Here is a 144,179-nt window from a genome sequence, read left to right as displayed (position 1 = left end):
TATTCTCATTGGCTCTCATTAAGATTTGTCAATAATATCAATACAACATGTTTTTAATAGCATTTTTTGTCAGAGATATTTACCATAGAAGGGATTCTCAATACCCTTATCATGGATAATGGGGTCCACTTCTGCTCAGATGAAATTATGAAATTAATTTCTGATATGTCCATTCAACATGCTAAAACTCCAATATCTTGCCCCAAATTCAATGGCTTAATGGAAAATTGCAACAGGATGCTGAAGAAATCCATGCCGTTGGCTATTTCAACTGGGTAACGCCTAGTACAGACAGAGACATGTTGTGGCCCTATCACACCTCTCCCAACAGTGTGATTGGATTATCCCGATTCAAGATGCTGAGAGGAAGGACATCTGTCACTGAGCTAACCCCAAAATGGTTATACACTGGTTCACTATACAGGAGTTTAGTAAGACCAGGGGAGCATCAAAATATGCATTACTCTATACCAAGACAAATACAAGAAGTGGTTGGTATGATAGTAAATGGGGTGTGACAAACCAGGAGTGGAAGGAAGGGCAAAGGGTACTTGTCAAAAGATCTGTTAATAGACTAAGTTCCACAAGTTTTATGAACCGGAAAGGATCAAGCAAGTAAAACAGAATGTGGTGATTTTGGATAGTAGCCACATGTGGAGTATGGATAGGTTGATCAACTGTCCCCCTATGCTCATACCACAAGGATCATCTCCATCCTTCCATAGAAGGGATTACAACTTTCCACAGTGCGGAGGAGAAAAAGAAAATATGTCTTCTCGTGTGGCAGAAAGACTATATAATGCACTGAATTTATAGCTTTGGTTGCCTCACAACAGGACTTTGCATGGACATCTATGTATTGAACCTTATTGTTATATTACATGTTTTAACCTCCCTGACCATAATTTGTACGAGTATTGCTTTCCCCCAGTGGGGCCATGTATGAATTTCTAAGTTATGCATTCCAATACTTTATTACATGTTTACTCTTCTTTGAGAAGGGATATGTGCTATGATCTTTCCTTCCATCGTTCCACTCTTCTCACCTGCCTCCTCCCCTCTCACCTGTACCTTGATGTGCCCCTTTTAGAACTCTCAGTGGAAACCTGAGTTAAAATGTTTGATTCTGCTCTTTCAGTGCCGAGCCTGCACACCCTGGATGTTTATGCAATAAACTGGATCTTTTTATTTACATTTCGATGTTGTCCTTTACTACAGCTAACAATCCTGATTGATGGGCAGGGGAAGAGAATGTGTTTGCAGCAAAAAAACAACAAACACTGGCCAGCTCCTCAATGACCCATAAATGTTGTGATCATCAATGAGTGGGGCAGCTGGTAGCTTTTTCTGAGCTTAGTTCAGAGTTTTCCGCACTGAGTGCAGACATAGCTCTGAAGTGTAACCCTACGCTTGGACAATGTGGGCTGTTTGTAAAACTACAGTTGTTGCCCTTTGGCAGGGCAAGGGGACTTAAGGGGTGTAGTCCCTCATCTCTGCCAAATGGGCAAGAACACCCGCTGCCACCCTTTTAAAAAAAAGATATCTTCCAATGTTCGAGATAAAGTTAAAAAGAAGAGTTAGGGTACATAACAATAAGAGTAAGTTTACATACCTAGGAGTAAACGAATTACTCTGTAGGTGTAGGAGTAGGTATAACTAGTAAACATATGAGTAATTAGCAATAGGTAGGAGTAGAAATAACAGGAGTAAGAATTGGAGTTAAATTATTTAATTTCAACACTCAAATAAATACTACGGGCATATTATCAAGGACAGGCGATACATTATCGCCGCTTTTATCGGCAGGAAACTGCCGATAAAGCGGAGATAATGGCCTTGATAATATGCTCTATGAATTCCAATCGAAGCCCATGTTAGATGGGCTTCGATTGGAATTCATAGAGCTTATTATCAAGGCCATTATCGCCGCTTTATCGGCAGTTTCCTGCCGATAAAAGCGGCGATAATGTATCGCCTGTCCTTGATAATATGCCCCTACATTCTCTTCACGATTGCATAAAATAGTTTTAAACACCAACTAGATAAGTAAAAAAAGAGGCAGACTTATGAAATGGCACAGCTTCTTCATAAATTGTGTTCCCTGCCAGCGTCATTGTCTCCACTTCATATTTTCTGCCAATGCCATAACATAACCAGCTAAATGGAAAAGAAAGTGGAATTGTCTCCAGTGTGTCTTTACAAAGTACCATTAATCACACGGCAAACATTTCCTGCCCAACCCTTTTCTCAATTGCATAAATAGAAAACTGCCAGGGCGAAATTTAATCAACAACTTTACTTTTGAATGCTTAGACTCTCACCCATTTTAAATACTGTTCAACATCCCAGTCATTCATAATCAGCAGAGATTAATTAACAAGCATTGTTTAAAGATCAGAATCAACATGAATTTGCAGTAGAGTTTGGAAGCCTGGGATTCCATTTCAGAAACAGTTCTCATTACTAAACTTGTTGATCACCTTCTCAAAGGATCACATCTATGGTACAATATGGTCAAACTCTTGTTAGTTTGAGAAAGTAATTTCACATTGCCTGAATCAGACAGCCAGAACTCATTGACCTGCTCAAAGAAGACTTGGTCATGGGAAAAATACTGCCTGAAAGACTTGTGCAATGCAGGGGCAAATATTTATGTTTTGGTTTAATGACCTTTAATGACCGCATTAGTTTCTTTGCAAAATTCCCCCAAAAATCAAAAAAAAGATGGAAATGTCTCATTAGCATCTTCAAGATCAATGAACAAAAAGTTGGAAGCCAATTGTTCACCAATAGATGGTGTATCAGCAGAATCATAGAACATCCAGGTAAGAAGATCCTTAATAAAAAAGAAAAAGTAAGCTGGTATGAGGACGTAGCCTTGTCTTGTACCACTGAGGGCATCAAGGTCTCATATCTCATCAATCTTCAATTGCTTTCACAATATTTTGAAACTCTACAAATACTTTGCATTTCAAATATTCAGAGGGATTCACTTATGGAGCCTATTACACGAGAAGAAGTTAATAATACACTCAAAAGTATGGCCAATGTGAAAGCCGCAGGAAATGATGGATTACCAGTAGAAGTATAGAAGACATTCTAGTCACTGCTTCTACCTTCTTTGATAAAATATGTTAATCAAATACAGGATGGTGAGGTTGTATCACAAAAATGTAAGGAAGCTGTGGTGGAGTGTTTTTTAAAGAAAGACCAGGATCCAAGAGACCCCAGTGCATATCGCCCAATCACTCTACTAAACGTAGATTATAAATTATTTACGAAAATCCACTTGAAACAAAGAGGTTTTTTACCTCATATATTAATGGCTGCTAATATTTATTTTTTAGCACAAGCAACAGATTAACTGTAGGTCAGCAAGGTCAAGGTCATATGCCCTTGTTGACTGGCAGGTTTTGTTTTTTATACTAGGTAAAAATTGTAATTAATAAAGAAGAGGCAGGAGTAGTAAGGATCAGATGCCGGACCAGGCAGGGATGCCCATTGTCCTTCTCTTGTTTTAGTTAATATATATAACCTCTCACAATAAAAATCCATAGAAATTTAGAGATAGTATCTTCTCTAATTGGGATTCTTAAGATCAAATTGTTTGCGGATTATATTATGCAACATTTATTATCAGATCAGTTAAACGTCCAAAATGCATTTGATGAAATACAAAAGTTCACACAGATAGGGGGCTACAGCCTAAATCAGGCCAAGACTGAGATTTAGATGTTTAATGCTAAGGCTGAGTGTTTCCCACTGCTCCTACAACAGATATTACATAAACCTTTTAGATATCTGGGAATATTTGTAACAAATAATTATGATTAATTGTTTATGCTTAATTATAGGAATACACTCAAAAAAGCAAAAAGGCCTTTAGACAATTGGTCTATGCTTTCTCACTCATTAATCGGTCAAGTTTCAATGATTAAAATGTCAATATTACTATTATTCTTATTTTTGTTTATTAATCTTCCTCATTAAATACCCAAATCTTTTTTTCAGGAACTAGATAAAAAGATCCAAACATTTAATTGGGGCGAAGCCAAGAACTAAACTTTTCATACTACAACTTGATATATTGCAGTAGGGTTTAGATCACCCAAATTGTTAAATATATTATCAGGTAGCTTTTCTTAATGTAATAGATCAGCTTGCGTCATTACCCTCTAAACTAGAAAATTGTATTTATTATATAATGCTATCTAAAAGTGCAAAAAAATTACCTGTCTTCCTTCACTCACCTAAATTGACAAAAACATCAAGGTATAAGACTATAAAGGACTTAGGGCCAGATGTAGGTAGGCTTTTACCGGTCGGTAACGGCCGATTTCGGCCATTACCGACCGGTAAATAGATTTTGAGATGTAGAGGGCATATTCTTACTGAATCGGTAAATTTACCGATCGGTAAATTTACCGGTTCTGTAAATTACCGAATCGGTATTTTTACCGATTCGGTAAATTTGAGATGTAGGTGGGACTCTTCTGAGTCCCACAAGCCTTACCGAATCGGTATTTTACCATCAAATCCAATTTGATGGTAAATACCGATTCTGGTGTGCATGCACATGTGTGCATGCACACCTCTGCCATGTGACAGGCAGACCTGCCATTGGGTCATGTATGCCTACCACATGGCACCCGAGCCTGTTTTGGGGGGGCCAGAGGGTGTCAAAGTGACACCCCCTGCACCCTTGTGAAATTCGGTATTTACCGATTTGGTAAATACCGAATCGGTAATGCCCATTCATTCCTATGGGCTTCAAAGCCCATAGGAATGAATGGGCATTACCGGTCGGTATTTACCGAATCGGTAAATACCGAATTTTACCGATTCGGAAAAAAAACATCTGGATTGTCCTACATCTCCCCCCTTCATATTTACCGACTCTTAAATACCGAATCGGTAAAATTCTGTATTTAAGAGTCGGTAAATATTATTTACCTACATCTAGCCCTTAGTCTCTCGTATCCAAATGTTTTTTAAAGCAGGTAAAATCCATGCATGTCATTCATTCATTAAATTATCGGATTGTGAAGGGTGGGGCCTCCAGGTCCCCCTGAGGGGGGTGAGGGGTGCACTTAGGGGTACCCCTGGTACCCTCTGCAGTTCCCTGCACCAAGTGGCAGGCCCTGCGAGGTGCCTGCCACGTGGTACAGGGAAATGCTGTGCATGCTCTTTTCCCATTGCAGCCAGCAGCACCGTATACAATGAGAAAAAGGACAGGATGCGCCCGCCAGTATGGCGGGTGCATCTTAATTGGGCTGGTTGGACCGCCGCACGTCTGGCGGTGTTGTGTGGCGTTCAGAGCTCCGAGTGAATTTTCCCGATTCGTGCCCTTATATAGGTACAATTCACATTGCCCTTACATACGCATAGAAATCAATCCATTATTTAGACGTAGCCCATGCAGACCAAATACAGTCATGTCTACTTCCACCTGTACCAAACGTCACAATGATTTCTTGGAAAATCGGCTTGATCAGTTAGGGAACTTCCCCTTGCTTGAATATTAATTTGTCCAACAACTCGTACTTTGCAAAGAACAACTATTCCCTTGGGGTTCTTTACTGACGTTATTATGCCCCACTTTACGTCAATCTATGGCATTCCTAAACACCTTCAAGGTATAAATATATTTTCACTTGCTATAGCAAACTACGGTGGTTCGGAACAGTTTGACTATTTACTTGCCCGACGCAGCTCGCTACAGCAAGTGCTGAAGGAAGCCAACCCGCACGCTGACGCACTGATCAAGAGGCTGCCTTTCTCTCGCCGAGAATCCAGCTCCCGTGTTTCAAGCTCCCCTTGCGGGTGTTGGGAAATCAAGTCCTGAGACAGAGATACCAGACCTCCTTTATTCCAAACCAAGGTATGGAGCTGATTAGAACCTAGAGGAACCTTTGGTAGATTCTTGGCAAAAATAACTAAAACTTATGCTACACAAAACGTACTTCTTTCCGAGTACTAGACTTATGTAAGGTATGTTAGGCATTTTTAGAAGTACCAGTTGAGTATTTTTAGTCAGTGTTATTTATGTATGTATTTACATATGGCTTAGAAACCATACAATGCTTTTACAGTATTATTTTATAATACTATTCTTGCTGTATGCATTATACTTTGCAGTCTGTGAAACGATTGTAGCAGTTCACTTCTCTTGTATGAGAAAGAAGACTGTTCAATAAACCTTTTATTGAAAACGCCTGTCTCTCTATTTTTATGCATGATTGACTGAGTGAAATACATATCTTTTCTTTCCGCAACTTTAGATATATATTTCTTATTCTTGGGAAACAAAAGTTGTCATGTTTATGCGTTTTTCAGAAACGAATCCCTTCTTGTGAATTCGAGAAAGTTTCTAGTGACCTCTGAAGTAGCTGGCACTCACTATTAAGTTTAGTATTTCGATAGAGACCTAGTTGACCACAGTCCTACGTCTAATCTATAGGATATATTATTCCAATGCGCAGAGCCTATTGGGAATATAGGAACTACACTACACGGCGCCCAACGTTTGGTAAGGCACTAATTTAACGCTAGATACTAAAGTAACTCAGTCGTGATTTTCTAAGAGACCCCTTTTCCCGTAAAATACTACAATAGACGTCTGGAGTGGGTAAAGGGATAACATATTCGCCAAAGCTTAGTAGGACAAAAATCCTATATATTAGTTTTTGGTTTGTTCAACGTTGAAGATACAGTGTTCCAAAATATTGTGCACCTTATCTTTGTTTCCTTGAAACTTGCTCTGCAAACTTTCATTAAACAAAAATGACCGAAGATGAAAACACCGCAACCGGTGGAGCTACAAGCAGCAATGCCATACAAGCTTTAAACTTTACAGGTTTCCAAGAGACCGATGAGGATGCTATAATCATCCCAGAAACTTTAAGGAAAGGCATCACTATGAAACTTATAAGAAATGGCCTATCATCTAGAGGTGGTAGGGTTGTTTTTGTGATAGAGGCACATGAATATCATCAGACAGAGGTATTCTATTCATGGATAATCTTCCCTGAAGCGAATCCAGTATCAAAAGTGTTTCACTTCTACAAAGAAGATGAAGCTCCAGAGGAATACATTTCTTTCGAGGATGTTGAAATTCCACCAACATCCCAAGAGCATGCGCTCTGGTTTAAAGGCGCCCTAAAACATACACCTCACATTACCAGGCTCGGTCCACTAGGTAGACCAGGAACAACATGGCCGGTATTAGCCAGCTATACACCTCATCCTGCCATTAAAAGGATGTCAGATGAGGAAGTACTAGTTCAATTAAAAGAACTAATTAAAATCCACAGACAATTGGTTCAATATGTCATGCGGACCTTTATTGTCCAGACACAAATAAGGATTCCGCGACACACCCCTTACCAGGGAACAGAATTAAAATTACATCCCAGACTATACAATCAGTCTAGATAGCTCAAAAAATTACTCAAATTGAGGCAGTATTTCCTGATACTACCCCTCATGGGAAACACAGGATTCTAACAATCTGTTTACCAATGGGGATCGCACAACTCCTAGAGGAGTGTGACACTTGGGGTACAGTCTTTGCTGCAATCTACACCAAAACACATGGTGTTCCGTCTATGGCTGTAATACCGGACATCCTGAAACAGATTCAAAATGAATACGGGGCGGATCCTGCCTTAAATCTAGGTATGAAATTACTAAAAGATTTCAAACAGGTCTCAACAATAATATTAGCTAATATTAAAGTTGAAGCAGCATCCGTGGTGATTTGCCAAAAGTTGAGAATTTGATGTAAATGAGCAACCATATGAACTGGCCCGAATAATTGAAACATTCTATGAAGAACTAGGTAGAGATAGTTTGGGTGGTAAACCAGTGAAACCCCAAATGACTGAAATTCCTGAAAAGGTCTTTATTAAAAACACTCTTACTCCTCCAAAAAAGAAGTGGGAGAACACTAAACAAACTTCTAATAAGGAGCCCATTGAAAAGAGGTACAACCTAGGGAATAGGGATAATTTGAGAAAACCTGATAGATATCAAGATACTGATACACGTTCCTCTCATACCTTTCAGACTTTCTCACAGAAATCGGAAAGAAGAGGAAGATCAGAACAAAAAGAAGAACGCATGAAGTCCAGACGATTAACATGTTCCAAAAAATGAGAAAACTCAATTCACCAAAAAGAAAGTAGCAGGTCTAAAAATCAGACATGCCGAGGACCTTGAAGACACAATTCAAGAACGGGGAATGGGCTCAGCCGATGTTGGACAGCGCGATTCAGAAAAGGGGGTGGTGATGAACAGAGTGCCTGAATTAAGCAGACCACTCTTACCCAGTCCAAAGATCAGGGCTTGATCCATCACCGTTTTTTAGCTCACTGCACCATCCCAGCTCAGAACTTGGCTATATGCAAATTAGTCTGTTCCTGTCCCAGTGCATGATGGGAACAGGGCAAACCAAACTACGAAGCCAATTCTTATACTGAGAAGGAAACAAGCTTCCGGGGACCGGTTTCTGCCATTTCAGGCGTCGTCGGCCCGGCTTGCTTGAATCCTGATGGTGCAATGAGCAAGGGACTCACATCTGAGTATACCCTTCCACGCTTATGGTGGACAAAATGATTCAGAAAAGGGGGTGGTGATGAACAGAGTGCCTGAATTAAGCAGACCACTCTTACCCAGTCCAAAGATCAGGGCTTGATCCATCACCGTTTTTTAGCTCACTGCACCATCCCAGCTCAGAACTTGGCTATATGCAAATTAGTCTGTTCCTGTCCCAGTGCATGATGGGAACAGGGCAAACCAAACTATGAAGCCAGTTCTTATACTGGGAAGGAAACAAGCTTCCGGGGACCGGTTTCTGCCATTTCAGGCGTCGTCGGCCCGGCTTGCTTGAATCCTGATGGTGCAATGAGCAAGGGACTCACATCTGAGTATACCCTTCCACGCTTATGGTGGACAAAATGATTCAGAAAAGGGGGTGGTGATGAACAGAGTGCCTGAATTAAGCAGACCACTCTTACCCAGTCCAAAGATCAGGGCTTGATCCATCACCGTTTTTCAGCTCACTGCACCATCCCAGCTCAGAACTTGGCTATATGCAAATTAGTCTGTTCCTGTCCCAGTGCATGATGGGAACAGGGCAAACCAAACTACGAAGCCAATTCTTATACTGGGAAGGAAACAAGCTTCCGGGGACCGGTTTCTGCCATTTCAGGCGTCGTCGGCCCGGCGTGCTTGAATCCTGATGGTGCAATGAGCAAGGGACTCACATCTGAGTATACCCTTCCACGCTTATGGTGGACAAAATGATTCAGAAAAGGGGGTGGTGATGAACAGAGTGCCTGAATTAAGCAGACCACTCTTACCCAGTCCAAAGATCAGGGCTTGATCCATCACCGTTTTTTAGCTCACTGCACCATCCCAGCTCAGAACTTGGCTATATGCAAATTAGTCTGTTCCTGTCCCAGTGCATGATGGGAACAGGGCAAACCAAACTACGAAGCCAATTCTTATACTGGGAAGGAAACAAGCTTCCGGGGACCGGTTTCTGCCATTTCAGGCGTCGTCGGCCCGGCTTGCTTGAATCCTGATGGTGCAATGAGCAAGGGACTCACATCTGAGTATACCCTTCCACGCTTATGGTGGACAAAATGATTCAGAAAAGGGGGTGGTGATGAACAGAGTGCCTGAATTAAGCAGACCACTCTTACCCAGTCCAAAGATCAGGGCTTGATCCATCACCGTTTTTTAGCTCACTGCACCATCCCAGCTCAGAACTTGGCTATATGCAAATTAGTCTGTTCCTGTCCCAGTGCATGATGGGAACAGGGCAAACCAAACTACGAAGCCAATTCTTATACTGGGAAGGAAACAAGCTTCCGTGGACCGGTTTCTGCCATTTCAGGCGTCGTCGGCCCGGCTTGCTTGAATCCTGATGGTGCAATGAGCAAGGGACTCACATCTGAGTATACCCTTCCACGTTTATGGTGGACAAAATGATTCAGAAAAGGGGGTGGTGATGAACAGAATGCCTGAATTAAGCAGACCACGCTTACCCAGTCCAAAGATCAGGGCTTGATCCATCACCGTTTTTTAGCTCACTGCACCATCCCAGCTCAGAACTTGGCTATATGCAAATTAGTCTGTTCCTGTCCCAGTGCATGATGGGAACAGGGCAAACCAAACTACGAAGCCAATTCTTATACTGGGAAGAAACAAGCTTCCGGGGACCGGTTTCTGCCATTTCAGGCGTCGTCGGCCCGGCTTGCTTGAATCCTGATGGTGCAATGAGCAAGGGACTCACATCTGAGTATACCCTTCCACGCTAATGGTGGACAAAATGATTCAGAAAAGGGGGTGGTGATGAACAGAGTGCCTGAATTAAGCAGACCACTCTTACCCAGTCCAAAGATCAGGGCTTGATCCATCACCGTTTTTTAGCTCACTGCACCATCCCAGCTCAGAACTTGGCTATATGCAAATTAGTCTGTTCCTGTCCCAGTGCATGATGGGAACAGGGCAAACCAAACTACGAAGCCAATTCTTATACTGGGAAGGGAACAAGCTTCCGGGGACCGGTTTCTGCCATTTCAGGCGTCGTCGGCCCGGCTTGCTTGAATCCTGATGGTGCAATGAGAAAGGGACTCACATCTGAGTATACCCTTCCACGCTTATGGTGGACAAAATGATTCAGAAAAGGGGGTGGTGATGAACAGAGTGCCTGAATTACGCAGACCACTCTTACCCAGTCCAAAGATCAGGGCTTGATCCATCACCGTTTTTTAGCTCACTGCACCATCCCAGCTCAGAACTTGGCTATATGCAAATTAGTCTGTTCCTGTCCCAGTGCATGATGGGAACAGGGCAAACCAAACTACGAAGCCAATTCTTATACTGGGAAGGAAACAAGCTTCCGGGGACCGGTTTCTGCCATTTCAGGCGTCGTCGGCCCGGCTTGCTTGAATCCTGATGGTGCAATGAGCAAGGGACTCACATCTGAGTATACCCTTCCACGCTTATGGTGGACAAAATGATTCAGAAAAGGGGGTGGTGATGAATAAGCATGGGCGTAAAATCCGTTACGCTCGCGGATTTTTCGTATTTTCGGAGAATCCGCAATCCGCGAACTCTCGCGGATGCGGCGAGAATACGCAAAATCCGCGCGAAGCGGATTTTTTGTTTGTGTTCGCACTGCTCGCGCTGCTCGCGGTCCGCGGCGCGGGCAGGAACAATCTCGCACTAGCGAAAGTACAAAAATTACTTAGTAAAGGAAGTGGCCCAGTCTCCAACTTCCTGTTCCTGTCCAGCAAGCTCCTCCCATAGGGGTGGGGTGAAGGAAGTGCCCCAGTCTCCAACTTCCTGTTCCTGTCCAGCAAGCTCCTCCATTTCCTGGCCACTTTTCGATCATTCTTGACTGGGAAGGATTACTTTTTGTGGTTGCTGCTGGATATTTGGATTTGAGGCTTTTTGGATTACTTTTGGATTCGAATTTTGATTTCACAAAGAAGTAAGTTGATGTTGTTTGTTTGTGGTGATTTTTGTGTGTGTTGTTTTTTTTCGACTTTTTTGGGGGGAAAATCTGCAAGTTCGCGAGCTGAGGATGTTTTTGCTTGTGTTCGCACTGCTCGTGTCCCGCGCAGCAACAATCTCGCACTCGCGAAATTGTAAAAATTACAATTCTGCTGCACATGAATTGAAAACCACCAGGCTTATTTATGAGTGCATGGATGATACAACTGTTTTGTTGAAATTATTTTTGTTAACATGATTCTGGCCAGGGCATGGATGACATTGGATTGTGCTGATTTTTGTGTGTTTTAGGACTTTTTGGGGTGGTGTTGGGGGCTTGCTATGGGGGTGGGGGCCATTTTATTGTCTGGTCCCGTGTGGGTGGGGGTCTAGGGGCCATTTGTAAGTTGTGTGCTTTGTGCCATAGGCCTGCACCCACTGTGCTCTGATGTCATCCATTATGCCCAGGGGGGCCCAGAATCGGTCTGTTCGCGGATTTTGTGGGTTTTTGCCACGTTCGCGCCGTGAAGCAACAATCTCGCACTCGCGAAATTGTAAAAAATGCAATTTTGCACCGGAAAACCACCAGCAGGCAGCATAAGCCTTCTGAAAATGGATGGATGGCATTGGATTGTGGTGATTTGATTTGTGTTGTGTGTTTTCACTTTTTGGAGTAGGGGTTGGGTGCTGGCTATGTTGGTGGTGGCCATTTTGAGGCATGGTCCTGGCCATGTGGATGGGGGGGTCAAGCGGCCATTTTGAAGGCAGGCAGTGAGCTTTGAGACATAGGCCTACACCCATTGTGCCTTGCTTACACCCATTGTGCCCAGGCGGAGTCAGGGGTACATGAAAGCACAACCCTCTGTGTGTGTGCTCTCTTTGATCAATGTTAAATTCCTGTTTCCCAAAAATTTAGCAAATCCTAATTTTGAAAATTCCATATTGTGTGGTGTGCACGTGTGTATTCATAAATGCCTACTTGCTAACTGTTTATTCAAGCGCTACATATGCAACATTTATATTTACTGATGTTCCTCTGTCTTCGTTTGCGTTTAGGTGCACAAAACTACGCATCATCATCGTTGAGCATCAGTGCCAGGAAGAAGTGCTGCTGCGGCCTGTTGTTCCGACATCTGAAGAAGATGGCTCCAAAAAGAGGTGCCCGTAGGTCCTCTTCCAAGAAAGATGTCTCTACTAAGGAGAAGAAGAAGCAAGTGGTACCACTTACCAAGGCGACTGGTTGCTCAACCAAGACATTTTTTGGGCAACAACAACCAAAAAAACAAAGGCCCACCATGAGTGCTGCACAGGTAGCCTGTTTAGTTGTTGAATCACCAACGACCAGTGATGTTGGATCATCGCAAGAAAGTAGCAGCACGCCATCAACACAGGTTTTAACTCATCTCACAAGTACTATTCAACAACCAAAGCCGCAACAACAACTGCATGGGCTACTAGTACAAGCAGAAGTACATGCGCAAGGAGCTGTCCGAGAAGGAGCTGTCCGAGAAGGAGCTGTCCGAGAAGGAGCTGTCCGAGAAGGAGCTGTCCGAGAAGGAGAAGGCCGAGAAGGAGCTGTCCGAGAAGGAGCTGTCCGAGAAGGAGCTGTCCGAGAAGGAGAAGGCCGAGAAGGAGCTGTCCGAGAAGGAGCTGTCCGAGAAGGAGCTGTCCGAGAAGGAGAAGGCCGAGAAGGAGCTGTCCGAGAAGGAGAAGGCCGAGAAGGAGAAGGCCGAGAAGGAGAAGGCCGAGAAGGAGAAGGCCGAGAAGGAGAAGGCCGAGAAGGAGCTGTCCGAGAAGGAGAAGGCCGAGAAGGAGAAGGCCGAGAAGGAGAAGGCAGAGAAGGAGAAGGCCGAGAAGGAGAGGTCCATGGAGACTTGCAAGTAGAGGTCAGTGAAGATGGCCATGGAGCGGTGCAAGTGCCCACAATGGTTGTTCTTCCAGAAGTAGGGGCACAGGAGGAAATTGACTTTGGAGCCGGGGTATCATGTCAGGAAGACGAAGCCACTCCTCCTGATGATTCATTTTCTCCCAGCTCCCCAGCAAGGAAAAGATCAAGGAGGGTGCGTAGAAGTTCCTCTTCAAGCCCCGCTCCATCAGATGATGATCTGGATCTGGATTGGCAACCATCTCCGACGTCTGAGAGGGAGGCACACCATGAGCTGCGAAAGGTATCAAATGTTAAAAGGAAGGGCCCCGGAAAGCTCATACTTATGGATCCGAACGTCGGACTTGATGAAGTGGTGCATTCTGATGTTGTTGAAGAGGATGACAGCAATGACCTAGTCATCACACATGTCAGTCCAGCCACACCGGCCATGCAGCAGACAGACATTTACACCCTATCCCGACGTCATGCTGAGCGTGACCCTGGCGACGTGCCACTGGTAGCACCACCAACGCAGTCAAGTAGTACCACAAGTTCAACAAAACCTACAGCTCCCATATTTTCTCCCCGGAGGGGGACTCCATCCAGCTCGACTCCCTCAAGTAAGGTTGCTGCAATAATTGCACAACCCAGTAGATGTCTGCAAGGCTCATCCACCACTGCTTCATCTGGCATTGGCAGCAGTATCACCTCGTGCGGCAAAACCAGAAGTTTCCAGTCCCCAGTTTGGAACTTTTTAGTGTCCATGAAAAATATGATAACATAGCCGTTTGTTGCATTTGTAAGACTAGCGTTAGCCGTGGTAAGACTGGTACCAACTATGGAACCGGAGGCCAGATAGGTCATCTTGAAAGAAAGCACGCTGTCGAATGGTTTCCGCACCTAGCAAACGTCAAGGGAAAGCGATCCCAAAGGGCAAGTGGCCAAAATATACCCATAGTAGGTGTTTCATCTGAAGATGATGGGGAGGTAGAAGAAGCGTCAGACATGTGTCCGGTTGCACCCAGTACCCCTTGCAGCACCACACCCTCCGTAACACATAGCAGGCACACTGAGAGTCTGGGAGACACACCAATGCGGGAAATGTCAACACTGATCAGAAGTGGGTCGAAGAAGGCATCAGCATCATCCCGTAAATTTGTCCAGCGCACCATTTCAGCCATGTTCTCCTCAGATGCGCAATTTCAACGCAACCACCCAACTGTACGCCTCTATAACACTAAGCTGGCAAAAATGCTAGCGGTGGACCTTCTCCCTTTTTCGTTTGTCGAAGGTGTGGGTTTCCTTGAACTCGTGGCAACATTGGCCCCTAAATGGAAGGTTCCTAGCCGGTACTATTTTGCCAGGGTTGCTGTTCCAGCACTACACAAAGAGGTGCTTGAGTTGGTGGGGGCAGCTTTGCAGAAGAGTGCTGTTCACACTATACACCTGACAACAGACATGTGGACCAGTTGCGCAGCCACTGATTACATGTGCATCACTGCACACTGGGTCTCTTTTCAGGGGTTATTAAACAGATAAATGCAGGTGGTGACTTGGTCGAGATTTTTAAGGGTGCTCGTAAACATGCAACATTAGCCATGTTTGGCATGGAGAAAAGTCATACTGCAGTCAACATTTTGGCTGACTTTAACAAAAAGGTCTTGCAATGGCTGCGCCCAAGACATTGCAAGGTTGGTTATGTTTCTACAGATAATGCCAGCAATGTAGTTAGGGCCATGGCGGACGGTTTCTATTTCAGAGTGCCGTGTTTGGCGCACTGTATCAACCTTGTTGTGCAAAATTTTTTGAAAAAAGAACTTGCAGTCGACAAAACACTGACCATCTGCAGAAGAATATGCACACATTTCAACCATTCTTTTAAGGCCCGGAAGGAGCTGAGGCGCAAGCAAAATGAATGTAGAATGCCAGTGAAAGCACTTATCCAGGAGGTGGCAACACGTTGGAACTCAACCTTCTACATGCTTGAGCGTCTGCATGAGCTGTTTCCAGTAGTCAATGAGTATTTCTACAACCTGGGTGGTGATACGACAGGAATGATACTAGCGGTGGAGCAATGGCAGCTAGTTAAAAGCCTGACAGACATGCTTCGGCCTTTTGAGGTCTTCACGCGTGACGTGAGCAGGGAGGACTGTTCTTTGAGCAAAGCTATCCCACTGTTGCTGAAGCTCGAGCACCAAGTCAAGGTGGTGTCTTCACAATTAAAGGACGTTGGAAAGAACGAAGCACATGAGTTGGCGCAGAGATTATTACAACGCCTAGTTAGCAATGAACGGCTTGTAAATATCAAGAAACAACAGCACTACATTTGTGCTACTATTCTGGATCCACGTTACAAAAAGCCATTGTTTGGCAAAGTAATAATTCCTTTTGAAACATCGGATGTTACAGAGTACAAAGGTTGGCTAGCTCAGTCAGCCATTCGTTTTGAAATAGAACGGAAGGAAACTGTAGGAGAAGACAGTACTACTGGTGAATCAGCAGGCGATCAGGCGTCCCAAAAAAGCACTTCACCATCTGTGCCTGTGGCAGAAGTGAGTGACTTTCCCTCTGAGCCGTTAACCACACCAGCAACCGTATCATCTGCACCAGGCGCATGCGATATGTCTGAAGCGAGTTGGCTAACTCAGCTAGGGTTTCCTGGTCCTAGAAAGGACACAGAAGTGCAAAGTACAGGAATCCGGGAGGACATTCTTTCAATGGTGCAGGCCTATCTGGATGACTCAACAGAGGTCAATATTACTGAGGACCCATTGGCGTATTGGCATGGGAAAAGAAAAATATGGCGAGAGCTCACCAACCTGGCTATCAATTACTTGTCTTGCCCACTCGCAAGCGTGTCTTCAGAACGTGTTTTTAGTTCTGCTGGTGGCATTGTGACTTCCAAAAGGTCCCGCCTCTTGCCCGCAAATGTGGAGCGGCTCACCTTGATAAAGATGAACCAGCACTTCATACCACCAGATTACAGAGTACGAGAATGCACGCAGGAAGAAGAGGACACCGCCCTACCCGAGGAAAGTTCTCCTCAGTTACCAGAAGTAACCCCGACTGATGATTTAGCAGAGTATGAGGACGAGTTCTGCTTCCCTGACAGCGAGTTCTGAAAATGACTCAATCATTCATTAATTGTAAATAGTCCTCCTTATTCACTTTTATTCCTGTGTGTCTGTCTTTCTTTAGCAAGTGCTTCATCACATTCCCAACAAAACTGTAATCAACCAATAAAACAACAAGCCCATCAACAGAACTATCTTGATTTTGATGCCGCAGCATTCCTCAGGTTCACAACAGTTAGTTGACAAGAACTCAGTCCTGGTCGTCTATCCTGAGTCCTCCTCCTCCAGACTCACCCTATCCATTACCCATAATGCTGATGCCTGGATTCTGCACAATGAAGAAATGAAGAAATGAAGGAGCCAGCCCTCAAACACAAATTACAGGTAAGATAAGCTTTTGGATGGGAGGTAGTATAATGGAGTATTCGGAGAGGCGAGAGAGTGACAGTGGTACTAGCAGCAAAGTCCTAGGGCTCTTGAATTAACAAAGTCTGTGACAGGCATTTACTTAGGAAAACATTTGGCCTATTGCACGTGAACGTGTAGGCGTTATATTGCTCGCTTGCCTGTCTCAGGGGTGCTGTCTCTGGGGCTTCTAGGTTTTAGGGTTGTGTCAGCACCGCTACCACATTTCTAATGTTGATTGCTTTTGTTTTGCAGAAAATCCACGCCGGGAAACTCCAGTTGTGGCCCTGCTGCAGAACGCGTTAGGACTCTGTGAATTCCAGGTGGAGCCAGCCCTCAAACACAAATTACAGGTAAGATAAGCTTTTGGATGGGAGGTAGTATAATGGAGTATTCGGAGAGGCGAGAGAGTGACAGTGGTACTAGCAGCAAAGTCCTAGGGCTCTTGAATTAACAAAGTCTGTGACAGGCATTTACTTAGGAAAACATTTGGCCTATTGCACGTGAACGTGTAGGCGTTATATTGCTCGCTTGCCTGTCTCAGGGGTGCTGTCTCTGGGGCTTCTAGGTTTTAGGGTTGTGTCAGCACCGCTACCACATTTCTAATGTTGATTGCTTTTGTTTTGCAGAAAATCCACGCCGGGAAACTCCAGTTGTGGCCCTGCTGCAGAACGCGTTAGGACTCTGTGAATTCCAGGTGGAGCCAGCCCTCAAACACAAATTACAGGTAAGATAAGCTTTTGGATGGGAGGTAGTATAATGGAGTATTCGGAGAGGCGAGAGAGTGACAGTGGTACTAGCAGCAAAGTCCTAGGGCTCTTGAATTAACAAAGTCTGTGACAGGCATTTACTTAGGAAAACATTTGGCCTATTGCACGTGAACGTGTAGGCGTTATATTGCTCGCTTGCCTGTCTCAGGGGTGCTGTCTCTGGGGCTTCTAGGTTTTAGGGTTGTGTCAGCACCGCTACCACATTTCTAATGTTGATTGCTTTTGTTTTGCAGAAAATCCACGCCGGGAAACTCCAGTTGTGGCCCTGCTGCAGAACGCGTTAGGACTCTGTGAATTCCAGGTGGAGCCAGCCCTCAAACACAAATTACAGGTAAGATAAGCGTTTGGATGGGAGGTAGTATAATGGAGTATTCGGAGAGGCGAGAGAGTGACAGTGGTACTAGCAGCAAAGTCCTAGGGCTCTTGAATTAACAAAGTCTGTGACAGGCATTTACTTAGGAAAACATTTGGCCTATTGCACGTGAACGTGTAGGCGTTATATTGCTCGCTTGCCTGTCTCAGGGGTGCTGTCTCTGGGGCTTCTAGGTTTTAGGGTTGTGTCAGCACCGCTACCACATTTCTAATGTTGATTGCTTTTGTTTTGCAGAAAATCCACGCCGGGAAACTCCAGTTGTGGCCCTGCTGCAGAACGCGTTAGGACTCTGTGAATTCCAGGTGGAGCCAGCCCTCAAACACAAATTACAGGTAAGATAAGCTTTTGGATGGGAGGTAGTATAATGGAGTATTCGGAGAGGCGAGAGAGTGACAGTGGTACTAGCAGCAAAGTCCTAGGGCTCTTGAATTAACAAACTCTGTGACAGGCATTTACTTTGGAAAACATTTGGCCTATTGCACGTGAACCAACACGATGACAGTGTTCAGTTAAATGAAATTACTGCAAAACCACCACCCACCCAGCTCAAAAGTAGTAAAAAAACAGGTATGCTCAGATAAAGTTTGAAAAAGTATATTTATATCCCTAACAAAATAATCTCCCGCAAGACCCTCCCTAACCCCAACAAATAGTCCTCAAAAGTCCCCAAAAAACCCAACTCCCAATTCCCACCCCCCAAAAGTCTCAAAAAAAGGGGCAAGGGACACTCTAGGGATGCAAGCTGGTAAGTTTGGCCTCCAGGGCATCATGCTTTAGGGCCAGGGCATCATATTTTTCTTGGAGGATGGCTTGCTCTAGGCGGAGGCCCTCCACCACATTTTGAAATTTGTGCCATTTCTGGACCTCCGCCTCTAGGTCTGACACTCTGCGGAGTGCACGGCGCAAGCGACCTTTAACAGTGCTGCGAGGTGCAGCTTTTGCTGCTCGGCGGTGGCGTCTTCCGGCACGGCTCCGGTTCGCTGGAGCACTGTGCTTACCGGCAGAACGTGGGGTAACAGAGGAGGATGTAGACGATGTTAAGTTGGATGCACTGGAGTGCGTGTCATCCCCCTCGAGTTCCACCAGTCGCCGATATTCGGCAACAGTTGCTTCCAGCCTCCGTTGCCGGGCCAGTACAGCCAGCATACTCCTCGTTGGTTTGGAGGTTTTAGTATTGCCAACTATATGAAGAAAGAAAGACATAATCTGTAAGCAATGCTCTTTAGGAATATGATTAACACAAAATGATTCAGCAGGAAGTTGTGTCACAGTACAACTAGCAACTAGCCAGGGCAGTACAAAACTATTCAGGCCAGTATCATGGGCGTCCGCAGGGAGGGGCGCTTGAATCACCATTTCCCTTCCCACAACTCACTTGTATCCTTGGTTTGGTGCTCTTTCATATGAAAGAGATGTGGCAGAAGTGAGTGATTTTTCCTCTGAGCCGTTAACCACACCAGCAACCGTATCATCTGCACCAGGCCCAGGCGATATGTCTGTTTCCCTCCCTCTCTCTCTCTCTCTCTCTCTCTCTCTCTCTCTCTCTCTGTCTCCCTCTTTCTGTCTCCCTTTGTCTCCCTCTACCTCGCTGTCTCTCTCTCTCTGTCTCCCTCCCTCACCCTCCCTCTGGCTCCCTCCCTCTCTATCTCTCCTTCTGTCTTCCTCTCTCTCTGTCTCTGCCTCTATCTGTCTTTCGGTCCCAGCCTGCTGTAATTACCATATTGTAATTTGTCACTGGGCCACCACTGGATACACATCATATCCTATCTAAGAGTCAGATAGTACCATGATCCAGCTTACCTGTACTCGCCACCGCCACTGTCTCCTTCCTCACAGTCTGTACTTCTTCTTGGTCCGACTCCTCTAGCGCCGCCTCCTCCCCAGATTGACCCTCGGACTCCGAGTCAATGATGACCACATCCGAGCTGGCCCCGCCACCAGATGTTCCACCTACAAAGTAGATTTAAGAATGTTAGATTACACCACTCCACTAGTATTTGGTCTATGAATGAAAAAATGTGAAAACAACTGAAAAATTAATTGACTGTCTACTCTAGTCTAAAGTAAATGTCCCTCCTTCCAGGGAAAGCTGTTGTCTTGCTTAATTTTTTTGTCACAATTGTTGAATGCTTGCTTAATTTTAACACACATTATTTTTCTCTGAACAGACAGAAACTGGACTTCTAAGGACAAGAGGAACATCAACTTGAAACCAGGTGAAAGCTCGGCTCGACCACAAGAAATTTCTACCAATCCAGTACTCATCAACTCTGCACCAAGCACTTTTCCATTTCCAACTAACTTTATTTTAATATATGTGTTTACTTAAACTTTTAATAAAGCTTTTAAACTTGAATTGACTCTGTAGTTTTTCCTCCAGAGAGTCCAGACTAGAGTGACTGAGCGAAAAGTTTTGCAATTTTTGGAAGGAGGAATCTGTGCTGCTGACACTACCAGGTTTATTTATACAGTGTGCCAAACACGCCACTCTAAAATATTATTACTCTGGTCTTTGGTGTCCATAGTTCGGTTTGTGGAGAATTGTCCCTGCAACAGTAGGATTATTGATTTTTCTCCTATCTAAACACTATTTCGAAACAATTAAATTAGGAATGCTTGGACAACAATAGGTCCTCTATATTTAAATGAAAACTTACTGGGGCCAGCAAAGGAGCACTCGCCGCCCTGGCCTGCATCCTCCTCCTTTGGAGCCACTGCTGCATCAGATTTTTCGGTCCGCTTGCCCCTGGGCGGACCTGACGTACAACATGAAAGAAATAACAGAAAACATTGATGATTGCTGCTTGCCGATGTCCTTGTCAACCAAATCAAACATTTAGAAAGAACAAGAACCTACTATTTCATCCAAAAAGAGGGCTACAAAGGAAGGACTGCACCTGAGCCTCTACTCTAGGGGCAGATTTACAAGCCCCTTGCAGCTCTTCTGCTCCATTCTTGCGTCAATTTTGTGACGCAGCGCCACAAGAGAGGCGCCATGGTCTGGCGTATATTAACAACGTGACGCATATGGGAGATGCATCCCATTCTAAAACCCTGCGCCATTAGGGAGCATTCCATCGCAAGGGATGGCGTTCCTGCGCAGGAACGCATGCTAAAAGTGGCTATGGGGAATATATAAAATTTCAATCAGTCATTTAGGACAATGATGCGTCACTGAAACCCTGCGCCTGCATGAAGCAGACTTACGGCTTGACGCAGCATTGCTGGAGCTGCGCCATCGTTGCAACGCAACTCCATCAAAGAGTCGCCTTTACGGCACCGATGCGTAACGCTTCGGTGACGTTTTGGGACCATGGTGTGCCGCATTGTAAATACGGCGCACCATGGGTGGTGCTGCCGTGCCACACACTTTGCAGGGATGCGCAGGTAATTGCTAATCTGACACTTACGGGCATACTTACGAGTTCTGAGCTGGACACCTCCAGATGTGCACCAGAACAAATACGTAACGCAAAACTAACCTTGCGTCACGGCAGATGCGCCGCTATTACAATGCGGCAAACCCTGGCGCAAGGGTAGGCAGATGCGTAACGCATCTCGTGACGAAATAGGGGCGCATCTCTAAAGTCGCTTCGCGGGCGCAATGCAACTATAGCAGTGCTCAGGGCTGCCCAATACTCTACATACCGCATCAGTCCTTACGCCTGATTCAAACAAGCAGCCATAAAGAATTGACATAGCAGCGTCGCGGAAGTGCCTGCGCTAAATCTTGTAGATTTCACGCAGGCACTTTTGCGAGGCACACATCTGCCTGACCGGCACCACCCACCCCCCACTCCCCCCCTGCGTGGGAACGCACCCATTGAGGCGCAGGCCCAGGCATTCACGTGGCGCATCTCCTTAGATGCATCACGTTGTACATGACTCGCAGGGATGCGCCACGTTTACGTCGCTGTGCGTCAGGTAAGGCAGTGTAAACGTGGAACAAGGGGCTTGTAAATCTGCCCCTTTGTGTCTAGCATTACGCAGTTCTGTAAAATACACTCATACTCAGCCCAATTAAATGAACACAAAATAGATAACAAATAAGCAGTGGCACCGGCACAGAGAAGGAGAACAGTGCACCTGAAATGCACAGAAGATTTTGAAATATTAATGAAAAAATTGCTACTACTACTCACCAAGACCGGGGACCTCCACTCCCAGCACGTCTAGCAGGTCACGCTCTCGGTCAAGGATGCGGTCCAGCGGTGGGTGACCTGATTGTAGGTGCGCTGGACCCCCGTGATCTTAAAAAGGGCCCGGCACACCTGCCCCCACCGCTTCCGTCGCTCCTGGCTGTTGGTGTAACCAGCAGCAATCCTGCCGCCTGCCGCGATGGTCCTGGGGAGACGGCGCTGCACGTAAAAAACAAGTGCGCCCACCTCCTCAGGGCTGAAAATCTCCCGGGGCACCACCATTTCCGCCCTCAATCGACCACACGGGAGCCGGGCACGGGCTGCGGTGCCCGTCTTGGGCAGCTTCACAGCTGTCTTACTCTTGACCATGTTCTGGGCAGGTGTGAGCAGTAAAGAAGAGACAAAATGAAAAAGAATAAGAGTAGGGAAGAAGGAAAGTAAAAGTTTAAAAAAGTAGTTCAAAAGTAAACAAAAATAGCCTAAAACACAAAAATATAGATCTAGAAAAATACAGGGATAGAAAATAAGTTAAATAGATCAAAAAAATAGTAAAACAAGCAAAGGATGGCAGAGATATAGAGAGGATAGAAACACCATACCCAGACACATAGGAATGAATGAAAAACAAGATGGCGGCCCGATCACGTGCGCGTAAGTAAGTTCGCACGCGATTTCTCTCGCGAACTCGTGCGAACTTGTATTCGCAAGGCGCGAGTCGGGCGAGATTACACTTAGCGGGCGGAAACGGAAATACGTCACGCAAACAAAATGGCGGCGCCCATACTCAACCTTGAGGTAACTCGCACGAGTTCGCGGCCTCCACGGGCCAGTTCGCACTACGACGCGCCCCGCGAATAGGGCGAAATTACCGAAAAACGAGTTTTGCAAAAGCAAAACGAACGAGCAGGTGCAAAAGTTCGAGCTCATCATTTGTAACCATTTACCTGTAGTGCTTCCTGAAGGGGCCCTCCAGAATCCGGTTGCCTACTTGCAACTATTGTGTGACCCTGCTCTGACAGTCACAGAATAGTTACAAGTATGCCATCGCATCCTGTTAAAAAAAATTATTTACTTTGCATTTGCAACAAAAAGGAAAGGGAGCAGACAAGCAGGTGCCAGCCTTCATTAATGTCAGTTGGGGCAGGGCAGGTGTTGTTGTTTGCAAAACTTAAGGCACTTAGCAGGTGTTTGTTCACTCAGTGGTCAATCAGAGGGTGTTGTGATGACACTGAGGGTGGCATGGGTGTGCCAGCCAGAGGGTGGCATGGGTGAACCAGAGTGCCAGTGTTGACAGAGGATGGCAGTGCTTTGCTTTGCCCCAATAATGTACACTGGTGAACTAGAGGGTGATGTGATGACACAGAGGGTGACATGGGTGAGCCAGAGGGTGGCATGGGTGACCAAAGAGAGTGCCAGTGGTGACAGAGGGTGGCAGTGATGAAGAAAGCTTAGCAAACAGGCTGGGCACGTAGAAACAACAAGTTCGCTAAACTGGCGACCCGACAAGTAAGTTCGCAATTTGCGAAATAGTACAAAACCCTCGCGAACTTGCAGAAACCCGTGCGAACACACACACCCCCAAAAAATCCGCTAATCCGCGAGAATTCGCGGATTTCGCGTATTTTCGCAATCCGCGAATACGCAAATCCGCAAATTCGCGGATTGCGAATCCGCAAAATCCGCCCATGCTTAGTGATGAACAGAGTGCCTGAATTAAGCAGACCACTCTTACCCAGTCCAAAGATCAGGGCTTGATCCATCACCGTTTTTTAGCTCACTGCACCATCCCAGCTCAGAACTTGGCTATATGCAAATTAGTCTGTTCCTGTCCCAGTGCATGATGGGAGCAGGGCAAACCAAACTACGGAGCCAATTCTTATACTGGGAAGGAAACAAGCTTCCGGGGACCGGTTTCTGCCATTTCAGGCGTCGTCGGCCCGGCTTGCTTGAATCCTGATGGTGCAATAAGCAAGGGACTCACATCTGAGTATACCCTTCCACGCTTATGGTGGACAAAATGATTCAGAAAAGGGGGTGGTGATGAACAGAGTGCCTGAATTAAGCAGACCACTGTTACCCAGTCCAAAGATGAGGGCTTGATCCATCACCGTTTTTTAGCTCACTGCACCATCCCAGCTCAGAACTTGGCTATATGCAAATTAGTCTGTTCCTGTCCCAGTGCATGATGGGAACAGGGCAAACCAAACTACGAAGCCAATTCTTATACTGGGAAGAAAACAAGCTTCCGGGGACCGGTTTCTGCCATTTCAGGCGTCGTCGGCCCGGCTTGCTTGAATCCTGATGGTGCAATGAACAAGGGACTCACATCTGAGTATACCCTTCCACGCTTATGGTGGACAAAATGATTCAGAAAAGGGGGTGGTGATGAACAGAGTGCCTGAATTAAGCAGACCACTCTTACCCAGTCCAAAGATCAGGGCTTGATCCATCACCGTTTTTTAGCTCACTGCACCATCCCAGCTCAGAACTTGGCTATATGCAAATTAGTCTGTTCCTGTCCCAGTGCATGATGGGAACAGGGCAAACCAAACTACGAAGCCAATTCTTATAATGGGAAGGAAACAAGCTTCCGGGGACCGGTTTCTGCCATTTCAGGCGTCGTCGGCCCGGCTTGCTTGAATCCTGATGGTGCAATGAGCAAGGGACTCACATCTGAGTATACCCTTCCACGCTTATGGTGGACAAAATGATTCAGAAAAGGGGGTGGTGATGAACAGAGTGCCTGAATTAAGCAGACCACTCTTACCCAGTCCAAAGATCAGGGCTTGATCCATCACCGTTTTTTAGCTCACTGCACCATCCCAGCTCAGAACTTGGCTATATGCAAATTAGTCTGTTCCTGTCCCAGTGCATGATGGGAACAGGGCAAACCAAACTACGAAGCCAATTCTTATACTGGGAAGGAAACAAGCTTCCGGGGACCGGTTTCTGCCATTTCAGGCGTCGTCGGCCCGGCTTGCTTGAATCCTGATGGTGCAATGAGCAAGGGACTCACATCTGAGTATACCCTTCCACGCTTATGGTGGACAAAATGATTCAGAAAAGGGGGTGGTGATGAACAGAGTGCCTGAATTAAGCAGACCACTCTTACCCAGTCCAAAGATCAGGGCTTGATCCATCACCGTTTTTTAGCTCACTGCACCATCCCAGCTCAGAACTTGGCTATATGCAAATTAGTCTGTTCCTGTCCCAGTGCATGATGGGAACAGGGCAAACCAAACTACGAAGCCAATTCTTATACTGGGAAGGAAACAAGCTTCCGGGGACCGGTTTCTGCCATTTCAGGCGTCGCCGGCCCAGCTTGCTTGAATCCTGATCGTGCAATGAGCAAGGGACTCACATCTGAGTATACCCTTCCACGCTTATGGTGGACAAAATGATTCAGAAAAGGGGGTGGTGATGAACAGAGTGCCTGAATTAAGCAGACCACTCTTACCCAGTCCAAAGATCAGGGCTTGATCCATCACCGTTTTTTAGCTCACTGCACCATCCCAGCTCAGAACTTGGCTATATGCAAATTAGTCTGTTCCTGTCCCAGTGCATGATGGGAACAGGGCAAACCAAACTACGAAGCCAATTCTTATACTGGGAAGGAAACAAGCTTCCGGGGATGTTGGACAGCGCAGCAGAAGTCACCATAGCTCACAAGAACTTGAAGGATCATCTGGAGACAGTGGACTTGAATGAGTACATCCAAGTTGACACTGCAGATACCAGGGTTAGCATCCCACATACGTTATATGAAGTAACACTCCGGATGGAGGGGGACATAACTAGAAAAATAAGGCACTCTTTTGGGAGAAGCTCTTTCAGGGTTATGACATTCTTTTAGCTGAACAAGACTGGCCACCTGAATTTGTCAGGGAGTGTCCACATGGCGAAGACATCATTATTCCAGCTTTCGCCAACCATATTCCAATTCATAAACAATATACCTCTGCCAGGAAATGAGCATGGCCCAGGCTCCTGCATTATACAAAAATCATGTAGGATGGGATGAGGATTCTCCTCAACATAAAATTGCGTAAAAAAATCAACCTACTGCACAAAGGCAGTATCCAGTTAAGCAAGAAGCTAAAAAACAGGTCAGGGAGATATTAGATCAACTTGAATACCATGGGTGATTGAAACATGCACCTCCTCCATGAACAATCCTTTGTTTCCTGTCTCCAAACCAGACAATACATACCATCTCGTTTTGGGTTACAGACATCTAAACTCTTGTTGCAAAACTTTTGCAGTACAAAATGCACACAGTGCAGTACTAATGAATAACATTGTGCATAAAAAATATAAAACCACATTAGATATTTCTAATGGTTTCTTTTGTCAAAACATTGCACATGAAAGTAGGTATCTGACCGTTTTCCCAATCATGGGGATACATGGTCAATTCTGTCGTCTCCCCCAGGGATTCAAGAATAGTCCAGGGTTATTTTTAGCCAGAGTAACAGAGTTACTACAAACCTATGATGATGAGTCATTATCATATGTCAATGACATCTATCTTATGGACGATAACTTGGATAGGCACTTGAACAGACTAAACACCATTATTTTGGGATTCGCCTCTGAAGGTTATTAATTCAATTTTAAGAAATCGAGAATTGCCCACCTCAATGTCCTTTTCCTAGGATACGAGTTATCAAGTGAAGGCAAAAGCCTGGCAGCAGACTTTCTCAAGAAATGTGCGCTGCTCCAACCTCCAAAAACGACGAAAAACTTACAGTTGATTCTAGGTTTTCTAAATTTCAGAATAACTTACATTCTAAATTACGCAGAAAGGTTTAAACCTCTCTGCGAATTAATCAAACCAGATTTCAAACAAATTAATTGGACACAACAACACAAAGAAATTTAGCGTTCAGTCCAAACGGACATGTTGACAACAACACATTTACAAACACGCATAAACGTACACAACTTAGTGATCCGAATCATTCCAGGATAATGCGGATTTACATATTTACCCTTTAATGAAGGAGAAAAATTACCAATAGCGTACAAATTACACTTGTACACACAAGCAGGCATTTCAGAAACCTTACCTTTGGCGGTGGGGAGCCGTGGGGGGAGCTGTCAGGAAAACCCTTCACCCATCCAGCCGTGAGGGAAACGGCAAACGCGACACCAAACCAGGGACGCTCCAGCCCAAACCGGGAACCAGGAACCACATTTCCCAGCAGCCCCGGGACCTGGCGCGCTCGTGACGCTCCCGCTGCGCCTGGAGGCGCCTCAAGAACGCGGAACACCTCCCGCCCCGTGGGACGCGCACGGGACAGCGCCGGGCTAAGCCCGGGCAAAGGGCGGGCCCTCTGTGGCCCTCAGAGGCACAAAGAGGCCGGGGCGGGCCACCACCCTTTCTACTTTTCTCTCATTAAACAGGTACTGTGATTCCCCTTACCATTGCTATTGGCCCACTGTTTTGGTATTGTGCATCGTACCATCATGTCTATCTGGGAGGAGCTTAATGCCATGTGTGGAACTCAATATATCCCTGACCTTTTACCCTCCATAAGCACTGAGACCAACCCAGACGATGTTAACGCCACCCTGCAGATGTCACCTCTTTGCGCTAATAAACCCCAATCTCCACTCATAGCACCGTCACCGGGTGGGCAGAACACCATGAGAAAGACCGATGATGTCATCATCAACGGGAAGCCAGCTAATACTCCTAAACTATACCCCAGTCCCTCTCAGCACCACTCCAATGTCAGCTCTGTGTCGAAGGATATGGAGCATGGAAAAATGGAAAACTCCCCATCATTTCTCCAACCAACTCTATTGGCACAGCTCGAGCACCTATTAACCTCCCTAATTTCACCCTTGGTGGAAAAAATCAACGATCTGGGGGTCAGGATTTCTAACATTGAACTGATAGTTAAAACACACATTCCATCAGGAACCAAACCAGCATCATCAGACCCGCCTATTTCCCTCACTGTCCTGGAAAAACCCAAACTGAATTCCGGCAGGAACGCGCATTCTCAAACTATATCGTTGGTACAAACAAACCACATTGAGGCTCAAATTGAACCTACTAGAATGCCACGAATACACCTACCCCCCGAAGCTGCCCCCTATGTGACCGTTGTCTCCGGGATCCCACCACTAACCTATGGAAAAGTTGAAACACGCCAAGACTTACTACATAAGGCCATGTTTTGGTTACAGACTCATAGACCCCTGCCACCTCATCTAGATGGGGGGATCTTAACTGTTAGGAGGGTGGGGTGGTTAGGCACTTTGCCAAAAGACATCCCAGGGGACTTGGTCCTAATTAGATTCAAGCAAAGGAAAACAGCCCCTTACTTACGTTCTTGCAAGTATAAGGAGGGGGATGGCCCAATTCGTATCTGGGACTTACATGACTTTTATCCGAGTTTTCCGCCCACCTAGTTATCAAGAACACAAAGGGCCAACGTAAAAATGCTGTTTGGGGCGGGCCTGGCTGCTTAGAACTAGGTTTATTAAAGCAATCAAAAGGGGATTTAAAAGAAGTGATTGTTTATTAGCTAGGCCCAGTCTTCTGTTGAAATATGTATGTATTTGAGCGCTACTGTAAATTCTGTAACTAGGTAACAAGAAGCTGATTAGCATGTCAATGATTTAATACTTGTTTTAGATGTTTTTATATGTATAAATTGTATTTTATGTCTTTTATGATGAACTAATCGAATAAAGACTTCTTGAATTGAATTGAAATTCACTTCTACAGAAAAAATTCTGACAGCGTTTCAAACTGCAGTAGCAAAAGAGAGAGCCCTCGCACAGGGTAAGCGCATAATGGTCGTTACTCCTGTACCTACCTTAGAGGCAGTGACAAAAGCGAGCATTCCAAATCCAAAGGCTTTACATGCAAGATGGATACAATGGGTTAATTCTCTTGCTGCAACAGACGTTGAATACGTTTTTGACCCTTATTTAAAAACACAAGAATTTCTACAATATTAACATGAATGTCCTCTGCCTACTGAAATTCTGCCTTTAGAGCAGTATGAATGTATCATTTAAACTGACGGATCAGCACAGCCCGCAATTGGGGGTAAACAAGCTTATAGTTCTGCGTGCGCGATTGTTAAAGGTCGCTGGAGAGATGGCAAATTCCGACCAATGGTCACTAAAACTCAATCTCTAGGAGATTGTACAACTCAGCGAACTGGACTACAAGCATTCAAGATGGTGCTTGAAAATACTGATCGCGAATTCCCCACACTTACAGTGTGCGATTCATATTATTGCGTTCAATCTTATAATGAATACTTGGAGAACTGGATTTAAAACTGTTTCAAAGATGCAAAATGTGGCACAATCAAGCATAAGTTGCTTTGGGAACAAGTAGTTCAGTTACAACAAGAACTACAAACAGCTCACGTGATCCATACGCTGAGCCATCAACTTGATGGCGTTCACTTTGCAGAGAATTCATTGGCTGATGAAGTCGCGAAGGCAACTGTGCAAACGGATTCCGTAGCTGCAATCACTCGTTCAAAAACGAAATTAGACGGCGAAATAATGTTATCAGTCAATGCGACAAGCAAAGGCAGCGGTGCAGCGTTACCTCAAAACTATCCACTCAAATATTCATACATAATGGACGCAAACTCCGGTCCTTTTTCTCGAATCCCTCGAGTGGGGGATAGAGTAATTCCAAACAGGAAATGTAGAGTAGCTTTGATACACGAAGCACATTTGGGATAGGGTCTGATACATCAGAGGATCTCTAAATCTATATTAGAATTAAAGTATACGTACTGGTGGCCAGGGATGAATGGTCACATTCACACATTTGCAATTAATTGCCATGACTGCAGCAGAGACCGCCGCAGAGAACGCCGCCAGATATCTGACTACAGTGTAGCCAGCCCAGTACAGACACCATTGTTAGACAGCATTAGACTTTCTACACACAGACGTCCCTATGGACAGGTGCGGTCCCATAAATATTAAGACAAGATTCATTTGGATGTGGCCTCAGCGCTCAGCTGGCGCTCAAACTGTTATAAAAGATTTGTGAGTCTATATCGACACATACACAGTCGACACGCTACATTCTGACCAGGGTCCTGTATTTATCTCTCGAGCTTACAAAGAGGCCATGGCCAACATGGGTGTTGCATTGCGGTATTCGAGTCCATTCCATCCTGAGGGAAATTTGGTAGTGGAGAGAAAAAAAGGGACATAAAGCAATCTATAACAGCTAGTGTACTAGGCTTTGGGTGACGGGTGGGTCAAACATCTAATAAGTGTCCAACATAGTCTTAACAATCTGCCAAGAAGTTCTCTAGGGGGTATCACTCCATATGAAATGCTTTTTGGAACTAGAATGATTGTGCAGGACCTCGATTGTCACACTTCAGTGGTGGAACAAAAACCCATTGATATCAAAGATCATTTGGCTGTCTTGCAGGACTTAAATGAAATAAGATCCAGACAAAGTAACGTTCTCCAGAAGCCAACAAACACTGAAGAGAAACCATCCATCCCAGCAACACCTGTCTGGATTCCAAAGAGTGGGGATCTAGTCAGAGAAAAGTAAGTATGCGCGAATTTGCGCGAAATCGTAAACAAATCCGTGCAATTCGCGGATTTTCCCGCGAAATCGCGGACTTTTTTGCGATTTGCACCATACTTAACTGGAGTACTTTCTACTGGCTAATCAGTAAGTGCTACCTCGTTGGGTAAATGTATCGTGCTTTTCCTACAATACAGCTGCATAAATGCCCAGAAGAGTTGACCCCGTGTGTCTGTAACTTTGCCACCGTGCCCATAGGTGCCGAGGTCCCTCGAGTGAGCTGTCCATCACAGTGGGGGAAAGGGCGGGAAGAGGTTGCATAGCCTAGTATGTGTGGGGCCGGGCTTCTGTGCGAGTTCACATGCCTCTTGTTTATGAAGGGTCAGAGACCGATAAGAGCAGCAGATGAGGAGAAAGCAGTAAGTGCTACCTCGTTGGGTAAATGTATTGAGCTTTTCCTGCACTACAGCTGTGTAAATGCCCAGAAGAGTTGTATTCAGTGACCACATGTGTCTGTAACTTTGCCACCGTGCCCATAGGCGTCGAGGTCCCTCGAGTGAGCTGTCCATCACAGTGGGGGAAAGGGCGGGAAGAGGTTGCATATCCTAGTATGTGTGAGTTAGGGCTTCTGTGCGAGTTCACATGCCTCTTGTTTATGAAGGGTCAGAGAACGATAAAAGCAGCAGATGAGCTGAAAGCATTAAGTGCTACCTCATTGGGTAAATGTATCGTGCTTTTCCTGCACTACAGCTGTGTAAATGCCCAGAAGAGTTGTGTTCAGTGACCACGTGTGTCTGTAACTTTGCCACTGCGCCCATAGGCGCCGAGGTCCCTCGAGTGTGCTGTCCATCACAGTGGGGGAAAGGGCGGGAAGAGGTTGCATAGCCTAGTGTGTGTGGGGCCGGGCTTCTGTGCGAGTTCACATGCCTCTTATTTATGAATGGTCAGAGACCGATAAGAGCAGCAGATGAGGAGAAAGCAGTGAGTGTTACCTCGTTGGGTAAATCTATCCTGCTTTTCCTGCACTACAGCTGTGTAAATGCCCAGAAGAGTTGTGTTCAGTGACCCCGTGTGTCTGTAACTTTGTCAAGTAAGAAAATAAGGGAGGTCTCCTTCAAAATCCTATAGGGGACGAGGAGTAGTACAAAGAAAACACACAAGGGGTCCCAAGTGGGCCAATAAATTGGAAAAAAAGGTACCTGTTATAACTCAATATGAAGGAGAGATTTCACAACTCCTTGAATGCCATAACCACATATATAATAAATCACACTAGTAGAGGAAAAAATCATTAGAAAACTTGAAATGATGTGTAAAAAATTGTACAGTTTATTCCGACAAATATACATTCATAAAAACTTTTCAGTGCCATAAAAACAGTAATAAAATATGCAAATGCTCATCAGATTTACACAAAAGTCATGCAGCAATACAAAAAGATCATAAACAAGGGTGTCCTTGCAGCGTTTCGGTGTTATGATGAAACCTTCATCAGGACAAGGTTCTAGTTTGAAAGAGAAACATTCAATTAGACAAAGTTTACAATCTTTTTTCTTTTTTACACAGTCCAGCAGTGGCATTGAATGAAAAATTAATTACAGACAATATACAGTTTTTATTTCTATTATGGGCACATTCACATCCTCTTTTTTATTACACATGTGGTATGGGCTTATTTATACAGAACAGGTATTCACATGGGATTACTAGGTTAATTTGTGTATCCCTTCAAAGACAGGTATTCACAAGGGATTACTATTTTGATTTATGTATCCCTTCAAGGAACTATCTATATTTAATCTAAGGGTTTTCATGGATGGCACCTCTTACAAACTAAAAGAGAGATAGTACCTTATCGTGAGAATAGAGCAATCCTTTCTGTAAAATTCGAGGATTCTTTGTTGGTTTTACCTATCACCTTCTTATAGTAGTATGGTCTCTCTGGATGTTAGAGAACTTCTAGATTAATAAAAGTAAGGTATATTATTACCAACTAGACGGAATTTTAATTTGCTGTCTGGATATCACTTTAATTCATGGATGATTTACCTTAATATCTCGATATCTTTTATTTATTTAGTCGTTTCAAACTTTACTGCAGCATTGTTTACTGATGAAAAACAATGCATTATCCATTGGTAATTTGATTGTTAATTCGTTCATTCGTTAGGTCCTGATAGACACGAGAAACAACAGTACATATTAGTTTAAAAAACTAGTGCATGTTTGAGTATGCCGTTTATATTTTTGCCCCTTTGTTTATTCCATGTTTACCTTATCAAATTAGGAGAGGTTTTTTCAGAGTCAAGGGAGCCACCGTTTGTTGTCTTGTTAATCGGAATTTCCTAATTACCAACAACAAAGAAAAGAGAAAGGGTGGGATATAAAACCCTATTGACAATCGCCTATTGTTGGGATTGAAAAAATCAAGAGTGCAACTTACCCACTGATATGGGAGTCAAGGTATAGATGAACCACCATGCGTTGTTTTTAATCGTCATCCGCAGTTCGAGTAGGTTATCATAGCCTTCTTTATATTTCCCAGGACTGGATTAATGAATTCTCAAGTTCTGGAGAAAAAAGTTTTTACTCTGTTTACCCCAGTTTGTATATTCAGTGATAATAGTTCCAAAGAATATATCAAAAAATGGTTAAAATCTAATCCTCTACAAATTACAAATGTTATTCTCTGCTATTTATTGGGTATCGTTTTACGAACAGGACTTATATTAAGTGACTCCTATTCATATTCCCCCTCGTTATTTTATAGTATTCGTTGCTGTGTCTCACGTCATGGTTTAGGTTAGCGAGAGACTGCAATTTTGTGCATCTATACGACTATTACGAAAAAACGATTTAGGGAAAACCCATTTGTCATTCTGGAAATCTAAATCTTTAAATTGTGTAAACAGCGTACACCAAAACGAGTGTTAACTCGTATCGTGGCCCTTCTTACCTTGAAAATATGCGCCGGCCTCCCTGCTCCTCTTGTGCCTCTGTTCGTGAATGAATACAGAGAGCTAGACCTGCTTGGTTATATGTGAAACCAGATCATTCTCACCTGACGGTTATTTTCTTTAATTAACCTTTAATTGTCGTCTCTTATTATATACATCAGTCAGTACCAAGAACTACGTGTGTAGTTTATTCTTCTAACGGAGACTTTCTCAGAGTCTCCGTCATATCCGTCACGCGCCTCACTACGCAGTAGGAACTACTCTGGTAGTCTTTCTAGGTTTACAGCTTTATCGCGTCATATCCTGCGCGTCTATATCGTAGTGAGAACTACATGGGTAGTTTTTAGTAATACTTCCTGGTCTTAACCTCGTCTGGCCGAGTCAAGAAGTTTCCTGTCTATTCCTAGACGATATACTTCTTTGGTCACCGCATTAATGCTTTACTAATCTTAGTCTTACAATCAAGCATAATCGAATTGTAGGCTTTTTACGTATGGTTATCAATAATAAGTTTTATTGTAAACTGCGAGTATATCTGGGGACATAAGAAGCTCACATTATTTCTCCATCTGAATCACTTGCACTGCGTTTTTTTAAAACATGTCTATTACTGACTGCTTTGTATCTTTTATAAAATGCGTTCCCAATCCTCTTTAGTATTTAATCCTTTTCTTACAGTATTGAAACGTGACATAAAGAATTGTTCTCGTTTCTTACGTTTAAGTTCCAAATTTGCCTCCTCTGGCATTCATTTGAATTATTTCCAGACCACACCACCTTAAATCATTAGGTGAATGGTTGGCCTCTTGCCAATGTTCAGTTAGGGGTGCACCCTTTTTCATAGTTCTTAATGCCGATTTATGCTCGTTTATTCGGAGTCGTATTTCACGTGAGGTTTCACCCACATATGCCTGGTTGCATGGACATGTGATCAAATATATTAAATTTTTTGATCTACAGTTAATCAGAGATTTAATTCTGTGTCTGTTGTTGTTGTGTTCTATGCACTCTCCTTTCATTATCGACGAGCAATTTGAGCAATTGCTACATGGGAAGGTCCCTTTTGGTAACGGTGCCTTATCAATACTTGTTTGAGATTCATAACCTACCTCTCTGTACGTGTGAACTAAGCTGTTTCTTATTGTCTTATTTCGCCTGAACGCGAACATAGGCTTAGGTATCTTTTCCTTCCTTTTGTTTGTTATGAGGTGCCAATTTCTGTTTATAATGTTTTTTATCTTATTACTAGACGAACTGTAGTTAGTAACAAAAATAAGCGGTTTGTCTTCTTGGGCTTTGTTTTGTTTTGCTCGAAACAGATTATCTCTATTAAAATACTTTGCTCTTTTGTACGCATGTTTAATCATGCGTTTCAGATAGCCTCTAGTTAGAAATTTCTCAGTTAAGATGTTCGCATGTTTCTCAAAGTCTCTCATATGTGTACAGTTTCGTTTCAGTCCCAGAAACTGTCCAAAAGGTATGTTATCCTTCTGACACGGCGGGTGGAAACTTTTATAGTGCAACATAGTGTTGCGATCTTTTTTTTTATTGAAGAGTTCCACCTGTAGTTTACCTTCCTCATGTTTAATTAGAATATCAAGAAATTCACATTTATTTGTATCATAATTTGAGGTGAATTTTAAATTGCTGTCCCCCAGGTTTAGCCATAACATAAACTCTTGTAATAATTCTATGGGGCCGGTCCAAATAAAAAAGACATCATCTATATATCGGGACCAGCTCGATATATTTTCATAAAACGGAGCCATAGGGTTAAAAATGTGTGTATCCTCGAATTTTGCTACATACAGACAAGCTAAGCTTGGGGCACAAGTAGCTCCCATACTCGTGCCCTTAATTTGTTTAAAATAATCCTTTTCAAATAAAAAAATATTATTTTTTAAAACTAAGGTCACGCAATCAATGATGAAAATTTCATGTGCATTCAAATCTCTGTCATGACGCGAAAAGAGGGTTTCTACCATTTCTATTGTGTTGTCTTGCGGTATGTTTGTATACAGGGCCTCTATATCAAGGGTTACTAGAATTTGAGTCTCATGATTAAAAGGGAGCCCTTCTACTTTTTGGATAATATCACCTGTATCTTTAATGTATGCCTTCTGATTTATAACGTGTGGTTGCAGAAAAATATCTGCATATTTACTTAAAGGTTCCGTGAGGGAACCTATACTTGATACTATAGGCCTCATAGGGGGTTTTTCCAGATTCTTATGTACTTTCGGTACGTTCACACACTCTCACCTCTACCACATTCACACACTATCTGTATATAGTTGAGTAGCTCTAGGCAAGATGATACTCCTGCCAACGTATGAGTCTCAGAAGAACCAAGAGACTCCGCACCAGGTCGACGCGCGTTTCGGCGGTCAACAGATGAAAAGCCGCCTTCCTCAGCACCTATTCAGATATCATGCATTCCTTTCCCAGGGGACATCAAAAATTCATGGACGAATGAGTATGTATACCATCATCTTATTTTCTTTAGATATAGCGGTCTGAATGATTTGAAGTTTAGGCATCTCCACATGAGCCTCGTATTGGTATTTGTATTCTAGATGTTTTCCTTCTAATACTGTGGCAAACCAGCTGCCATTGTAAATACTCCACACCAACAGGTCAATATCCTTCTTTTCCTTTCTGTATTAGTTTGATTGATTACGGGATGGTACTTTTTTCTTTTCTTTACGCATTTCCACAATCCCGTGTCTCCTTGCAGTAAAGTTTTGAATTTTTGATGTCCTGTGGGAAAGGAATGCATGATATGTGAATAGGTCCTGAGGAAGGCGGCTTTTCATCTGTTGTCCGCCGAAATGCGCGTCGACCTGGTGCAGAGTCTCTTGGTTCTTCTGAGACTCATACATTGGCAGGAGTATCATCTTGCCTAGAGTTACTCAATTATATACAGATAGTGTGTGAATGTGGTAGTGGTGAGAGTGTGTGAATTTGTGTATTTATTGTCGACCAGGGGGTATGTGTAGGAAATCTTAATTGTAAACTGTCTAGAATATTGTGTAGTTCAAGATTGTAAAAATTTATAAAATGAATATGAAGATGAATACATTTAAAAATGAAGTATTTTTGAAAAAATGAAAATGTTATATACCAAAAAACATGTAACGAAAAACTGAATATGAAAAATTAAACGAATAATGAAATGAATTGTATTGTCACTATTGCTTGCTTAAGTGTTCACAAATTTATAAAATTATCGTGAGGCATATGAACTAAGTCAATTGATAAATCGATGTAGGTCAATGAGGGACATCTTAAGAACATCAACTTACTCCTCAAGCCACACAAATCATCTCATCGTGAACAAAGAGACTTGTCATCAGTGAACATCACAGCCATTCCTATACCAGGTGGTATAGCTTGAGACAGAACTGAATATGACATTCTTGGTCCGGCAGAGCTGTTGAAGATTCTACACCAATTCAAGATTTCCTTGAGTGACTTTGTTTCATCTAGTACCTTTTCTGATGATTGGGACTTCAAGACTGTTAATAATATGACGTCAGACTTAGAAATGTCTGCAAAATTTACAAATCATGAATACTTAGAAGGTTCATCCGATTATGAACAAATGTATTGTTATAATCACTATGGTCATCATTTCTTGCATAAATCTGCAAATCCTAGAAATGTATTTACTTATAACCAGTGTTTCAAGTCCAGAATCATTTTACTTTAAAAATGTTAATAGGACAGGAATGAAAAGTATGTTGACAAATACAAAGCAAATTTACTCTGCGGCCTTTTATGCTCAGCTGTCTACATTAGGTTTTGACTTTTGGAACGACGCAATTGAGACAAAAACTGTCTAGGGCGCAAAAGACTGGCAAGTACAGACAAGCTTTATTCAGAGCGTGCATCATCCCAAAGCAAATAATGTTTTGAATGACACTGTTCAACAGACATCTTGTCTTGGGTTAGCCAAGATAAAAGATTTAAACATACCGTCCATACCTACACCTACACCTGATAGTAGTAACACTTCAGAGGGGGTGGTCGACGTACACACTATTTTGCTTCACAACAGAACAGGTCCTGAATGGAAAAAATGGTTAATCTGGCCCAGATACACAAACAACTGTCAAGATAGATTCCTGAATAAGACACAAGGGTTCACATACACTAGGCCAGATCCAAGATATTTTCAACGACAGCATCCAGGGATAGTAACATCATACAGTGTAGGGAAAATGTGGCTTGAATGGCTACACAAGTCCACACTGAAGGAAGTGAAACAACACTTATCTTTACTTAAAGATGGCGCCTACCTGAGGGACTTTTTACAAGGACCGAAGAAGCCGCGTCATAAACGTTTTATATACGCCGGTATCTATGCTCTTTATAATGAAGCGTGGAAGATTACGCATGCAGAGACTGCAGAACGTATACGAGAAATTGATTGTATTAGTTTCGAGAAATCTCTCTCTGTAGTTGACAATGGATTAACGACTCTATCATCCAGATTATATTCTTTGGACAGCATAGTATTCTCTGCCATAGAAATAATGGAACAGGACTTGGTCATGTTGCAACATGTACTAAACAAAATGAGAGAGAAAGGGTATTTAGATAAATGTAGGGAGGAAACTCCTGGTCCCCTTTAATCAATATTTAACAACAAATAGAGGAGTACCTCCTAGAGGTGGTCTACTACCTCTATTTCGAAGATACCGAGGTGCACGCAGTGCCACATAGCGTGGGACAGATTTTGTCCTTTAGAAGACCCCTCACTCACCAACCTAGTTGGTGACATGCTTCATCATCGGGGTCCCACATGGACAGCCGAGTGCCATCCGGGTGTGCTTCGACACCTGACTACAGTGGAGCGGGTTTTGATTTTTTATATGTGCAGAGATGTTTAGTGAGTGATTTAAAAGTTGTCCAATACTACTCACTCGTCAAATTTATTCTGGAGTGATTGGGCAACGGATAAAATAACATGGGACACCATGCCTGATTAGGTAGGCTGGTGGTGTCAAAGAAGTCGTGTCGTGAATTAAAATGTTGGTCTACATGTTTCAACCATGAGGTAATTATGAGGTTTTCGTCAGGACCAGTGGTGGTAGTCTGGGTGGTGTACACACGCTAAGGTGTACCCTGCCCTCGACTACGTGGAAAAACAGAAACCACAAATTAGTGGTTTGTTTAAAAATTGTGTTCTTCTCCAAGATTTTCAGAAAAAAAACCTGTGGAAACAAAGGAGGAAATGGGTTGGGGCAACAAACATATGGTACATAAACATAAAACATACCTAACGTTTGAGGTGCACCTCACTATTGCACAGGAAGTCTGCCTCATGTTTTGAGATGTAGCCCATTGTTTCACCATGGTCAACCAAAGATTTTATTTTGTTTCTTAAGTCTTCTGTGGGGTCACACGGGAGTTTCAGGTAGTTGCTCTCGTCTGACAGTAGTCTCAGGCATTCATTTTGGTACATTAGTTTGTCCTGGACAACCACGCCACCCCCTTTGTCTGCTGGTTTTATTACAATTGTGTTGCATATTTTTAGGTTCTCCAGAGCAGTTCTTTCTTGTCTGCTCAAGTTTGTGAACAGTTACTTGGTTGTAATTTCTCAATGTCATTAAAGACGGCCTGCTCAAAGGCTGCCAGTTCCACAGGGGTTGTGTGTGGTGGTGGCATAAAGTTGGATTTTGTGCGAAGTGCTGTCTCATTTCGGTCTTCACTAGGTGCAGTGTCACCCTTTCTTTCAAAAAAGGCTTTTAGTTTCAATTTACGAAAGAAACTTTTCCCAGATTGTGGCAGTGATTTAATGCAGGACCCGGGACGCCCATGAAGCCGGCAATCTGAGCGCTTCTAGTAAGGGCGGCCTCTCCCACTGTTATTATTATTTTCTTCTTCCCACTAGGAGTGTTTGCCTTTGACCAGTAACCCGTTGTTTGTCGGGCGCCTGTGAATTCATGTGTGTTTTGCGAAAGCCTTTTTTAACTATTGGAAATACGTGTGTAAGATATCGAATCAATACTTGCTATACCCTCTTTTGTGAGGAAGACGACGCCCACTATCAATCTGTATGCTTGTTCCATCTCATGGCTGAATCGGCGGTGCATGGTGTGAACGTAAACAACACAGTTCACAAATAATACAGTTTTGAGTGGGTTGCACCAATTACTATCACAGACCCAGTCTGTCACCCAGCAGTACGACTGTCTGTGTAATCTATGAATCATACACCAAATCATTGAGTAACATCCATGACGTGATCTTCACACGATTGGATGCCTTACAACGGTGCACCTCAAACCCTATGTATGTTTTATGTTTATGTACCATGTGTTTGTTGCCCCAACACCTTCCCTCCTTTGTTTCCACAGGTTTTTTTCTGAAAATCTTTTTTCAATTTTTAAACAAACCACTAATTTGTGGTTTCTGTTTTTCCACGTAGTCGAGGGCAGGGTATACCTTAGCCTGTGTACACCACCCAGACTGCCACCACTGATCCTGACAAAAACCTCATAATTACCTCATGGTTGAGACATGTAGACCAACATTTTAATTCATGACACGACTTCTTTGACACCACCAGCCTACCTAATCAGGCACAGGTGTCCCACCTTATTTTATCCGTTGCCCAATCACTCCAGAATAAATTCGACGAGTGAGTAGTATTGGACAACTTTTAAAACATTCACTAAACATCTCTGCACATATAAAAAATAAAAACCCGCTCCACTGTAGTCAGGTGTCGAAGCACACCCGGATGGCACTCGGCTGTCCGGGTGGGACCCCAATGATGAAGCATGTCACCAACTAGGTTGGTGAGTGAGGGGTCTTCTAAAGGACAAAATCTGTCCCACGCTATGTGGCACTGCGTGCACCTCTGTATCTTCGAAATAGAGGTAGTAGACAGCCTCTAGGGGGTACTCCTCCACATGATGCAACATGGTCAGTTGCAATTGCGTTCTATAATGCTATTAGGCTGGACGTTACAAAACCTTCATTCAGGCTATGTGCCTTGGCGTTTAATCAACACTACGTCATTGTTTTTTTAAAATTCAATCTCACAGATAAACAAATCAAATTGGCACAGAGGGGAGCATACAATGCGGTGCTGAGCATTGAAAAACTGGAAAGATTGCCATTTACAGTCGCTGAAAAAACAGCTATTGAATGGATAATACATGGTACAATCACTCTGCCTGTTACAATTTTTCACTTTCAGTATTGCTTAAAACGTATACCAGCTGGCCTATATGAAAAGAATACATCAAGACATCCTGGGAATTACCTTATACACACAAATGTTGGAGTGGGGGGATAGAAGTGTTTCTTAGTGGTAATAATTGTGAAAATGCACTAAACGGCTCTCTCCTATGTCAGGGTACAAACTTACACGGGGCCTGCGATGGTTTCTCTAACAATTTATCCTGCCACCTGCAAGGTACACCAGCTGCAGTGATTGATCCAATTTTTAAGCAGCTTTCTAATGGAAGTTACATGATGTTGAATGATCACAGCTGCTGTGGCATGTTGCCAGGTTTAGCATATCTCGTAACTGTGTCAGCCAGGGTCACTTGCTGAATGCAAGTATTGGTTCCAAAAACTAAGACAGACCAAGAGTCGCCGTTATGGCCTTCACTGAACATCTCTTCTATACGAATTGATACTTTGAGCAGAATGAAAGCCATTCTTTTACAAAAAACTGTGCCAGTGACCTCGGCCAAAGAATCGTATGATCTGAAAGTCACAAGGACTTCGGCAGAGATACACACCCTATTATCTACAAACTGCCCTGTACATTTCTCAGAAATGTTAGGTCATATCTTAAACATGTCTGATATGAGTGGTATTGTATATGTATTTAAGACGATTTTTTCGGGACTGTTAGCACCTTTTGAAGCAGCCCTAGGAATTTTTCCAAACTTCGTGCACTCTGTGTTTGACAGACTGCCTCTCGTTTTGGGACTCACAGCAGGGACACTATTTTTGCTCCTTTTGCTCCGATATGGCAAGCCAAATCACCAGCGATACCCAAACACTCTTCTGGCGATGAAGTGTCGTGAGCGCATAGTCCAAATTTTGGGATTAACTCGTTTAAGAGAATAAAATACCACATTGTTTATGTGATTCAGACCTATCTGGCAAGATTGCGTCTTACCTGTTCTACGATGCCTGCTATGTGGAGAAGAATGCGTGTTAGACATCTGTCTCACACTCCCATCAGTCATGTCAACCGATGTTGATGCTTTGCTGGACCCGGTAAAGGCCCATGTGCAGTGTTGTCCTCAGTGGCTACCAATTCTGATGACGGCATTCATTGAAATCTCACAGACGCAAAATGCTGACAGTGAGGTACAAGAGGAAAGAGGCACACAGGTACCATCCAACTTGAACTAACGCGACCAACTCTGAAGGTGATGCTTCTCATCTTTGTGCAATTAATCTTCTTAACGAGGTAATCCAACTTTCACCTACAATGTTAGATGAATTCTTTTCAGACTTAGAAGATTTGATGTTCTCTCCAAACAATAACACTGACTTTTGAATTGGCACACAGTGTTCTGAGAGACTCTGAATTCGACCTTAATTTTTTCAAAACAAGTTTCTAACTTTGGAACTCCTTTTTTTTCTATGATCAAGCTTTTGTTTTTCCAAAATTTTTATTTTTTATTTTTTGGCACAAAGTAATCTGCTCATAGTAGAACTATTCATTGAGAACTAGAATTCTTTGAAAATCTTCCAAGAGACAATATTTGACCTTGTCTGCATTCAACCAGTTTATATGATCTGCCATGGAATGTTCTCAACTTTTTCTTCTGTAATTAAGAGCCATTTCATAAATGTATTTTCATGATTCATTCGGATTGCATTTTCAAATGTCATCTGAATGCTTTGAATGCTTTAAATGCGTACAGCACAAATGCGTTTCGTGTACAACCAGTACCAATACAGTTTTATGTATTTGGGGTGGGTTTTAACACATCATGTTCAGATATGTTTTAATGTGTTTAGAATCTATTAATGTCATACATAATAAAGTGGAGTGGGTGTTGTGTGGCGTTTAGAGCTCCGAGTGAATTTTCCCGATTAATGCCCTTATATAGGCACAATTCACATTGCCCTTATATAGGCACAGAAATCAATCCCTTATTTAGACATAGCCCATGCAGACCAAATACAGGCATGGCTACTTCCACCCGTACCAAACGTCACAACGATTTCTTGGAAAATCGGCTTAAACAGTTAGGGAACTTCCCCTTGCTGGAATATTGATTTGTCCAAGAACTCATGTACTTTGCAAAGAACAACTATTCCCTAGGGGTTCTTTCCTGACATTATTATGCCCGACTTTACGTCAATCTATGGCATTCCTAAACACCTTCAAGGTATAAATATACCTTCACTTGCTATGGCAAATTACGGTGGTTCGGAGCAGTTCGACTATCTACTTGCCCGACGCAGCTCGCTACAGCAAGTGCCGAAGGAAGCCGACCCTCCAGCTGACGCACTGATCAAGAGGCTGCCTTTCTCTCACCAAGAATCCAGCTCCGGTGTTTCCAAGCTCCCCTTTCGGGGTGTTTGGCAATCGAGTCCTGAGACAGAGATACCGGACCTCATTCATTCTAAACCAAGGATTAGAACCTAGAGAAACCTTTGGTAGATTCTTGGCAAAAATAACTAAAACCTAAGCATACTTCTTCCCGCGTACTAGACTTAGGTTAGGTACATTGGGGTAGGCATATTTAGAAGTACCAGTTGAGTATTTTTAGTCAATGTTATTTATGTATGTATTTGTATATGGCTTAGAAACCATACAATGCTTTTACAGTATTATTTTATAATACTATTCTTGCTGTACGCATTATACTTTGCAGTCTGCTTAACGATTGTAGCAGTTCACTTCTCTTGTATGAGAAAGAAGACTGTTCAATAAACCTTTTATTGAAATCGCCTGTCTCTCTAGTTCTCTACAAACTCTGTTGAAATGAAGCATGCACGATTGACTGAGTGAAATACTTATTTATTGTTTCCGCGACTCTAGAGATATATTTCATATTCTGGGAAACAAAAATTGTCATGTTTATGCGGTTGTCAGAAAGAGATTCCTTCTTGTGAATTCGAGAAAGTTTCTAGTGACCTCTGAGCTAGCTGGCACTCACTATTAAGTTTAGTATATTCGATAGAGACCTAGTCGACCTCAGTCCTACGTCTAATTTATAGGATATATTATTCCAATGCGCAGAGCCTATTGGGAATATAGGAACTACACCACAGCAGGCGGTCCCATCACCGTTATGATGGCGGGCAGACTGATGTCTGCCCGCCACCATAATGAGTCCCTTAGTTCTTGCTTTTAGTTTTAATTGAATAACCAGTTTTTAAGAGAAAACTATGTGATGGTGAATACTTTGTTGCAAATGGTACACTCACAATTATATGAGCATATTTTATCCTAACTGGGTAATTGGTACTCTCTGCTACGCCAGATGGCGGAGCTGAGAGAGGTTGATAAATTGTTGTTAAAATTAAAAAAATTAACCTGGATGTAGCCTTAATATTAAAGAATGGCAGACATGAAGTGAAGTGGGGTGGAGGGCATAAATTGCAGCCAACTATAAAAGGTTGGCTTTTCTCTCAAATTGGCTCACTTATCATACACCACAAAGGCTTCATAAGATGTCTCCTACCAGTGTATTGTTTTAGATGTCAGGATCCTGGGATAGGGACTTGGAATCATGTTTTCTTTCATTGCCGTCATATTCAATATTTTTGGGCGATAGTGTTTGAAGCTATTAAGTCATCACTTTAGGCGCAAATAGCGCATTCTTTAAAATTCTTTGGGTCCTCATTTGAGGTTTACCATCTGAAACAATATCAGCAATATTTTGTTTTCATTGCCGTAGCTGTAGGTAGGTCGCTGATACTCCAGAATTGGAAATCAGATAAGATACTATAATTTCAACATTGGTAAGGAAAGATGGCTAGGACATTTACACAGAAAGAGGCATTTTGCTACACAAACAGGGGCCGTCATGTCGTTTCATCTACTCAAACTAAAAATATTTTTTCAAAAAGGTTGCATAACTCACTTTTATTAATGCTTTGTTTATATATGTATGCTGCAGCTGTACACTGTTGTGATATCGCCTATATTATTGCATATATAACAGTTACTGTGATTTGTAGATAAAGAGGTGGAAGGAGGCGTGGGTGAAATCAAGATTAGCTAGCCTCGAAATTCGGATCCCTGGCATTCAGCAGCTCCAGGGACAGCCTCCTAATAAAAACTTTCAGCCCTCACTTACTTCTTATTTATTTATGGGTTATTTTTATTTTTTCACATGGTTACTTATTTATGTATCCATTTATTTCTTTTTACAAATTAAAAATTGGACGGCTGCCTAAGGCCAAGATCATCAGCTGATGGACCCAGTTACCCATGGCATTTGGCCAAACACTTGTTTTTTTTCAAAGTGCTTGTATTGCCCAATTCAGAATTGAATAAAAATGGCAAGGAACATGAAAAGAATTCATGTCCAATTAAAAGTCAGTGCATGAAAAACATTTCGTTAACATGTCCCTGTTCCAGTTCCATCATTTCCTGCTGTTTCTTTTGAAGGTCTCCGACTACCGCAGTACGTTCAAGCAAAAGGTCTTGTAAAAGGCGACAACAATGAAAGCAGCCTCGGTTCAAACTTCAAAGCAGGAAACGGTACATACCCTTTTTCAACACTTAAAAAGAGAGAACCTAGATTAAAAAGCACCACACTTTGAAAAGGAATAATATCTCCCCCTGCGTATGTTTTCCACTAATTAGCGTTGCAAATTGCTTTTTTGTTTTTATGTCTTGGTTTTACCGTTCTTATGCTTCCGGTTAATGACGTTGGTATATGGCCCCGTGCTTTCAACGCATCTGTGCAAAAAGACCTACCAGGAAGCTTCACAAAAGGTTAATTTTTATCATATATTGAATAGATGTTTTAGAGCAGCACATTGGAGCACTGTTTCTTTAAAACCTTTCTGTTTAGTTGTAAGAAAAAAGAGAAACGTAGCCCAAAGACAGGTGAATGCATCTTTTCATGAAATTAGGGGATTTTGGGCGTTGGGAATTACAAGATGAAACGCAGACCTGCCCTGTTTTGTACAGGAGCACTCTACAGGAGCACTTCTGAGTCCTCGTCAGCAGCCCGAAGTTCTGCACAGTTCCACGTGAAAAAAGATCAAAACAAAGGGCCTTATTTATGAGGCCTTGAGACAGTTTTACGCTTCCGTTGCGTCACTTTTTGTGACGCATTGGCGGCGTAAAACATGCCTCCTGTTGCGCCCTATTTACAAAGTGATGCATCTAAGCAGGTCCGTCACTTTGTACCCTGCGCTACATTATACCTGCGTCAGGTATAATGTATTCAGGGTGGGCGTTCCCACGTAAGTCAGCCTCGTAGCAGTGACGCAGTGAAATCTACCAGGTTTCACTGCTCCACTTCTAGGGTGCAAATGTGTCAATATCTTATGCCTGCCTCACAGCAGGAGTAAGACTGACACAGGCCCTTTCACATGGTGCTTGCCCCATGTAAAAGGACACATTGCTGGAGTTGCGTCACTTTTGGGCCACACTCCAGCAATGCGTCACTTTTGCACCATATAGATACGTCCGAAATACGGACGTATCTGTAGCTCCTTGCGACATGATGCGTCATACAGTAAATATGATGCATCAATCATGTTGCAAGGAGGGCGCACTGAGAAGTGACGCATCGCTGCTTTCACGCAGGGATGCGTCACTTCTCATAAATGAGGCCCAAAATCTTGTGTATAAACACACCTACAAGCACTTTTGTGCCGCCGGAACGTCACTTTATTGACGTTCCGGTGGCGCAATGGTCCACCGGCATATTTATAAGGCCACATAAAGCTTTTTATGGCCTTATAAATATGTGCCCCTTTCATGCAGAAAACTGCATGAAAGGGGCATTCATGGGAGTTTCTGGGGGCATTCCCATCAACACCCATGGCTTTTAGGCACTACCCCAAATTTACGAAAAATCATAATTCTGAGGCAGCGACAAAAACGTATGCCTTCCTAGGGGAGGCATAAGAGAGGCACAAGGAGGAGAAATATCTTTACTTCTCGTTTGTCCTCTTGTGATTGTTTTTGTGCAGTAAGGTTTCCCATCCTGCTCATAAATAATCATCCCAGCAATGCAGGAACTCTTGCACCATGGTGCAAAGGTGTCTGCGTTTGGCACACAGCATCCCATTGTGCGCTGGGGAAAAGGACAGGAATGCACCGTATCCAAGACATACGGTGCATTCCTGCCCTTTTCTTTTTCCGTAGGGCAGCGCAGCAGGCCTGCTGGCTGCCCTTAGGCAAAAAACCCATAAATGAGGCCCCCAGACTTAAGGATATAGCGCACCGAAAATTCGAACATATAAAAATCTCATGCTTCAAACATTTTGACCAATATATTTAATTCCTAAATCCAGTCAAACTCACTTTCTACCTAATTTGGGTCATAGATAATTTACTATTTGTATTCCTGGCATGTTTGTTGGCATGTTTCTGATGTAACTGCATGTAACTTTAGTAATAGCGAATTACAAATATCGTTTTTTTGCGAATCACTATTACTGATGCATAAAAGTAATATCTGCCGCATTAGCGATTCGTAGTGGGTCACATACAGATCTACCTCATGAACAGTAACGTGGTAGGTTGCAATTTGTGTGCCACTGGGAGTTGCTGCCGTCACAGGGACAGTGTCCTGCAGGGTACAGCAGAACACCATGTCTTTAATTGCTTTTAAATGAAGCAATCATGTGTTTTAAATGCATCTCATTTTCCTTTAGGGAAAACGGGATGCGTTTAAAAATAAAATCTGAAAAGTTGCATTCTTATCTTTTTAATTTACGAATGGGTTACCACCAACTTTGAGATGGTGGTAAAAATTGAATGTTTTGTAACTGCATTTTGTTTGCAAAACATTCATGCATCCCATTCTGATTCCGTATTTGGAAGGGACGTCCTGTACATGCCCCTGGCAAATACCAAATCGGTATGTATTCGTAATTTGAAATTGCGATTCGGAAACATGTTACTGAATTGCAATTTAAAATGAATACAGACCAATATCCATTTTTGCGGTCGGAAACCGTCCGATTCTGCGAATCACGCCATCTGATAGTGTAAAAATGCTTCGTACATCTGGGAAGAATTTCAGACAATGGCACAAATTCCTATTTGCATATGAATTCCAATTTACACAAACCTTGTAATCAAGGGGGTTGTTTTCACAGGCTATGAAATTTACTAGCAATAATGTATATCAATGACATGCACTAATATTTGTTGGTCCCTGCAGTTTCGGTTGTCATCTCCTCCTGTTCCAAAAAAGCTCAAAGACATTGAACCGAAGTATGAAATTTGTTCCAATTAGGACTGGGTAAGAGGGTGGAAAGGGTCATTCTCCTTGGAACATAATAAATCCCATTCAAATTAGATGCCAAATATTCATGGTGCTGTCTTTTTTATTACAGGTTTATCTTAGTTTCGTAGGTGGAGGCTGCAGTCAGATAATGTGTTGTCTCTCAGCCCAGACAATTTCAATACATTTAAGACTTTGATGCATTCAGGCTAATCGTGCAATATAAAATGTCGTAAATATTACAAAACATAGCACTGTAAATGCTCACATTTATTAGGAGCATTCCCTTTTGTTAAAAAGCATCATCTAACTTCTGTGTTTTTTCAAAACACTTATGGGAGAAACGCATTACAGTTTCGAAACACGTAATTTAAAAGTCCCAGCCATGGTCTATTCTGCTTCATTTAAAGCAAGCAATGGTCTCAGTCTGGTCAGACCATTTAATGATATGAAAAAAACGAGAAGGGGCGTTACCAGGGATGCACCAATCTCGGTTTTTCAACAGAAAGTGCATTTTGGATGTGAAGCATAGCATGTGAAGATGTACTGGGTGTTGTTTTATTTAAAATGTGCGGTAAACTCCAACCTTACATGGATGGAAATATCACAGAGGTGAGATGATGCCATTCATGACTTGCATTACTATATTCTCTCTAATATCACAGTGGCACCTGGTTTAAATGTTAATTGCATGTGAACTCCTTATGTTCTCTGCGGAGGAGCATAGTTACATTTCTTCATTTTGGGTCGATAAAATCGTGTGGTCTTGCTTGATACCCCTTTCCTTGAACTGGGCACCAGGGTAATGGCCACCTTCAAGACTGAAATTGATGTTAGTCTGTATGTCTGAACTGGGGTGGCGGAGTGAGCTAAAGAACGGTGATGGATTAAACCCAGATCAGTTGACTGGTGGTGAGTGTTTGTATTGTCAACGCACCGTCCATCACCACCTTTGGTTTTTCTTTGTTCGCCCTAAGTTGGCAGGGTATGCTCAGACGTGAGTTCCTTGCTCACTTTGCCACTGGAGTCAAGCAAGCCCGGCTGAAGACGGCTGTAATGCCAGAAACCGGTCCTGGGAGGCTTGATTCCGGTCCAGGGAAGACATGGCTTGGCAGTTCGGGCTGGACTGTTCCCATGAGGCACAGGGTCAGACTGATTTGCATATGGCCATGTCTGAACTGGGGTGGCGGAGTGAGCTAAAGAACGGTGATGGATTAAACCCAGGTCAGTTGACTATGGGTGAGTGTTTGTATTGTCAACGCTCCGTCCATCACCACCTTTGGTTTTTCTTAGTCTATAGAACAGACCCATTGTCAGGACAATAACATTCCCTTGCTTGGTAACAAACATGTACCCCTGCCCTGAGTTACCCAACTGCAAGTGAATTTGGTACCCTCACTTTATTTTGTCCTCAGCACAAAAGAAATTCTGTGCACACACACTTCAGGCCTAGGACTGAAATTGATATTGAAGTTCAGACCTGACCTGACCTGAAGTCATAGAGGGACTCCAAAATTGTACCATGGCTGGGTGCAAAATTATCATCCATGTCCCTGACCATGTACAGTGAGTGGTGGTGTCAGTGTAGCATGTTTTAAGTGATCAGTAGCTGTACAGACCTTGAGACTGCATCTAAGTGCTATGTCTACAGGGCCGCTCAAATAAAGTTCCACACGTGCATTGCCTAGAACCTTCTCTAATGTTCCTGTGTTATTTTGAGCTCATGTGCATGTATGCTGTATGGCATTATGACTCCACATTGTTTGTTAGTATGTTTGTTTGTTTGTTTGTATGCATGTTGTGATCAGTCTACTCCATTTTGAATTGACCCTAAGCAGACATGGCACAAAATGAAGTTTGTGAAACAACTCCTCAACAGTGCATGTTGCCGGCTTGTCTGAGAAAGTTACTTTTAAATATTCTCTCTGAACCTTTTTAGCAAGGGATTGCGGATTAGTTCTTTTTAAGCCTTGCCAGTTGGTTCATGATGCAGGAGTGGAGTGAGTAAGCAGGTGCAGTTGATAGTGAAAGAGAAGATTCTGGGAGAGCCCGGGTGTTTTTAAATGGCGTTCTCTGAAGGGTCAACCCAAATCGTTTGCCTTTTACCTCCTCCTTTTCTGATCTTGTTTTTGTTGGCTTTAGCACTTTGAGCACTTTACCGCTGCTAACCAGTGCATGTGCTCTCTCCTTTAAATATGCTATAATTGGTTTAGACCTGTTTGGTATATTTAATTTACTTATAAGTCCCTTGTAAAGTGGTATACCATACACTCAGGGCCTGCAAGTTAATTGCTGCAAATGGGCCTGCAGCACTGATTGTGCCACCCACACAAGTAGCCCTTTAAACCTGTTTCAGGACTGCCACTGCAGGGCCTGTGTTTGCAGTTTAGCTCCACTTTGACTTGGCATTTTACACCCTTTGCCAAACCTTACTCTCCTCTATTATTACACATGTCACCCCTAAGGCAGGCCCTAGCTAGCCAATAGGGTGGGAATCTGTGCCAGTAAAAGGTAGGACATGTTCAGTTCAGTTCAGTTCATAAACTTTATTCGGTTTTTGATAAAAAATAAAAGTCACATATACAAATAGAGATGCACAATATTAAAAAACAAAATAAGTGAAAGACATGCAACTAGTCATGGGCAGCTCAATCAAGTAAAAAAAACTACAAAAAACATAAATAAAACATTTTCAGTTTTCAGCTTTCAAAGCATCAGACCTTGACCATAAAAAGAATTCTTTTTCAAAGTGCATAGTGCCAATTCGTTGTGCCAATTTTCTTAGCTGGACAACAATATGTAGTCTAAAGCATGTAAACAATAAATAAAGTGCATACCAGCTTTCCCCATGAGCTACAAATATCGAACATGGAAAATAAAGTGCATAGTGACTCGCCGCTGGGACTGACAAACTTCAATCATAAATAATTCATTTACTTATTGTTATTGGCTATAAGAAGAGAATTAAAAAATTTGGGCAAAAATTAAAAGCTAGTTTAACACCAGACGTTCATTGCAAAACAATATATACAATATAAAAACCTCAAAAAATGCAGATGATCGCTCCTTATTTACCAACTAACCTCCTCAAAGGAAAGGCAGCAGAGATAAATCTGTAGGTAGGACATGTATTTTAAAGTTCTGCATGCCCTGGTAGTGACAAATACCCAAATTTGTTTTTCACTACTGTGAGGCCTATTCATCTCATAGGTTAACATTAGAAATTCATTAATACACGTTTACGTTGTAATTCCTGATTTGAAAGTAGTAGTTTTGCAATGTTTTATATCTTTGGAATGGTGATGATAAATCATCTTTACTGGTAAAGTTGGATTTAACATTACTATTTTAGAAATGCCACATTTAAATGTGGGTATTTCTCTGCTCTTACTGCTGTGTGTGCCTACAGCCTGTCTCCAATACACATCTGGAGTGGGTGACAGCTATTCTTTGTGCATTCCCTTTAGACAGCCTCAAACATAGAAAGGGTATATGAGAACACATCTGCATTCTTATAGCTCTTCCTGGGTAGGAAGAGAGCAGGAAGCTGGCAGTTAGACCTGAATAGGCAGTGTCGTTTTTCCTGCAAAAAGGCTGATTATCCCCTACTGATAGTCTGGAGCCAGGCCTGGGAAAAAAGGACCTATGTGCACTTTAAATACCCTTCTTTAAAGTCACCTCCACTTCAAAGGCATAACTGGGCATAGGTACCAGGGCTATGGACCTACCCAGACAGTACACATCTGAACTTGTGAAGAACTCTGCTAAGAAGAAGGACTACTGTGCTGCTACAAGGACTGCCACTCTATGAATTGCAGCCCTGGAAGAACTGCTTTTTTACTCTCATGTGCTGCCTTTTGCCTGCTACTTGCTACCCTCTGCCTGCTGAGGAAAAGGACTGGAACCATGTCACTTGAACCAAGTGTGACTCGAAGGGCTTGCTGGCTTGCCCCTGTTCATTAGTCTCAGAGGCATCAAATACTTCATTCAACTTGACAACAACTCTGCCTTCTGTGAGTCCTGCCTTGTCACATGGTGCCAATCCACACCTAGGCTCTAGGAAATGCCCCTGCCTGTGCTGATCCAGCAAAAACCATGCATCAAAGACTTTGCCCTGATGGGAAACAACGCATCGCCTTGCTGATTGATGACTACGTTGCGATGGACTGTGCTGATGGAATACGACGCATCACCTGCAACGTAAAGGAGTTCATCGATGAAGCCTTCATCCAAGGTATTTTTGTCAGCAGGACCTGCGTGAGTCCTGTAGCCAGTGTAAATTTTTACCCTTTCTTGCGGTCATCCTTAACTTTTGATTTACCCCAGTCTAGCGCAACCAGATATCCCAGGTAGGTGCTTTAAGACTCTAAGCACTATATTTTGATGTAATCTGTAAAAATTCATAGCTCCGGTTCTACTTATTGGATGTTTGTCGTGTTGGACTTGTTTTATTAATAAAGTCATTATCTATGTTTCAAACCCTGTGTAGAGTACTTTTGTGATTTTTTCATTGTGTTACTGTGTGTGTGTCTGTGTTTTGCACAAATACTTTACACATTGCTTCTTTGCATAACCCTGACTGCTCTGTGCCAAGTTGCCTGAGGATGGGCACAGGTTATCTTTTAGTATGCATCTACCTTACACTGACTGGAGTGACAGTTACTGCTTGTAATGGGTGCATACCTCTGTCAACCATAAGCCCCATTTCTAAAACTGTGTCCTTTAATTTTTTTTGAGTCGCCCCTCCTGGAAGTCTGATGACAGTCAGGTGCTGTGTTTCACATTTACTGTGCTCATGTTGTGCATACCCCTGCTTGGTGCTAGCATTATCACTTCCTTAAGTCAGTATCCATTACCTTGCCGATAGTACCTGTCTGTGCTGCAGAGGAAAATTAACTTTAAAAAGAAACCAAGCCAAACCGATTTCTAAATCCAGATAGTGGATACACATCTCCTGTTTGAAAATACTCAATGAAAGAAAATGTTCCCACGTTTTTCCAGTTTGAGCTGGTTCACTGCCCAAACAGATGAGTCTCTCTGCTACAGGACTAGTATCATCAATCACCAGCCTACCACAGTCAAGTGGACATCCATAGCCTTCTGCAAGACTTGCTGGAGGAAGCTATGGATCTGCTGGTGACCCTAAGAATGACGTGTCTGCTGAAAGATAAAAGGAGAGAGCCTCAAGAGTCTACCTGCTCTTGGATGACAACCCAGTTGCTGAACATGGTGTGCGAAGTGGCCTGGATGGAGAAGAGGTGTTAGAAATGGCGTCTCCAGTTGGCATGGATATGCACCCTGTCCAAGTAGGGACCACCAATCAAGACAGGGTAAGTCAGATACGCAACCAAAATTAACCTGTGCTCACCTTCTGGTAGCTTGGCACAAAGCCGTCAGGCTTAACTTAAGAGGCAATGTGTACAGTATTTGTGCAACACTCAAATTACGGTAACACAGTGAAAACACCACGAAAAGATTCCACGCCAGTTTAGATAGATAGAGAATATTTGTCTGATTAAAACAAGACCATAACAGCAACAATCCAATCAGTAGAACAAGAGATATGGATTTTCAAAGAAAAACAGTGCTTAGATGTCCCCAGCTGACAAAAGGTGACTTGAGGTCCCGAAGGACCGGTGCAAATTCAAAGTTCAGGCCGACTGCGATGGAGGACAGGCCTACCACAGGACACTTACAGGTCCTGCTTAAGAATACCTTGAATGGAGCTTTTGTTGATGTTAAGAGCCGGCTGCATCTTGGTCGAGCGTGCAGACGGATCCTGCATCGTCGGCAAACAGCGAACGCTGCGTCATCATTGAGCGGATTCAGCACTGGATCACTGTCGTGGTCGAGTCACACAGAGGGGTCGATTCCGATTCAGGAAAAAACACTCAGAATAGCCGTACGGAGCGTTTTTCCCATACGAATAGTACCCTGCAGCCTCCCCCGTACGTACGATGAAGTACGATTCGTACCAGGAGCAGGACTCCGTACCAATCGTACAAAGTCCGTACGACTCTAATCTCCGTACGATTCTCCCTCGCAACCCGCTGTACGCGACATCCGTACGGTTCAAAGCAGGTTTTCCAGACCCAGCAAGTATGATTCGTGCCGGGTACGCACTGTACGACACTTTTTTTACGGGAGCCCAAAACATCCGGAGAAGCAGAGTGTGCCTCGAAATAGGTACGGAACCCCCCCCGGGTACTGTGCATACACCCCATGTCTGCAGGGGTACGGTTTGTACCCCTGCAATCATGGGGTGTATGCACCGTACCCCACGATCATGGGGTGTACGCACCGTGCCCCATGATCGCAGGGTGTACACCCTGCAATCATGGGGTAAAGTGCGTACACCCTATGATCGCAGGGGTACGCACATCATGGGGTGTACGCACTATACGTTGTGTATGTGATTGTGTGGTTGTCTGTATGAATCGCCCTTACCTGACGTGGACCGTACGAATCGCCTCCTCATACCCCGGTCCGGATCGTACTCGTCGGGTCGTACGGCATGTTTACGAATCGTACGGTTCACTGTGAGGGTCTGTGTCGTACAGTTTCAGCCTTGCAATTAGTACGGTTCGCGACGATTCGGACGGATTGACGAGATACGGATCGTACTACGCGATTTGGACGGACGTGTACGATTCGTACGGAGAGGACTCTGGATACGTTTCGGACGTACGCTTTTTTTACCGAATTGGAATTGACCCCAGACTGTCGAGCAGCTTCGGCAGCGATAGCTGTCATTGTCGAACTGCATCAGCAGTGAAACTGCTGTCATCGAACAGCCGCTGGGTCGATGTCAAAAGGCAATGCATTGGCGCAAAGTCGCAGATGCGTTGACATGGAGATGTAAAACAGCTGCTAAGCCCCCTTTTGAGGCCCATGACTGGAGGGGGTTCCTCAGGCAAGGAAGGATTGGACTCGCAGATGGCAGAGTCTAGCGGAAATTGGACGGTTGTGAGAAGTCTTCTGTGGCCCTAAGACATCAGAGAACAAGAGGCAAGCCAGCAAGGCCTTGAAGAAACTTGGGTTCAAGGATGTAGAGAGCAGGTCCAGTCCCTCTCACTTCCAGGCAAGAAGCAGCAGGCAGCAGGCCGACACAGCAGAGCAAGTTCAAAAGTGTCAGTCCCCCCTGTATCCCAGAAATCAGAAGGGGTAGGACAGAACAGCAGAGCAAGTAGCAAAGTGGCAGTCTCTTCTACAACACAGCAGCTCTTCTTCCAGGCAGAATGTCCTTGGTACCCCTAGAGCTCTGATCAGGGGGTGTCAGGGGTCCAGTACTTATACCCAAATGTGCCTTTGAAGTAGGGGAGACATCAAAGAGGCCTTTGAAGATCACAAGGACTCTGCCTTTCCTGCTCTGCTCCAGGCAAAGTAAGGGGGGTATGCAGCTCTTTGTGTGGGGATGGGCACAGCCCTATTCAGGTACAAATATTGGTTCCTCCCTCCCAATCTACCTCAGGAAGACCCATCAGCCTGGTGTGACTGTCTAGATGGAATGCGCAAAACCCAGCTAGAACCCTAACCCAGACATGCATTCAGACTTAGGAAGAGGTACGGAATAGTTATTGTAAGAAAACTTTCAGCCTTGAAACTTAAGAAACAACCACACTGTTAGAAATGGGGGTCTCTAGTTGGCAATGGTTAGCACCTTGACCAAGTAAGGACCCTTCCTTCTAGTCAGGGTAATAGAGATACACTTCTAAAATAACTGCTGCTTACCCCTTGATAGCTTGGCACAAGCAGCCAGTCTTATCTCAAAGGCAATGTGTAAAGCATTTACACACAACTTACAGTAATACTCTACAAACACTACAAAAGGACACCACATCAGTTTTAGAAAAATTGTCAATATTTTCATGTGCAAAACAAGACCAAATCGATAAGAATCCAACATACAGTTATTCCGTTATATACTTGACTACCCAGTCTATGGTCAAGCATCAAATGGATATTTTTCTATTACTCAAATTTGAGCAGCCAGATTTCCTTCTGCTCACAGAAACCTGGCTTTCACAGGAATCATCTCCAGATATCCTAACCACACTCCCCTCTGATTACCATATCATCCAAGTCAACCGCCCCCAGGGGAAAGTTGGTGGAGGAGTAGCCATTATTACTCGCCATGACTGCAAATACTCCTTATTATGTGTTGATTAAACGTGACTTTGAACAGGCCACTGCCCCATTAGTGTGTGTCCTGTTATATAGGCCTCCCCAAAGGATGCCCTCGTTCCCTCACTCTTTTACTGAAAAGGTCACGCATCTAGTTACCAACCATGGAAGGGTCATGTTGATTGGTGATTTCAACTATTGGGTCAATGAAACTACAGGTGGCCCACAATCAATCGAAGTTAAAGAGCTACTCTCAGGATTAAATCTTGCACAACAAGTTACCACTGCTACTCACATCAAGGGTCATATCCTTGACCAGATCTGGATATTTAACATTACTATTTCCCCAGTATCAGTGTCACCGTGTACTTGGTCAGACCACCATCTAATCAAATTCACTATCCTTGAAAATGTCCACACCAAAGCACCCTGCCCAGGAGGTGGCACAGGCAGAAATTGGAATAAAGTGAAGAAATCATTATTTCTTGACTCACTTGCCAACTCTAGTCCCCCCACCAACTCTTCCATCAACCTGGCTGACGAACAGCTAACCAGCTGGTTATTGGTTGCTAGTGACAAATTTGCGCCCCTCAGGAAGGCTCTTGCCACTCGTCGTCATGATGCCCAGAAATGGTTTTCCTCTGAGTTGAAAAATCAAAAACTAGCCCTACAACAATTAGAACGAAAATGGAGACGCAACTATTCACCTGACGACAAATGTCTCTACATAAACACTATGAAAAGCCATCCTGACTGCCAAGGCAGCACATTTCTCCTCAAAAATTCTGTCCGCAACCAATCGTACTGAAGAGATCTTCTCCATAGTTAATGAGCTGTCTAATCCTGATAGAATTTCAATTAAGTCTGCCCCCTCCCGAACCTTTTGTAACTCTTTGAACTCTTTCTTCATTGATAAAATCAAAAAAATAAAGTCCAGTTTCCCGGCTTGCAAAAACCTGGACTCTAGTCCGCACATCATTCGAAATCTCAGCACCTTTAAGCAATTCCCTAAAATCTATGAACATACCTTTGTGAATCTTCTCTCTAAAGTTAAATCTGGCTCCCCCACTGACTGCTGCCCTCCCAGCTTTTTGAAAGAAATTTTTACTGCCCTCACCAGCCCTGCCCTTCATCTCTTAAATGAATCATTGTCTCAGGGTATTGTCCATGCAACATTTAAAAAGGCAATCGTTATACCCCTCTTTAAGAAGCCCGGCACGGATCCACAAGCCTAACTATCAACCAATCTCTCTGCTTCCTTACCTAGCGAAGGTTTTGGAAGCTTATGTCATGAGCTGTCTCATTGACTTTTTGGAAGAATCAGAGTTTCTGGATTCTCATCAAGCGGGGTTCCGCCCAGCCCATTCCACCGAGGCGGTAATCCTCACTGTATTGGAGACTCTCCGCGGCAGGGTCGGTGATGGCTCATCGCAGTCTCTTGTCCTGATTTGACCTCTCCGCGGCCTTTGACATGGTCGACCATAATCGGTCGACCGGGCCAAAGACGCTGGAATCACGGGCCCTGCTTTGGGCTGGATCACCTCTTTTTTGGAAAATAGCTCCCAGGCAGTCTGCACCGCACCGTTCACCGCCCCCAGAATCAGTATCCCTTGCGGAGTCCCCCAGGGCCCCTCACTTTCTCCTTTGTTATGTAGTTTATACCTTCTTCCCCTTGTCTGATCCCTGAAAGAGCATCAAGTCTGCACATTTAACTATGCTGACGACTTTCAACTCAGCTTCCCTATTAGTAACTCTCCAGCGTCGGTCTACAACTTTCAATCCACCATGCTGTTCATCAGCCAGTGGATGAATAGCAATCATCTTAAGCTTAATACGGACAAGACGGAGCTGGTTCTGACTGGTGGTATTACCAAAAACCCTTGGGGCCCTCACTTTTGGCCTAGGGAACTGGGTCAGCCTCCTTCTCCCTCTAACTCGGCCAAGAGCCTTGGGGTAATCCTCAGTCAGGATCTCACAATGAAGCCACAGATAGGGTCAGTGATCTCTACCTGTTTTACCATCTCAGGAAAATAAAAAAGATCTGTAGATTTCTCACCTACGAAGCCCGGACTCAGGTGATTACCACCATGGTCATGTCCCATATTGACTATGCCAACTCACTCTATTTCAGCATTCCCCTCTATCTATCCAAACGCCTACAGTTGGTTGTTCAAAATCAGGTGGCTCGCCTGCTTGTTGACCAACCTAGGCATCTTCATGTCACTCCTCTCTTGAAAAAACTTCACTGGCTTCCAGTAGTCCAGCATTGTGCCTTAAAGGTTGGGTGCCTTATTTTTAAATCACTCAATGGGAGAAGCCCCAAATTTGTGAACAACCTGATTAATAAGTATGTTCCCTCACGCAATCTTCGGTCAGCACACAAGTTACTCTTGTCCACCCCCTCTTTTAATCTGAAGCACACTGGAGGTGCTAGGTTTGCCATTTTGGCCCCCATGTTCTGGAATTCTCTTCCCTCTGAAATACGCCTTTGTGCCAATCTTCTCAGTTTCAGAGGTCTCCTTAAGACCTGGCTCTTTCGCCAAGCCTTTTAATATGCATTAGAACTTGGGTATCTTTCAAAGTAGCGCCATGAAACCTCCCCTGTGTATGTGCGCTTTATAAATGTATTTTAACATTTTAACATAACATAACAAGAATATCAATAAGCAAAAATACACTTTAGAAATAGTTCCTTGAAGTGGATAGCTCTGTTTGGGGTTCAAACAGTATCTTTTGTTACAGACGACTGCGACGGTGTGGGTCAGCTGAGGCGGGTGTTCAGGCTGCAGTGTGAAGCGTAGTCATGCGGCGTGCAGTGCCCTTAGGGTCCGGTGCAGTCAGCGGCTCGGTGGTGGTTGTCCAGCGGCATCAAGGAGACCAGGGCTCCAGTGTGAAGTGGGGCAGTACTTGTCACAGTCCTGATGGTCTCGGTGCAAGCAACAGCATCCATTGATGATCAGTGGTTGATGAGGCTGACGTCGGTAGGCCGGGACCGTGGTGTGGGATGGGGCAGTGTGTCATGTAACTCACGAGCGATGTCAGCTTGCAACGTTGTTGTTGGTGAGACCAGCGCAGCGACACAAGACAGTGAGAAGTGCAGTGCCCACAGGTCACTGTGCAAGCAGCGACTCGTTGGCGGTGGCGAATGGCGGCGGTGAGACCAGGGTTGCGATTCAAAGTGTGGGGGTGCCCTCTGCGATGCCTTCAAGTCATGGAGCCGGCAGTGGTCTCGGTGATGGCGTCGGGTTGTGGTTTCCCTCTGTTGCAACTTAAACTCACAGTCCAAGATGCGGTACCCAGTAGAAGGTGAAGTCTTTGCTGTTTGTGAGACTTCTTAAACAGGGGCAAGCTCTACTGAAAGCCCTTGGAGATACACAGAAGAAGACATTGTAGAACGTTCAGCCCAAGACTGAAGCAGCCACTGTAGGCCAACACAACAAAGCACACAGCAAAGTGGTATTCCCTCCTCAAAGCTTCTCCGGCTCTTCTTCTTGGCAGGTTACCTGATCCCAAAAGTTCCATATTCCTGGGGTCAGGACCCTCCTATTTATACCACATTTTCCTTTGCAGCTGGCACAAAGTTCCACTGGCATACATAAATCAGTTCTGCCTGGCTCAGGCCAGGCTCACTCCAGGATGGGGAGACAGCTTTGTGGAAGGCAACCACAGTCCATTTAGGTTCAAGCAACAACTACTTTAAATGCAGCCAGGTCGATTCAGCCTGGCTATAAGTCACCTAGGAAAGGCAGGAAACACCTCAAACCCCCCCTTGTGTCTGTATAGTGTGAATGTCCATCACCTGCACCTGTCACTCTGAACCCAGATGGGGAATACACAAATGGCAGAGGCACACTGGATAGATAAGCAAGAAATGCACACTTTCTAAAAGTCTGAGCAAGAAAAACATAGATGAGATTGCACTCCTTCCCTTGATGAGACACCATACTGTATCAAACTTCATTTGAAAATGTGTGCGATCAGCGCTGTGGATCGCCCCAACCACAGTTAATACAATTGTATGAAAAACAGGGCACTCCTCTCGTGCTCATTGCTGTCGCACTGCAAAAATCGGTAACTATTCCCTCCAATATATCCAATTACTCCAGGTATTCCATAGTACTCGTGTATTCCCATGTTTTCACCATCCATTTATCTGTCATATCTTTGGTACTCTTCATCACAATGGAGACAGTGTGATTCAATCTGTAATCTTTATTACACATTTCTAATACCAGCTGTATGCCATTCGAGGCTTCGTACAATGGTACATACAAATTGATGCCAAATACGAAATAGGCACGACGTGTATTTTTTCCCAATGCATTTCGCGCCCCTAAGGCTCTTAGTCAGGGGATTCTAAAAACAAATAAGATAACCAGCTTGACTAACTCATCCATTGAAATACATGCATATTATCTAAATGCAAAATAGTGACAAAACAATGCCTATGTGGATGCATAACCCCCTTCGTGGGATGTATCAGAGTGTAAAGTGGGTCGTTATTTTCAGTATTATGATTTATATGATTGCAGGGTGAGGGGGCACGAAGGGGGTTATGTGTCCACATAGACATTGTTTTGTCACTATTTTGCATTTAGATAATAGGCATGTTTTACAATGGATGAGTCAGTCAAGCTGTTTATATTATTTGTTTTTAGAATCCCCTGGCAAAGAGCTTTAGGGGCTCGAAATGCATTGCGAGAAAATACACATCAGGCCTATTTCGTACTTGGCATCAATTTGTATGTACCATTGTACGAAGCCTCGAATGGCATACAGCTGGTATTAGAAATGTGTAATAAAGATTACAGATTGAATCACACTTATTCCATTGTGATGAAGAGTACCAAGGATATGACAGATAAATGGATGGTGAAAACATGGGAATAAGCGAGTACTAAGGAATACCTGGACTAATTGGATATATTGGAGGTAGTAGGTCCCGATTTTTGCAGTGCAACAGCAATGAGCATGAGAGGAGTGCTTTCTTTTTGCATACACTTTCTGAAAGTGGCATTTTCAAACACACAATATAAAATCATCTTTACTAAAAGATGTATCTTTACATTCTGAGTTAAGGAAGCTTAAACTCAATTTCTCTATCTTCTCCCAATAGAAAGTTGTGCTTGTAGGATATTACAAAGAAACTCCCCTGTTAGCCAATGGGACAGTTAGCTTTCAACAGTGAAAACAAAATTGGCAGTATTGCACTATCAGGACATGTAAGACACACCAGTACATGTCCTTTCTTTCCCATACACTGCACCCTGCCCATGGGGGTACCTTGGGCCTAACTGAGGTGTGCCTAACATGTAAGAAAAAGGAAGCTTAGGGCCTGACAAGTGGGTGCACTTGGCAAGTCGACATGGCAGTAAAACTGAGCACAGACACTGCAGTGGCAGGTCTGAGACACATTTGAAAAGCTACTTGTGTGAATTGCACAACTACTGCTGCAAGCCCACTCGTTACATTTGATTTACTTTGCTTGGCAAAGAATAACTCGCTCAGTGTGGCAGCTCGGCACCGCTTCTTAGCGCTGTGTTGGTAGCGCGCTGTGATATTTTAAACTTCCCTTTTGACTATTTTATTTTATTTTGTTTTGTTTAGACCTTGTTCTTAACTGGGATAGCTGGCCCCTTACCTGCATATAAAAGTAATTGTCACCGCTGCTTTGGCGGGTCCGGTTCTGGGGGCGCAGTTTCGTTTTTGAAGATCGGGCGCCATCTTGAGAGGGGTTTTGACACTTTTTGGGCGCCATCTTGTGTGTCCTAGTGGTGGCGGCTCACACGCGGGGGCCCTATTTAAGGCGGCGCGTTCTGCAGCTCGGCCTTGACAAAGAATAACTCGCTCGGTGTGGCAGCTCGGCACCACTTCTTAGCGCTGGGTTGGTAGCGCGCTGTGATATTTTATACTTCCCTTTTGACTATTTCATTTTATTTTGTTTTGTTTAGACCTTGTTCTTAACTGGGATAGCTGGCCCCTTACCTGCATATAAAAGTAATTGTCACCGCTGCTTTGGCGGGTCCGGTTCTGGGGGCGCAGTTTCGTTTTTGAAGATCGGGCGCCATCTTGAGAGGGGTTTTGACGCTTTTTGGGCGCCATCTTGTGTGTCCTAGTGGTGGCGGCTCACACGTGGTGGCCCTATTTAAGGCGGCGCGTTCTGCAGCTCGGCCTTGACAAAGAATAACTCGCTCAGTATGGCAGCTCGGCACCGCTTCTTAGCGCTGTGTTGGTAGCGCGCTGTGATATTTTAAACTTCCCTTTTGACTATTTTATTTTATTTTGTTTTGTTTAGACCTTGTTCTTAACTGGGATAGCTGGCCCCTTACCTGCATATAAAAGTAATTGTCACCGCTGCTTTGGTGGGTCCTGTTCTGGGGGCGCAGTTTCGTTTTTGAAGATCGGGCACCATCTTGAGAGGGGTTTTGACGCTTTTTGGGCGCCATCTTGTGTGTCCTACTGGTGGCGGCTCACACGTGGGGGCCCTATTTAAACCTGCCCTTAATCGCGCAGCGGTTCGCGCAGCGGTTCGCGCAGCGGGCGCGCCTTCCCTTCGCCTGAGTCGTGCCAGAGTCCTGCCCGTCTGCGCTCGTCAGCGTCTCGGAGGCGCATGGAGGCGGTCTCTGGCTCTTCTTAGTATTCCCTAGGTAGGTGCTGCTTCACCGCTGGAATACTTTCCTACTCTTCTTCTGAGCTCTTGGCTATACGTAGGTATTCCCCGTCTTGTCATCATATTTTTCCGGGAGGGCGTGTTCTTAAGAGAGGTTGTGTGGGCTGTGGCTGGCGTCTTTTGAGCGATATTACTTACCGGCCGGCTGTCTCACCCACTCTAAATGAGTGCCTTCTTCTCAACACGAGGTCTCTTGGCAAACATTCCCTTGATATCTGGAACCTACTAACGGAGTCCAAACCACCTTGTCTGTTCCTTACGGAGACATGGCTCGGAGAAGGCTCAGGTCCTGATCTAGCTAACGCTATCCCACCCGACTATACTATATTTAGGAAGGATAGGGTGATAGGCAGAGGAGGGGGGTCGCCCTGGTTGTCAATAAATTGTTCACCTGCACCATCTTCTCGATTGACAATATCTCTAATTGCGAGGAACTTGGTTTCACTCTTATGTTGTCTCCTCATCAAACGGTCGTTGGGATTTTACTCTACAGAGCACCTGGTCCTTTGGGCCCTTTCTTTGATGATTTACAGGCAGCACTTTCTGTGCCCTGTCTCAAATCAGACCATTGTATTTTATTGGGTGATCTGAACATCCATATGGATAATAACATCGATCCAGATGCTCTTAAGCTGCGGGACATTACTTCGTCTTTAGGGTTGATTCCTTATATTTTATGGCCAACTCATAACAAGGGCCACACCATAGATCAAGTTTTCTCCACAAAAACAATTAGTGTACCCACGCCACTACCTGTTTTGTGGTCTGATCATTTTTTTATAAAGTTTATTATACCTCTTATTTCTGTGATTGTCCCGAGAGCACCGAAAGACCAGAGAAGAAGTACGCGAACTTTTCATCAGGTATCCGCTGAAATGGTGTCTGATGCGCTCTGTCGTCATCCTTGTTTATCTTCTGGCAGTTTGGAGGAAAATCTTGAATCAGTGCATAAGTGGAAGACTGCTATCTTTGAGGAGTTAGCCCCAGGGAAGCCGGCTAAGTGTGCCAATAGGCGTGTCTCGGCCCTGTGGTTTACTTCATCCTTGGGTACGATGCGGCAAGAATGTAAGAGAGCCGAAAGGGCCTGGAGACGCCTGTATGACCCTCATCTTAAGGCTAGCTACAGAGAGACCATTAAGTTATACCATAGGCACATTCTAGAGGGAAAAAAAGTTTACCTTGAGCGTAGAATAGATGATGCAGAGAGCACCAGTAAAGAGATATTTAGGATAGTTAAAGAGTTCATTTCTCCCTCTACTGGTGCTCCCTCTCATGTGCACTCTGAAGTCTGGATTAGTCAGTTATCGGATTTCTTTGTGGACAAAACCAAAGCTATTCACGATTCCTTTCGCCGTCCTTGCTCTATGTCTGTGCCGGGTTTTACATCTACAAATGCAAAACCTTGTCAGCACAAGGTGGATAACCTGAGCACTCCTGTGTGCTATGAAAGCAAACAATAACCAATGTGGTATGTTAGTTCAAAGTTTTAATCACTTTGTGTCATTCATATAAACCAATTTGCTGGCTGCAATTTTGTGATTCCGATGTTCTCCATGTACAGAAAACGAAAAGTAGTTTCCACACAATGCTATTCAAAAGTTCCAAGAATCAAGTTCATAACATCATGTACGTAATCCAGATCCCCAATGCATTTCGAGCAGGATGCTCTTCGTCAGGGGGTTGCAGGTTTACTGTGAATAAGTGGAAAATGAAAGATATGTAAGTCAGGAGCCGAGTGTTTAAAGAAGATGTAAAAATAGTGATGGGAAGAAAAGATGATAAAATCCAGTTCTAAGACCAATGCCAGATGTAAAAGCCTGTCAAAGTGTAAAGTGGATCCCGTGAACAGTGGTATGGTACGTGGATCGATTAGTCAAAAGTAAGAGTGGTTAATATTGAAAATGACAGATGTACTACACCAAGCTGAATTACGAACCGTGAGTTATTGTGCACCAAAAGAATAAACAAAAGGGATATACATAAAAACGTGAAAACGAGTGCCGTGGCGTCATGTAAACACCTTACACGAACGTCAACCAAATTAGCAAAAAGTCAACAAAATTACGCGATGTAATCACCAGAGACGATTCAGAAAAGGGGGTGGTGATGAACAGAGTGTCTGAATTAAGCAGACCACTCTTACCCAGTCCAAAGATCAGGGCTTGATCCATCACCGTTATTTAGCTCACTGCCCCATCCCAGCTCAGAACCTGGCTATATGCAAATTAGTCTGTCCCTGGCCCAGTGCATCATGGGAACAGGGCAGACCAAACTACCAAGCCAATTCTTCACCAGAAAGGATACAAGCTACCGGGGACCGGTTTCTGGCATTTCAGCCTCGTCTGCCCGGCTTCCTTGAATCCTGATGGAGCAGTGAGCAAAAGACTCATGTCTGAGTATACCCTGCCACACCTATAGTGGCCAAAAACGATTCAGAAAAGGGGGTGGTGATGAACAGAGTGTCTGAATTAAGCAGACCACTCTTACCCAGTCCAAAGATCAGGGCTTGATCCATCACCGTTATTTAGCTCACTGCCCCATCCCAGCTCAGAACCTGGCTATATGCAAATTAGTCTGTCCCTGGTCCAGTGCATCATGGGAACAGGGCAGACCAAACTACCAAGCCAATTCTTCACCAGAAAGGATACAAGCTACCGGGGACCGGTTTCTGGCATTTCAGCCTCGTCGGCCCGGCTTGCTTGAATCCTGATGGAGCAGTGAGCAAGGGACTCATGTCTGAGTATACCCTGCCACACCTATAGTGGCCAAAAACGATTCAGAAAAGGGGGTGGTGATGAACAGAGTGTCTGAATTAAGCAGACCACTCTTACCCAGTCCAAAGATCAGGGCTTGATCCATCACCGTTATTTAGCTCACTGCCCCATCCCTGCTCAGAACCTGGCTATATGCAAATTAGTCTGTCCCTGGCCCAGTGCATCATGGGAACAGGGCAGACCAAACTACCAAGCCAATTCTTCACCAGAAAGGATACAAGCTACCGGGGACCGGTTTCTGGCATTTCAGCCTCGTCGGCCCGGCTTGCTTGAATCCTGATGGAGCAGTGAGCAAGGGACTCATGTCTGAGTATACCCTGCCACACCTATAGTGGCCAAAAACGATTCAGAAAAGGGGGTGGTGATGAACAGAGTGTCTGAATTAAGCAGACCACTCTTACCCAGTCCAAAGATCAGGGCTTGATCCATCACCGTTATTTAGCTCACTGCCCCATCCCAGCTCAGAACCTGGCTATATGCAAATTAGTCTGTCCCTGGCCCTGTGCATCATGGGAACAGGGCAGACCAAACTACCAAGCCAATTCTTTACCAGAAAGGATACAAGCTACCGGGGACCGGTTTCTGGCATTTCAGCCTCGTCGGCCCGGCTTGCTTGAATCCTGATGGAGCAGTGAGCAAGGGACTCATGTCTGAGTATACCCTGCCACACCTATAGTGGCCAAAAACGATTCAGAAAAGGGGGTGGTGATGAACAGAGTGTCTGAATTAAGCAGACCACTCTTACCGAGTCCAAAGATCAGGGCTTGATCCATCACCGTTATTTAGCTCACTGCCCCATCCCAGCTCAGAACCTGGATATATGCAAATTAGTCTGTCCCTGGCCCAGTGCATCATGGGAACAGGGCAGACCAAACTACCAAGTTAATTCTTCACCAGAAAGGATACAAGCTACCGAGGACCGGTGTCTGGCATTTCAGCCTCGTCGGCCCGGCTTGCTTGAATCCTGATGGAGCAGTGAGCAAGGGACTCATGTCTGAGTATACCCTGCCACACCTATAGTGGCCAAAAACGATTCAGAAAAGGGGGTGGTGATGAACAGAGTGTCTGAATTAAGCAGACCACTCTTACCCAGTCCAAAGATCAGGGCTTGATCCATCACCGTTATTTAGCTCACTGCCCCATCCCAGCTCAGAACCTGGCTATATGCAAATTAGTCTGTCCCTGGCCCAGTGCATCATGGGAACAGGGCAGACCAAACTACCAAGCCAATTCTAATTCTTCACCACAAAGGATACAAGCTACCGGGGACCGGTTTCTGGCATTTCAGCCTCGTCGGCCCGGCTTGCTTGAATCCTGATGGAGCAGTGAGCAAGGGACTCATGTCTGAGTATACCCTGCCACACCTATAGTGGCCAAAAACGATTCAGAAAAGGGGGTGGTGATGAACAGAGTGTCTGAATTAAGCAGACCACTCTTACCCAGTCCAAAGATCAGGGCTTGATCCATCACCGTTATTTAGCTCACTGCCCCATCCCAGCTCAGAACCTGGCTATATGCAAATTAGTCTGTCCCTGGCCCAGTGCATCATGGGAACAGGGCAGACCAAACTACCAAGCCAATTCTTCACCAGAAAGGATACAAGCTACCGGGGACCGGTTTCTGGCATTTCAGCCTCGTCGGCCCGGCTTGCTTGAATCCTGATGGAGCAGTGAGCAAGGGACTCATGTCTGAGTATACCCTGCCACACCTATAGTGGCCAAAAACGATTCAGAAAAGGGGGTGGTGATGAACAGAGTGTCTGAATTAAGCAGACCACTCTTACCCAGTCCAAAGATCAGGGCTTGATCCATCACCGTTATTTAGCTCACTGCCCCATCCCAGCTCAGAACCTGGCTATATGCAAATTAGTCTGTCCCTGGCCCAGTGCATCATGGGAACAGGGCAGACCAAACTACCAAGCCAATTCTTCACCAGAAAGGATACAAGCTACCGGGGACCGGTTTCTGGCATTTCAGCCTCGTCGGCCCGGCTTGCTTGAATCCTGATGGAGCAGTGAGCAAGGGACTCATGTCTGAGTATACCCTGCCACACCTATAGTGGCCAAAAACGATTCAGAAAAGGGGGTGGTGATGAACAGAGTGTCTGAATTAAGCAGACCACTCTTACCCAGTCCAAAGATCAGGGCTTGATCCATCACCGTTTTTTAGCTCACTGCCCCATCCCAGCTCAGAACCTGGCTATATGCAAATTAGTCTGTCCCTGGCCCAGTGCATCATGGGAACAGGGCAGACCAAACTACCAAGCCAATTCTTTACCAGAAAGGATACAAGCTACCGGGGACCGGTTTCTGGCATTTCAGCCTCGTCGGCCCGGCTTGCTTGAATCCTGATGGAGCAGTGAACAAGGGACTCATGTCTGAGTATACCCTGCCACACCTATAGTGGCCAAAAACGATTCAGAAAAGGGGGTGGTGATGAACAGAGTGTCTGAATTAAGCAGACCACTCTTACCCAGTCCAAAGATCAGGGCTTGATCCATCACCGTTATTTAGCTCACTGCCCCATCCCAGCTCAGAACCTGGATATATGCAAATTAGTCTGTCCCTGGCCCAGTGCATCATGGGAACAGGGCAGACCAAACTACCAAGTTAATTCTTCACCAGAAAGGATACAAGCTACCGAGGACCGGTTTCTGGCATTTCAGCCTCGTCGGCCCGGCTTGCTTGAATCCTGATGGAGCAGTGAGCAAGGGACTCATGTCTGAGTATACCCTGCCACACCTATAGTGGCCAAAAACGATTCAGAAAAGGGGGTGGTGATGAACAGAGTGTCTGAATTAAGCAGACCACTCTTACCCAGTCCAAAGATCAGGGCTTGATCCATCACCGTTATTTAGCTCACTGCCCCATCCCAGCTCAGAACCTGGCTATATGCAAATTAGTCTGTCCCTGGCCCAGTGCATCATGGGAACAGGGCAGACCAAACTAACAAGCCAATTCTAATTCTTCACCAGAAAGGATACAAGCTACCGGGGACCGGTTTCTGGCATTTCAGCCTCGTCGGCCCGGCTTGCTTGAATCCTGATGGAGCAGTGAGCAAGGGACTCATGTCTGAGTATACCCTGCCACACCTATAGTGGCCAAAAACGATTCAGAAAAGGGGGTGGTGATGAACAGAGTGTCTGAATTAAGCAGACCACTCTTACCCAGTCCAAAGATCAGGGCTTGATCCATCACCGTTATTTAGCTCACTGCCCCATCCCAGCTCAGAACCTGGCTATATGCAAATTAGTCTGTCCCTGGCCCAGTGCATCATGGGAACAGGGCAGACCAAACTACCAAGCCAATTCTTCACCAGAAAGGATACAAGCTACCGGGGACCGGTTTCTGGCATTTCAGCCTCGTCGGCCCGGCTTGCTTGAATCCTGATGGAGCAGTGAGCAAGGGACTCATGTCTGAGTATACCCTGCCACACCTATAGTGGCCAAAAACGATTCAGAAAAGGGGGTGGTGATGAACAGAGTGTCTGAATTAAGCAGACCACTCTTACCCAGTCCAAAGATCAGGGCTTGATCCATCACCGTTATTTAGCTCACTGCCCCATCCCAGCTCAGAACCTGGCTATATGCAAATTAGTCTGTCCCTGGCCCAGTGCATCATTTTGTCCACCATAAGCATGGAAGGGTATACTCAGATGTGAGTCCCTTGCTCATTGCACCATCAGGATTCAAGCAAGCCGGGCCGACGACGCCTGAAATGGCAGAAACCGGTCCCCGGAAGCTTGTTTCCTTCCCAGTACAAGAATTGGCTTGGTAGTTTGGTTTGCCCTGTTCCCATCATGCACTGGGACAGGAACAGACTAATTTGCATATAGCCAAGTTCTGAGCTGGGATGGTGCAGTGAGCTAAAAAACGGTGATGGATCAAGCCCTGATCTTTGGACTGGGTAAGAGTGGTCTGCTTAATTCAGGCACTCTGTTCATCACCACCCCCTTTTCTGAATCATTTTGTCCACCATAAGCATGGAAGGGTATACTCAGATGTGAGTCCCTTGCTCATTGCACCATCAGGATTCAAGCAAGCCGGGCCGACGACGCCTGAAATGGCAGAAACCGGTCCCCGGAAGCTTGTTTCCTTCCCAGTACAAGAATTGGCTTGGTAGTTTGGTTTGCCCTGTTCCCATCATGCACTGGGACAGGAACAGACTAATTTGCATATAGCCAAGTTCTGAGCTGGGATGGTGCAGTGAGCTAAAAAACGGTGATGGATCAAGCCCTGATCTTTGGACTGGGTAAGAGTGGTCTGCTTAATTCAGGCACTCTGTTCATCACCACCCCCTTTTCTGAATCGTAATCACCAGAGAGGCTGTGGGGTTTAGGGTGGTAGAATAGATACGGTAACCGTAATGTAAAGACTCTTACCAGGTTAAATCAAGGTTGACCGGAGCAGTCACCGGTAGAAAACGCCATCGGGAAAATGCGGAAGTGCCCGATGTTAGTGCGCATGCGTCTATGTATCGTGCGCGAGTAAGAAAATAGAAAAAGGACCAAGTTTGTCGAAGACGTGATAGAGGGAAACAAAGAAAGAAAAAAAAGACTGTTGTAAAAGTGAAATGGGTAAAGAGTGGAAAGGCAGGAATGTGAAGAGGAGCAAAAGTGAGAGAAAGAATCCGCAGAAGTGAAAAAAATAATCATAAAAGAGTCTGTGGAAATGATAGGAGTGATGTCAAAAAATGATGTAAAAATTAATTACAGGGAAATACGAGCATGAAGGGCAGATGCATTTCTGAGAGAACAAGAAATAAACAATATGTACAGGAAGGATACAATGTAAGATTCAATGGAAATCAACTCAGGTCCCACCAAAGAATACGCTGCCATCCTCCAGACACTCGTTGATAAAGCAGTAACATCAGGAACCATCACCACCAAAGATCGCAGTTATCTCATCAAATCTCATCCCAACATTCCATATCTGTACATGATTCCTAAAATCCATAAACATCCGACCAAACCACCATTCAGACCAATTGTCAGCACATGCAATTCCATTCACGAACCCATTGGCACCTACATTGATCGTCATCTGCAACCTTCAGTTAAACAAATGGCTAGTTATCTGCAGGACACCACTGATTTTCTATCTAAACTCATTTCCATCATCATTGATCCACAAACACCTGTTCTGCTTTGCACCATAGACGTGAATTCACTATACACTTCCATTCCTCACAATCTTGGCATTCAGGCCGTCGAAGGGGCAGTACTCAAAACCAACAAACCACTTGATCTGAAAATTTTCCTTTTGGAACTTATTGAATTCACTTTGATGCACAGTTACTTCAGATACCAAAACAAATTCTTCAGTCAACTTTCCGGAGTAGCCATGGGCAACTGTGCTGCCCCAGCATATGCCAATCTTTTCATGCAGGATTTCGAAACCGAATACATTCTGAATGTACCACATTGGAAAAACCATCTGCAAATCTACTATCGTTACATTGATAATATTTTTCTAATGTGGACTGGCACAGAACAACAACTCACTTTTGCCATCAGACATCTCAACAGTGTCAATGACAGAATCCAATTCACTCACCAATTCAGCCGTACCAACATAGCCTTTCTGGATGTAAACATCACCATCAAAGACAACAAAATTGAAACATCCATATACACCAAACCGACAGACCGGAACAACTACCTTCATTACTCCAGCTTTCATCAACCCAGTCTCAAAAAACATCTGCCTTACTCACAACTTTTACGAGCTAAAAGAATAGCTTCCACCGAACATTCATTTACACATGACAGTACCAACATTATGCACAGATTTTCAGTAAGAGGTTACCCGCAACAAATCATTTCTTCAGCTTACACAAGAGTGACTTCTACTGACCGTTTCACTTTATTGAAACCTAAAGTCAAAACAAGTTCCAGTACACAACCCAACGTATTTGTCTCGAAATTCTCAACTAAAAGTCATCTAATCAAAAAAAGCATCAAAACTCACTGGCAAATACTCCAATTAAAACCAGATTTCAACAATTTGTTCAATCAAATTCCCATTTTTGCTTACCAGCGTTCTAGGAACTTACGGTCACTGATAAAACCACGCAGCAGTGAATCTACTGTGTATAAAGGAACCATACCCTGTCACAATTGTCAGAACTGTCACAACATCATCCCAGGCAATAACATAAACCATCCCAGTTCTGGTAAACAAATCTTACTCAAAACCAATGCGACTTGCGACTCCACCAATGTGGTGTATCTTCTGAAGTGCCCCTGCGGACTACCTTACGTAGGGAAAACCGAGCGCAAAATAAAGACCAGGCTCAATGAACATAGGAGCAACATCAGAATCAAAAACTTAAAATCATGTGTGTCTGCTCACTTCACCCAGCAAAATCATAACAATAGTCAAATCCGCTTCCTCGTTTTGGAGGTGGTAGAGAAACCTGAGGGTATTGACCCCAAAAAATACTTATTGCAACGAGAACTATTTTGGATTTTCAAACTTGGCACCACTGTACCAAAAGGACTCAACGAACGTCTGGAATTTAGCAGCTTCCTCTAATTTAACTTGCATTTTGTACCCATTTTACTATTTCCTGTTGGTTTTTCAGTATTTTGTGCCTGCATACTCATTGTACCTGAATTCAGCATTGAATCTTACATTGTATCCTTCCTGTACATATTGTTTATTTCTTGTTCTCTCAGAAATGCATCTGCCCTTCACGCTCGTATTTCCCTGTAATTAATTTTTACATCATTTTTTGACATCACTCCTATCATTTCCACAGACTCTTTTATGATTATTTTTTTCACTTCTGCGGATTCTTTCTCCCACTTTTGCTCCTCTTCACATTCCTGCCTTTCCACCCTTTACCCATTTCACTTTTACAACAGTCTTTTTTTTCTTTCTTTGTTTCCCTCTATCACGTCTTCGACGAACCTGGTCCTTTTTCTATTTTCTTACTCGCGCACGATACATAGACGCATGCGCACTAACATCGGGCACTTCCGCATTTTCCCGATGGCGTTTTCTACCGGTGACTGCTCCGGTCAACCTTGATTTAACCTGGTAAGAGTCTTTACATTACGGTTACCGTATCTATTCTACCACCCTAAACCCCACAGCCTCTCTGGTGATTACATCGCGTAATTTTGTTGACTTTTTGCTAATTTGGTTGACGTTCGTGTAAGGTGTTTACATGACACCACGGCACTCGTTTTCACGTTTTTATGTATGTCGCTTTTGTTTATTCTTTTGGTGCACAATAACTCACGGTTCGTAATTCAGCTTGGTGTAGTACATCTGTCATTTTCAATATTAACCACTCTTACTTTTGACTAATCGATCCACGTACCATACCACTGTTCACGGGATCCACTTTACACTTTGACAGGCTTTTACATCTGGCATTGGTCTTAGAACTGGATTTTATCATCTTTTCTTCCCATCACTATTTTTACATCTTCTTTAAACACTCGGCTCCTGACTTACATATCTTTCATTTTCCACGTATTCACAGTAAACCTGCAACCCCCTGACGAGGAGCATCCTGCTCGAAATGCATTGGGGATCTGGATTACGTACATGATGTTATAAACTTGATTCTTGGAACTTTTGAATAGCATTGTGTGGAAACTACTTTTCGTTTTCTGTACATGGAGAACATCGGAAATCACAAAATTGCAGCCAGCAAATTGATTTATATGAATGACACAAAGTCATTAAAACTTTGAACTAACATACCACATTGGTTATTGTTTGCTTTCATAGCACACAGGAGTGCTCAGGTTATCCACCTTGTGCTGACAAGGTTTTGCATTTGTCATTTATCCTTCGCCCTTTCTGGACAGTAAGGGCCATATCCTGACCACCCTAAGAGAACAAACTTTCTTTTTGAACTTCCAGTTAAACTTCTTCTTGTATTCTTGGAGTGCAGCGGACTCCTCTTTCCGATCAGAGGGTTTTACATCTAGCCTGGAAACATTTATATCGGAGGAAGGTCCACTTCTATCGGAATTTCCGGTAATGTCCCCCGCAGTCTCCATCGACCTTTTGTCTCGGCTTAAGTCCGGCTCCCCGCTTGACCCTTGTCCGGCGAAATGTTTGGGGATAGTAGCTCCGGCTTTAAATGCGGTGCTTAATCCTTTACTTAATGCTTCACTGAGCATGGGTGTTGTCCCTCGCAAGTGGTCTGGGCACCTCCGTTTTCCGCTGAAATGCCGCCGCTGGAGTTGGGGGTGCCGCAGGGCTCTATTTTAAGCCCTGCGCTTTTCAACATCTATATGGCCCCTCTGGCGGCGGTTGCGGAATCTTTTGGTGCCCAGATCATAACCTATGCTGATGACACCCAGCTGCTCTTTACATCTGAAAAGGGTAAGGATTTTGATGGCTTGCGGATTAGAGACTGTTTGGGAGCCGTCTTTACCTGGTTCCAGCGACACAGTCTAAAATGCAATCCCGATAAATAGGAATTGCTTTTTTTTGGATGTCCACCTGATCCTGGTTGGAAGGCCTGGTGGCCTTCAGATATGTCTCCACCTGATGCTGCCTCTTCCAAAGGTAAAAATCTGGGCTTTGTGATTGATGATGGCCTTGCCTTTGGCCCTCAGATTATTGAGCTGACCGGTAAATGCTTCGGCCGCCTGAAAATGTTACGGAAATGTCTTCCCCTGTTGTCGCTGAAGCATAGAAAGATCATCGTGCAGGCCTTGATAGGCTCGCGTTTGGATTACGCGAATGTTCTCTATCTTGGCCTGCCGAAATATCTTCTGACGCGACTACAGATCGTGCAAAATTCTGCGGCTAGAGCCATTTTTGGTCTCCAGCGCAGGGTCGGAGCCACAGAGTTGCTAAAAAAACTGCATTGGCTCCCAGTCGCTAAGAGGATTGTCTTCAAAGCGCTTACCTTTGCCTTCAAGGCCCTTCATCGGATTGGCCCCAAATATTTACAGAAGCGTTTGGCTTTTTATGTGCCTCGAAGGACGCTACGTTCTGCGCCCTTATTCAAAGCCTTGATTCCCTCCATTTGCCGGGCTAGAATCGGAGGACGCTCTTTTCGTTTTATAGCGTCTCAAGGCTGGAACGACATGCCTGTCTTGCTCAGGAAAGCTGAGGACCTGCTCTTTTTCAGGAAAGATCTAAAAACCTGGCTTTTTTCACAGTAATTGCTCTTCTGCTTTTTTATCTTTGTAGGGTTATGTTTCTTTACACTGAGGGCTCTTTGTCAAAGCGCCGGGACACTCCTAGGAGTAGCCGTGCGCTATAAAAGAGCATTTTTAACATAACATAACATAACATTTACAGGCCCTGGGCACACACAGTGTACTGTACTAGAGACTTACTAGTAAATCAAATGCCCCAACCATGGAAAACCGAATCATAACACAATTTCCAGTAGGAGCACTTGCACTTTAGCACTGAATAGAAGTGAAAAAGTGTGCACAGACATTAAAACCAGCAAAACAAAGCTCCAGCATATCATCAAAAACAGGAGGCCAGAAGGCAAAAAGTCAGGTAAAACGTGCCAAAGATGCCAAGTCCAACACTCACCATAAAATATATTTTTTAATTGTGAATCCAGAGACATCAAATTCCAAATCTCTATCGCTCCCAATGGAAAATTACAAGGAAAAGACGTTTTAAGGCAATCCCCATATTAATCTATGTGAGAGATAGGCCTTGCAGTAGCGACATGTAAAACTCAAACGTACATGGCCTACCTGTCAAATACATTTCACCCTGAGCATGGGGGTGCCTAGGAACTACCTTAGGGATGACATATGTAATAAAAGGGAAGGTTTGGACCTGGCAAGCAGTTTAACTTGCTAAGTCGGAATGGTAGTTTAAACCTGCACACACAGTCTCTGCAATGGTAGGCCTGAGCCATGTTTAAAGGGCTACTTAAGTTTGTGGCACAATCAGTGCTGCAGGTCCACTACTAGCAGTTAATTTACAGGCCCTGGGCACATGTAGTGCACTTTACTAGGGACTTGAAAGTAAATTAAATATGCTAATTGTGGGTAACCCAATGTTACTATGTATAGAGTACAGAGCATATACACTTTAGCACTGGTTAGCAATGGTAAAGTGCCCAGAATACCAAAACCAGCAGAAATGAAGTCAGTAAAACAGGAGGGTAGGAGGCAAAAAGTCAGGGGAAACCATGCCAAGGATACCAGGTCTAACAATAGGACATGCAGGAGAGAACCAAGAATCAATCAATCAATCAATCAGAATACTTGTAGAGCGCGCTACTTACCCGTGAGGGTCTCGAGGGGGGAGGGGGGTGCTGCTACTGCTCAAAGAGCCAGGTTTTGAGGAGTCTTCTGAAGGCGAGTAGGTCTTGAGTCTGGCGTATGTGGGTAGGGAGGGTGTTTCAGGTCTTGGCGGTGAGGAAGGAGAAGGATCTGCCACCGGAGGTCGTTCATTGAATGCGGGTGACAGCGGCGAGGGCGAGGCTGGCGGAGCGGAGCTGGCGGGTGGGAGTGTAGAAACTGAGTCTGCTGTTCAGGTAGGCTAGTCCGGCCTTATGGAGTGCTTTGTGTGCGTGGGTGAGGAGCTTGAAGATGATCCTCTTGTCAACGGGGAGCCAGTGTAGGTCTCTCAGGTGGGGGGTGATGTGGCTGCGGCGGGGGACGCTGACGATCAGTCGGGCAGAGGCGTTTTGTATGCGTTGATGTCGTCGCAGGTGTTTGGCTGGGATTCCTGCGTAGAGTGCATTGCCGTAGTCCAGTCTGCTGCTGACGAGGGCCTGTGTCACCGTTTTCCAAGTTTCGATCGGGATCCATTTGTAGATCCTGGGGAGCATGCGGAGGGTGTGGTAGCAGGAGGAGGAGACGGCGTTGACCTGTTTTGACATGGAGAGGGAGGAGTCGAGGATGAATCCTAGGTTGCGTGCGTGGTCGGTGGGTGTTGGTGCTGTTCCCAGTGTGGTCGGCCACCAGGAGTCGTCCCAGGCTGAGGAGGTGGGTCCGAGGATGAGTACCTCCGTCTTGTCTGAGTTCAGCTTTAGGAGGCTACTCTTCATCCAGTCGGCGACGCCTTCATTCCCTCGTGGAGGTTGGTTTTGGTGGTGTGTGCGTCGTTGGTGAGGGAGAGGATAAGCTGGGTGTCGTCGGTGTAGGAGATGATGTTGAGGTTGTGATTGCGGGCCACTCGTGCGAGGGGGGCCATGTAGATGTTGAACAGCATCGGGGTGAGGGATGAGCCCTGGGGGACGCCGCAGATGATGTCAGTGGCTTTGGATCGGAAGGGTGGGAGGCGGATGCTATGGGTTCTGCCAGAGAGGAAGGACGTGATCCAGTCAAGGGCCTTCTCTTGGATTCCGGATTCTATGAGTCGTGTCTTTAGAGTGCGATGACAGACCGTGTCGAAGGCGGCCGACAGGTCCAGGTGGATGAGGGCTGATGTTTCGCCATTGTCTAGTAGGTGCCTGATGTCGACTGTGGCTGCGATGAGGGCTGTCTCCCTGCTGTGGTTTCATCTGAATACAGACTGGGACGGTTCCAGGATGTTGTTGTCTTCCAGGTGGCGGGCCAGGTGTCCGTTGAAGATTTTCTCGATGACCTTTGCCGGGAACGGGAGCAGGGAGATGGGTCGGAAGTTCTTGAGGTCCTTGGGGTCCGCTTTGGGCTTCTTGAGGAGGGCATTGATTTCGGCGTGCTTCCAGCTTACCGGGAATGTCGCTGTTTCGAAGGAGATGTTGATGACCTTCCATAGTTGGGGTGCGATGGCTGCATCTGCTTTGTTGAAAGCGTGGTGTGGGCACGGGTCTGACGGAGATCCTGAGTGGATGGAGTTCATGACCTTGCGTGTCTCATCGTCGTTGGACCAGGAGGTGAGGCGGGTGGCGCTGGTGGTGTTTGCAGGGGAGTTGGGGTCTGGCATGGTCGGGGTGGTCGTGGTGTTAAAGCTGCCATGGATGTCGGCGATCTTGTGGTGGAAGAAGATGGCTAGTGAGTCGCACAGTTCTTGTGAGGGCGGGATGTTGTTGGCGTTGGCGATGGGGTTGGAGAGTTCCTTTACGATGCAGAAGAGCTCTTTGCTGTTGTGTGCATTGTTATCCAGGTGGTTTTTGAAGGTGGATCTCTTGGCTAATCTTATGAGGTGGTGGTGTCTGCGGGTGGCGTCCTAGTGGGCTGCGTGGTTGTCCGGTGTGCGTTTGTGGAGCCATATTTTCTCCAGATTCTGGCATGCGCGTTTGGAGGTCTGGAGCTCGATGGTGAACCAGGTTGCTCTCTTGCTGGCCGGGTTGTTGTAGGGTTTCTTGAGCGGAGCAAGGGTGTTGGCGCAGTCGTTGATCTACTGTCTGAGATTGCGGGTTGCACGTCTGGGTTGGTAGGGTCGGTGGGTGGGTTCTGGGTGAGGGTGGTGGTCAGCTGGACTTTGCTCCAGCATTGGCGAGGTAGCTGTTGGGTGCGTCGTTGGTTTCTTGAAGGAGAAATGGATGCAGAGGTGGTCGGTCCAGTGGAGTTCGGTGGTTTGGTCGAAGGCGATGTTGGTGCCTGTGGAGAAGATGGGGTCCAGCGTATGGCCTGCGGCGTGGGTGGGTGCGGTGACGAGCTGTCTGAGGCAGAGGTTGGCTAGGTGGTCGATCAGGGTGGTGGAGTTGATGTTGTTGTTGTTTTCGAGGTGGAAGTTCAGGTCCCCGAGGAGGATGTAGTCCATGGAGGCGAGTGCATGGGTGCTGGCGAGGTCAGCGATGGAGTCGCTGAACTGAGCCCGGGGTCCGGGGGATCTGTAGATGAGTGTTCCTCTGAGGGTGGTGTTGGGGTCGGTGTGGATCCGGAAGTGCAGGTATCCGGCGGTGTTGAGGGTGTTGTCTGTGTGGGTGGGGACCTTGAGGGTGGACTGGTGGACGATGACTATTCCTCCTCCGGTTCTGTTGGTGCGATCCCTGGGGGTGATCTTGTATCCCTCTGGGATGGCTATGGTGATGTCGGGTGCCGAGGAGTCATTCCACCAGGTCTCGGTCGGGAAGGTCACGTCTGGGACAGAGGTGTTGAGCAGATCCCAGAGCTCGATGGCGTGTTTGCGTGCGGGTGTTGAGGAGTATACAGCGGAGGTGGTTGGGTCCTGTCCTTGGAGGTTTGGTGGTTCTGTCGCAGGTGAGACTGCAGGTGCAGCAGGAGAAGGGTCCGTGGGTCCGTTTTGGGGCGGCCTGGAAGCAGGTGTTGTTTCGGCCGGCGTTGAGTGCGTGGAGGCTGCTGGCGTCGTAGTGGAGTCTGGTGTCGTGGTGTTTGTGGGGTCCAGGGATCCTGGCGCTGGGCACGGTCCAAGCGTGGACGGGCGCAGATGGGATTGCATCTGGTGCGCCTCCGACGCGGCCGCGCAGCGGCCTCCATAAGTAGGGAGGTGGGAGGGGGGAATCAGCTGGGAGGCGGGTGAGGAACAGCCAATGGGCGTGGGGGCGGGGCCGTAGGGCGACGCAGCGGCAGGAAGGCAAAGGGAAGGAGGCGAAGAAGGCGGGACGCAGGGGGCGGCGGCGGGAGGGGGAATGGTGCAAGCGGGGACTCAGTCAAGCCAAAGAGTAAAGAAAAACACGAACAGGCACAGTGGAAATACTACAAATGCGCTACGGAAGTCACACAGCAGTAGAGTGACAAAGAGAAAAAACAGGAGTGATACCAATATCAGAGCGGCAAGTAGCAGCCCAGGGGGGTCTCGAACCCTGGAGCGCTGCTCCTCTCGGCAGCAGCGGGGACGGGCGCAGACAGGTGGTGCTACGCGGTGTGTGGGGTGACCCGCTCAACCAAGGTTAAGGGTCACACCCATGAGGGCTCAGGGTCACCTGTGTCTCTCAACCCGACTGCCAATTTAAGTCCGGCTAAGGAGAGGTCTGGTCCATCTTGAAAAGACTGTTGATTCAGAGACCACCATGGAAAAAGACACAGATATCCTGTGCAGGCTCTACTTTAGTGGTTGCACCAGCACCCGGTACCCAAAGAGGGATATTCTTCCACCATGACCACTGAAGCAGACACTTGGAGGTGTCTTCGTGGAGCTATTGAATTTATTGTACACTTGTTTGAGTTCTCAGGCTCTATCCCCCACATTACCTTTGTGAGCCGCCATAGGCTGCTCACCCTCTCTACCCAGAGAGTCAAGTGAAGAAAGGGTGTACTTGGCACAGTTTGCAGATCCTTAGTATGCTGGGCGACAGGACAGCCATGTCAAATGTCCTCAACCCCTGTGTTCTGTGCCCCCAAAGAATGTCTAACACCCCTTGTAATGCTAGGCTTCAAACTTACCACGTGCTTTAGTGCCACTCATGGCATACCCTACTTTTTTGGATTTGTTCTTTTTTATTTCCACCATCTTCTTTTGTTATTTATTCTTTGTCTTTAGAGGGATGCTCCAATTTGATGTAAGTGCTAAACTCTTTACTCAAGCCTTATCAGAATATTAAGATGTGCGAAAAAAACTAATGTTCAGAAATTAACTAAGATTTCCTACTACGGCCCCAAAATTCAAGGTCAATACTCAAAAACATGTAAAATTTCTTCTACCGCCTGAGTGTATTTTTACCTTTCTCTGACATTCACAAACTGTTCCCATGGTATGCCTGGGAAGCTGCACCGATCACATGTTTTCAAACATACTCCTGGGAAAGTCGTGGCTCTTTTCTGTGCACGGGCCTTTCCTCAAATCTCATCATAGGAAGATCAGGATTGGGGTAGAAATTTGATTTAAAAAAACTTTTGCAAGGATACTTTCATAGTGGATAAGTCTTAAGGGACTGAGGGATCAGTGAGGCTTGAGAGAGAAGGCCGAGCAAATGTACAAGAGAATAAACACTTGCTGCTGGTATATATGGGAATGTCTTCAGGATGAAAAAGAACACTAAAACTTAAAACAACAGATACCTATACATCCTATTTAAAAATTTTGAAACCTGCAAGACACAGGTTCAATCACTGAAATGGACAGGCTAGCGGCTACCCTTCTGAAGTTGATCAAATGAGCCCCACTGTGAACTATTGTGCGGTAACACCAATTATAAAGAGCTGGTAGAAGAAATTAATTTTATAGTGTATAACAGAGCAGGAATGAATATTAAAAGTAGAAGGCCTATAATTAAAATTACCTGCACTGAGGTGATGGAATGTGTTGTTTGGACATGGGGGTCTAATGCTCCCAACTTTTCTAAAGATTTTAATATTAATTGCAATTTAGATAAAGCATGAAGCAATATGAGTTGTCTCCTAGCAGCTCATTGATAGCTGTTATTATTACCTAACTCTAACTCGAATCTAACCTTCCTCTTTCATACTCGTTTTATTGACTTGACAAACAAAAACCATGAGAGGCCTGCCAGGAACTCAACCATAAATTTACCACCCAAAAAAATATATATCTGCAGCAGGCGAAAAAAGTATGGAGCATATTTTGGTAAAACAAAGTGACCCATATGCGCCAGGGAAATAAGTTAATCGCTAATGGAGCTTGGTGGAACTAGTCTAGTGCCTCTAACATGTAAACCATCATGTTCTGAAAGCTGATCCTTAACATGCCAAAACATCTCTAAGTTTTCCTAATTCTTGGGTTTGATTCTCCAACCTGTATTAATAAGTCTCAAAATTTCCAACAAATCAGAATCTTCCTGTAGTGCCTTTACCCATCTATCTTTATCAATCACATTCTCTTCTATGGCACACACCATTTCCTCTTCATCATCAAAATCATCTTCTTGACCCAACTCATCTTTAGAGACGAGACGAGACAATACATCTGCAACTTTGTTTTCAACACCTGGCAGATATTCCACTTCAAAGTTGTAATCTTGTAATCCTACAACCCAACTTGTGATTCTACTTGAAACTGCATCAATTCCTTTTTTCTTTAAAATTTCACACAGTGGCTTGTGATCCGTTCTTATCTCAAATACACTTCCCCACAACATATTCTTTAGCTTTGTTATGGACCAATACACAGCAAGTGCTTCTCTTTCCTCAACGGAATACCGTAGTTCAGCACCCCATAGACTCCTTGACAAAATTAGTATAACTTCTTCCTGACCACGTACATTCTGTACAAGTACCGCACCTAAACCTTTAAGGCTAGCATCAGTTATCAAAATCGATTTCTCCTCTGGATCAAAACTACTCAATTTTGGAGCACAATTCAACCTTTCTTTAAGAGCACAAAATTCTTCTTCAGAATTGTCTTTCCAGACAAATTCACATCCTTTCCTCAGTAAAACTCTCATATTAACACACAAAAAAGCAAAGTCATTTATAAATGTACTATAGTATTCTGTCATGCCTAAAAAATTCATTACTTTTTATTTGTTGGTGGGAGAAGTCATCTTTAGTATTGCAGCAATCAAACTTTCTTTTGGTAAAATTCCTCCTTCAGAAATGGTGTGACCCAAATAATCTATTGAATTACTCCTAAATTTACATTTTTCAATTTTGACTGTTAACCCAAATTCACTTAATTTGTTCAACACATCCAAAAGTCGCGCATCATGCTCCTTGTCATCACATCCAAAAATTAAAATATCATCTTGGTAAATTCTGACCCCGTTCAATCCTTTCAGAACATTCTCTAAAGCCCTTTGAAAAACAGAAGCAGCTGAAACTAATCCAAATGGAAGTCTAGCAAAACGAAACGTTCCAAATGGGGAAACGAAGGCCGTCAAATCTTTAGACTACTCATCTAGTCTAATCTAGTGGTAAGCAGATTTTGAGTCAACGGTGCTAAAAACTCTAGGCCCTTTCAGTAACATCAACATGTCAGCAAATTTAGGTAAAGGGTAGCGGTCTACCACCACACTTTTGTTCAATTCCCTGAGATCCACACACAGACGTAGAGACCCATCTGATTTCTTGGCAGCTACAATCGGAGCAAGCCATTGGGTTGCCTCGACCTCTTCAATAATTCCATCCTTAACAAGTCGTTCTAATTCATCTTTGACTTGGTCTCCAACGGCAACAGGAACATTACGAACCTTACAGCAGACAGGTACTGCATCATCAACCAAACGAATGTGATGAATATAATCTTTTAGGCAACCTAATTACTCAGAAAAAAAACTTTTGGAAATTTTTCCTTTAAAGTGTCACCAAAGTTCTTACTCAAATCATGACTTATAGCAGAGATAGATTTGGGTCTAGATATAAAAGGTTCCTTTAATATAATGGGCAGAGATGAATTTGGGTCTAACATTACTACTAGATCCCTTTGGTCGAACCAGCTTAGTATACTACCGCCCTTCTCTGATATATACATTTTTGCACTGGCTAACCTGTCCTTTTAGGTAATGAGGACCCAAAAATAACCAAAAAGTTTGATCGGTTCCCCACCATATGCAAACGGTCTGATATCAGGGCGAAACACCTTGGTTTTATCTCTCAATTCTTTAAGATAAAACTCTTTTGCAATAATGGTGATTTTCGCACCAGAGTCAAAAAGTACCCTTGTAGGTTTTCCTACAACTAAAATTTCATCTGTGGGGCAGTTTCTACCTTCATGATTGTGTATAGCTTGTACCAAAATCTGAACACAATCAACCTCATCAGAGTTTCCACTTGTTTCATCAAAATCATAAAATATTTCACTAACCTTTCCCTTGCATTTTTTTCCTCTGCAAGCGACTGAAAAATGTCCCTTCCTTTTAAATTTACTACAAGTCGCCTTCCAACCCGGACATTGTCTGTCATTGGCAAAGTGTCCCATCTTCCCACAACGAAAGCATTTTACTTGTGAAAAGTCAAATGTATTATTTGACTTTCAACTAGAAGGAATTTTATTAGATGGAGCTTCATTCTTAACCTCTTTTTGACTAGCGTTGTCTTTTTGCATAACTTTGACAGCATGTACTGAGCTTTTCTCTTTGTTTTCACCATTTTTCTTAATGACTTCTACACATTTCATAGAATGTTCTATTCTTTTCGCTATCGTAATAACATCATCTAAAGAGGGTTCATCCTTCTGCCATAATTCCTCTCTAACTCGTTCAATGTTGCACCCCAACATAAATTTATCCCTTATCCTTTCGTCTACAGATGCTCCAAATTTACATGAGGACGCTAGTTTTCTCAGGGATGTTACGTAATTCTCAATGCTCTCTTCCTCCAATTGAGTTCTCCGACCAAAATGGTACCTTTCTAATATGGTACTAACCTTTGGAAGGTAATGCTTGTCCAGCTTTGCCATACAAATCTCATACTCATTTAAATTACGGTCTTCAAGGTCAGGAAGATGGTCAAAAACTTCCTGACCTTCTGAACCTAAACAATGTAACAACAACACTGTCTTCCTTTCCGCACTTAAAGAAGATAAGCAAACTCTTGCACATCTTTGAAAGACCTTACGCCATTTCTGCCATCTGATGGGAGGATCTTCGGGAGAAGACAGAAAGAACGGAGGGGCAGTTACATTTTGCATTTTGTTTTGACAAAAGTAAGAAATTTACACTTCATGTTTGGACACTAAGGCCTAGATAATTTTATGTCAATTGAAATGTAAGTATAACACACACTCAACTGTGCGAGTAAGTGTAGATAACCAATATACGTGATGACAAGTCTATAAATAAAACTTTAACATATCAGAGTAATCTACGATTTCTAAAATCCACAATCGTGTGTTATTGACATATATGCATTGAAGACAAAAAAACCTGCAGTGTCTCTTCCAGTTTAGCTCACCATAGCAACACATAAATTATAACTGGAGAAAATAAATACATTTAAAGAGTGCGTGTCACTGTTGCACGCAGTACACAATGAAATATTTAAAGTGTGTGTGTCACTGTTTCACGCCAAAATACTAATAAGTGTTCAAAGTGTGAGTGTCACTGTTGCACGCAATAATGTCATCTCCAGTGTGCGTGTCACTGTTGCAACACACTACTTCAAAATTTCAAACAAACGTACCTCTTGTTCTTTGAAAAAACAGTCTTGTTTCCTCAGCTCCGTAATAAAGATGTGTTTATTTGAAATAAAAAAAAAATGTTGAATTGGCGGAAATATAATGCTTTCTGATGAAGAAAATAAGAAGATCCACATCTAAGATGGCTGCCACGCTAGCGTCAAAACGTGATGACGCTTTATGCTGTGTAATCCCACAATGCAACTCCTTTCTTGTGATGTCTAGGGGATGATGTTTCTCCTTTAGGAATCCCAAGAGATACTTGCATCGTTGTTACATGAAGAAATGTCGTCGGTACAACACGCGAGGTAAACGCTTGAGCGTTGTAAGTTTAAATAATGCGGCCTCCGCGTTTACGAGATGCTGTGTCACAATATAATCTGTGGACAATTTCATGCAATATTTCCGTGACAACAGTAGCTTGATAGTCTCGAATTTCACCTAATGGAGCTATCTTGCTTTACACTCAAGGCTCAATTTTCCAGCGAAATAACGAACTGCAAATGTCACTTTTAAATTCAACTAAGCATTTCCATAGACAGCCAAGGTACTAATCGTTGGAAAAGGCACAGTTAGTGTAAGCTTGCTAACATTCCTTGTAGATAAATTACATCCTCCAATTAACATCGGTTTAAGAACAGGAAAGAAAAAATAAAATATATCTCAAGTAGCACTCTTATTTAACCAATATGATTATCGTCAAAGTCATTAAGAGTGGAGCTTCTTCCAAGTAGCAAAAGAGAAATCCCAGCAATTTAAAACTACAGTACCTTCCAAACGATGTGTTTCCAAGTTGAGTTTCACAGTTCTTTCTTTCATTTAAAAATGATTAATTCAGGAGTAGTGTTGAGATCCTTTCATCCATCCCATCCTCTGTCGCAAATTGTAAAGATCAGGTGAGGTAGAATAAGGTTGAAAAGCAGGTTTATTCTGGAATTAGGATCTCATCCACAGGAGAGATGTCTTCAGTACATCTACCAGGCTTCAACTGACTAAACTCTAAACATAACATTCTTATCCTCACAACAATACATTCCATAGCTTCCATAGCTCCTAGCAACAGGCACTAGGATGCCACACAAAGGAAGTGCAGAGTGGTGCGAAAGCTGCATGGCATTTACCCAGCACTTCACTGATATTGTAACGGAGCAGGGGGTGAGGTGGCTCCAGTGTAGGACTGGAGAGCCCTAACGGGGAGCATGAGACATTTAAATTGAGTGGTTAGTCTTCCACCTTGAGAGGGGAATGTTTGACCTCGATTGAAGTGGCAGATAGTGGGCCACCTACCTGGATCTAGATAGCCATCTAAGTCACTGAATTATCCAAGTTCTGATAGGAGAAAGTGTCATGGAGTACAGGTACAGGAGAATGATCCAGCGTTCTGTGATGCCCACTCAGCGCATTGACTGGCTTGGATATTGCTTTGACTGGTAACTAGTAGCAGACACAGGCCTAGTGTTGGTGCAATGTGGAGCCAGGCAGACACTACAGCTGTGATAGAAAAGAAGAAGACTGTGCATGAAAAGATAGAACCGATGGACAAATTGAGATATGGAGAGAAAGAGTGAAAAGCAGGAAAAGTGAATGTTATCTACAGGAGAAGGATGAAGTCAACCAAGGAGGAAGGATGGAAATATAATGAAAGAGAATGGATTGGAATGGCAGAGTAATGGTATGGGTGATAGAAGGGAATGGAGATACTGTTCTGAGATGAAATGCACAACAATTGACACAGAAGAAGAGTAGTGACAGATTGGTAGCAGAATAGAAGGAGAGATCAAAACCTAAAGTGGAAAAAAGGAGTAGAAGGAGCAATGGAGGACTGGGGAAAGAGATGGAAGACTGGGAGAGGATTGTGAGGTCAAAAACAGCAAAGACTATGAAATTGTTTCCACACGTTCTGGGAGAACCAACTGTATTATGCATTATATTTTGGGGGTACTATCATTTAACACTGCTGTACCACGCCACTAATTGTCCATACACTCCAGTTGGATAGACCAAGAGCCCCCATTTTATGTCTGACTTTCTACTGATAGATTTTGTAAGCAGTTGAGGCTTAGTCTATAAGATGATAATAGGTCAGTAATACAGATAGATAAATACAGTAATCATGGACAATAAGGTTCAACATCTGTAATAGCTATACTTTATAAACATGGAAAGTTCATTATTGACAGTAGGAAAAGTTGGTGCAGTTAATATAAGAAACTCCAAAGAAAATTAGAAGGCCCTAGCATCTTCAAAATCTAAAAATAAGCTTGTATACTATCACAGATCTTATGTGGTAAGGTGCTGGCACAAGGGTGCCTGCATTGGCGCTAGGCTTCAAGTACGCCAGCACTAAGAGACAGAAGAAATGCAACATATCTTAGTAGATCTAGTGTATCCCTTTCATGCAAATCAACACAGCAAGTTTTCTTTCTGCACTGAATAAATATTGGTAAATATACCCCAAAGCAATTTGAACTCAAACTAGTCTCAGGATGTTCAGTGGACTATTGTTATTAGTGTACAGAGTGGCACCATACAGTTGCATCAAAAGTATGACCACAAACCTCAGAGAACCACATCTCCGTAACAATCAGTAATGGTGAAAAGTTTTAATGTTAGGATATGTGGTACCTTCCAACAGCTTGAGCGCTCTTGTGTAGGATTAGATGACTCCAAAAATGTAACCACAACAACTCTCACACTGTAGACATTTTGGGCAGATTTACAAGCTCCTTGCGCCACTTTTGCGTCACTTTTTCCATGTTACAAATTACGCAAAAGTGGTACAAGGGCCTTGTAAAGAAGCACCTTTGCATATAGTTATAACAGTTGGGAATTAGGAATGCGAATAAAAATGAGAAATAATCCCAGGATCCTAGATAAACATGGAACACGTAGTTTAGTTTAAAGCAGGAGAAAAAGTGTTCCCATCAAGTCATACTCTCTCAACTTTTAACTGATACAAATTATACTGGTAGTACTATATACTAAGGACTAATGAGAAAATTAAATGCGTCAATTAGGTGTTTGCAAAATATACTGAGTTCAAAAGGGAGAGAACAAGCACTTTAACACTGGTTAGCAGGAGTAAAGTGCACAGAGTTCTATGGCCTACAAAACAGGTTCAGCTAAAGAAGGCAAAAATCTGTTGGAACACCACGCAAAAGATGGTTATTTGTAACACTCTACAAAAACAGCAATAGGAATTCCTGGTTTTGGTATCTCTTTCTCTCATCTGGTGACACATATTTTATTTGGAAATCCCTCCATATACAAAGAACTGGCTTCAGTGGTCAAGGACATATGGCTTACAGGGGACACAGGCAGAAGAAGGGCATTGTCCAATCAGAAGATGTGCCACTTTAAAAATTCAACACACTTGACATCCATTGCTGGAAGCATGTTTACAAACTTCCACCCAGGCTTTGATAGTCTTGAAGCATCCATTGCATGCCAGTTTAACTGTTGAATATCAAAAATCCTTCAGTAGATTTGACAGGCTGTTGACTGTAGTTGTCTCTTTGTAATACAGATGAGTGTATTTCACAGTGTAGTTGATGTAATGTTGTCACAACTCAATTGTATGGAAAAATAAGATCTGGTGGCATTCACCAGTCATCATCTATGGCCTAGTAAACAGAAATGTCTCAAGTCTGAGAGAGAGGTTCATGCTTTGTTTGAGTATTGATGACATTCCATCCTTGATTGCTTGGGTTTACCTTCACTGTCCTGAAGAATCAGAACACACTAAGATGTCAGGTGGCATTGAAAAGTGACAATCTGAAATGTTCCTATTGGTCCATTTACTTGCATTTAGTGGTCTTCACTGTTGAAGAGCTTTCACATGGACTCACACACATTTAACCCATTAGATGACTCAGTAGCCCCTGTTCAGAAATAATCTATGAAATGTCTTCTTGTTGGGAGGACAACACACAGAGATGAAAGATCCAAGCACAGGAACCCTGTGCTACCATTCTCCTGATTTTTTGGTGTTATCTCATTGCTTTCCTATGCAGAAGACTCATGCCATAAATTCCCATACATGTGCCCTGTAGATATTGCTCCTTAGCAATGTACTCAACTCTGATGATGATGACGGTTACCCCCAGACTGATCTCCTTTAATCATGGGTGGCTGTTGTCCCCATGTCACACCAAGACATGACTGGTGGTTGAAGGCAACTAACTAATAGTCATGGTGCATTCACCTTTTTACCTGTACCCTAGTATGGCAGTGTGCTGGAAATGGCATTTTTTGCAGGGTTACGACAAACATTTTGCCTTCCTCATCATATTTTTTCTGACCTCGTTTGAATTGGCGTTAGGACTCTGGGCCCTTTAGCACTGCTAACCAGTGCTAAATCGCATGTGCTCTCTCCCTAAAACATAATAAACACAAGAATATGATGGACGGAGCGCTGAAGCTTTTCAGACACTCACCCCCCCGTCACAGATCTGGGTTGAATCCATCATCATTCTTTAGCTCACTTCACCACCTCATTTCAGACCAAGCTATAAGCAAATCAGTCTTGACCCTGTGACTCATGGGAACAGTCCAGCCCGAACTGCCAAGTCAGGTTTTCCCTGAACCGGAAACATGCATCCTGGGACTGGTTTCTGGGTAACACCCTTCATCAGTCAGGCTAGCTTGAATCCAGTGGGAAAATGAGCAAAGGACCCACGTCTGGGCATACCCTGCCAACTTAGATCTCTGCAACAGCTTTGGGATGACTTGTGTCGGTAAAAGCTTATTTAATGGAGCAGCGCTATTTAATCACTTAACAAATGGTTGCTAGTCACTGAACCTTTAAAGGCATATGCTGATCTTAGCTGGAAATATAGCACCATTTGATGACCCCAAAGAGTCAAAAAACATAACATAACAGAGGAGCATACATAAAGCAACATAACACAATTTAAAGATAACAGGCAAATTACAATAAAACAATTGATATGTGTACACATAACAACAAACCCAGTAAAACACACCAATTCCAACTAATGCAGCACAAACGCCTAAAGGAACAAACAAAAAATCATCAACGCAACAAAATGCCACACAAAAATATGCATATACATTCTTGTCAAACATTACCACCTCCAGAAATCTGCCTTTAAAATTCAGTGGTCAAAAGTGATCCAAGTACTACTGTTCAATGAAATAGCACCAATCAAAAATGTTTATGATTCCACTTCCTGCCATTTTATCTCTATCTTGTAGCCTCACTCTTGAGTACCAGTTCCTACCTCCTGCAGGCGCACAACACCCACTGGGCTCAAACAGCCTCAGCCCCCCCCCCCACACACACACAGACAGCTGTTGTGGTCTGGCGTCTGTCTTACTGCAGCCGCACCAGAGTATTCACAGGTCTTCAAAAGACCATTTACATGTTAACAAGGCTTTGTTGTTCTTTCACCCCTTACTAGAGCCCCTGCATCTCCAGTCTGCTGATTGCTGAAAGAAAATACCCCCCCCCCCCCGAAATTTGACTCAAGTTGCGCCTCTGACCTGCTGCAAACACGAGCACAAATTAAGCACTGGCAAGAAGCGGGATACTAAGAGCATTTTTGCCATTTGCCTGCCACTGCTTTTCCATTGCAGACAAAGTGGTGGGATTCTCTTGCACCCCTCCATTGTCCAACTTTAAGTGCTCCAAAACTGAAATCTGTCGAGGTTGTGCTAGCCTTTAAAGGAAGAGTTTGCTTGAGCAGAAGAACAGCAAAGATGTAACCAACTCCTTCACAATAACATTCCCTTCCCAACCATAATAACCTCGTTTACAGTCAGCAGAAAAAAATGCACGAAGGTCGCCATCGTCATCTCTTACGCATGCTCCCTTTGTCAGTGTGTGCAGCCTGCTTACAAAGAAAGCCTAATGTTTACTAAACAGTGTCACAAATGCTGAATAACTCACACAATAGATTGGGTCAGTGCTCCAGGCACAAACTACATTTACTAAAAGCATCCATCACTGTGCAGCATCATCAAAGCGTCCTCGAAAGAAAACTAAACACATATCAACTGTGATATATTTGAATTACCTTGCATATTAAACTGCAACAATCCATCACCGAATCATCTGTTTACGTCTGATATATACATGCCTTCAAGTGCACAAATATCATTCTGTGTGTCCTATAGCTTTCTAAAATTATCTTGTGCTTAGATGTCACCCTGGAGCACGAGTGGAATGTTCAATGCATCATTCAATTCTTTTCTCCAAGCTATGCCAATTGCTTCTATAACACTAACACGTTTCTCTTAAGTCTGACAACGAAGTGTAATCACACTTAAAAAGTGTGAGAACGCAGAAGGCAAACACGATATTCACTGTTAAGGGGCTTATTGCCAGTGGCCCAGATTTCGCTCCAGTATTCTCCTCAGCTCCTGGAAAATTTTCATTATGGCAGGCATCAGTGATTTTGGGGTGGTATGCAGCCTGACAGTACCCTTTTGAAATGAGATATTACCTGGGGAATTGGTAATTATGCAGCAATGCCCCTAGTTATTCTCCGTCTCATTCCCAGGAGCTTTCCGTGGGCATTGTGATGCTTTCCGCAGCTGAATTGTTCTGATAAAACACGATCTAAGGAGTTATTCCCTATACCGGCCTCATTGGAATTACCTCAGTACTCAGACATGAGAGGAAGAGGTAGGACAGATTAAATGGAGATTGGTAGGCAGCCCACCCGCCCAACAAGCCGGTGGAAGGATGGCCGCCTGTTCAGATAGTTGAAGATTCACACCACACAGGAACGTCTGTGCCTTCAACAGAGCAGCCACAGCTCTACTGAAGTTACTGAAGCATGCTGATTGGGAAATGGCCTTTACAACTTGGGCAAAGCCATGCGCTACTTCCCCGCAAGCTCAACCACGCATATGCCTTAACCATGCGGGCCCAGGAACAGGAAGGATCTAGAGAGGCCGCAGTGAGGTAAGCAGGCTGGTGCCAGTTTTTGAGGGAGCGGGGTAGTGATGAAGGGTTGGTGGAAGTTTTTAGGGCTCTGGGGGTCGGGTAGTGTTCAGACCTCAGGGGGGTCAGGGTAGGGTTTGGTGCTAGGAGGTCAGGGTAGTGTTTAGGTTTCAGGGGGGTCGGGGTAAGTAAGTAAGTATACTTGTAAAGCGCACTGTTACTCCATCTCGGAGTGTCCTGGCGCTCTATACCGCTGGGCAACCCGTCCTGGCTTTCCCTGTGAGATGGTCCCTCCTGGGCACCTCCAAGGTGAAGCCAGGCATCCCCGGCGCTGATGGGGCCGTTGTGGAGATTAAGCAAGCTATTGCCCAGAGTTGCAGAGTGGGACCCATGGTTAGCACCTTGGCGAGAATTATCGAGTCCGCGGACATTGACCCAACACCCTGCCGCGTCGGGAATTGAACCCTGGTCCCGGGCGATCTCTGCTTCAGGTTCTGCCACTTCTAACCAGTGAGCCACACTTCCCCACTGTTTAGGACTCGGGTTTGGAGTAGTGTTTAGGCCTCAGAAGGTATTGGGGTAGTGTTTACGGATCGGGGGTTCTAGGACAAGTATTATTCCCTATAGTAGGTATAGCAATAATAGTGTTGTCAATAATAATATGGTGTAAGTGGTGTACTAATAAAATGAGAAGGAGGAGATATGAAATAAATGGAAAGGCAAATAAGAGAAATTATGAAGAAATTCAGATGGAGGAAATGAAACACAAGTTAAATGAGAAAATGAAAGGATTTAAGAACAAAGATGAGAACAGGAGTGGTAAAAGAAAATACATTGAAAAATGCTAAAGTTGGCACCTTATGAGGGATGGGAAAATTTTGTGATGGCTTTAAAATGCCATCTGAGAGGGGATTGAAGAAGCAAGGACTAGTGAAAAAGAGATTTGCTTGAATGCAATCTTCTCCTGTAACCACTAACCGTGTACTAAACTTGTATTGTGAAACAATATGCATTACACAACATTTAAGAATTTACCGGAGTAACCGGAGTGTGAATCTAAAAATGGCCTCTAACTGAAATTCTTCAGTGCGCATGCGTCTACTGCATCTACGTCTAATGACGTATCTGTCACTTGGAGGGAACAGTTTGCACTTACACAGTAGCTAATAAAATAAATGGCCGCTTGAAATTCACATGCTTGTTACTTGCTTGCTGAAAAACTAAACCCAGATATTCTACAAATGCTAATGCGGGAAGAGTAATAATAAGTAAATGGGATTAGAGTATAGATATGTGGTATAAAGTGAAACCATTTATTTTTGATTTTGACATTTGTCTTTTTGACTTTTCCAATAGTGCTTATTATGGGCCACTAGCTAGGAACCACAGTCTATTCCCTCTCGTTCTACCGCACATGCGCAGTGAATCCAAGCATGAAGACGCGACGTCAACTTGAACATCGGCCAAGGCTACGAACGGTTACTTTCATGGGAACCAGAACGACAGTCCACTGAAATGGATGAGAACTTTTGTTTTTTTCTTAATATGTGACAATTACATTGTGAATACGGGTGGGAATAAAGACTGATGTATAAAACTTAAGGGGTGGGATTTAAAACAAAGAACTGAAAGAAAGTAATGGGAAATAACATGGTGTGATGATCACCTCCCCTTGCCTGTCCAATCAGAGTTAGGAGTTTCTTAAATTTGAAACATTAATGGGTGGTACAAGCATACAGAAAGGTATAATTGAGGTAGCTTTAGTTAGTTAGATTAGCATTGCAGAGCTTGAGACCGGGATGCTGTCTGAGAGTACGGAGAAGTCCCAGACGGAGATGCTGAGAAGAATCGAATTGCTGAACCAATTATCTTACGGCAATTAATTTAGAAGAATATTGTGGAAGAATCTCGAGGAGGAAGAGAGTGTCAGAGAGGGGTTCTATGCAAGCTTCGGTGATAGAGAGGTCACCTGTCCTGTCCTGATTCCTGTCCTGAAGTCTTTGTTTGCCAGATCTTTCCTGGGGAACCCTTTCCAATTCCTAGGCCTGGGAGTTGGTTTCCACACCATACTTGGTAACTATAACTATATCTGTATATGCGCATATGTGCTTTTCTCTCTATCCTCTCCCTTTCATGCAGTGTCATTGCATAGTATAAATGAAATGCATCTTGAATGATTATCTGAATCTTCCTTCAGTGAGGTGACGGAGTTTGTTCTCTACTGTGTAAGTGGTTCACATGAATTTATTCTGAGATAATACTTAAAAGACATCCCAACTCTGAGATCATTTCTAAAGTAAGTACATTAAAATCTTATGTCATTTCACCATCAACTAGTTCCGAATAATGGTCCATTAACCAGAGGAAAGAACTCTTTGATCAGTGGAAGGTTAGTTAAGGGACCTGAAATAACTAATCTTTATATTTACAAAATCATGTACCCAAGCGGATATTGCATGTTTGTTGTGAATTAATCTATGGGCCCTGGTGAGTATATGGTGTTAGATTACCTGTTGCTGGTAACCCTCTGGATCTTTTTTCTGGTAGCAGAGCTATGGTTGGTTATTATTGACTAGTTTGGTGATAAGTATTGATTATTGATTATTTGTTTGTATTACGTTGTTTTATGTTGTCCAGAATTCCCGGGAAAATTAAATAGTGGGTGGCGATAGAAACCACATTGCAATAACACTGAGAAGCTAGGTAGGGCTGACAGTGTTGAAATTAGGAACTATATTGTGTAAAAGTAAGAGTGACTGATAGCAAAGAGTTAGCTGGTGAAACTTTTGTGTTATATCACCTAGTAAGGGTAACGCCGAAGGAGTAGCAGGTTCTTCTGAGCTTGATTGAAGGGTAAATGGAAAGTTTTACTCGCAGTGTATGAAAAGTAAACGGAAAGTCTTACTCAAACAAGAGTGAGCGGAAGGTTTTATTTGCAGTAAAAATAAATATTCTATCCTTTGATTTAGTGGAACAGACAGAGTAGCAAATGTTTTTTTGTTGTAAATTGTGAGAAACGTTAAGGAAAAGAAGTCTACGCAATACCCTGTGAAGGGAGGGTCAGTTTTTTTTTGGTTTGTTTTTTTATTTATCAACACCTTTATTGATACTAGCATGTAACACAGCTGAGCGCCTACAACCAACTAGTGGCCGGCAGCTTGTCAGTTTCAATAGTATACAATTCACGGGATCGTCATGCCTTCCACTACATTTTACACAGCAAGCCGCCTACAACCACTCTGGGCCGGCCGCGTCCCATTCTACTGTACGTGAACCCCACACAAGGCATTTAGCTGTTTTCCATGTATAACCCATCCTCCGAAGCCGAAGGAAGGACTCGTACCCTAGTAGCTCCTGCTCAGTACGGGAGTTTCGTACTCAATATTTCAGTAGGAGCCAGTGCAGTATTATCGGTGTAGGCTCTTTTTCCCATTTTCAGATTCTTAGCCAGCAGCGAACATGAATCAGATTCCAAGTTCGTAACCTTGTTTGTCTTTTTGTAGTGCAATTTTAAGGCAGATAACTAAGAAAAACAACAGTAAACAGTAACAGAAACACAAAGAATAAGGGCAGAACATTCCCGATTCGCATAGTGCAGCACAATTAACAGGTGTTCACACATGTAACCCCACCCCACTACTCGTACCGTTAAAATCGACACTACAATAGCCCCCTTTCAGATGATACAGAGCTCCCTTCCCTCACCCCACAATAACTTGTGAGCCACTCTCAGAATGGCCTTCACTGCAGACTAGCAGGTATTCTCGCAAGGGGGCCCAAATGTCCCTGGGTTTGGACTTAGTAGGCAATTCTTCTGCGTAAGTCTCTAGTTGGTCCCTACAGTACACCATATCCTTCAACCACGCCTCGACTTTAGGGTGTTGTTTGCTGTCCCAGGTGAACATAGTACGTCTCTTTGCTAAAAGCAGGGCCACCTGTACTAGTCTGCCCATGATACCCTTCAGTTGCGGTGCATGTCCCAACAGACACAATTCTGGAGTATTCTGCAGCTCGACTCCTGTCATTTTCTCTATGCTAGCTATGAATCCCTCCCAGTATGAATGTAAGTGCCTACACTCCCAAGCCAATTGCATAAAACCCGCAGGGCCCAATCCACACCTTTTACACTTCCCCTCTTCGCGTAATCCTATCCTCCAAAGTCTGTGAGGGGTGTGGTATGTCTGATGCAGAAATTTTAAGTGTATTATCCTTAAATTGCTATTAGGGGTCAGACGCCCAGTAGTCGAGCATATTCACTCCCAGTTACCCTTCCGTCAGTGGAGGGTCCAGCACCTCGTTCCATCTCATCAGACTAGCATCCACAGTGTGTGGCATGTCAGCTTGTACCGCTTTGTACAGTTTGGTAACCATTTTGTTTTTCGTAGGGGCCGTGATTACCAACTGGAGTGGCAGGGAGATGTCAGGCTCTGCCGGAAAGGCGGTATAGTGGGCCTGCACCGCCCGTCTCAACCTGTAGCAGGTGAAATTAAACAGCAGCGTTGGGTTCCCGATATACCAATCCAATCCAATCGATAGCTTTATTTGATTTTGTTGTACAAATCATAAAAGCATACAAAAACAAGCACATAAAAAGCATACAAAAAACATACAATAGAACATCCTTAACAAGGGCCGCAAAATATTGACGAAGTTAAAAGTGAAATTTAAAAGAGTGTTCAAAGGGAGAGGATCCCGGTCCTAAGATGTGCATACCTTATTCATAATGAAAACAACTTTACAGAATGTTTAGGCAGTAGTATATTCTAGCAATCCTGCCTTTACATAAATATCGCCCTCCCCATGGGCTACTAATAAAAGCCTCTGTAGCGTTGCATATCGAGACGGTTAAGTGCAGGGAGGGTGCTATTGGTCGTTCTCCAAACAGGTTTACCTATAGCATGGGTGTAGCCTGCCCCTGGTCTAAGCGCGGGGTAATGAGGGTAAAAGTCATGAAGGTCCCCAGTATGTATCGGGCCAACTTCTTCTTGTCGGTACCAAGATTGGAGAAACAAAACTATGTTTCTGTTGCAGAATTTCACTAAGACCAGATCCCCGACGATATCCTTTCGAAGGGGACCTAACCAGCCCACCCTTCTAACAGCTAGTATTCTGCCATTAAGTTCAGCAGACAAGGGTCTATTCCTAGATAACCAGTGGATAACTTTATTTTGTAGCTCATGTTGGGTTTGTTTTCCCCCGTGTGATTGGTGGCACTCCTGATAGAACATAAACAAAGGGAGCGGCCTCTGGTGGTAAATGAATATGAGGTGCTTTATATGACCCTGAGCTGGCGATGTTGCGATGTGGAGATACACGATTTGGCAGTGGATGAGGGTCCTTTGGATCTAGTATATTAGGAGCTGGGGCCCGAGTCTGAGCATTGGTGCTTAGTGCAGTTGGTTTAGGGGTTCCAGAAACAGCAAATGAAGGGGATTGCCTGGTATATACCTGATTTTTTATGGGAGCCATATTTGTGTTGATCGTGGTCTCTAATTCCGTAAGTCTATCCCCCAAAAGATCTAATTTTGCCATCAATGGTGAAATGGCGGAGTTAATTAGTCAGTAAGGACGACTGTGAGGGCGGTACTGAAAGATCTAACCCTCCCACAGTTTCCACCGGAACAGGAGTTGGAGGGGAAGTAATCGCAGACAGCGGGGAGATTGAAGACAATTTAGGATGTTTAGGTTGATTCCCATTTTGTTTATCTGTCTCGCACTTCCTTTTACCAGGTGGAGGCCGTGCTGTTACTGTGCTCTGGGCGTCTACGGGGTTAATTTGGGGTCGTTCGTACGGACTGTTATTCAGGTTTTGTGAACCAATTGGGGCGCCATTGTATACAGGACTGCTTTCAGCTATAGTATACTTAGTTCCACACAGTCTGTTTAGTTCGTCTAGCCCTGTTAAGCTATACCCATAGTCATAGACAGATACGCAAGAATGATTAATAGTTATGCACTCGGGTGACTGTATAGGTTCATTTACCCCTGGATTTAAGGGAGATTGCTGGGTGGGTTTGTTTCCTAGTAAGTCTTGTGTCCCTTTTGGCGAGCCCCTATGTGGGATGGCTTTATTAGTTCCCCCCTTTCGTGTCATCGTGATTGCAAAAGAATGATCAATCAGTTCATAGGAATGGCCAAAACGGATGACAAAAAGTACCTTGTTGGAAGGTTAAATCGGAGGTAAGAGTTTTTACGCTCTTTCTGATGGAGGCAAGGGGGGTGGCCCGTCCCGTCCTTCTCGGGCCTCTGAGGGCCACAGAGGGCCCGCCCTTTGCCCGGGCTTAGCTCGGCGTCCCGCGAGGCGGAGCAGAGCGCTGTTTGTAGGCACCTCCTGGCGCTTGCGGTGCGTGGAAATGCAGCACCGCCGCTGAGGCAGCCGGGAGTTGCAGTCCCGCGGCGGCGCTATCTCAGCAGTGTAATGACTCCTGGCGGTGGCGGCAGCAGAAGAGGACTCCCCTTGTCCCCCAGCATCGGTAAGTGTGCCTCCCCCCTGCTCCGCCAAGCAGAGCGCTGTTTGTAGGCACCTCCTGGCGCTTGCGGTGCGTGGAAATGCAGCGCCGCCGCTGAGGCAGCCGGGAGTTGCAGTCCCAGGGCGGCTGCGCTATCTCAGCAGTGTAATGACTCCTGGCGGTGGCGGCGGCAGAAGAGGACTCCCCTCGTCCCCCAGCACCGGTAAGTGTGCCTTCCCGATATACGATAAGTCCTCCCTAGATATGTACGCTGTCAAAGCAAACCACGTCGTCCCTTACCTTGTCTTGGCTGAAGCCCTCTTGGACGACGTGGACGATTTCGCAGAGACGCAAGGGACCAACTTCCCTAATCTCTAATCTAAACTTACTGATTTCTGAAGTACACAGCAAGTATTAAACTAGGAACCAGGGAGGAGGGCCGGTACTGGACGTTGAAGAGAAGACTTTGATTCTTGCTGTCGACCTGCGAAGCAACAAGCACCAAAGACTTTAGTATTCAGGTCAGAAGGTTTTCTCTTCTAACTATGCTAAGGGTTCTTTACAAACTCTATCTGTCTAAGAGAATACCTAAAATCAGAGTGGCGACTTTTGCGAATCCCCTACCTGCGATCAGGAAGTTGTTGGCCTTCGTCCAGTATTTCTTTGATTGGTTGGGGTGACGAAGTCGTCAGACGTCCTCTAGGATTGGTGGTCAGCTGGTGAGATGTCGACTGGTTGGTCTAGAAAGTGACGCAAAATTAGGAAGGATTACTTTACATTCTTTTAAAAGACCCTTGCAAGTCGTCCTCCTATCTACACCTAAAACTTACTTGATATTAACTTCTTGCTTCTTGGTCTGGGGGGTTCGTGTCGTTGTCTCTAGAAAGAACTATAAAGACAAACATAGACCAAGAGAACACCTAATCCTAAAAGTCTTTCTTCTAACACCCTTTCTTTTTAGCAGCAGAAATTCAAACCATCATGATTATTAAAACAGTTCTCAGTGTTACAATTCAAGAAATGAATAGACAAATGTTCTTCAAATACTATGATGCATAAAATGTCCCAACAGTTCTCAGTTTAACAATTCAAGAAATGAATAGACAAACGTTCTTCAAAATACTATGATGCATAAAATGTCCCAAGTCTTCTTCTTGCATAATCTTCTGCAAAAGAATGTTCCAAAAATTCTGTTGACCTTTCTTGTGAAGGGCGCCTTAATTAAGTAAAGTACTTAGCTTTCAAATTTGAGTTCCAGATGCTTGCTCCGGGAAATGAGAAGAGCCGCCGTGAAGACTTGCCAGGATCGGATGTACCTTCCGGTGAGTCACTCCAGCAGACGCGACCTTCTCCGTAAGAAATCTGAAGGCAAAGCGCCTTCCAGAAGGCTGGGTGCGGTTTAAATACTGGACCGCACCCAGCCGCTCCCAGCTACGCACTAGAACGTGCGCGAAGACGTTGCCTGCAATCCCGCTTGGATGCGCACCAAAAAGGAGCGTGCAGGGATGCGGGGACAGGAGGCATGCTGCCTGCAATCCCCCTTGGACGCGCACCAAAAGGGAGCGTGCAGGGATGCGGGGACAGGAGGCAGGAGACCTTCACAGGGGCCTCGTCTCACAGAGTAATATGCGAAGGGTAGAACTCGGATACTCAGAGTTCACAAGCCCCAAACCAATGCCACACAGCATAAAAGTGAACAACAGGTACAAAGAAACCTATGAGGTGAAAGGCATGACTAGACAAGATAAAAGTACACTAAATCACACTGACTTTTGAAGCGTGCGGGGAGCACGGGACAGGGGTGGGTTTTAATAAGGGAATAAACTCTGCACATGACTTCGGGATGTGTGGAGCACATCATGAGACTGGGGACGCAGAACCATGACATACGCCCCCTCCGCATATAGATCCCCCATATGCACGATCCCGACTTCGCTAAGGGCCTTGACGGATCCCTTATCTTGCGCCACCGATAGAGCCGCGTGCCCCTCAATCGGCAGCATAGGGGCATAAAGAGGAAGTTTTTGAGTCTTGCGCCCAATCGCCTGCCATGCCCCCGTGGTTACGTCAATCGTGTTTATCTCTGTTCTCAGTGTGTGCCTATTGAAGTGTGTAATAATGCCCTTCAGTGGTACCGGATCAGCATCACCTTGTTCCACCGCTACATGTGGTATACATGCATGATGTTTGAACCAGTAAAACGCGTATTGAGCCTGACAGCATAAATACTACATATAAATATCAGGCGCCTTAAAACCCCCTCTGTCGAATTGGAGCGAGAGCGTGCGCCAGCTGATTCTTGGTTGTTTTGTGCCCCATACCAGCCTCAGCATTTGTGTTTGGACAGTGTTAAAGAAGTGCTTTGTCAGGGAGATCGGGATGTTGCAAAACAAATATAACAATTTAGGTAAGATCACCATCTTTATAACGGCTATCCGGTCCGCTAAAGATAGTGGCAAGCACAGCCATTTGTCCACTTGCGTGACCAACGCTGTATAGGCTGTCCCATAATTTTCTGCAATGACCACCTTCGGATCTCTGTGTATCCACACTCCCAAATACTTCACCGGCTCCGCAGACCATATCAACGGGTATTCCACAGGTGGAGACTTGGTGGACGCTGTTAATGGAATTATCACCGATTTCTTCCAGTTTATGTTGAGCCCAGAGTATAAACTAAACTTCACGTATTCGTGAAGGAGAGGAGACAAATGTGAGGCCGGGTCACGCACGTACAGAACCATGTCATCCGCATGAAGCTAAATCACTACCGGCCTATTGCCAAAGTTCAGTGCCGCAGCTTTGTGAAGTTGCCGAATTTTGCACGCTAGCGGTTCTAGTACGATGGCGAACAGCAATGGGGATAACGGGCACCCCTGACGTGTGCCCCGTTCAATTCGCAATGGGTCAGATGTGTCCCCACCAATACGTACTCTAGCGATGGGCTCAGTATATAACAGTGCAATCCAGTTAACAAACATGGGGGGAATCCCATTCTATATAGTATCTGAATCATATAGCTCCACTCTATGGAATCGAACGCCTTCGCGGCGTCAAGTAACACCACGACGGCCTGTAGATCCGGATGTAATACATGTAAAATCGAAAAAAATGGTTCGCAGAATGATAGCCGTGGAGCGATCAGGGATAAACCCGGACTGGTCAGGCAACACTAGAAGAGGCATCAACGGCTGTAATCTCGTAGCCAGTATCTTTGCCAATATTTTCACGTCTAGATTAATAAGGGATAGAGGGCGGTACGATTCACATTCCTCCGGGGGTTTGTCCTTTTTTAGTAACGTAATAATCATTGCCTGACGTAGAGATGGCGGTAGTTTGCCTGTCTCATAAGCCTCTGCATACATCTCTAGTATGTGCGGCGCAAGGATCTTTGCAAATGCCTTGTAAAATTCTGCTGTGAGCCCGTCAGGCCCTGGCGCCTTCCCATTTGGTAGTGATTTGATAGCTGTCTCTACGTCCTCTATATCTATTGGCAAGCTAAGATATTTCCTGTGGGCGTCTGATAGCCAGGCACAAGCTACGTCATCTAGGTATTTATTCAGCTCCCGAGTATCTGTGTGTCCCCCAGAGGTGTACAGTGTGCTGTAGAATGTACGAAATTGTTCCATAATGTCCTTGGTCGTATGATGTGCCACTCCAGTACTATCTACTATGCAATCTATGGGAGGTTGCATGGCCCTGCATGTCAGTCTAGCTGCCAGTGACCTACTAGGTCTTCCACCCTCCCCATACCTTCTAGCAACATGCCTTTTGGATATGTAGTTTACCTCCGAGTCTGCCAGTTCATTGCATTCATCTACTACTTTGTGTATATGCGCCAGTGTCTCCTTATCATGTGTCGTGTCATACTGGGTTTCAAGCACCCTCAATTTGCCCTCCAAGGTGTGCAACCTATTCCGTATATCTTTTAATATTCCCGCCGCCGTGCCAATCCAGGTCCCCCTAATCGTGACCTTGAAGGCGTCCCATAGTGTCTCCTGGCTGTCCACTGACCCCGTATTCTCCTCAAAGTATCGTTCAATAGCAACCCTGACCGCATCCGTATATGTGGGATCTAGTAGTGCCTCTGCTCGGAATCTCCAAGTGAATGGAGGCCTCCGGTTCAGAGGGATCGTGGCTGTTAGTAGTATTGGATTATGATCCGATAGCGTTCTCGGCAGTATCCGCACCTCGTTCACCCAAGCGTTGACTTCATCACTTATCAACCAGTAGTCCAGCCGAGACCATCCGTTTGTTGCCGGTGTGATGTGTGTGCCCGCTAGTGTCTGTGAATTTCTGTGTCGCCATGCATCTACCAGCCCAAATTCCAACATGGCATTGGTGATGCACGTCGCAACTTTGACCATCCTAGCCCCCTGCGGATTTGACTTGTCCATCCTAGGGTCTAAATGGGTGTTTAAGTCCCCTCCCCATATTATCGCTGTGTCGGCCATGTGCGCAGGGTACTATACAAATGTTCATAGGACGTTGTGTCATCTACTACCGGACCATAGAAATTTACAATCGTTATTTTTACCTGGCCCAGTTTACCCAGTACCATTGCCCACCTTCCCTCCTTATCCATGGCCGAATCTAGCATCATAAATTCTTCTCCTTTCTTTATGAGTATTAATACCCCCCTTGCATATGAAGAGTAAGAAGAAGCAAGCCTGTATGTTGCCCATTTCCTAGCCACTTTATCTTCAGATTTCCTAGTAAGGTGAGTTTCTTGTAATAGTGCCAGTGTGACATTGTGCCGATCCAAGTGTGCTAATACCTGACGTATCTTCTGTGGAGTATTAAGCCCCCTTACATTCCATGTTATAGCTTTAAAGGGTGCACCCATCATGGTGGCATCGATGGCAGATCATTACGTTTAGTACTGAGGTCCATGTGTGTGTGCACAAATACATCATTGTTCGAAATCGGATTGTGTCGAAAACCAAATGCCCTTGGTCCAACAGGACAACAGAACACCCCCCCTCCTCCCACCTCCCACTTCAGCACACCCCAATCGCCAAAGACATGTCCCCCATTTAACACCCCAGCAAACCATAACATGAAAACTCTGCAGTCCATTTGGGGATCACCCATTGGGGGTCGTGACAGCTACCACCACTCCCAGATCATTGAAGGGAGGGGAGCCATCGGTTCTTACTTGTTCCGTCACACCCCGCCCGTAGCGATCTCTGCATTACCACCCTCCAGCTGACCCACCCATAAAGATAAGTGTGGTGCTGTCCCAGCTAGTTCTACCCACGAACATCATGGAGTCATTCAGTGTCCCATTAAGTGTGTAACATACCCTCTACGCCGTTCAGTCTTCTATTTCCGATGCAGGAGATGCAGTGGCCTGTCGTTGGCGACGTTGCAGCTCCTTGGCGTGATCCATAGCCTGCTTGGGCGACGTGCAAATGTTACCCTTCTCGAATGTGCCACTGCGCAGTCTCGCAGGGTAGAGCATCGCATACGGAATTTGTTCCTTTTGTAAGAATTTTTTCACATTTTGATACTCTTTACGGGCCGCCTGAACCGCGGGCGTAAAGTCCGGATAAAAGGACAACGCGTTACCCTGATGAGTGATGGAGCCTTTCTGCCTGGAAATGCGAAGAATCGTATCGCGGTCCCGAAAATTGAGCACTCGAGCGATTATGGGCCTCGGAGCCGCTCCCGGTGGAGGACGCGCAGCCAGCGATCTATGTGCACGTTCGATCGCAAATAAGGGGGACAATTCGTCTTTTCCGCACACCTCCAGCAGTAAAGTCTCAACATAGTCCTCCAATTTACCCACATTTGTGGACTCCGACAGCCCTATAATGCGAATATTGTTCCTTCGCGGCCGCGCTTCACCCTCCTCGCTCCTCGCCTGGATGACCTCCAACAGCTTGGCGAATTCACCCGTTTTGTCCGCAATCTGCTGCAACCCATCCTCCGCATCAGATATCCGCTGCTCCGCCTCATTTAAGCATACCGTGTGTTTGTCAAGCTTCGACGAAAATTAGTCCATCCTCCCTGTCAGAACTTCTATCTTCCCATCAATAGTCTGTAGACTGCTTTGTATCGCCACCAGGGTTTTTGCGATTGCGGAATTCTGTGCCGCAGCCTCATCGCGATCCGTGTCCGGTGCCGAGTCATGTCGCTGGCGCCCACCTTTGCGCAGGTCGAAAGTGAGCTTAGTCTGTGTCTTGTCCGGTTTCCCCATCGGTGCAGATCTGGGGGGGGGACCCAACAAGAATAGTAGTGACTATGTCGCACAAACACCTAGGGCCTCTCGTCGCTGCCACCAGTGTGCGCAGTAAGCCACGGCAAGCCGAACTCTTGTGTTATTAGGTCCGCCACTCCGTGCCCCCGCGATTCGTGTATCTGTGGCCACCGGTAGTCTAGTGTTCTGCTCTGTGACTACCCTCCGCACGTGGCCCAGTCACCACTGTCTCAACGTCGCGTTAACCCCGCGGTGTGCCCTCCGGCGACATCTTAATTATGGTGTTTAGTAATGCCACAGCTCCTCAAACCGGCGTTGTTCTCCCAGCTTGCTTGCGGGTGTCCAACACTTGCCTCGACTCTAGCCTGCGTCTCTTTTGCCCCAAGCGCTGAATCTCACCGACTCCAGAGGCACAATTGACGTTATTTATTGCCGTCCATGTCTTCCTATCACAGTGGCGCCGCCCTTTCCTTTGCCGCTTTGCAACGGGCCCCCAAGTGAGCAGGCCTCCTATCCCCTTCTGCCAGTGGGCCGTTATTCCGTTCTGCAGTGTCCCTCGGGTGATTAGGCCCCCACCTGACTCTCACACCTCAGGAGGGGTGGGGGGGGGATCCGCTCCCGATGTTATCCCTTGCCCGATACAGGGGGCGCCAGGCCGGGACTCTGTATCTCACCCAGTCTCCTCCAACACAACCGTCCCCACAGGATTGCCCTTCCGATTGCGGCCTACCGTCCACTGCCGCGCCAGGTCCTTACGTGGTTCTGTAGCCGCCTCACCCCCTCCGCCGCCACCGGCTGGCTTCGCCGCTGACCCACCGTCCGGTGCTCCGCTACTCTGCAAATCTCCTGACAACAAAGGAAATCGAAGCCGGGCTATCACGGGCACTTCCGCCGCCGTCTCAGCAGTGTTTATAGGCACGCCCGCTCCTCACAGCCTCTCGAAGTCGCTGCGCTCGTCTCAGGCCGCCATTTCCCGCCGGAGCTTCAGGGCAGATCGGTATGCGTGTGAGTGGGCCCCTAGAGCGATACCGCAAAGCTTCCCAGAGTCAGCGGGTCCTCAGCAGGTTTCTCCTAAATCCAGAGTCGCTACCATTAGGGGTTTGGGCAAGGATATTAGCAATTGTCCATCGATGGCTGGCGGAGCTGCACTACAGTGCGACCATTTTCGCCGAGCTCCAAGCCACGCCCCCGAAGGGAGGGTCAGTTGCAAGAGTTTCACTGACGTCACACTGAGCTGCCCTGGGTTTGGTAGAAACAGCGGGTGTGTGACAAATGCAGATTGTAAAGGCAGGGTCAGTAGTAAGGAGCAGAACTGACGGCATTCGAAAGGCCACGCTAGCATTGGTCAGATTACGAGGATGACCTGAAACCTGATTGGAAGCCTAAATAAGAACTACATTTTGATTGGCTAGTGAAAATGTGTATGCTCGATTCACATTTGTCTGTCGGTGTGAGAAGCCCTGTCAGGAAAAATCGCGATTTTGCAGATTATTGTTTTATTCACTGAGTGTCTGGAAAAATGTATGGTGAAAGGAGGAAAAAGTCATTTATTCAGAAAATTAAGAATTTCTTCAAGAAAGATAAACCCGATTTGATTAGTGAGAGAATTCCTATTCCGTCACCTAAAACGCCTGCTTCATTTATGATGATGGAAAGAGGTTATCATGGATGAAGAATTGGATGGAATATACAAAAAATGATGGTGTCTTAGCAAGTCAAGTCAAAAGAAGCTTTATTCGACAGTGTCATAAAAACTTTAAAAAAATAAATTACATTTCATAATTTAAAAGGTTAAAATGATTGAGTTGAATTCATAAAATACATCATAAGTACAAGTTACAAAAAGTGCATGAATTTTCCTTCTGGTTTTAGCCAAACATTTAACAAGGTTTCAGTCCCGATTCCAGTTTACTTCTGATGACCCATGCCCAGCCTATGAATTTGGGAAAACATCCGTTACAACGCGGATGTTTCCCCGCGGTGCTGTTACGACGCGTCCGTAACAACGCAAGTCGTTACCACGACTTGTGCTGGAGGGCGCTAGAAGATTAAAAATAGTAAATTTACTATTCCAACACCTTCCCTAGTGTCCACGGGGACTGGTGTTAGAATAGTAAATTATACTATTCGACATCCGCGCCCCCAACTCAAGTCGTGGTAACGACTTGCGTTGTAAGGGACGCGTTGTAACAGCACACGTTGTGACGGTACGCGTTGTACCGTCATACATCCATGAATTTGGCCAGGGCTATACAGATAGTAGGATTATTGCTGGTACGGATTATTCTAGCTGCTACTATGCCACTTCTGGTTCCCAGTAACTTGGCAATGGCACATAGCCACTTCCTACGTGGGTCTACATACAATGGACATTCGAATAGTACGTGGTTTATCGATTCCAAAGCAGCTGGACAACCCGGGCAGGCAGCCTTATTTCCCTGGGCCCATTTTGATGTAAATGCTCTAACTGGTAAGCTGCCTATCCTTAGTTGGAAAAACAACTTGCGATCCAAAGGTTTGCTTATACTGTCCCAGAAAGCTTCGAACATGGGCGTGTCTTTAAAACCCAGGAAGGTCCCTGTAGGGGAAAGGGGGGCAGCCTTCATGTACACTTCTAGGGTCACAGCCTCCCAATACAAGCCCTTGAGGTCCTTTTTTGAGGGGAACCTGGCATTCGCTGGATCTTCCCAGAGCGCTCTCAGTCCCAGTTCGAGCAAGGTTTTACCAATCCTGGATAACCATATGATTTTGTGGTGGGTGTCACTTCTGATTAAATCCTTCAGTCCCTCAGCATAGGTTTTCAGTTCAGGTGTTGTCCATAGGCGCCTCCAATAAAAAACTGGTCGAAGGGCAGCTATGGAGGCGATAGGTCTCATAGCCATATCTGGTGTCTTAGCTTTTCCAGAACATGGTATCTTTAATGGAAGAAATTTACAGAATTTGAGGATGGTAATGTATTAATTAGAACCAAGACCAAGATTAACTCAGTATGAGGCGTTAGAAGAAAGGGAGACTGAGTCATTTGAGAGAGAAAGGGGTAGAAGAGGATAATGTTCAGGATATTATACCAGAGGTATGCATGGGACGTGTGAAGAACAAATGAAACAGTGGTGAAGAACAATGGTATCAGAAGGGTTATATCCAGTATTAATGGCTGATGAACTAACACGGAGTAAGTGTAAAGAGAAATAAAAAAATGTGAGTGCAACTGGGTTTGGAGAATCAGAGGATGAGTAATTAGAGGACATTTTTAATAAAACCCCACCACCGTATCAAGACGGACCAAGTAAAGTTATCCCAAGTGCTCCAGTATTAGGAACTCCATTAATTCCACAAGTTATGCATGACCCAACAGTTAATCGAGTACTATATGATAAGGAAAAAGTAGCTTTGAATAAAAATAAAGAAGAAATAATACAGTAAATAACCCAATTAAATGTGAATCCAGAAGCATTGACAATACCCGTAACTATAGGTCCTGTTGTTCCTTTGTATGGAGATAAAGAAAACTGTCCAAAGCAACCAGCTACAGTAATGCCTTCAAATAATCCCAGAAAAGAGATCATAATAATTGATGACCAAGCCAGTAAATGTGATTCAGTAATTTAATTAATGGATTTACTGATAAGAGACAATGTGAGTGAAACCCCAAAAAGAGTTACACCTAGCAGTTCAAAGGAAGGACAGTAACATCCTCGGGGATCAGGAGTGCCACATCAGTAACACCAGAAGATTTAGAGAGATGGGTCCAAGGGTTTGAAAAACAGAGTTCACCTCCTAAAATATTAGATATTTACTAATTGAAAGTAGAATTGGAAGAATTGATTGCTGGAAATGTGGGAATAGATAGATTGAACACATGATGAATAAGAATTATTGTTTGTATGCAGGAGTATAACTAGAAATGCGAGTCTGTTTCAGGAGAAATTGACGGAACTATCTTCTGAAATGGGAATAGGGAGATCAAATGTATTACAGAAGCCTTACTGAGTGGTGTTTACTGACAGGGATTCGTAAAATATGAATGTGTCTGGAAGAATGTTACAAGTAAAAGAATTGCTGAGTATCTTGCAGAAATGGGGAGACATTGATAAGTGGAGAGTGAGATGGCAAAAGAAAAAGGAAGAAGCACAAGGAAGCATCTACTGCAAATCTACTGAAAGAAACAGGGAAAGTAGAAAGATTGTGTCCTATGAGGGAGGTACCTGGTGGAGGATACGTGCATGTTCCATGGACTTGACAGGATATTTTGTCATTTACGAACGCGTTCCCAAAGTTGAGAGAGAAACCAGTTGAATGGTATAGGCAAGTTGAAAGATTAGTAAAAGTTTCGAAGGTTTTATTGAAAGATATGAATGTGTCTGGAAGAATGTTACAAGTAAAAGAATTGCTGAGTATCTTGCAGAAATGGGGAGACATTGATAAGTGGAGAGTGAGATGGCAAAAGAAAAGGAAGAAGCACAAGGAAGCATCTACTGCAAATCTACTGAAAGAAACAGGGAAAGTAGAAAGATTGTGTCCTATGAGGGAGGTACCTGGTGGAGGATACGTGCATGTTCCATGGACTTGACAGGATATTTTGTCATTTACGAACGAGTTCCCAAAGTTGAGAGAGAAACCAGTTGAATAGTATAGGCAAGTTGAAAGATTAGTAAAAGTTTCGAAGGTTTTATTGAAAGATTTAGATGGTTTATTTGATATAGTTGTGCCTGCAGACTTATGGACAGAATGTAAAATCACAGTTGATTGGCCTAGTGAAGAATATCCAAGAGATTCAAAAACAGGAGCAACCTCAGATGACGTAATGAAGAAATAGCATCAGGTAATTGCGTTTTTGAAACGGAAGATACCTCCAAAAGAAACAGATTGGATACAAATAAATAGAACTACTCAAAAACCAAATGAATCTGTTCATGCCTATTATGAAAGGTTATTACAGGCATTTAAGCAGTAAAGTGGATTCAAAAGTATTGGAGATATATAAATTGTGTGTATCGATTTGTTACAGGATTGAAACCTGAGATTAGTCAGATGATTCAACAGTTTAAGATTTGTTGGCAGAGTAAAACCCTAGATGAAATATTAAAGTATGCTAAGTATTGTGGCGACAACATTGAGGATAGGCATAAGAAATTAATAAAAAAGATGATGTGTGCACAAGTGAAATTGGCAGAACAACAGGGAATGAATTTAGATGGTCAAACAGATGGACAGACAAAAGAGCAGAGTCAGAGTGATAATGTGGCAAGTAGTGGTAAACAAAAGGGCTGAATGTGCAAAGAGGATGCAAAAAAAAGTTTCCTTGTCATGGATGCGGAAAGCTTGGACATTGGAAAAACAAGTGTAAAAATATACAGAATAATAATGGCCCAAATCAAAACTTAAATCCACAGAGGGATTTGTGAATCAACTGCAACAGGTAGTTAATCAGAGGTATCAATTGCAACCTGCCCCTATCACAAATGTTGTGAATAAAGCACAGTACAGTGCGGACAATGGATTTCCAGGAAGCGGTAAGAAATATTCTGTGGTTTCACAATATTTTTTACAGAATTAAAGTGAAGAAGATAGGTTGATGCAATGACGGTGCCTGAGGGGGAGGAAGAGGAATGCGTACTTGGCACATCCTTACCGGTAGATCAGACAGGTCCATTTGTAGATGGGAAAGTGGAAGGTAATGACATCACTTTTCTACTGGATACTGGTGTTACCCATTCTACTGTGAGAACAGCAGATATCCCAAACCTACCCCTCTCGAGAGATTCGATCCAAGTGGTTGGAGTTTCAAACCAGCACATTAAAACCCCAATAATCAAAGCTTTGGCGGTACAGATGGGAAAATTTAAAGATATGCATACGTTTGTTGTTTGCGATTCAAGTCCAGTGAATTTGTTAGGCAGAGGCCTTTTGTGAAAAATGAATTCCACGATTTATTGTACACCGGATGGTGTTGCTTTCCAAACCCCTAACAAAGACATGGTTTATAAAATAATGCTAGCTAAGCAAGGTACTGAAGTTGACGAGATGTATTCAATAATGACAGAAAATGACTTACCAGAAGAGTTGAAGACTACAGTAAATCCAGAAGTATGGGATTTCACAGGAAAAGAAATAGGTCTAAAGGTAAACGTAGACCCAGTAAAAGTGACTGTGAAAGAAGGTGCAGTTTATCCAAACACCCAACAATACAAAATGAGTCTAGAAATTAAAGAAGGAGTAGCTTCTGAAATTGATCAAATAATTAATTAGGGCATTCTAAAAGAAATAATGAGCTGTCCTTGTAACTCGCCTATAACAGTCTCAAAAAGCCTAGTGGGAAGGACACAAGGTATCTCCAGAAAATTACAATTTTACAAACAAGGAGGGAAATATTTGGGACATCAAATAGAAAGAGGAGTGAGGAAAGTGACCAGAGAGAAACAGAATAATAAGACAAATGCAACTACCCCAAACGCAAAGATAAACAAGAATGGTTCTTGGAGTTATAGGATACTGTAGACAATGGATTGTTGGATTCTCTTTACTATCCAAGCCTTTAATCCAGATGACATGAAAAAGAGAAAAGGATTCAATAGTTTGGGATGATGAAAGTGTAGAAGCCTTTGTGAAATTATGAAGCTGTTTATGTGAGGCCCCAGTCCTGACTATACAAAATAATTTGCACTGTTTTGTTGTGAGAGAGAAGGTTGTGCACTATCAGTCTTAACACAGAGACATGGATTAAGCCAACGTCCAGTAGCCTATTTTTCAGCTACTTTAGATCCTGTGGCTTCAGCATTACCTGGCTGCTTAAAACCAGTTGGTGCTGCTTGTATGAGCATGGAACAGAGTGAGTCAATTGTGATGGGACATCCAGTAAAAGTGTATATTCCACATTCAGTTGAAATTTTATTAACAAGAACTCGAACACAGAACCTTACCCCTAGTCGGATGACTAAGTATGAAAGAATCATTCTAGGAGCAGAAAATGTGACAGTGATCAGATTTACAATATTGAACCCAGCTACCCTATTACCAGATCCCAATTGTGAGGAAGTAAAAGATGAGGTAGGACATGACTGCTTAGATGTTACTGAAATGTGCACCAAGCCACGTCCTGACATACAAGAAGAACCATTAAAAGAACCAGAACACGAGTTATTCATTGATGGTTCCTGCCTCAGACTTGAGGAAGGTGGACTGAGTGCAGCCTATGCTGTATGCAATTTGACTGGGGTTGTCAAAGCATCTTGTTTACCTGGAGTAAAATCTGCACAAGTAGCCAAATTGATTGCTTTAATCAAAGCATGCAAAATTGGGAAAAATTGGAGAGTGACCATATTAACTGATAGCCAATATGGCTATGAAGTTGTGCATGATTGTGGCCAATTGTGGTCCCAAAGGGGATACATGACTCCCCCAGGATCCCTTATTAGAAATGGAAAATGTGTGAAAGAATTATTGGAAGCAATACAATTGCCAAAAGAATTAGCAGTGGTCAAGTGTGCTGTTTACCAGTCAGGAAATGACAAAGTGACAGCTGGTAATCGTTACGCTGACCAAGTTGCTCAATATTGTGCTGGAAACAACATGTCAATAAACAGAAAAATGGAAACTAGTGGAATCAGCTGCCAACTTATGTCATTTTCAATTTTTGAGACATGGGAAGAGGTGAGACAGTTTCAGGAGGGAGTAGAAGAAAGTGAAAGGGAAAATTGGACAAAGCAGGGATGTGAACCAAGAGAAGAAGATGGTGTGTGGGTGTACCATGATGACAGACCAGCTATGCCAGATTATTTGCTCTCACAAATGGAAAGAATGTACCATGGAGACCCACATGTAGGCAGGGTCACAATGATTTGACTATTCAGACAAGATTGGTACAATCCAAGAATTAGGGCGGTCGAAGAAAGTCTTTGCCAGAGATGTTTAACATGCTAGCAAATACTCCCAGGAAGAAAGACAGTGGTGAGTTGGGAAAGAATCGGGAAAGCAGAAGGACCATTTGTCTACAGCTAGATTTCATAGCACTACCACCATGCAGAGGGTTGAGGTGCGTCCTTGTGATTGTATGTTTGCTCTCACGGTGGGCGGAGACATTCCGCACAAAAAAAATTAAAGCAAATCTGTTGCCAGGTTATTGTTGTAGGAATTCATTCCTAGAATTGGTTTTCCAGTGACTCTGGAATCAGATAGAGGAACTCACTTTAACAATGAAATAATTTGAATAATCTGTGAAGCATTCGAAATTGAACAGAAACTGCACTGTGCATACCGCCCAGAGGCTTCTGGAGTGGTAGAACAATTGAATGGCACAATAAAGTCAAGATTGGAAAAGGTGTGTGCATCGACTTCAATGAGTTGGCCAGATGCTTTGCCTCTTGTCCTGATGGGACTCAGAAGTATTCCTGACAGGAACACAGGATTGAGCCCCCATGAAATTATCATGGGGAGAGCAATGAGACAGGCATTTATACAAGGTTATATATTGCTGAATATAACTGATGATCTGGTATTGGATTATTGCAAAGGATTGGCTGACCTAGTACGTTCTATCTCTCACCAGGTTGGAGAAGACACAGTGACCAGGCAGCCGGATGAAGCTCATGATTTGAGTGCTGGAGATTGGGTGGTAATAAAGAACCATATGAGACAGGCATGCCTAGCACTAAGGTGGGATGAGCCACGACAAATCATACTGGTCACTGCCAAAGCAGTGAAGTGTGCAGGCTTGACAAACTGGGTACATGCTAGTCATGCAAAAAGGGTACCAGCTCCTTATGTGGAAAGACCACGACTGACGCAAACGGGGAACAACCATTACAACGCGGGTTTTACCACGCGTTGCTTTTACATCGCATGCATTACAACGCATGCGATGTTACAACGCGTGATAAAACCACGCATACCATTACATCGCATGTGCTTTTACAACGCATGCGATGTAATGTGTAATGGCGGTGGTGGGGGCGGCTATCCACTTCGTTGTGAGGAAACTTAGGCTGTTTCCTCACAACGACGTAAAGCAAGCAGGAAGGAGGAAGCAGGATCCGATGGCGACGCTGGAGAGGAGAGAGGTAAGGGGGTTTGTGCATGGGGTGGGGGTTACTTTGGTAGGGTTTAGGGTAGTTTAAATGTAGTGTTTTTTAAAAAAATACGTTTTAGTGTGTATTGTCGTGTTTGTTTAGTGTAGTGTATTAGGGAGGGTAGTGTAATGTTTATGTAGTGTAGTGATTTAGGTATTAGGGTAGTGTAGTGTTGTAGTGTTTGTTTATTGTAGTGTATTAGGGTAGTGTAGGGGTGGGAGTAGTGTGGGTAGCGTAGTAGTGTTTTAGGGTTTAGGGTAGTGTAGGGGTGGGAGTAGTGTGGGTAGCATAGTAGTGTTGTAGGGTTTAGGGTAGTGTAGGGGTGGGAGTAGTGTGGGTAGCGTAGTAGTGTTTTAGGGTTTTGGGTAGTGTAGGGGTGGGAGTAGTGTGGGTAGCGTAGTAGTGTTTTAGGGTTTAAGGTAGTGTAGGGGGTCAGAGTAGTGTGGGTAGTGTAGTAGTGTGGTAGTGTTTTTGGATTGGGGTAGTGTAGGGGTGGGAGTAGTGTGGGTAGTGTAGTAGTGTTTTAGGGTTTAGGGTAGTGTAGGGGTGGGAGTAGTGTGGGTAGCGTAGTAGTGTTTTAGGGTTTAGGGTAGTGTAGGGGTGGGAGTAGTGTGGGTAGTGTAGTAGTGTTTTAGGGTTTAGGGTAGTCTAGGGGTGGGAGTAGTGTGGGTAGGGTAGTAGTGTTTTAGGGTTTAGGGTAGTGTAGGGGTGGGAGTAGTGTGGGTAGCGTAGTAGTGTTTTAGGGTTTAGGGTAGTGTAGGGGTGGGAGTAGTGTGGGCAGTGTAGTAGTGTGGTAGTGTTTTTGGGTTGGGGTGGTGTAGGGGTGGGAGTAGTGTGGGTAGCGTAGTAGTGTTTTAGGGTTTAGGGTAGTGTAGGGGTGGCAGTAGTGTGGGTAGCGTAGTGTTTTAGGGTTTAGGGTAGTGTAGGGGTGGGAGTAGTGTGGGTAGTGTAGTAGTGTGGTAGTGTTTTTGGGTTGGGGTAGTGTAGGGGTGGGAGTAGTGTGGGTAGGCATGGGCGGATTTTGCGGATCCACGATCCGCGGATTTGCGGATCGTGGATCCGCAAATTCGGCGGATTTTGCGGATTTGCGGATCCGCGGATTTGGGGCGGGGGTTCCATGCGAGTGCACATGCCTCTTGTGTGTTTAAAAGGTACACATGATGAAGAGACAGACCCTCCTGGTCACAGGAACAGCAAAGGGATTGCGCTCCTGAAAGTCAAGGATGCAAAGGCCTCTGTCCAGCATCACAGCTGATTTCCGACGGTAGATTTGGGAAGAAGGCACACCTGCCCAGCCTCGATGACGAGCACGATTGTTTTTTGGGCTGATGAATGAGTCACTGCATTTGAGCTCCAGCGACCATGTGTGTGTTAATATGCAATCGCCCCGAAGGGCGCAGGGGTCCCTTAGGTGAGCTGTCCATCATAGTGGGTCAATGGCGGGAAGACGGTGCACACCGCGAGTGTGTGGGCGGGGCTTCCATGCGAGTGCACATGCCTCTTGTGTGGGTTAAAGGTCTTAGACCGATCAGAGCAGTAGATGAAGAGACAGACCCTCCTGGTCACAGGAACAGCAAAGGGATTGCGCTCCTGAAAGTCAAGGATGCAAAGGCCTCTGTCCAGCATCACAGCTGATTTCCGACGGTAGATTTGGGAAGAAGGCACACCTGCCTGGCCTGTTGTAACTATTTTACGATGGCGCCGGCAAGCTGCCAGCGCCATCCTAAAATAGTTACTAAATTAGCTTCAACAGGAAGCTCTAATAGATAAAATCGAGCACCTGCTTTATTTTATCTATTAGAGCTTCCTGTTGAAGCTAACTTAGTAACTATTTTAGGATGGCGCCGGCAGCTTGCCGGCGCCATCGTAAAATAGTTACAACAGGCCAGGCTTCAACTTTTGCCCCGGGCCCGGATCCGCCGCTCGCGGATTTGCGAATTCTCGGCAAATTCGCGGGAGTTTGCGGAACGCGAATTTACCGAAAATTCGCAAAATCCGCGAGCGGAACGGATTTTCTGCCCATCCTTAAGTGTGGGTACCGTAGTAGTGTTTTAGGGTTTAGGGTAGTGTATGGGTGGGAGTAGTGTGGGTAGCGTAGTAGTGTTGTAGGGTTTAGGGTAGTGATGGGGTGGGAGTAGTGTGGGTAGCGTAGTAGTGTTTTAGGGTTTAGGGTAGTGTAGGGGCGGGAGTAGTGTGGGTAGAGAAATTGTGTTTTAGGGTTTAGGGTAGTGTAGGGGTGGGAGTAGTGTGCGTAGTGTAGTAGTGTGGTAGTGTTTTTGGGTTGGGGTAGTGTAGGGGTGGGAGTAGTGTGGGTAGCATAGTAGTGTTTTAGGGTTTAGGGTAGTGTAGGTGTGGGAGTAGTGTGGGTAGTGTAGTGTGGTAGTGTTTTTGGGTTAGGGGTAGTGTAGGGGTGGGAGTAGTGTGTTGTGTAGGTGTAGGGTTGTCACTTACCTTGCATACTTTTACCACGAGTATAGCTTTACCACGCATGCCTTTGCGTTGTAATGGCATTCGTGGTAAAGGCATACTTGTGGTAAAGGTATGTGATGTAATGGAATGCGATGTCATTGACATTGCGTAGTCATACCCGCGTTGTAATGGCATGCGTGGTATTAGTATTTGATGTAATGACATACATCCACGCAAACAGTTTTATCTGCTGAAGGTTGTACAGTTGAAGATCCTGGAGCAAGAGACTCTAGAGAGTTTGACAACGAACAACCGAGCACAAGTCAGGAGGACTGGGTACCAATAGTTGACATACATGAGGTTTTCATAAAAACACGGAATAGAGCAAAATTAGAAGGACAGCAGTATAGTGAGGACCAGACAGGTATAGAAGAACATCCTCATGAAGAATTGAACAAAGAAACTGAAGATTCTGAGCAGGACCAGTTAGGGACAAAGTAACATACTGAGGCAAGTAAAGAAATTGAAAGACCTGAGCAGGGACAGACAGGTGTAGAAGAACACGCTCAGGCAGCAAAAGACAAAGGTGCGATAACACCTGAACAGGACCAGTTAGGAATAGAAGAACAAGTTTGGGAAGAAGAAGAAGAAAAAGACCAATCTGAAATAATACCCGAACAGGAAAGGTAGAGAGGGACTCCGAAAACGAAGAAAATCAGGTTGTGGCACAACGTAACGAAAATAAAAGGACTCTTGAAAGAGACCAAGAAGGTAAAAGTGCAGTGCAAGCTAAAAGGTGACAATTGGCCAAGTGGGATCAAAAGGTTAAAATATCGTTTAAAGACAATAACTGAAGATCCAGAACATGTAAGTGAAGTTACAAGTCAAACTCAGGGTGAACAGTCAACTGCTAAAAACATTCAAAGAAGTTCAAGATTGAAAATATTAAATAATAAGTTCAAAGGACCTGATTGGACCTATGTGATTCTTGAAGAGTTTGAGAATCTTGACATAAACGAAGAATCTGAAGAAGTAAATGTAGAACAGATTGACGAAGGGGAAATGAGACCTCCTTGAAGTACTTAAAAGATTCTGATTCTAAATTAAAAGAAAAGAAGAGAAATCTTCTTAAATCAAAATCGCGGAGACCAGAGTTACAGAAAGACCAACAAGAAATTGTATAGAAATATGTTGTAGATGTTGTATATGTAGTTTGTTGTTAGTGATACTAGTTTGGTTATTTTTAACTATAGCAGTCCCTTATTTGTTGATAGCAGATAAAAAGAGCGACACTAACATTAATGAGAAAACAACTAACATGAAAGGAGATAGAGCAGAATTAAAAGCATCAGATGAAATAAATCTACATCACACAGTAACTGGCAATGATACCTCTTTAAATGTATTCACAAAGTTATTATTTCAGTATGTAGACACAATGGAGAATAATGATCGTATGAAATTACCTACTTCAGTAGCTGAAAGAGTGACATATTACCATTTACCTTTAACATATAGCATTTCTTGCAGTGTACTGTCAAGTTTTTTTTTATAAAACAGGGAAATTACAATATTAATATTTTAATATAAATGTAGAGTTTACAGAAATTCCTGTTTGAATGAATATAAATCCAGGAAAAACTAGTTAAGATGCATAGTTTATGGGTGAATTTTTCATAACAATGAAGTCACTAGATATCGAGGAGGCACATAAAGATAATCTAACATGTTCATTACGAGAGGAAGAGAAAGTGCTTTTAGATTTAGTTGAGGAAAGGAGGCAAGATTTCCAAAGAAAAGCTGTCGAACAGAAACATCATATTCCATCATGGGCAGAAAAAGAGGGAATTTATACACCTGGCAAGGATCATGCTGCGATGGCTCTAGATTTTGTGAAAACAGGGAAAATATACCTCCATAGATTTAAGACAGATTATAATACGTATTCATTGGTTCCAGTAAATGTGAAAATAACTTCCTAATTTTGGGAGGTTGGGGACTAAAAGGGGGAACTGATCCAGTATTTCCTGGAGTTTACTATGTGTGTGGGAATAAAGCTTATTATAAGCTGCCTGCCAGGGGGTATGGGAGTTGCTACTTTGGAATTGTTTTTCCAAAGATTTATCATGTAAAGAAAATCACTGAAAACAATGAAAATGCTAATGGACTAACATGTAGAAAGAGAGCTAGTTTTTCAGAAATAATAGGTTACATATTCAGTGCATTGATACCTTCAGTGGGAGTCATACTAAGTTCACGTAGAATCTGTCAATTGTCAACAGTAGTTGATCGTCTTTCAACTGATACTGCTGGAGGCTTCTTGATGATTAATACAGAAATGGTTGCGATTAGGTCTATGGTTTTGCAAAATCGACTTGCACTTGATATACTATTAGCTAAAGAGGGCGGAGTCTGTAAAATGTGAAGGCACAACATTGTTGCACTTCTATTCCCGATAAAAGTACTGAAATTAAAGGATATATAAAGAATATTACAAAAATGCAAGAAGAACTGAAACCACTGGAAGTTGATAATGTATGGGAAAATCTAACAAAAAGTGTATCTTCAGTAAGGAAAAGTTTTCTAGGACAAGTAGTATTCCCTATAGTAGGTATAGCAATAATAGTGTTGTCAATAATAATATGGTGTAAGTGTTGTACTAATAAAATGAGAAGGAGGAGATATGAAATAAATGGAAAGGCAAATAAGAGAAATATGAAGAAATTCAGTTGGAGGAAATAAAACACAAGTTAATTGAGCAAATGAAAGGATTTAAGAATGAAGATGAGAACAGGAGTGGTAAAAGAAAATAAATTGAATAATGCTAAAGTTGGTATCTGATGAGGGATGGGAAAATGTTGTGATGGCTTTAAAATGCCATCAGAGCAAGGACTCATAAAAAAGAGACTTGCTTGAATGCAATCTTCTGTAAACACTAACCTTGTACTAAACTTGCATTGTGAAATAATATGCATTACACAACATTTAAGAATAAGATTGAAGCTTGCCTATGTGTCTTACTAACCAGTAAGCCGAGTGTGATTCTAAAAATGGCCGCTAACCGAAATTCTGTAGTGTGCATGCGTCTACTGCATCTACGTAGTATGACGTATCTGTCGCTTGGAGGGAATAGTTTGCACTTGCGCAGTAGCTAATAAAATGGCCACTTGAAACTCACATGCTTGCCACACGCTTGCTGAAAAACTAAACCCAGCTATTCTACTAATGGGAATGGGGGAAGAGTAATAATAAATAAATGGGATTAGAGTAGAGATAGGTGGTATACAGTGAAACCATTTATTTTTGATTTTGACATTTGTCTTTTTGACTTTTCCAAGAGTGCTTATTATGGGCCTCCAGCTATGAACCACAGTCTATTCCCTCTCGTTCTACCGCACATGTGTAGTGAATCCAAGCATGATGACGCGATGGCAACTTGAACTTCAGCCAAGGCTACGAATGGTTACTTTCATGGGAACCGGAATGACAGTCCACTGAATTGGATGAGAACTATTGTTTTTTTCTTAATATGTGACAATTACATTGTGAATACGGGTGGAAATAAAGACTGATGTATACAACTTAAGGGGTGGGATTTTAAACACAGAACTGAAAGAAAGTAATGGGAAATAAACATGGTGTAATGATCACCTCCCCTTGCCTGTCCAATCAGAGTTAGGAGTTTCTTAAATTTGAAACATTAATGGGTGGTACAAGCATACAGAAAGGTATAATTGAGGTAGCTTTAGTTAGTTAGATTAGCATTGCAGAGCTTGAGACCGGGATGCTGTCCGAGAGTAGGGAGAATTCCCAGACGGAGTTGCTGAGAAGAATTGAATTGCTGAGCCAATTATCTTAAGCCAATTAATTTAGAAGAAGATCACGAAAAAATCTCGAGGAGGAAGAGATTTTCAGAGAGGGGTGCTGCACAAGCGTCAGTTATAGAGAGGTCGCCGGTCCTGTCCTGATTCCTGTCCTGAAGTCTTTGTTCGCCAGATCTTTCCGGGGGAATCCTTTCCAATTCCTAGGCCTAGGAGTTGGTTTCCACACCATACTTGGCAACTATAACTTTATCTGTATATTCGCTTCTGTGCTTTTCTCTCTATCCTCTACCTTTCATGCAGTGCCATTGCATAGTATAAATGAAATGCATCTTGAATGATTATCTGAATCTTCCTTCCGTGAGAGATGTAGTTTGTACTGTACTGTGTAAGTGGTTCACTTGAATTTAATCTGAGATAAAACTTTAAAAGCCATCCCGACTCTGTGAGCATTTCTAAAGTAAGTAAATTAAAATCTTATGTCATTTCACCGTCAACTAGTTCCAAATAGTGGTCCATTGACCAGAGGAAAGAACTATTTGATCAATGAAAGTTTAGTTAAGGTACCTAAAATAACTAATCTTGATATTTACAAAAACATGACCCAGCAGATATTGCCAGTTTGTTGTGAATGAATTTATGGGTCCAAGTGAGTATGTGGTGTTAGATTACCTGTTGCTGGTACCCCTCTGGATCAATAGTGTTTAGGGCTCAGGGGGTGATTGGGATAGTGTTTAGGGCTCTGGGAGTTCGGGGTAGTGTTTAGGGTTCGGGGGTCAGGGTAGTGTTTAGGGCTCAGAGGGGGTTGGTATAATATTTAGGGCTCGGTGGGGTCGTTTTTAGGGCTCAGGGGGGATGGGTGGTTTTTATGGCTCAGGGCGAGGGCTTGGGCGTGAGCTTTACCACACATTCTTTTACCAGTCTTGCCTTTACCACAAAATTACTAGGTAAAGCCATGCGCGGTAAAGGCATGCATGGTAAAGGAATGCGTTGTTTATGCACATTCATTGTTGGGCCACGTAGTAGAGGCATGTGTGGTTTAGCCATCCATGACTCTGTCATACCGCCTTGCTGATTGGGTACCATGTTTAGTGCTCCTGCCCTGCACAGTTTTTTGTTTGTCAACAGCAAACTACCAAAGTGGTAGTATCTTACTGAAAAGTAAAAAAGTAATGGTCTCCCAACATGTGGAGGTCACCTCCCTTGTCTCTGGTTGGTAACACCAGGCTGCCCCTGGTAGTCAGAAAGAGGAAACGTGTATGTCAGAATGAAGACCTTCAATAGGGAGGACGTTCTGAAATACATTGAATGATGACCCAGAGGCAGATGGGTAACAGGTGCCTGGTTTTGTGTGTATAAATACACCATCACACTGAGATCAATCACTCAGTTCTGTGTTGAAGCGAATAAGCTCCTCCGGCCCATGAATGATAAAACAAAAATTCACATATTGGCCAAACTACCAGCACCTTCCATAGAACTTGAAAGATTTCTAAATTAATAAAACGAAACCCATTCTAAATAATAGGTATCCAGTTCTATCTTAATACTGGATGCGTTAAGTTGTAAATTGCTTCGTAAAAAAGGATTAGGCCTGAAGTCCTAATGAATATTTCACTGTGAATCCAAATAATATTCTTAAAATACTGGAGTAGGTTCATCCTAATTCCTCGGGAGGTTACTCCCCAACCTTTGCTCCTCCCCAAACTCCCATCAAAATATTACTGCATGAAGCCAGCAAAAGGCAATTCTTACTACTATCAGCATAATGCACCACGCTACCAAACACAGTGGTAAGACCACTGTATGATAGAATGTTTTCTGCCCCATTGGAGAACTCTATTAAAAGTTGAACCCGACCAGAAGACAGAGATAATTTACCACTTGCACTCATGTTAATTTTGTGTTTTGGAAAATATTACCATTTTTATAATACAATGTGAAACTTAATATCAATTGGGCAATGGGTAGCTTCAAAATAGCTAGACCAAATAGGAGCAGTGGTCTAGATACGTGAGTGGCTTTGGTGTTAACAGGATGCTTGTTTAGGTTTGAAATAGAATACACGCAGGCTCGGGTTTATCAAAATTTGACTCAGAGCAACACAGCACGACAACTTGCTGTACTGCGTCAAATGGAGAGGGAAGAAATGCGCAAAATCTATCAAGATATGGCACATTCCTGCTCACTCTCTGAGCAGGTGCACTTGGGGCTTTCCTAGATCCAACACAGGCATCCTTACGCCACGTTGCAAGAATGCCTGCATTGAAGGCAGAGTTTTTGTGCAGGAAGGGACACCTTCCTGCACAAAAACAATCCTTAGAGGCATTTCCAACTTTCTAAGCGTGCTGCAGAATAGGGACTCCCTTGAACTGGACATGGGTTGTTCTACACACACACTTTCACGCATGTTCACCCGAAATTAAAAATGAGAGCACGATGGCACTGTATCTCCCATGAACCAGTGACTAACCTCCTGCTTGATTTTATATGTACATTCAGGAGAAGACGATGACTGGGGACTAACATATATGGACTATATTAGCAAATGTCTCTTACTACTCCTATTACAGATAAAGCAAAAAAGGAGGCTGATTTGGAATGTGAATTTACAGGCTCCCAGTGGAGACATATGTTTGAACATAGTCAGAAAATGCACATCAATATTCACTTCAACTGATTGAACACAGAAGGGCACATTTATCGTGAAATCATGCAGCGCAGCATGTCACCTTGTTGCACTTCATGATAGGGAAAGGGCAGGAATGCTCCGTACTTAACATTGTACAGCACATTCCTGTCTTTTCCTTGCCCTGGCACACAATGTGCTGCCTAGTGCCAATGCAGGCACCCTTGCACCAAGGTGGAAGGGTGCCTGCATTGTAAGAAGGATTGTTTTTGTGCAGGAAGGGGTACCTTCTTGCACAAAATCAATGCTCTGAGGCAATTTTCCTCTTTCTATGTAGAGAACAAATTAGAAGAAAGAAAGTTATTTCTCCTCGTTACGCCTCAACTGGGGAGGTGAGCATTTTTACACATTCCCAGGTTTACCAGTGTTGATAAATCCGTGAATGCAGCAAAATCCATGTGTGGGATCAACCATGCTCCACCCATAGAAGGCCTCCCTGAGGCGTAGTAACACAACACAGCGATTTGCACTGCATTGCGTTACTCTAGATTTAACCAGCGATGCAGGGTCACGCAAGGTGGCCTTGTGTGGCTTGATAGATCTAGTCATATTGCCCTTGCGCCCCATTACGAGGTGCAATCCGACGCATCGACTCAATAAATCTGCCCCAGATTCCTTAAATAATACTGCCTTACCTCAGCTATGCTGAGCAAGATTGCTGCTCTATACTCTCTCACTTGCGTTAGATGTTGGGCTCTATATGGTTTGGACTTACCCAGTTGTGGAGTTTTTTCACTGATCTTGGATGATATACTTTCGTTCACTGGAGTTTGAGTAAATAGGGACCCAGTGCTGGTCTACTGAGTCTGTTGACCATGAAGCCAGATTCATTGCACTGCCCCTTTTCCTGGACAAGCGTGAACTGCCCCTCGGGTGGGTGAGGAGACATCTTCCTAGTAATTAGTCGCAGTATCTGGTTTGAAGTGAAGAACAAACAGAGAATTTCAGAGGCCTTGCACATCCACAGCATCAACCAGGACATTTTGCACACCAAAATAGCGCCTCTTATTCAGATGCGGAAGTAGGACGTGAAAATGGTGATTGAAATGTAATGGTTGGATTTAGATACTGATTAATTGTCAACGCTGATTATGTTGTTCTGCCTAGTGGTGTTGTTTGGCGGCTCTTTGATTACCATTCCTGTAATGCCCTCTTTCTGACTCCTCTGTGTGATTGGATATTGATTACCTTTGCTTCCTTTTTTTTCTCTTTGTTCCCCCTTATACTGCTACACGTATGTGTCCCTTAAATAATCTCGGTGCTTTTGTTGGGAAGTTTCATGCCTGTGTCTTCTTTCATTAGTATGTTCTAAAAAATATAAATAAAGATTTAAAACAAAATCCAACTCATGCAGTCAGAAAGAAAATGACGAATAATACTGTCGAATATAAATAATTCGAAACATGTTTATTTTTTTAGTAACTCCACTGTGCATATGTTTGCTGTTTGTGCTTGCTGCTTATCTGACAGAGCAACAATCAAATCTGTCTAACAGACAATGCATTAGGGACGTCCTTTTGTACAACATGCCTGTTAGAAATATCAATGCTGTTGTTTTATACAGGCAAATAAATGACATGTCTAGTAAGATTATTTTCTCACTCATGGTTATCCCTAATCGCCTTCATTTGTATTTAGTAAATTCAGCCCTTTTAAGCTGTCAGAGCATTGACACATCTTCATTATACTGCCTCCTGCTTTATTTTAAGGCGAAAAAAATATGCTTTAGCTTTTCTTAAGGTTTTTTTTTAAGTTGACATCTGAAACCTCTCAAATTTGTAGAAAGTCACAAATATGATCAAAACAAGCTCACATTTACATTCACTGCTTTAAATGTCACTTACTAACTATTGAAGACAGTTCTGTTGCACAATAAAGGCTTCTGCGATCCTTATAATGTCACGGTGAATGTATTAGTGATATTTAGGCACATAATGCTGTTGCAAAGACAGCCATTGATTAATTAGACGCCATGACAGTTTTCAGGGGTCTCTAAACGGAGACTTAGACATATTATATATATATATATATATATATATATATATATACATATACATATACATATACATATATATATATATGTATATATATATCTGTGTGTGTGTACGTATATATATGTGTATGTATGTCTGTATATATATATATATATATATATATTCACTGAAAAAACCATAGGTTATAGACCATATATAGTTAGGAATTAGCATTTACAAAACCTTGAAAATTCACTGAAAAAACCATAGGTTATAGACCATATATAGTTAGGAATTAGCATTTAAAAAACCTTATTTTACTCACACAAAACCATTGAAATTCCATATATAGTTAGTTGTACTAACTATATATCGCGCACCCGCAATCCACTGCTGATGATGTCACATATTACATCATTCATGACATGGTCAGTGACATCACTGATGACATCACTGATGACATCTCAAATGACATCACTGATGACATCACTGATGACATCTCATTTGACATTACTCATGACATCATTCATGTGATGATACGATGAACCTCTTCAGACTCTAATATAACCGTAGATACACTCAGTGTAAACAGACACTCACAGACTGTCACTCATCCATGGAGTTACTCACACACCTAATCAGTCTTGCAAAGAATCAATCACACCTCCATTTGCTCAACTATATCGTTAAACACACCTTACTTATTGAAACATATAATAACACATATTTACTCTGTTATACAATCCCTGATACAAGTTCACAATAATCCATACAGCCACTCACACATTCACTGGCTCTTATGCACAGTTATTTATATATGTCAACTACCACATGTACTGTGTTTTACATATGTACTTACTTTGACATGTAGCACTGAGATATCCATTCACTCACCAATACACTCATGCACACAGTAAACCGCCCATACAGCTGTTTCCACATGCACTTTTGAACCCATACATCTATGCACAGAGTCATACACCTCCCAGCCACCCACACACACTCTCAGTCTCCAATACAAATGCTTGGGCAACCAATCAATAACCCATATAGTTACTCATATAGCTAATGATCAACACATGCAGCAGTTTACAGAACAACAGACATAATGATGCACAAATTAAGACAGTTTAGTCACTAACCCATGCGCTCAGTGAGACACATTTAACCACTCACTCATACAGTCAGTCATGCACCTACTAAATTCATCATCCAGACACTTATACATCCACTCATTCTTCAATATATAAGACATATTTTAACTTTACAGAAACATACAGTCACTGGATGTTGTCATCAGTGATGTCATCAGTGATGTCATTTGAGATGTCATCAGTGATGTCATCAGTGATGTCACTGACCATGTCATGAATGATGTAATATGTGACATCATCAGCAGTGGATTGCGGGTGCGCGATATATAGTTAGTACAACTAACTATATATGGAATTTCAATGGTTTTGTGTGAGTAAAATAAGGTTTTTTAAATGCTAATTCCTAACTATATATGGTCTATAACCTATGGTTTTTTCAGTGAATTTTCAAGGTTTTGTAAATGCTAATTCCTAACTATATATGGTCTATAACCTATGGTTTTTTCAGTGAATTTCATAGGTTTTTTAATAGCAAATCTTTATAAAAATAATACATTTTAAATCTAATTTTATATTTTATAATTTTTTTATTTTTTTTTAATATTATTTTTAGTGCGCTCCCGGGGCGCGGACAGGTGAACGCACGGGTAAGCGCAATCTTGCGGCGCGCCCCAGGGCGCGTACTAATGCGCGTCCCGGAAGCGCTATTGCCGAGAACGAAAACAACATTGTGACGTATCGCGTAGCCGCCACGCCTTGCGTCATAAGACACGTATCGCGTAGCCGCGAGATGCGTCTTATGACGCACCGCGTAAGCGCACCCGGAAGCGCATACGATCGCGCAACGTAAGCGCCCCGATGCGCTTACGATACACGCCCGGGACGCGCCCCGGGGCGCGTAGCGTAAGCGCGTCAAACCATGTGACTTTAAAATAACACTTTTCATTGGTTCAGAACTTTTTTTTTTCCAAATTGTGTGAAACCCACCCATTTCTCTCACTATTGCTTTGTACTTGGAGAGAGCAAGAGCTGTTGTGTCTACTCTATCTCCTACTTTTCTGATCTCCAGCAATGGCTGCAAGAGAGTCATCCAGCAGTGATTCAGAGGGATTTTTAGATGAGGACCCTCCTCAGCAAAAGAAAAAAACCCATTTCATCTGGAAATTTTACGAAATCCCAGAAGGACAGAAAAAAGTCAACGCTCCCAAAGTAACATGCAAAATATGTGGGAGTAGTTTATCCAGAGGCAATCCTCTGAAAAAATATAGTTTTGGGAATGCTAATTTGATCCGGCATGTTAAAAGAAGACACCCTAACAACTTTGCCAGGGAGAGTGTCAGAGAGCTGGCACGGAATGCACCCACAGATGGCGGCAGCACCTCCACTGGTGGAGCAACACCTTCGGGACCACCCCGTGGAAGAATGGTCCCTAACATTCAGCCGGTGTTTGCGGGCATCAAATTTTCGTGCACAGAGTGTGACGAACTGCTCTGCTATGGGGAGCAGAGTGTTGAACTGATTGCCCTAAAGAAACAGCAACACCGCTGCTCTTCCAGTCCCTAAATGTTCAAATTTTTTTGCTCCTGTTGAGCAGTTTTGGAATCCTTGTTTTTGTTTTTCCCTTGAAAAAAATCCAAAAAAAATATAAAATTGTTTTTAAAAAGTCTAAAAAAATATAAAACAACAAAAACAAAAAAAAATATATAAAACAACAAAATCAAAAAAAAAGTTCTTTTCAGAACTACCTCCAATTTTTAAAAAGAAGCTTTATTTTTTTAAAAGTCTGTCATTTTTAATCTCCATGGTACGCTCCCCCGTACGCTCCCCGGTGCGCGAACCGGGCGCTCACCCCCGCGAAAATCGATTTTTTTTAAAAAAAAAATTTCACCCGCGGGAGCCTTTTATGGCCCCCACATGAAACCTAGGGGGTCAGGGGGTGTGTACCCTGCCCCCTCTTGCTCATTTCCCCCTTTGATTTTTGCCACCTCTTGTGTCTCAATCCTACCGAGACACAAGATGGCGGCCGCTGCGGACTGTTTCGAATGTTTACAGACACCCGAGAACCAATCAGCTTGCCGTGCGCAAGTCGCGTTGCGCGCCTGGAGCGCTCCCCAGTACGCGTACCGAGGAGCGCTCCAGGCGCGGCTCTAGATATATATCTTTTTTTGAACGTTAATTTCTCAAAATCCACTGTAGCACATATATTGAGACCTACAAAAGGCACATCGGGCTACCAGTCCCTACAATTTTGCCAAGTTTCGTGCAAATCCATTCAGCCGTTCGGGCTAAAAGTGAGGCCAACCGCCCTATGGAAAACTCAATTTTAAAAACACGTTTTGGGACCCCCCTTTTTTCTCGACACCCCCTTGACGAAACCCCCCCAAATTTTTTAGGGGCTGCTCAGAAACAAAATGTTCCATTTTCCTGAAAATTTCAGCCAATTCCGTCTACAAACGCCAAAGTTATTAGACATAGAATTTTCAAAAATCCCATAGGGAAAAAATCCTAACTATATATACCTACTGGCGACCGCCAGTAGGTAATATATATATATATATATATATATATATACAAAAATAAAAAGGGAGATCTTTTCCTTTGTGTGCACTTCCTCAGAATGCACTTCCCATGCAATGATGACATATCTCGAACAATCTGAGACTTGTGAATTGATGTTTGTCGCAGAGATGTCCAGGATGGGGGATCAGACGCTACAAGAGATCCGTGATTTTTACTAATCTCCGGTAACAGCGCGATACCATGGAAACAAGGCGAAACACATCGAAACACACCGGGTAATGACACATGCAGCCACAGTGGTTGAACATGAGTGGATTGCAAAGAGCTATTTAGGGACGTGAACATCTTATTGCAAAGTAACAGAGCGCGCAGATGGAATCTGAGTGCTAGACCAGTGCGCACTCGAGCTAATTGGAGGAGCAAAGAGAGATATCGTGATGCCATTTTGAAGAAAAAAAAGGTGGAAACCTTGCTTTTTATTCATCATGGAGTATATTTTTGCTTAGATACCCACGCACTTCACTACGTAACTCTCCATGGAGACTGTCAATCAGGGGTATGTGGACAACACTGGATGAATACTTGAGTCACTTGGAGCCCCCGTGAGTAAACCAAAGAAGTGCGGTAGCCCAGAAGTTACACCCCTGTAGCCCAAGGGTTAAACCACAAGCAAGAGCTCCCCAGGTGCACTTTTATCTTCTTTCTATATCTTGCTCTTTCTCTCCTCTCTCACTTTCTATCCTTCATACAGTAGAACAGTGGATAGGGGGACATCCGATCGAGAAGACAACTTACCTGTATAGGGTCATGTAAAGCAAAACTGTGATGTTACCCCACGAAGAGAAAGCGAGGCTAATCTTAATTGTATGTGTAAAAATTCTTAATAAAATACTTTGAAATAAAAAAAAAAGAAATAAGCACAAGAATTAGGAGTGGTGTTTATGGAGGTTATTGGTTATGGACAATTGCAACTGACTTAAGGGCCTGCAAGGAAATTTTACCTATGAAGATCACCTCCTTTTTTTTCTCATTGAAGCCTAAGTGTAAGCACCAAGACTAGTAAACTAATAAAAGGATGCATTCCTTTTGTGAGAAGTTACGACTTCTAAGGGCATAAAATGGTTTCACTTCTTACAATTAGTGCATTGCATTTGAATCTCATGACAAACAACTTAAAAGTAGGAAACGCGTTCTGGAGAAACATTTTCCATGAATATTTTTCATCGACGTTTTCCAAAATATTATCAATTGGTCAATGTCTAAACTATCCTGAAGAATCTCTTTCATGAGTAAAAAAATCCATATTTTCCTTTCAAAGTTTTTCCCTGCTTGCAAGCCATCGTGACCCATCATGATCTAAAGGTCCTTTTGATCAGAGACAGATATTTTCATATACAGTGTTGGCTGGTGAACTTTCGAAGAGGTGGGACGTGAACAGCTATGCGTGACTACACAGAACATGCAAAGCAAGCACCTTCTTCGTCCTCAAAGGAATGTGAGTGAATTTTACGAATAAGAAAATCCAGAGTAAAATAGTATAAATTGTACATTTTACTTTGAAACATACTACAACATTAATTAGTTACAAAGTCAAATTTTTACATAGGGCTTTGAAGGAACCCTCATAAAGATACCTACTAGGTGAGGGACTGCCGAATAGGGGTTTGGACTGCTATTACCACACAATCTAAAATAAGCATTAGCAAAGCAAATAGCCTGGCGATGGCCGCTAACCTTCTGGCATTTCTTGATTTGTTTTGTTAAGGTTTTTGCAAAAAAATTATGGTTTGGGAATATGCTGGGCCCTCATTAATCTAACAAAAAATCCCTTTCTAAAGGCAAACATTTTTGGGGTGTCTCAAAATAACACATTATCATATTACTCCATGGCATTGAAGGGAACTGTTTTGTATGTGGATGTGTTCCTTCTGAAAGGGCTGCATGCCACAACGCGTAGTGAAGTCAGTCAATGTCAGTCAATGGCAGAAGTGGGCTTATCAATTAATGCATGCTGGAGTGACTCTCAGGACACACAGAGATGAGAGGTGCTCCCGATGTAAAGTTGAGACAGACTTAAGAGTAATATGTTTGTTTCACTGGGGTGACAGGCACCTCTGCAGTTAGAGATGCCGGCAGTTCAAAGTCAGCAACTCAAGGGTATAGGGAGGGGAAATTGAAAGGGAGGGAGTGTGAAGGGAGAGAAGCAAATTAACTACAATACTTCCCACTGCATCTGAAAGAATAGAGCCGGACGGCAAGTGGAAGTGGAAGCTGGCCATGGACGTACCTGAAACCCAGTGCCAGGAAGGCACTCACTCTAAGGGTGCTGTCCTGAAATAATAAAGGTCTGGGGAGCAAGTTAAAAAGAGGACCCGATTGTTGACATGGTCGGGGGTCACCTCAGATAGCCCTCCCCACACAGATATAAAAGCCTGAACATGGGTGGATGGATCTTCTGAACCTAAAATTGTACTATTGGGCTGCTCAACTCCATGTCATTAAGGGTTGGGTATACACAACACAGCAGGAACCATTGACTAGTGCTGACAGGAGAGCGATGTACCCCTGGGATACCCTCAATTGCTGTATGGTGCGGGCAGGGAGATACCCCACTTTGGGACTCAGTGCCTCTTACCCACCTAAAGACCGTAGAGGGCCACAAGAAATGGGACTTGCTGGGCATCTCTAAAGTGGGCGATATATGGAGGGAGGGCAGGCTGACTCCATTCCCCGAGCTGCTGACACAGTTCAAAGTCACAAGGTGCTGGTACCTCAAATTCTAGCAAGTTAAGCACATTCTGTCAGGGTATGGGCCCTCCATGTGACATAGAAGAGGAAATGCCTCTAGCGTATCAGGTACTAGGGGCCTGCTACACAAGCATGCGGTGTCACACACATATGTCTCCCTACGAATGCATAGTTTGCCCGCCCCAGACACACTGTTGGTGAATGAAGACAGAGGAACTAGCCTAACCAAACCAGAGGGTGTCAGTGTAAATTTAAGAGAGTGTAGGGCCCATGTAGAGATGACATGGCAGACCTGGAACTAGAGTAGAAAGATTGAGGCCGACACTAGCTGAGGGAGTGGTACACCTTGAGATGAGAGACATCCCCAAGGGCACAACAAAGGGCATGCTGGGAGAACCTGAACAGGGCAGATGCTGAGGATTCGGTGGAGAAGGAATGAGGGGACAAGTACTTGGGCTGCAGGGTTCTATTGCACAGTTGTACACTGTTTGAAAACTAATAAAATACTTTACAAAAAAAAGAATATCAGATCATGTGGTTCTGTTGAGCAGAACTAGACATCTAGAGGAGACTAAATGTTCCAATGCCCTCTTTTGGTTTGAGGATTATTATTCTTAGATGGTGAGAACATGGATCCAGGTCTACAGACTTCTCTGAATTTGTTAAATTAGATATCATATAAACTCAAGAAGTGGCTTGAAGGGCCTTAGGCAAAAAGGACAAAATCAATCACCAAAACAATTTCCTCAATAAATCCAGAGTCCAAGAACACAATCATAAAAATAGGCCTAGGGGCAATCCCAAAACAAATGTTATCATTCTGTGACAGGCGGATGGTGATGGAGCATTTCCTATGGTATACAGGTACAACATTTGACGAGATAACAACATAAATGATGTACAACGTCCCATGAGATAAAAGCATAAATGAAGCACTGGGAACTGGGAGGCTGTGTCAGCAAGAAAACACTGTTGTTTTGGGGCATTGATAGTGTTGGTAACATACAAAAATAATGGCCTAAAATATTTGAAGGTGTGAAGTAGTTGAAATGTACTTCAGGATTTTATTATTAGCAGTGGAGGTGAAAAAATGAGATTAAGCACTTTGTATTTTCCTCTTTGTTACGAATGATAGAGAGCAGATGGTAATTCTAGGATTGAAGGGCAAGATTTAGATTTTTTAGGCATTATTATAGATGTGAATGTGAGCTAATTAGTGACCAGCCTGAAGCTAGCACAGAAAATCGTAACTTAAACCTTAATTTATGTTCCGCCCACGGATAATGCAAAAGTGAATATCAACCTGGTTATCTTCTCTTTGCTATGAACAACTTTAATGTCATATTAGATTGCAGGCTCGAAATGCAATTCACATATTAATGAAATGTAACGAATAAAGTATGACAAGTGGGGTGAGTAAGCTTTATTTGATCTCCAGGATCTTAAAAGCAACATAAAATACATAACAAAGCAACAATAAATAGTTATACTTAAAATTAAACATAACTAATGGTTGAAACTTTATATAAAATTCGAATTACTAGTCGCATTAACCACAATTGTCTGAGGTCATAGAGTAATCAACCTAAATGGACAATCCTTGTACAAATACTCTCAGTCTCTACTGCGGTCTCTCTATTTTATACGGGTTATCTAGACTAACCTTCCAAGTACAAAATAAGACAAAAACAAGAACTACGACCTGTGTCTTATAACCTTTTAAAATGATAACGATCACTGTGCAAGTGCAAATTGAATTTAAATATAATACGACCCATGTGCAAATAAGCAGAACATGATCTCCAACCCCTAGTATACGATAAAAGTTCTAAAAAGGCATCCTATTCAAAGTGCTATTATAATTAAGATGGAGCTCAATAAAGGCAACCACTGATGGCCTATTGTTTGATATATAAGGTCAATACAGTAAACAAGAAACACCAATTGAACAATTTACGCTTCATTATTCCGATCCCAAGCAAAAAGTATAACATTTATATATTAAAATATACCCTTGAATAAAAGTCTCTAAAGTGAGGTAGCCATATCATCATAGTAAGACAAGCAACAGATGCCCTGAAGCTATATTTAACTTTTTACAGGTTTATTTATAATGAGTAAAAAGGTGTCAGGAACTTCAACACAGTATGTATTACTTGAGGTCAGAGTCGCAAAGGATTCGTCATGGGACCCAATTAAGGTAAATGGGCCAAGCGATTAGGTACACTTATGGTTCTTTACATTTCGCCATTTCAGAACATTTACACCTTGAATATTTATTTGATTGTATTTAATATTGTAGGCAGATTTATGTAACGGTCTATACTTCAAAGATGGACGCTGAAATGGTGAGTGTCTGCTGTATCCTTCTTAAACCAACATGGAGTCCGGATAGAGAGAATTACATTCCAAGCAAAAACAAATGTCAACTAGAATGTGGCGGCCATCTTTGAACTCAAGTATATCAAGGTGCTTAACCTGCACTTGATTACCAATGGGAGTTTATTTGTCTGCTTGCATCCTGCTCATTTTGAAGACTGAATTGTACTACAATCATCTCCGGAAAATCCTATTTGTGTCATCAACTGAATTTTATTCAGTGGATCTAATTGTTGGAGGACCGCTATTTGTGTTTGTAAGGACTTGGACAGTTCTTCAAAGGGAGTATTGTTTCATCACTGATTCTATTGAAAAAAAGTTACATTTTTGTTTGCAGACTGGCAATCTCCCATTCCTTCTTCTTTGTTGTTTAACAAAGTACTGGATTAGATTTTCTGAATACATTATAACCTGCATTCAATATGACTTGACGTAGTTTAGGTTTAGTTTCTGTATGGATACATCAGCACACCACAGAAGAGTTGGACTTTAGATTAACATTTCATATTATATGTTGCAGGCAAACAATTTGCATTCACAAGCAAAAGTAACTGCTAAGTGTTACTTAACTCTGAAAGATATAGCATACTAGTTAATTTCATATATATAGTAAATGTTTTTTTTTATTGTCTTCAGGACTCGACTGCATGAGGCAGCTAGTCCAGGTTTAAGAGAATGGTGCAAGGAAGTGACATGCATGGTTCCCAATTCTTCATTCCCCCTGCGTTCTTGGTCTTCTTACCTTCCTCAGAGTACAAAGTGGGCCAGAAGGAGTATTATCAAAGTCCAGACATTCCCTCAGTGGAACCATGAGACTGACAAAAGGTAATCATTTCCGTCATACCAAGTGCAATCATCATTCCAGAAGGAATTATGAGTTGGAGGATACGTTATTTGTAGATATGGTATTAGAACTGTAACGTTTGCTCAAATGTACATTCATGATGCACACTAAAGTGATGGGCAATGAACAGAAAACGGAATCTTCTTCACCTTGAAGTTCAAGAAAACATAATGAGAGTACCCAGAGAATTTTTTGAACTAACTCTAGAGTAACACACTCTGAGTGTTTATGCATTTTAATAGAGATTTGAGAACACCCCTAACAACCTTGTGACAACCTGCAGACACAACCATGTGCCAACTTGATGACTGTAGAAGTGTGTTGTTTTCTCGTTTGCAACATGTGGTCATCCATCGTTTTCACATTAGGTGAACACAGTGATTCACTAGACAAGCCCATAATAAGTATCCACTGCCTGTGAATGAATGAACAAAGCTCATTCCTCTTTCCCATAACAAAAGTGTTTGGTGATCCAGCACACATATGATGTGGAACTCTGGCTGTCAGTGATCATTTAAGGTTACATGCTATTTTAAAGTCTCTGTTTTATATTATTTTTCTCTTTTTTTTTAAATGAACAGGTATGTTTACTACCCATGAAGCTATTACCTCCTCATCCCTCTTGCTTATTTCTATTACACAGTGAGGCCCCTGTGCCATGTAGACACACCCCCTACCCGTATAAAGTGTTCACGCCCCCTCAAATCCCATGTTCTTTTGTGTCTGTAGACACGGATGAGTGAGTGTGGATCGCTCGCTCCACCGAGGGTTAGAGTTGGTTCTTAGTCCTACCGGCTCCTTTTCTTGGTAAGCATTTTCTCCCGGCTTGGATCCATAATTATTCTGCCTGAATGCATTCCTATCCTGTGAGTGTTTTTGAGCAGGGTGGCGAATGTAGAAAGGGCACAGCATCTTCCATGGCTGGTCTTCTCACGTCAAAGCAGTGCTCTGATTCTGGTGCGGACGAGGGCGTGAACATGTTTGGGCTGAGAGACCTGCCTCAGAGAACCTCCTTGGGCTACGGAGTTCCCGGGGAATGTTGGGGCACTGCAGAGCAGTGCTCTGTCTGTCGCTCTGCAGGATGGCGCAGAGCCGGCATGGTGTTGCACGTTAAAGTCCTTTTTTTTGTGGATTATGGGAGTGTCATGCCTCTCGGAGTTTGCAGGGCGTGACAGCCTGACCGCGGATTGAATCTGATTCAGAGAGTGAGCAGGAGGCTGGTCCTGCTACTCAGTCCCATGCTAGCTTCTTTTCAGCTAATGAGGTGCCGGCTATGATCGATGATGTGGTTGCCAAGGCTTTGGCATCATAGAAAAAGTCTAAATTAAAGTATTTGAACAAACCTGGAGAGTCTGAATCAGAATCTGATTTGTCCTCTTCTATGCCTAAGGCTGCTGGTGGGAAGTATATTTCCCCTGAGGAGTTGTCTCCTGTAATAAATCACAGAAGAGCAAATCTTGGTTTGGAGCCATCTGCGCCTGAACAGGGAGAGATGTTTTGCCAGTATTCCAATCCTGCTGGGGTGACTTTGCTTCTTCACCCTCAGATTAAGGAGTCTATTTTTTGAGGGTGGAAAGATCCTGACCCTTTCCAGGTCCCCAGATTAATGATGAAGGCTTATGTCCTGGAGCAGGTGGAGGATTTACAACATTTGGTGAAGGTGGATACTATCCTGGCTCCACTCATTGGACGTTCTTCCGTGAGTGCGTAGAACTGCTCCCCGTCAGATCAAGTGGACAAGAAAATTGATGGGGGCTTGAAGAAATCTTTTGCATCTGCGTTTCTGTCCTTGAGAGCAGCGTTTTATGCAGCCCTGACGTCTTTGATAAAGAATTTTGAGATTTTGTCTGGTGGACTGCAGGAGGGTATGGACATGTCTGATCACTTGGAACGCATGGCCCTGGAAGCAAAGCTGTAGTCTGATATTTCCGCAGTTGTGATTAAAGCTGCATCAGTGGCATCCAATGCTACGGTTATGGCTCAGAGGCATTTGTGGATGTGGGATTGAGAAGCTGATTTTGCTGACAAGAGTGCTTTCCTGTAGTTGCCGTTTGATAGGCGCAAGCTGTTCAGTGACCAACTGGACAACATTATTAAAGAGGCCTCTAAGTATAAGAAACATACTTTGAAAATAATGTTTTGATAATATAGTGCAAACTCGACCCGAAGATTTTAGGTACCAGAGTGTTTTACATGAGCGCCAGGTTTGTTACAGATCATTCATTTGTTTGTTAGGCACGGGGAGATTACGCGATTTGGCCAGAATCACAGAATGCTGAGCGTCATTGCTGAGACTCGAACACGGTTCCCCAGCATTGAGGTTGACTGCCCCCGGTACTTTAAATCCTCCACTTCTAAGAGTCAAAATTCTATGCTGCACAGAAGAGGAAACATCAACTGAGAATGGGGAAAAGTCAGGCTTTTCCTAACTAGGTTGGGTGTTCTAAGCAGCAGTCTATACTGTGGATGGTCAGATTATCCACCAGGTCTGGGTGGATTCCATTTCAAATCTCTGGGTAATGAACATTGTGCACAACAGTTATTGTATAGAATTCAGTTTTCGCCTCCAGGCAGGGTTGCATCCATACACACGTCCGTCGGAAGTAGGAGAAAAGGAAGGTGCTTCTCGAAGGTCTTGCAGCCTTACTTTCCAAAGGGGTAATTGTTACATTTCCTCCTAGAGTGCAAGGACAAGTAGTTTATTCTATCCTGTTTCTGGTCCAGAAACCTTGAGGGGATTATCAACCAGTGCTGGACTTGAAGAATCTCAATGGCAGGATAAGGACCATTCATTTCAGGATGCTGTCCCTTCAACAACTGATTCCTCTGGTGGCTCCAGGGGATTTCATTGCAACTATAGAATTACAGGATGCATACCGACATGCCCCGGTGCACAAGGACTTTCAGAGGTTCTTCCGATTTGCAGTAAGGGACCGGCACTTCTAGTTTCAGGTGCTTCTATTTGGACTAAAATCGGATCCTCTGGTGTTAAACAAGGTACTAGCTCCCTTGGTAGGCCTTATTCATCTCTGAGGAATGGCAGTTCAGCCTTATCTGGACGATTGGATTGTGGTAGCTCCTTGCTTTCTGCAAGCAGAAGCTTGTGTTCAGATGATTCTTCAGTTGTTACAGTATCATGGTTTCTGATCAATTGGAACAAGTCCAATCTGGTTCCGGCCCAGGATCAGACATTCATTGGGCCCGTTGCTGGACTGTGGAAGGGAAGTGTTGTTGCCCGAGCCCCGATAATTAACTCTTCCGCCTCATATCTCGGAGCTAATGTCAATGTCTCATCCTCGTCTGTCCCTTTGGATGAGGGTTCAAGGGGATTTGGTGGCTTCCCTTGTTTGTGGTTCCTTGCGCGACGTGGCATTTGAACATCCTGATGCATTTTCTCTTAGCTCATTTGAATCCGCAGTATCACAAGCTGACTCAGGTGGTGCCCATGACCGAGGTCATTCAGCAAGAGCTGGGTTGGTGGCTGCTGCAGGGGAACCTGGAGAAGGGGATTTCTCTGTGTCAGGTGGATCCAGTGGTCATAACTACCGATGCCAGCAAGACAGTTTGGGGAGCCTAGTTGGGGTCCCACCAGATCCTGGAGTTCTGGTCTGCAGTCCAGGCATGCTGCTCCTCCAATTACAGATAGCTTCAGGCGTTGTAGCCGGCTCTTCAGCATTTCTTCTTCAGGGGAGGCCAGTGTTGGTAGGTATAGACAACATGACTGCCAAAGCCTATCTCATTTTGCAGAGGGGGACAAGAGCCATATCTTTATCATTAATCTCAAATTGGATTTTTGCTTGGGCACAAGAGACAGTTCTTTCCCTAAAGGCTGTGTACATTCAGGGGTGTCTCAGTGTGCGAGCAGATCAGTTGAGCAGGGTGATTCCATCCTTCTAGGATTATTGTCTGGCTCCCCAGATTTTTGCCCAGATTTGCATTCAGTAGGAGGATCCCTTTCTGGATATTTTAGCTTCAGCTCAGTATTCACTTCTTCCCTGGCTCTGTTCGAGAGCAGGGAGTTGGGAGCTTGGGCTGTGGAGGTGATCTCTTGTCAATGGCCTAGAAGTTTACAGTATGCTTTTTCCAAGTTCCCTCTCTTACAGCAGTTTCTTCTTCAGGTTCAGAGAGACAGGGCTTGGCTGATCCTGGTTGCTCCTCTATGGGCCTGCTCGTCTTGTGGGATGAGAGTGGGCCAGGAGATGGCATTCCCACTGGTTACGTCTACTCTGATATTCCCGGTTCTTTCCTTGGAATCCCTGGGCTGGCTCTGGATGGCAGCCTGGCACTTGAACAGGAAGGATTGAGAGTGCAGTGGTTGTTGGATTCTGTGGCACTCTCTATTCAGGCCTGCAGGAGACTATCTACCCAGGCTTCCGATGGTCGTCACGTTTGCAATATTTCGAAAATGGGGTGAGGAGCGTGATTGTAGGCTTTTGCATCCTCCTCTTGCTCAGATTCTTGAGTTCCTTCAAGATGGGTTTGCTATAGGTTTGTTTCCACTTTAACCTCTTGAGCGCTCATGACGAGGTCAGCTCATCATGAACCACGGCGATCCGGTGCTCATATACGAGCTGAGCTCGTCATGACCGCGCCCGTTACTTGGAACGCTAGCACGCTGGGCTGATTCCCCTGCTGTGCTGAACATTCCATTGGAACGGGCGCGGTCATGACGAGCTCAGCTCGTCATGAGCACCGGAGCTCCGTGGCTCATGACGAGCTGACCTCGTCATGAGCATGGGGGCGCTGTAGGTGCCCCCCCACCCCCAGCACAGCGGGGGAATCCCGACAGCGGGGAAGGGGTTAAAGGTTCAATGGGCTGCCATTCATGCTTTCTGTGGTCACTTGGATAACCTGTATTACTCTTTGGGGTTGGTGGTTAAACTGTTTAAGGAGTTTAGGAATTTGCGGGTTCTCCTGTTTAAATTTGCCCTTCATGAGAACTTCTCATTGTGCTGCAGGCATTGAAAAAGCTTCCATTTGTGCCTCTGGGTCGGTGGTTCTCCAGATTTTTACTCTGATGCGTTTTTTCTTGGTGGCTGTTACCTCTGCTAGGGGCCCGGAAGAGTTAGATTCTTTGTCTTGCAGGGCTCCTTTTCTTTGGATATTTGAGCATTGGCTGGTTCTGTGGTCAGGGTCTTGGTTTGTGCTTAAGATAAATTCTCATTTTTATTTGCAGCAGGAAGTAATCCTCACGGAGTTCGCATAGAGGCTTGAGGCTCAGCCGTCAGCATGCTGCGTTCCTCAAAGTACCCACTGCCTTTCAATAAACTGCTTGTGCTAGGTTCTCTGATGTGATGGGTCAGCGTTGTTTTTCCAAATGGATATTGCTAGTCAATCTTCCACCGCATGAGTCCCTGATTGTAATGTGTACAGAGAGAAATCGTAGTGGTTAATTTACAAAGGCATATATGAGCATTTGAAGAAAAGCCCCTGTTTGTGTGAAGTAGTACTTGTGTAATACTACTTTACATACTGTTAAATGCTTTTGAAATTGACACAAAACGTATAAAATGGGAATTTTTCAGTGGATGTTCATATACAATTAGTACAAAATGAAAGGACAGTGCTCTTTTTGATCTTTTAGTAGTCGTGCTACTTCGCATACTTATGAATGCCTTTGTGAATATGCTCCTGAGTGTTTATACTCATGAATGTCGTTGAGCACATGCTCTTGAGAGGTTAATTTTCTAAATAATAGCAAACACACAAAGAGTTCTAAAACCTAATTAAACATTAGGTTAGGTAACCCCTTGGCTGCGGCGGTAATTCCGCCGTGGCGCTGGGGGGGGGGCGCGCAGCGCCGCCATGCTTGTGACGGAACCACTCCGTCACCAGCCACGGGCGTGCTGTGCTTGTGACAGAGTAGTTCCGTCATGGCCCCGCCCGCTCAATAGAACACGCCGCGCAGGCGCGAAATTGATGCCGCGCAGGAGCCGTGGCCAGGCCGTGACGGAACCACTCTGTCATTAGCACAGCGCGTCCGAGGCTGGTGACGGAGTGGTTCCGTCACCAGCATGCAAAGGGTTAAAGGCTCCCCTGATTTCTATGTTGTCATTCTCCTCAGACTGCAGTTCTGCTTCTTCATGTTGGCATTTTATAGCAAATTGAAGTGAATGAGCCTGAAACACACTGACTTCCTTCCCATTCCCAGGCAACAAAATTCTGCAAACATTGAAATGAGAAGCACATTTTTGTAGTGATCTTTGTATCCGTGGCATTAGAAACCTTGTCATGAATCCAATCTGTTTTATCTCACTTCCCATAATCTTGAGTCCCAAGAGTTGACGTGTCTCTGTCTGTTATACTTTGATAAGAGCATCGTCAATACGTTTTCTTTAGTATGTACATTCTGTGAAACGTTAAGCAGACTCTGATGCTTTCTCTTCAAAGACATTTAGTTCAATACAGTTTCTTTTTATACATTTGGGATGGCAACTTCTGCTTTGTAGGATGGAGTCAAATGCTAGAGGTCTGCAGTGAATTCTAATATTGAATATGCTTGATCTGACATAAATTTCCAGGTCTCGAAATTCTCATGGGGTTTAATAGTAAACCAGTTTTTAAAAGTCATTGAAAGATAGTGAGATAATTGTTGTGTGTGTAGGTGCATTCACCAAATTACCACTCCCCCACTACCGCACTTGATTCCTTCTCAATCCCACTGTGGACCTGCAGAGGAACTGAGGAGGGAGCAAGTGCAGTGCTAGTCTACCCTTGAATAATGTTTGACTTGAGGATGACACCCCTTCCTTGGTTTAGAGCAACTAGCCTAACCATATGTGAATCACTGAAGGAAATTGAGTTACTGGTTGAGGGAACCATACCCAAGCAGTAACCACAATTCTTATCAGGGTGAAACACAACAACCCCAAATTGACCTGCGCTACCATCTGGTCAGCTGGCACATAAGCAACCAGGCTTAACTTAAAGGCAATGTGTAGAGTATTTATGTTGCACAATACAATAACGAAGTGAAAACGCAATACAAGAAAAATTCATCCCCAATTTAGGAAATAGAATAAAATGTAATACATTATTTGACACCAAAATGACAAAAGTTAAATTAGTAGAAGTGGAGTTAATAATTTTTAAAAGTCGAAGGTAAAAACAAGCCCCTAAAAGATCAAAGCGGGATGTATGACGTTACCACGCATCCTTTTACAACGCCTACCTTTACCACGCAATTTTTACAACGCAGGATCCATTACAACGAAGTACTATTACAACGCATTTTTTTACATCGCATATACCTTTACAACGCATCCCATTACAATGTAAGTATTGGTAAGTATATAATATATTTTTAAAAATGTAATTAATTAAAATTAATATAATTTATTTTATTTTATTTTTAATTTTAATTTATTTTTACCCTGTACCCCTTAATTAAAATTAATAAATGTATTTTAATTTATTTTTATTTTTCATTTATTTTTAGCCTGTACCCCTGTACCCCAAAACCCAATCCTAGCCCTGAACCCTAAAAATACCCCTTTACCCAAAAACCCAAACCTAGCCCTGAACGCTAAAAATACCCTTTTACCGAAAAACCCAAACCTAGCCCTGAACCCTAAAAATACCCCTTTACCCAAAAACCCAAACCTAGCCCTGAACCCTAAAAATACCCCTTTACCCAAAACCCAAACCTAGCCCTGAACCCTAAAAATACCCCTTTACCCAAAAACCCAAACCTAGCCCTGAACCCTAAAAATACCCCTTTACCCAAAAACCCCAACCTAGCCCTGAACCCTAAAAATACCGTTACCCAAAAACCAAAACCTAGCCCTGAACCCTAAAAATACCTCTTTACCCAAAAACCCAAACCTAGCCCTGAACCCTAAAAATACCCCTTTACCTAAAAACCCAAACCTAGCCCTGAACCCTAAAAATACCCCTTTACACAAAAACCCAAACCTAGCCCTGAACCCTAAAAATACCTCTTTACCAAAAAACCCAAACCTAGCCTGGAACCCTAAAAATACCCCTTTACCCAAAAACCCAAACCTAGCCCTGAACCCTAAAAATATCCCTTTACCCAAAAACCCAAACCTAGCCCTGAACCCTAAAAATACCCTTTTACCCAAAAACCCAAACCTAGCCCTGAACCCTAAAAATACCTCTTTACCCAAAAACCCAAACCTAGCCCTGAACCCTAAAAATACCCCTTTACCCAAAAACCCAAACCTAACCCTTAACCCTTAAAATACCCCTGTACCCAAAAAATGCGTTGTAAAATACATGCGTTGTAAAAGTACTTGCGTTGTAATAGTATCCGTTGTAAAAGTATGCGTTGTAAAAGTTTTTGCGTTGTAAAAAATGCGTGGTAATGGTTGCATACCATCAAAGCGCCATCTGCGGACATCTAGTCGTGCAAGACTGGGTCAAACTAAAAGAATATGGCCAACTGCGATGGTCTGTTGGTTGGAAACAGCGAGTGCATTGGACCCGGTTTTCACTTCTCTTCCTACATAGAAGAAATGTCAGCACAAAGTTGAATGATAAGGTAATATTTAGCAGGACAAGGCTGCTGGTGGTGTCCGAGGTGGAGGTGTCATTGTCGGGGAGTCACTAGACAAAGTTGCAGTGAAGATTTCCACACTTGTACTTAATCTCTTTTTTGGGAGTTGAAAATCTCAAGCGTACAAGGGCGCCACGAGGCTTGATACACCTTCTGCATATGATAGCTGAATAGGATTTGAGAAGAACATAGCAGACCATGCTGCAAAGTCAGTTCGACCAGCTATGCACCTTGGACGATTAGACAAGCAGGTTGGTCCCGATCTCTCTGTGCTTCTCCAAGCAGTTCTTTAGCCCAAAATGTTCAAAATCCCATGTTTTGGATGTTGGCAATCTGGGCACATATAACCCCACTACCAAGGGTCCAGAACTGGAGGGGCACCACTTGGTGGATTAGGACTCCCTCAGGCTAGGTCAAGATGGAAGGAGTCTTTTCTGTTCATGAGGCTCTGATCAAAAGGGCAGCCAGCTAGCACTTGAGGTCACTCTGGTAATACTGGGTACTAGAAGTGGATCAGGGTTTAAACAACAGGGCGGGCCTTTGAGAGTTCAAGGCAGGCTTCAGGCAAGAAAGCATTCCTTGCAGGTTCAGCAAAGAAGTCTTCCGAAGTATACAGCAGGCCACAGTAGCAGGCAGTCCTCTGAGAGTCATTTGCCAGAAAGTGAACTGAAGAGTGGGTCTGAGGATCATATTTTGATATCTGGTGCCTTCTTTGAGGTAGGGGATGTTTCAGGAGAAGTGCTTGGAGTTTCCTGACTTCCCTGCCCTAGCTCCAGGCTGGCTGCATGAACAATGCAGTGGTGGAAAGTCTTTTGTGTGCAGGCAGGGCACAACCGATTCAGTTCCAAGTGAGGCTGTGTCCAGCTCCGCCCTCTCCTTCCTACCAGTGATGCTCCATCTAGGTACACCTAATCCCTCTATTGTGTGGTTGTCTGGGAGGAATAAACAAACTTCAACTCCTAACTACACCTTCTGATGTAGCCCAGGATTCGGCTGCAGGGATCAATTAGTTAGGACAGGACAATGCCAACTTTCTAAAAGTGGATTTTCAAAATTGTAACTTAAAATCCAACTTTACAGTTAAAGAGAATTTAAATTCCAATTTCTCAGGCAGCAAACATAACATCTTTACCTCTTCCCAATGAAAAGTAAGCACTTATTTAATGTAATAAGGCAACCCAATGTTATCCTATGGAAAGGAAGGCCTCACAGTAGTGAAAACGGATTTAGGAGTTTTTCACTACCAGAGCACGTAAAACTTAAAAGTACATGTCCAAACTTTTATTTAAAAGGCACCCTGCCCTATGTGCTACCTGTGCGTAACTTAAGGGTGACTTATATGCAATAAAAGGGGAATTTAAAGCTTAGGGGGTTATATTGCGAAATTAAATTGGCAGTTTTCTACCGCATTCAGGCTCCAATGTCAGGCCTAGGACCTGTTTCAATGGTCTAGTTAAGTGGGTGGTACTAGTGCTCCCAGCACTCGAGCGCCCTGCATCCCAGCGCGTTCCCCAGATTTCTCTTGCCTTGGGCGGATCTGGTTCTCCCGATTTGCTTGATCCCGGCTACTTTCCAAAACAGGTTTCCAGTTGCTTACCGTCAATGTACCATTCTGGAAGTTTTTTAATTGATTTAACCTGCCGGATCGTCCTCTTGGTTGGGCTTCCGCACAACTCACTACGCTTCTAAGATGCGTCCCTGCATCAGTCTTATTCACCCTTCTACCGGCCGTCCCCATCTCGTTCACCTTGATTCACGATCTACCAGCACGATCCTCCACACCGTGGGTCTGCTCATTTCAGGCTACTTCCCAGGCAATTGCTCTATTATTCAGTCCTGATGATGATCCCAGAACTTTTTTGGGGATCGAAATGGCGTTGACACCTACATCTTAACTCTATACAGTAATTCATTATATATGTGGAGCACAAGATGTATTTCTTATTGTGAGTTTTGCATGTTTACAATTTTTCTTCCTAAAAGTCACTTTTAAGTCACTTGCCTGTGGTAAGGAAATCGGCTGATTTTCCACTACCTTGTCACATCTAGCTCATTTATTTTGTGTATATTTTGTTGTGTGTTTCATTTATTGTGA

This window comes from Lissotriton helveticus, chromosome 7, assembly GCF_964261635.1.
Source record: "Lissotriton helveticus chromosome 7, aLisHel1.1, whole genome shotgun sequence".
Taxonomy (NCBI): domain Eukaryota; kingdom Metazoa; phylum Chordata; class Amphibia; order Caudata; family Salamandridae; genus Lissotriton; species Lissotriton helveticus.
Note: the sequence above shows the minus strand (reverse complement) of the source record.